The sequence below is a fragment of the Metopolophium dirhodum genome, chromosome 5 (assembly GCF_019925205.1).
Source record: "Metopolophium dirhodum isolate CAU chromosome 5, ASM1992520v1, whole genome shotgun sequence".
Lineage (NCBI taxonomy): Eukaryota > Metazoa > Arthropoda > Insecta > Hemiptera > Aphididae > Metopolophium > Metopolophium dirhodum.
Window position 1 is genome coordinate 29,789,602 of NC_083564.1, and position 144,179 is coordinate 29,933,780.

At 32.1% G+C, this 144,179-nt stretch overlaps 2 protein-coding genes across 2 annotated transcripts; one reads left to right on the plus strand and one right to left on the minus strand.

Annotated features, from left to right (window-relative positions):
- Window positions 1–2,980: 2,980 nt before the first annotated feature.
- LOC132944127 (tRNA dimethylallyltransferase) lies at window positions 2,981–109,565 on the minus strand. Its single transcript, XM_061013309.1, has 8 exons — window positions 109,239–109,565; window positions 71,163–71,300; window positions 65,269–66,107; window positions 56,868–57,009; window positions 10,676–10,788; window positions 7,836–8,049; window positions 5,538–5,742; window positions 2,981–4,313 (listed from the first exon to the last, which is right to left on the minus strand). The coding sequence occupies exons 1-8, from the start codon at window positions 109,509–109,511 to the stop codon at window positions 4,174–4,176; spliced, it is 2,064 nt and encodes a 687-aa protein (XP_060869292.1). The 5' UTR covers window positions 109,512–109,565; the 3' UTR covers window positions 2,981–4,173.
- A 30,808-nt stretch (window positions 109,566–140,373) lies between these two features.
- On the plus strand, window positions 140,374–140,835 carry LOC132944762 (uncharacterized). Its single transcript, XM_061014245.1, is given in 1 exon segment — window positions 140,374–140,835. A coding segment is annotated over 1 exon segment (462 nt).
- Window positions 140,836–144,179: the final 3,344 nt, after the last annotated feature.

A 144,179-nucleotide genomic window follows, 5' to 3' on the forward strand; every position in this document is an offset into this window, starting at 1 on the left:
TAAATTTTGTCTGTAAATATAAGTAATAATACTTATTACCTAAGTAATATTTACTTGCAATTTGTAATAATAATTGTTTATCAAAATAAAAACAATCAATTGACTAGGTAACTTCTTTTAAATTTTTGTGTTAAACTTTTACATCAAATAATAGGTATAATTTTATAATATACAATAAATATCATCCTGAAATTCTTTTTTGGCACTGCACAAAGTAACAATTTTCACTGCACAATTACTTTTCTTCCTGCACAAAAGGTGTCTCCCTCCACACTAAAAAAAACGCCGAGTATAAGTGAGTACAACTACGTAAACGGCGGTGATAGGCGGTATCGTCTCACCTAATCGGATACTATAAGCTTGATGACGTGGAAATCTATACCATTGTCCATTAATAAGCATATAATATTGTGGTACCGCCGGTAACTATACATTTTCAATTTTGTGTGGATCGTCCGAACGGTTAGGTGGTAAATACCAGGCGACGGTTATCGTGGTGACTATACCGACTCCGCAAAACTTATCGATATTGGTTCAGTTGCTCGATAGACATTTTTTTCATAAAAAATACAACTACAATTTTTTTAGTACATGCCTAATAGATTATGAATAGATTTTATGACAATATGAACATTTTAATTTATATTTTAAAATTATTATGGATTTTAAGACGAACGATCTATTTATTGAATAGATATAAATACATACTATTATATACATTTCCCAAGGGTGGGGCTAATGCTCCTAAGCCCCTTCCCCTGGATCCACGACTATTGCCAAATTCGTACAACAGACATAGTCGCGACAGACGATCAAAACCACGAATACCAACAATCGTTTTACCGACGTTTTCGGAACTTTTTTTTACAAAAATAAAAAACATTTTTAGTCTTCGTTATCGGAAAATACTATAGCCAACAGTATTGTTATTCCGTTGTCGGCCGATTATCAATGTGCAGACGTCGTAGTATGACGTCAATGAGACCATAACGGAAAATGTAAGTATTACGCAATGATAAGAAATTTAACTCGCTGAGCATTTTTTTATTGTGTTTGATCACGCGTGTCTTTCGATATAATCGATATTATAATATATTAATATGCAACGCGATAAAAATTTCATAGAAAACAAAAAACTCACTAACCAATAATTGTGCTGCGATAGCAAAATATCAATTAAACACAATACTAAATATTGTATCATTATTCGACTTTTTACGGTCGGATCGGCGGATCGCTTATTACACCCCCATCGTGGATCGCCGGTTTAGGACGACGAAACGGTGAGCTGCATAAATCACCTAAAAAAAATCGATGATTATTTAGCGAGGAAAAAACTTGTAAATTATAATTTAATTATAATAAGTACCTAATATCTATATATTATAATAGCTACCTAATATTAAATAATTTATACATTTTTTTTTTTTTTTGTACAGGTGCCTCAGTTAAAACTTTGGCCCCTGGGCCTCAAAATATCTTAATCCGGGCTTGGGGCTGGACCTATGGACTCCGACCACCGGTCGATAGAGACGAATTAAAAAAATATATATACTTTTACGACTTGAGATAATATGGTTTAGCAGTGCACGTGAATATCTATATTCTTATACAGTTTATTTTCTAAATTCGTCGTTTTGTCGTTGTGATAGTAAAATTTGAAAACAACATTGAGCGTTAAAAAAATGTATCGTTGTACCTAATTTTTATTTGTAATGATAAGCCTCGGAAGATGTGTGTTTAAAAACCTTTATTTAATTAAGAAACAATTTTTCATAGCCAGCACAGCCTGCATAATGTTGTTTTCTTGAAATGAAATATTTAACATTTAACAATGCTTTTATTTGGAATATTAAGTCAAACTGACGGGGTGCGTACCTAATCAAGTCCAGGAACACCCGGCGTCATTCTTGTACTTGAAATGCAAGCATTATTGTGGCCAACGTAAATCCTACGGTGTTCGCGAAATTGTAAAATTGTATAATCGTTTCGGTGTTTAAATAGTAAGTAAATGAAATACAAGTCAGGGGACATAAAAACCCATAAAAATAAAATATATTAAAACCGGTGAAAAAATATAATTACTGTATTCGCTGGCCATCGAGTGATAAAGTGATCAAGTAGTGGGGTCCATCTGTGCATCGGTCGATGTATAAACTAACAATACTCCACATTTCCGTTTTGACTAACATAAGTTTCGAAATCGCGGACCCCATGACCAAATTTTTTTCGAATACTTTTTTTTTCAAAACATCTCATGTCGTCATAATCAAAATTATAATAATTCTTATTTTATATTACAAATTACATAAGTAGACATAACAAAACATACACATTTATAAATTTTTTTATTACACTTTTACACAATTTTTTATAAAAACGTAGTATAAATGTATAATTGAGTACGATCGATCAACTACACTTAGTGGCAGTAAATAGTAAATTTAAGACTGCCGACTAGAGTGCTGTACGCCTGTACATTTCGTATGGACAAGAAAAACTGATAAATAAATATTAATAGGTAATAAAATTATTTGGTGTAGAATCTACACCTAGTATCTAACACTATACTTAATTGTATCGAATTTCATTATATCTCGCCATCAGCGTGGTATGGATAAAATAGGTCTATCTAAAAATAAAAATAAAATAATAATCCAACAATATTGTAATAATGCACTCATGTCACTTATTGACACATCGTATGTGTTAAAGATTCTGCAGACCATGGGTTAAGATCCACTGTTCTACGGTACTAATGTTAATATATAAAATATGAACCATTCACTATAGAATGTGATTATTATTGATGGTCGCTCAATAGTCACACAAACCAATTCAGTTTTGGAATGTTACAAGAGATCAATGAAATCAATTTCTGTACAGTTGATAGTGTGTCTTATAAAACGTTGTCAACAATATTGACCGAAAAATGAGGTAACTGATAGGTGGTGGGTGTTGCATATTAAGCAACACAACATAATACAATAGTGTTTATAATATATTGTTTATAATCAATGATAAAAGACAAAGGAATAACGTTAAGCTTACGGCAGTATCAATTATAGTAACAAACACCATATTTTTTAAGATCATGTAGCTTGACATGGACCTTATAAATTTTACAAATACAACACAAAATCTATTTTAGTTCGATGGTTCAACAAACATAATATTATTATTGTGGAAAATTGGTAAGTTAAGTAATGGTAAGTAACCATTCAAATACCAATTTGAGTGATGTTTAAAAAAAAAAAATGTTTAGGTTAAAACTTAAATTAATACAATATTATAAAATATAATAGTTGGGTACAATAGTTAACTATGTATATTAATTATAATTCTTTCAACAAAAACACAGTTATCTTTACAGTAAATTAATGTCATGAATTGTGATGTATTTTCTATCTTTACACGTACAATTTTCAACGAATCTGATTATAAAATATTGAAAATAAAATTCTTTTGTAAGTGAATGTATTTTTATAAGCAATATTTTGATTGATTTTGCTATTATTGTATTAGTTTATATAAGTGTAAACTGTTATTAGATACCTAATGAAATGTACAATAATGTTTGTTCAATTAGAAAATGGAATAATGGGACCACAAGCGCGTACTGGAACAATATTTCAGGCCTGGAAATGCTTAAGATAGGCCAAAAAGATTTTTTAAAAAATAACCAGTTGGGCCATGAACATAAATATAAGGCCAGACTAATCATTTCACCTTCGTCATACCTGTCCAGTCCACACCTATGCATGGTTTCTCTCTTACAATGGTATTCCCAGATCCAATATGTTCTTAAATAATATAATTTAGGAACATTATAACAATTAGCAATGTTTACAATATCTAAATTTAATAATTCATCTATTATTAATATAATAATAATAATTATAACAAAATAAAATTATCTGTAAAATATTACAAAACGACTTGTTAATTTAACTAAAATCTATAATCAGTCTTGATCTTATGCTTTAACATTAAAAGACAAATATTTCAACATCAACCCTGTTTTTACATACTCTAGAGATTTCTTAGACCCAAAAGTCAGACTTTATGTCAGTTCTTTTAATAATTTCACAATATTAACCATCTATGAATTAAATAATTGGCATCTAATGTCATCGCAATACAACTAGTGGGTAACAATTTAATTAAGTTAACTTATGTTTTCTTGTGAGAGTACAATTTTTTCTCATTGTCACTATCGCAATGTAAAGTTGTATCCTGAAGTTTTCGTTTACGTTTCATCATCACTTTAACATGTTTCTTTGAACCCATATGGATGTTGTATTGTATGTCATCTGCAACAAAATAAAACAAATTAACCATAGAGAAAACAAAAATGTAAAACAATTTGCTTCATGCACACTACAACAGATTTATTCCAAATCATTACAGCAATAATAATATAATTATTTATCTACACTAACATGAAGAATATTTGGAATCAAATGTACAACAGCAAATCATGTTTTTTTTCTTTAACTGATGATAAAATTGCTTAATAAAATTATTATAAAATTATTTTTTGATGTCTAAAATAGGTCAAATATTATTTGTTAATAACTTCATCATACATTTTTGATCTTTATTAATATCATTATTCATTAATCATTATTCATTACATTTGAAAGAGGTGAAATTTTAAAATGATACTGAGTGTAAGTACTATTTTATAACAATAAAACAAATTTTGAGAAAAAATTGATCATGATAATAATATCCCCTCTCTCCTTGCTTGTTTAGCTCTCAAACTGAATACACAATTTTTCTTCATAATATCACACTACACAATATTACAGTACAAATTTTACTAATTTCAACTAGAGTTTAACAAACTCGTTTAATTTATTCATACACCTATTCATACATATTAAGCTATATAATTTAGTTTATTTATAGTCGAGACCATGTTCTAAGGCTATAAATACCTTACTTAATATTTATACATATATAGTAGTTCTACACCACACAGCCTGTTGTCTTGCCTTTGTATTATCTATCTCGTACAGATATTCCTCTGTCCACCACTTCCTGTTTAAAATCTTAAACTTACCAAGCTCTATAATATTCAAATTGGTACTCTCAGCGGAAATTAATAATTCAACATTCAAAAAGGTACTCATATTGAAAAAAAATAACCAAAAACTAAATATATACTTATTTTGAGTTTAAGTTACCTTGTAAACACTATAATTACGAGCCACCATGACTGCGTAATAAGTTATTACTAATAGGTAACTATCCAAACTACTTAAAAAAATAATAACTGGAAAAAGTTATCGATGGGGGACCAACGCTTGCAGGTAAGACGCCGCCTCGGTACAAACGCGGGGAATAGTCGTTTCGCGGTATAATATAATAGCTAATCAATACAACTATTAATCACACAGTTATCGACAAAACATAAAATATTTTCAGATTACATCTACCTCTCTCTCTCTCTCTCTCTCTTTCTCTCACACACACTCGGTTATCGCAGGCGTACACACACGACTGACGATCGCGTGGCGTCTGAAACTCACTGGAAAACGGTCTGGAACAGTCGTCGCAATAAAAGTCGCCGTAAACGGGCAAAACGGTTTTCTGGTCACTGACGTCGATCGGCTCCAGCGTGTGTTGACCGCGAGGTTTTCGGCCCAGCACGACCTGCGCCAAGTCCACCGCCCGGTCGCTCAGCCGCTTCCACTCCTCGAGGTCGGTGCAGTCCAGTCGGTACACCGAGACGGCCTACAGTGTGTGGAGAAAAAAAAAGGTTATAGTGACGACTAAATACTATACCGGACATGCTATAACAGGGGTCACCAACTAATTTCTACAATGGTTCGTTTTGAAACTGACCAAACTTTCCACGGTCCAGAACACATTTAAATACCCAATGACTTTTTTCATACATTAACAATTAATAACTACTAAATTGCAATAAAACGTACCTACTTGGAAGCGAGCGTCTAAGGTTACTAACCTAACCTATCAGTCAACTTCTCTGAATTATTTTTTGCACCTATATGGGCTTTCAACGTAACGCTCGGTGAAGGAGACACGTAAATGATATATATTATATATGCATACCATGCTCACAATATCGGATAATATTTTTATTCGTCATTTCATTATAAAAACGTAATGTAAAAACTATATTATATATTTTATCATTACGCAGCCATTAGGGTCCATAAAAAACGTGTCTGCGGTCCGGAGGCGGACCACGGGCCGCCAGTTGGTGACCCCTGTGCAATTATGTAGTTTTCATTTTCGCTATCATTGAGCATAATTATGTTAGGTACTGAAATGTTCAGCGTTTATTCCAAGTCTAAGGAAAATTCCACGTCCGGTGTTATCTATAGCTGACATGCCAAAATTGATTTGCTCGTAGATAATATATAACACGTAAACCGTATACCTTATACGAAACACACACTATACCGTATAAGCTTTTAGCTCAGGCATACGGGGCATTATACCTTATATATGTAACTATCTATTATGGGGTGTGCCCTCGTGGCTCAAAGGTACCTTTAACCAGGTATAACTAGTGCTTTTAAGTCCTCTATGCGGCGGAAATTCTCGAGTTCGAATCAAATTTTTTTTAAATAAAAATACTGTTTCATTCTTACCAACGTCACCCTGCAATCTCACCCATCTCTTCGTTCGAAACCCAAGACGAGCAAAAGCAAAAACAATTGTTTTTACTAATTATACTATTAAGGCAGAAAATAATATGCAAAAACCAATTTTATAATGTATAATATTATTATGCTGCAAAAAAAATTACCAAATTTAATCGATAAAGCAGTATGCCTTGAAAAATATAATTTTAATGTGGTAATGCGATATTTTAAAACCGAAGTTTAAAATCAAACGATACACAACTTAATATAGGTAATAAATTATGATTACAGTTAAGTCGTGAAACTCGAACCTCGATAACTCGAAATACTTGAAAATTCGAATTTTTTGTAACACTCGAACGTATTATTATAGTCTCGTTAACTCAAAAATAAAATTGTGATTTATAGCTTAGTCGTAGAAAAAATATATAGGTACTAATATAAGTTATATTCCTAGGTACAAATAATTATGCATCAGTAATTCCGAATATTATGAAAACCGAAAAAAAAAAATCAAATATTATTTCGGCGAACTAAGCAATGTCAGCATTACAAGCTGTTAGTCAATTTGTCGAATCTGTCGAAGGCGTGAATATACTTATATATACAAAAGAGCGGGGAAATACGAAATTTTAATAAACTTCCAATTCATAAAATATGAATAACAAAATATTTTTATAATGATACCACTGAGTGTTTTTTAATTTTTACTATCATAAGATATTTCATTATAAATTGCTTATATTGCAATTTTAGGTGGGTAATATGTAGGTATAGTTCACTTTTTTAAGTTCAATTTTACACACGTAGTTTATATAATGTGTTCAAAATTGCATTTTATTGTGCTACTCAAAATTTCGACTTAATTTTAATAAATTAGATAGGACTGTTACGGAAAAAATTTTTTTTTATCCTCTTTCAACTAATGGACTTTTTGGGAATTATGACTTATTTACACTTTATTTTTTAAACAATACGTTTTCCTTATAAAATATATTTATTTATTTATAGACGCTCATCAAGCGTTACAGAAGAAAAAATGGGCCTAGGATGCAGTGGGAAATGGGCAAGTAACATAATATACTACAAAATATACAAGTCCGCGACGCTGATCACCCCTACGTCCTATACGGCTATACCTACTCCTATCTACGAGTGGCAATTATTATGATGAGCACGTGTGTCATTGTCACATAAGTTTCGTCATGTCACCTGTTTGTCGTTGGGCTTGAGGAAACGGTTGTTGATCCACCGGATCTGACGTCTGGCGTATTTTTTTGTCATGTACTTCATGGCGACGAGCGCGTCCTCCAGACACTTGCGGCCAGCCTCGGTATCGCGGCCGTCGACCGGCAACTCCAGGTACTGCTGGAACTGTTTCAGGCCGATGCACTGCAACACGCCCTTCGTAAAGTCCAAATTGAAGCTGAAACGCATCGCACAATAAAACCGATTAATAACCGGCGGGCTCTCGTATACAAAATATATTATATTATATTAGGCACCTCTATATTATATCGTATATTATTATGACGCAAAAAAAAAACTACGATAGTAAAATAATTTGAAAAGCAACAAAAAAAAAAAAAACAACTCGGCGGATCGTGTTAACACTCATTACACGTTGATAATGCGTCGAGAACATTTACAGTACTTAAAATGAAAAAATTCGCTCGAACCGGTTATGCGCCACGAGCGGAATACGAATGTATAAAACAGTATATTATATAGGTACCTATACGTATAATATATAATATATAGGTACATACAATTATTATAGGAGATATGTTATATGCTATGTGTGCACTGCAAAGTTCTCTCTATGTATATACAAATATAATAACGTCGTGCGTCGTACTACAGCGTGCGGTATTATGTGTGTGCACTGTACAGTGTATATATACCCCATAAATCGCATTTATTTAATGTTTATAAACGCTTTGCGTAAAATGTATATGCCCTCAAACGATTATTATTCGCATACTTGGACAAATACTGCAGCTAGGGGGTTTTATACGGCACAGTTTAAGTGTATAATATATACGTACGTATTATAATCGTAGGTTTTTTTCGTCTGCGATTATACATTTTTGGACTTGGGCAGATATGCGAGCCGACCTATCCTTACTCCACAGATGTACATACAATACGCGTACACTGTACATCTTTAAATTATAGTTAGGAATATACTCAGCCCAGTGCTCGCATTCATACGCCACGACAGTAGTCGCGTTGTAGAGCATAATATATTATAATATAATATAATAATGACCATAAACTGAACGTATATAATAATATTATAACTTATATACAATCGAACCAATGGAAATATGTTTGTTTGTGTGAGTGTGTGTGTGTGTGTGTGTGTCCGGAAGTAATAAATCGTTCGTCGAACGCGTTCACAGTTTGTTTTGAATATTATAATATGGTCCAAACGGTTCGTTTCGTTAAATACGAGTAAATATATGGTTGCACAAAGGATAATAACAACAAGACGATAATACCATAAAATATTATCCGTAGGTCGTACTTAAATAGTTCATAAAAATCATAACGTATAAATCGGTTCCCGTCAAAAAATTTAGTGATTTGGAAATTCCCTCCCACCACGTGAAAGAAGAATCGAAGAATCGATGTCAAAGGGTGATTCATTAGCTGAGAACATGCTCACATCTACAGTTTGGAAAATAAATACATAATAAAACTGAACGATATACTGTAGAGTAATAACTTTATCCCGCGATATACGATTTTGACCTTGTACAATAAAATTCATAAGATTGTATCGGATGTAACGATGTATATACACATTTTAAACACTGCACCTATATACGTATATAAAATTATAATATTTCGTTGCCGACAATTTGACGATAAATCTCAGTTACCGAAACGATCAGTAAGTGGCCCTGCAAAGGAAACCACGGCATACGATGATGTTGTATTCTATACGTAACATTTTAATATACTATATATATTAGTATATATATTATTTCAAACAGTATAAAATTAAGGGGATTCGATACCGTGATTTTCTGTTTTTGTCTAACACACACGTGACATAGGATTTTAGATATGTTTTTTGCCAAACATACCAATTGATCTAAAGAAGCGATAAGAATTCTAAAAATAGATTTAAATTTGTCGTCGAGTCTATTTGAAATCGACTTTGCCACATTTTTGATTTTTTGATTTTAACTTCTCCAAAAATTGAAATACGAACATTTTTAAATACTTTTTTTTATTTGACATTTTTAGGAATTTGGAGGATAATAACAAATATGAGGGAAAGTCGATTTCAAGTAGACTTGACGACAAATTCAAATCTGTTTTTAGAATTCTTATCGCTTCAATAGATCAATTGGAATGTTTGGCAAAAAACACGTCTAAAATACTATGTCGCGCGTTTGTTGGACAAAAACAGAAAATCACGGTATCGAATCCCCTGAATGTCGGTAAGCTTACCATGGTATGTATGCCACAGTATTTATAAATTGTGGTCCGTGTGCAAACAAACGTAGGTACCTACGTATACAATATAGACACGCTCCCTTGAAAACAAACTTTCGGGGATGTATTAAGTGGACTGCACACGGTCGTGATATTATGTAACACTTGTAAAAGTAAACACAAGGGTACCTAATATTGTAAGACGTCATTGGGTATACTTTGATTCAGAGAGACCGTGTTCATTTATAAAGTCATCGTAAAGGCACGCACAGACTAATAATTCTAACAGCAATAAGAGTGGCATAAAAAACAAAGCTATCAAAATTCGTCATATCAGCCACCCATGTTTATAATATCAACGGAATTAATATTTTTGACTAATATTATCGATATATATATATTTAATATTATATAAAATATAATCTACCACCCCTAATATACAAGCTATATAATATTATCTAATGTTTAAATTTGATTTGTTTGCAGATTTTAGAGTTTCGTATATTATTTGCGTTAACCGACTGCTGGTTCGGAATGTTCGTCTTAACCGTGTACGATAAAGTCATATAGGTATAATATAAACCAACGACGAGATGACTTACTTGTCTGTACCGGTCATTTTGGAAAGTTCTTTTTTGAACTGGCAAAGCTCGTCGACCAATCCGCGTTCGACCATCTCGTCCGTGCGTTCTTCGAGCCGTCTGTTCAAAACGTCCTGGAAAAAAATAAAAATAAAAATCCAATAAATACAAACGGCAAATAAAATGAGACACACATAAAACACGTTTCCGAACAAAATATCATAGAAAGAAAAAATACGACATTTCGATCATAATATAGCATATAGGCACACACGAGATTTGTCCACTTTTTCGCACAATTATTATTTTCATCGACGACCGGCGGAGAGTCATTGAACCAGTTATTATATTTTCTTTACACACATACACACACACACACACACACACACACACCACCGCCGTAAATGATTAACTGCCCCGGCAACTATAAAGCCCGGCGTGTTTGAATTATTCATTTAGAGCACATACTTTCACGGTTAATCCGCTAGCCGTCTGTTTATTATAAATATGTATCGTCGCGTTTACGTCCGTATATAATATTATGTATGTATACTCCAGAAAAGCGGACGGAGTGCTTTCACCACTATTATACTCTATATAATATTATATACGCGAGCATAAATAGTAGAGCCTCGGTAATCCGACATATATGGGACCGGAGTGGAGCTGTATCATAGCTATATAGTATATTATATTATTGTCGGGTCGTCGAATTTGTCGGATATAATCGGAATTAATAATAAAAAAAAATATATATATGTTTTTTATCATATTATACCTTATCATATTTTGTAATCTATAAACGTCAGACCGTTGTGCAAAATGTGCGTTGCACACTGCGGAATTCTATTACAATATATATACAGACATATTATACAGTAATTATATAGTGTATACTGTATACACATAGGAAAACGTCCGCCCGTTGTGCAGTTGATAAACGAAACAGCAGTCGGCAGTAGATAAACAGTAATTTTTTAACTTCTATCCATCTCTCCAGTTCTATAATCTATATGTTATATACTTGGTAGTTGGTTATGGCTTTAACATTTCCTGCACGTGAATTGTATTTCTTTTCTACGCGAAACCTGCGTAAATCACCGCTTTTTAAAACGTTTGCAGACGAATAACCATGTCTTTGCGTAAACATGTCTACCGAGCTGTATATTATATAAGTATACCAAAATCAACCTAATTGTTTTAGATGTTATTCCCATTTTTTTAAATTTTTTATCATATTTTACTGATTGATTTTATTTACAGCCTTATAGAATAGTCGAACACGCGCTTTATACCGTGTTATTACATGTTATTAGCTGGTAAAAACTAGCATGTAAATGTTTTTTTTTTTTTTCAATTCAACCGATTTATAATTCCATCAAAACGATCGTTGTCGCCGAACTATTACACAAACATTTATCAATTTTAATTACGATTGTAGACCCTCGACCGTTCGATGTATACAATATGCACAACGATGACCATATAGGTACAACCGGCCGAAACAGACATCAAAGAGGCACGCTCTTTCCGGTACTATATACTATTATACGCATTAAGTTACGCACATTTAAACTTTCAAATCATCTATAGTCACGTTCGGGAGAGGTGTATTTTCAAGCCCTCGGCTACAGACAGACCAGACTGAGCCCGTCGAATTATTACCACGCCGACAATGTAGGGGTGACCAAACACGATATATTAAAAACTAGGATTAGTATATACCGCGTATATCAAACGTCCTCCGCCAAAACAAATACTAAAAACTAGGGGGATGCAACACCAATACAGTATAATCCCCCCAAAAATTGCTTTTCGATAATACATATTAAGTAGGAAGATATGTTGACCCTCTTTCGAGCCCGACTTTGCTCCTCATAATATAATGAGATTGTGGTTCCAGCTGGAAACCAACTCAGTATTTTCGAAGTAAATCACCGACAATATTATAATATATATTATGTAGGTAACGATCAATCGTCGTCGGTAAACAGCTGTCTCGTTTTGCAGCTATCCTCACGTCTTGCAGGACGAAGATGCGAATATAGGTGCATAATATTAACATTACTTTAAAAGCTATACAGTTAAGGCAAATACCCATTGGCTACAGGGATATATATATATATCAGGAAAATCCTAGCAATGATATTCGCCGCAGGCAGAACTCGCGAGTAAGGAAAACATTCAAAGATGAATCGTATACGATGCCACTGCGGGAAGAAGCAGGGCGCTACGGGAAATTTTCCGCGAAAAATCGTCAATACAACAATAATAGTACAATATAAGACCGCGATAACGCACGAACGTCATCGGAAAACGAACGAAATCTCCTAGAATCTCCGAGTTGGAAAAACAATATCGGAAAACCGACGGAGGAGTGGGCACGTTATTATTGCCGTAAGACCGCAGGATATAAATGGCGTCCCGTTTACATTTCGTGCCGAGCAAAAAGAACCGACAAGACCGCAGAACAAATGAAAATACCTATACCGCCGTCGCCGTCCTACGCGTTATATTATACAGTTTCAAGACGTATATTATATACGTGTACCTCTACTATATACGGGCTTTTTGGCTCGAAACGTCAGTCCGCGTCGGCGCCGCAGCTTTGAAAAAAATACGGGAAAATAAAAAACCACCTCGTCGCGGTCCGGTCACGAAACGACCGCAGCAGAAAACGTGACGGAACGCGCCAGGTCTCCACTCTCTGTACCACTACCGCGGTCGCGGTGCCGAGGGCTAAGGTGAAGCGTCGCGTGATTTTATTAAAACTCTGCCGCCGCCGCTGAACCGCCGTACGGCGACGCGACGTCTTCACGACGCACAACTTAATATTTCGATAAAAATACAATTCTTTGGCCGCCGACTCAGCAGAAGGTTTTTTTCGTTTTTGGCTGCAAGACCCGTGAGCGTCACTACACCACGTAGTGATTTGTAATATTATTACTATTATTATTATAAATTATAATTTCTATACGCACAGCGGACATAGGTACTATTATTATAATATTGTAATATAATTACTTAATTATACAATAAATGCTACGAAAACCGATATGACATCATCGTACAGTTGAAGCGTTACAACATTTAGCCAAACTAGTGTTACCTTATTGATTTCTTAAAGTTAATAACAATTTAGATGTCGCACAGATATTCAAATTAATTACCATTTAAATGTTAATGATTCAAATTTTAAAACGATTATAATTTTACATAAAATAGAATCCAACATAATATTGAAAAATAACCGTTAGCAGAGTCTGCAGAGATAATATCGTATAATATTATAGGCAGTGGCGTATTTAGGGGGGAGGGGGGAGAATTGTCCCTGAGCACCAAATTTTAAGTCTCTCAAAGGGGCGCCGTCGGTACAGGTCAAATTTTTTTTTTAAAATGACGTTATAACAAAAAAAATATTTATTTTTTCATTTAATCGGTTTTCTTGAGAAATTATATTAGTGATAACCTGTATCTTTTCATATTATATCTTTTACATTTTTATACATATTTATATAATGTATTGTATATTATATTGTCATAGGTACGTACAATTTAGGAAAAAAGGCTAAAATCTAAAATTATGATTTGTTGTATTTAATTATAGTGGTTGACTTTTTTATTGGGAATAAATGGAGTGGTAATGGTAAAATAAAAGAGTTCTCTATAAACTAGTGGAAGCATAAGTGCAACAAGGGGGATAATACACATTGGGCAAACCCAACGAAGGGAAACAATTGTAAATTACGCCTGGTATTTTTCAGGTATAAATTATTTGTGTAGTAAATTGCGCCCAATAGAAATATTATTTTTATGATAGTCATTTAGCGAATCAATACGAGTTTTTATACTACATAGACACTTTGTTTCACCCGAAGACAACTTACGTCTTAGTTTTTAAAATTTATTAGTATGGTAGATTATAACATCATTTTCTTTCTGGCTAAATCCAGCATATGTATAATATCCATATTCCAGTGTTGCACGCAAACGGCTTACTAAAATATAACCTATACGTAAAGTCGTTGTATACACGTAAAGGCATTACGATTATAGCGATAAACGTACGGCTTATCCACCAATAAATGAACAGTATTTTTTAAAATACACATAATAGGTGACGATGAATTTAAGGTCACTTAGCTACTATGGGCGCAATTAACTATACCCATTTTGGAAACCAGTATTTACTATAGTATTTTTACTACCTGCTTAATGTGGACGCAATTTAAAAGTGGCCATACATTTTGGGGTACCTACAACATTAAACGGAGAGAAAAAGTAAATTTTCTAATTAGAGGGAAAATAATTAATCTAATTAATCAGAAACTAAGAAAAAAAAGGGCGCCAAAATCGTAAATACGCCTTTGGTTATAGGTACACCGTACACAGGTAGTATTATTATGTATTCATTATTATGATTTATTTTAAGTATAATTCCTTTTATATTATTTTGCATTATTTTGTACCTAATTATTTAAACCAAAATAATTGCATTATTGGTTAGGTTTTTCAGGTCGACTTTTAAAAAGATTGAAATTCCTATATACATTACATAGGTAGTAACGTCATACAAATGATCCGCGGAAATATAACAAATTGTACTCGTCTTATTAAATCTCTAATATTCGCAAATTCGACAATACGCATTATATCAGGCATTTTATTAATCAGCACAAATGTATTGCGTGGTTTGGGTCAAAAGTCGCCGTCTATATTGCAGATCAACGAGTTTTATTTCAGGCGTTTTACGATTCATCCCGAATTGTACCAGTTGATAACGTTCAGGCAGAATAATATTTACAAAAATTAAACCAATTAAATTACCAATTAAAATATAACATTTCCCAGTATAAATTGATCGGTTAATCGATTTCTTTAGTTGGACAAATTACAATATTATTATAGTAGGCATGTAAGTTATATTGAGTGTCGTGTTATCCACATTGGGAGGATCTTAGCACGACCAGAAAAATTCAGAAATAAAATTAGGTATAGGTTTCTATATGTTGTAAGAATTAATGACAAGTAAATTTTATCTAGGGTTTAACATATTATTATTATTATACGTTTAGTAAAATATTCAATTTAAAAAAATTTAAAACTACTTTACCTTTATTTAAAAATAAAAATATGATACGTATATGTTGTAGGTAGTGTTCCAGAAATTAAAACTAAAAATATATATGCCATGAAAATATTGTTATATTTTGCAATTTTTGCAATAATTTTTTTCACTCTAAAATCGTTCTGGAACAATATTTGAGTGAGCATAATATATACTTTATAGATAATTTATTTTATACAATTTCTTAATTGCGGAACAACCAATAAGTGGGTTATAGATACTGTACTAGTATATTGAAACGGGAGACGACCTCATAAATTACTATGAAATACTACAAAATACAAAATTTACATTTTTTAATTTAAAATTTTGTTTAAGTAACATGTCAAACTCATTAGAAATGCTTGCGCTGACATCCTCTTGATATGGCGAAAACCCGTTAACGTAGAATATTTTTCTTATAAGTACACCCACCTACTTATAAGCTATCTGGCGCTATCCGGTTCACTGCGTACGACCAGAGAACGGGTAAACTATTTGCGTTTTTGAAAATGTGAACCAACTCACATTAAATTTCGGTTTAGGACAATATTTTTGCGGACTTTGTCCCGAATCGTTTACACACACCGACTCCAGCATCGAGTGTTATAATAACTTTTGCTTTGCTTGGATTTCAATCGACCAGATTAATGGTCGTAGATTGTTCTGTATATATATATACAATTAAGAATTTGTTTTTTCACACAACAAACACTTTAACAAGGCGCTCGCCGTCGACTCTTTGACCTAAAACGATGCACGTAAACACGTCAACAACTAATCGCGTTCAATCTGTATAATAATATGTAATACACGATTTCCGATCGACTTACATTGTATGGCAGGGCACCGAAGTGCGGTCGGATATCTGATTATATTAATCAGTGATTATACGATAAGAACATTTCAACAAAAGTTAATCGGTAAATCGCTATATCATTATGTTTGGAACTTGCGCATTCGCGTAAAACGGAAATCATTATCAGCTAAAATTGTTTACATTTTTTTTTCGTTTCGAGTTCTTGAAACGACACCCCAAAACATATTGTTCGTTGATTTCGATAGTCCTTCGCGATACAGTCTATCGTACCCGACTACAATATATAACACATAATAATAAAATACGTGAGATAAAATCGTTTTCTGTTTCTAAATTTTTTTATATACGTAATATATATACCTATATAACATACAATACATAAACATATACATATACATAGTAAAATATACGATTTTGAGATATATGATATTATATATACACGGAAACGAGTTATTTTCAACTTTTAAAAATACCATTATAAGTTCCCAGACGTCGAAATGTGTGCTGCTGCCGAGGAAATAATAATATAATTAATCTTAATTCTTAAAATATGATTATAAACGGAATCGTGCGAAAATCTTCTCGCATAATAAAATATACATATATATATATATATATTATATTATATTATATTATATGGTATGCGCGTACAGAATATTTTAATGACTCGTGCGCGCATGCTGCAATTTCATCACTCCGACAATTCCATAGAATTTTATTGCTTTTCCGCACGCTCAATATTATTATTATAATGTATTAAATAATAATGTTCATTCGAACGTTTTGGTGTTCGCCGTTCGAGATTAATTTGTATGCGCCTCGCCGCCGAATTATACGTTTTTCAATTAAAAATTACATTTACTCCGGCGCCGCATGCATACGGAACGTCGATTATTAAACACGAGATACATTTACGGCCAAAAATACTTTGGAGATGACAAAAATATATTATTACCAAGAATCTCGACCGTGCATACTGTGGTTGCATACTGTGGTAAACGTAAATTACATTAACTCCAAATTACAATTTAATTATAATAAAAAATTGTAAAAGGTAATTCGATTAGCTAACGTCTTAAACGCATCTGGTGCAACCTCCTACTTAGCACGTAAGACTAAAACTGAAATAAATTAACCAATTAAATGTGACAGGTAAAAATCCGTAAAAAAATAAAGAAAAATAATCAAAATCATTAACTATACAGATTGTAAACAAAAGGCAATAAAGGTTTTTTCAAGAACAAAATAAAATGATCATAAAATAAATAAAAAATCGTTCCAATAATACAGTACGAATAATAAAACGGCAATAATATACTCGTTTAGAACGTGGCTCGGCGATCTTCTCCCAAAACTCCACTACACATCATCCGACAGTCCGGATTTTTATTGAATCAAAATTTTTTTTTATAAATTAAATTATTTTTTAGTAACTACAGTATTTTCAAGGGTTTTTATAGATTTTTGAATCAACTAGGCTTTATTTTAGATTATACACACTATTGTAATTAAATATTTTACTAAACTTAACATTATAATCTTGATTGAATAAAAAAACCTAGTTGAATAAAAAATCTATAAAAAAAAAAAACCTTAGTAAAACACCTGTAATTAATAGAGAATAATCTATTTTTAGTTAACAATCTATATTAAATAAAAATCTATATTTTATAAAAAAAAAACCAAAATTAAATAAAAACTTAATAGACAACTGTATTTAAAAAAAAAATAATCTAAGTACAATGGAAAAAATCTTGATTGAATAAATAATCTATCTTGATAAAAGACCTTTATAAAAAATCTATTTTGAATAAAAATTAATTTTTCGTTTTTGGAGGGGAAAGAAGGTCGTGCGAATTTTCAAACTAGGCGTGCGAATTACGTGCTATATGTCTGCAGAAGAAAACTTCCGAAAATGTTAATTTGGACCACCGGGAGGAGGGGATGGCGAGACGTGTCACTGCCCCCCCCCATGAATTTTTTGTTTTTCAAGGGGAAGGATAGTCGTGCGAATTTTTAAACTAGGCGTGCGAATTTGTGCGAATTACGTGCTAAATATCTGTATAGTTTGTTTATAGATTTTCCTTTGGTTTGGGGGGGGGGGGGGGGGGGGGGGCTGGTCAAACGTACGTCATTATTGAAGAAAAAAGGGGTGAGCATGCTTGGTGAATCACCCAATATTTGTAAGTTTAAGGCGATGCTGCGATAACCATTCAACGTATTGCTGCACACACTACGACAACGTCACGTCGACAGGGCTGAAACATAAGTGTATGTGTGTGCGGCACACACCCCTCGAGTACTTCTTTTACTCCTAGAGACGTTGGGGATGAGAAGCTGTAGCGCAAAGAAATATATACGTTATGTTGTTATTTTTTGTTTTCAAATTTCCGCGAAAAAAACGTTTGCCTGTTCTCGGGCGTATAATAATAACCGTATAGAAATATACCGCGGTAAGTGCGGGATTCTGGCTTCTGGTCGTAAAACGTATATATACGCTTCACGGGCTCGTATCCTCGGCGAGAGGGATTTCGAATTTCGCGGAACGGAGGCCGACGACAAACACAAAAAAGCCCATCATCATCATCGTCCACGAGAGAGGTTGGTGGAGCCGAGTACGACACGGTCGTCCGATTATAATAATAAAGCGTACCTCGGCGACAACGTTCTGTCGCGGCGGTGGTGAAAGTATATGTGGCGGCGGCGGCGTACTCCGCTCGATATGGACAGACGGGGCCCCGCCGATGAGTCACTCGCACGCACGCACGCACAAACGGTCGGTCGGCCGACGCCCACGACGCCGACGACTATAATAATAATCATAATATACAATACCGGGAAAAAGGCACAGACACGATATCAGCGAGCGTCGACCGTTAACTCGGTTTAGGGTATAAACCGAGAAAGAATTTATTGCCGTTCTCTCAGCGGCGGGCGGTGGTGGCGGTCGTCGTCGTACGCAGTTTACGAGGAACAACTACACAACGCGAGAAATAATATTTTATGCGTATTGTGTTGCAGCGACTCGTCGTCGTTGTCGTCGTCACCTCTTCGGTCGTCCCCGATGATAGTCGCGCGAAAGTCGTCAAACGTATATAATATAAACAACGAGGGAGGCGTAAGAGGTTTTGCGCGATATTTATCATTAATTTCCTACAGACGTCGTTACCGTGTATTTATTATAGTTCATAATATTGTGTACGTCGCAATCGAATTTATATTGTATTTATGCGTAAAAACTATCCAGCAGCATTACGACCAATTGTTTCAGTCAATATATAGTCGTAACTTATAATAAGACAATTCAACGGTAAAAAATGTATTTTGTAAACTTTATAGATTGTTTACAGTTATGTTCTGTATACGTCCGACCCCCGATAACGCGATTCGTCGATATAATTGTGTAATTTATAAAATAATATGTCTAAATTGTTAAATTAAAAATACTGATAACCTAACCGTCATAATCAATAATTATTCAACCGACTGTTGTTCAAATAAATATTGAAACGTTGCAACAAGAAGGGAAACGGAAACCCTCAAATGGTTCGTTGAAATCGGAAATATTCAGTTCCCGAGAAAATTTCGAAGACGATGATGATGATGAAACTGAGTACGCAATTTCACTGTTCTGTGGTGGTTGTATTTTAAATGCAGTTACTAGGAATTTGAAAACCAAACAAAATATTTACCAGATCCTTCTCAATTTGTATGTCATCCAAGTAATATGAGATACAGCCAAACAATTGAATTATTCCAGTTAATAACCCTTTACCTAATTACAAATGCCCCTTTATCCTACACGCTATCCGTTTCAAACACATATTCAAACGGTAGAAGAAACAGCCATCCGTCTATATAGTCTATATACCATCATTACCATTCCTCACTTCTAAACTATCGCTTTTCATCTGCTAAAACTATGACTATAGGTACCTATAAGAATCATGTTCCCTGATGTCTCAAATTAAAATGGTGCTACGACTAATTATAGTTAAATTTAACAGATGAAAACGTCACTAACGAGTCATCTAACCTTTTCTCAAGACTTTATGTAAGAAATAACAACTAAATAAAAAATTATGAATATTGTACAAAAAAAATCATCTACCTAGCTATCGTATATTACAATAAAAAATGATAAATAGTAAAGTAGTGGAAGTACTGCAAACTCAAAAGTCAGAACATAATCCATACAGTGGTTAGGTTAGGTTATAACATGGTATAAAAAAAGGTTCAAGCAAAGGTCACAAAGGTTATGTATTTTTTGGACTATTTTGTTTTGTTTTCTTAAACAATATTAATAATAAAAGTAATTTGTTTTACCACATCCGTTTGTTTAAGTAAATATTTATGAAATGCTAGTCTAATATACTTAATCTGATCAAAGCGTTAAGCAGCATAATAAGTAATAACGTTAAAAACTTTATAAATATGTATATGTATATGTAAACAATAATAATAAGTTGAAACGTATATATTAATAATTAATAGTTAATTTTGAAAAATACACATTAAATGTACTAAAAATATTAATTTCAATGATCGTTCGAAAAAAAATTATCTGTATAGTCACCTCTCCATCCAGACATAGCATTTCTTGATTATAAGGTCAAGCACACCATGAACTACCACTGCGAATAACGCATAAAATTATATTTCGTCGGTCCAGAAACCGTCAGTTTTTCGTTTGCGCTGCATATCTCGTCGTGCAGTTGTTATGTGGTACGTGAAATTCCGTCACTAACAAATGCAATTATAAATATACCTTGTTCAAAGTCCGAGAGAGGAAACGGTAAAACTTTTAAACAAACAACAGCGTTAAAAAGAAAACTACAAAAAATACCAAATTAAATATTTATCAGTGTCGGTCGGCAGGCATGCTATACACTATATGTATACACATAAACGTAGTCTACAGAGATATAACTTCGTCCCCTAAAACAACTACAAAACTTAAACTAATAAAGATAGACATGACAGAGAAAAGTTTTGGAAACGATGTTATTAATTGAGCACTATTAATTATATATATACAGAATTTTAAATAATATAAATGCAGAATAAATTTGGGTGTTTTTTTTTTTACTAATTTTCCATCAATGTTTTATATTTGTTTGTACGTGCGGTTATACATATATTTTTTATTTAAAAAAAATCTCATGTAGGTACCTATAAGAACATGAACGAGTCCGTGAGTGCACCACAGATTACTACGCATAGGTACCGTCAAATACCATTCGAGACTCGAGATTACGATTATATAATATGTTCATGACTTAAGAAATATTACATCACTAAGGAATTATTTTGAACTTAATTAATTTTAAAAATTAATTAAGTTCGATAAATTGTATTATCACTCTACAATTATAATCTATGCTATTACTTTACTTCACTTCTTTTGAACACCACTGTACGTGGTACGTCAATTGTTCCTCGATATGGCACATGCAACAATAAGCAAGGTACCTTTAACTTGTTCATAATTCGTCTTCTATATGACGTCTAAAAACTCAAATCAAATAATATTATTTTGATTGTTATTCCTCATTTTGTTTTTTCTAATTTTTTTTAGATTCTGAGGAAGGTATTGGTTATAAAGAATATTTATTGTAAAATAAATATCAATAAAATTCGTCATGGCGTTTCAGAGAAAAACATATTCTTTGACATTGAGGGTGATTTTTGGTAACAAATTTGATCAAGTTAGTACTGTGAGGTGTCTAAATTAAGAAATCCCCAGTACTTTTTTTAGTAATCGGAATAAAATACAAAAAAAAATATATTCCGTTATTTCGTTTTGATTCAAAAATATTAATCGTAGAAACTTACTACTCCGCGGTAATACCCTTATAATCGTTTCTTATATACAATTAAATATTCAAAATATTTATACTTTAATGTAACCTACCATCGCACAACACCTATTCACACCATTATTCTAAAGTACGTCAGTATTGACTTATAACATGCAACATTTTTAGCAAAAATTAATTAAATGTAATACAAATATTAATATAGATATAATACACCATAAAATATTCTTGCAGAAATAAATACAGTCCACCTGTCTCCTTCACTCATAATCGCTTAAACGCGTTTATCATGAAGTGCACTAAATTCAAATTTAACAAATACATTATACGCAGTGACCTATTGACAAAGTACACTAAAAACCTACATAATGCAGCGGAAGCAAATTCTCTAGTTTCCCGATATACGCATATTATTACATTGAAGAAAAAACGAGTTTATAACTATTTTACTAGTTATAATAATAGCGTTTTAACATACCTACCGTACAAACTAATTTCTCTATTATGCAAAAAAAAACCGATTATGATGATATTGGAGATTTATTCATAGCACTCCTTTAAGCGTAAGTATATAAAAGTTACGTTCGCATTAACTCCGTATATTATATTTTGTAGATAAAATAATTGGGTTATTAATTAATTTTTTTCTTTCGATAATTTATAGATAAATGATTTTTATCTATATAGCGCACTTGTGGGTAAAAAAAAAAATAATATTTATAATAATATATTAAATATTAATTGGTTATACTATGTACCGGTGCTCCGGATGCCCATAGGTCAAAAATAACACTACACTGCTGTATGTACCTATGACGAGTTACGTACGATATGTACCTGCAGATAAAAAAAAATACGTAAATTATTTTATTAGGGAATCAATTAGGTATTTAATTCAGTAATTTTTATAATTTCAACACCAGCGTCAATGTATATTGTACTTACATATAAATAGAACAAAACTAAATTTCTGAAACTACTTGATCGCACGCACCGGAAAAAGGCCTAAACATTACATTGATCGATATACTAATATAATACACCATAATATGATATAGTGCGTACACTAGGTAACTATCGAAGCTCGCGGGGAAAAAAAATTCAACTTACTAAAAATGTCGAGTTTTTAAATTCTTAATGTGTTATTGTTATTCGAAGGGGAAATTTATTTGTTTGAGATGTCAAGAATTTCGAGTTATCAAGGTTCGAGTTTTACCGAGAGTATATTGTATTATCACGCGTATAGTTAAGAATTATAATTTTTTGTGTAATTTTAAACGGCTAGGATTACGATTTTTAACGTCATCCTGTCGAAATGCCGACAAGTCGAATAAAAATATACGTTTTAATATCAATTTATTTTTTTCCAGCAATTATGATATATCACTTCAACATTTCAAAAGTTTTTAACACGATCTGCACGGTGCACCCGCAGATTGTTCTTGATGAATTAATTTAACCACCGGCCAGAAGACGAATCGATAAAATGTATAATATTGAATTGAAATTATACTCATATAATATTATTATCGTCGACAGTTAAGGCGTTTATCCGGTCCTCGAGTGCACACGTAAATAGGTATAGCCTACACGCCGCAATATAATAATAATTATTATCATGAAAATCATAATCGTCGTGCGTATTATAATAATATGGCAAACAAAACCACTTTCGTTTTTTCTACAGATCTGAAAACGATAAAAACGATTTGAATAACTAGACCCATCCAAACATAATTAAAAACAATTAAATTTAATTAGTCTTATACTCTTATATTGGCCACAAATCATATTAGTGTTTTTATTATTCGACTACTTTAAATTATCGGTAATATAATAATATAATATAGAACGTCCGATTTAGTAGAACAATACGGCGTACGTAGTGAAATGAAATGAATATTATATATTATAAGTTTCATATAAAATTGCTCGGTAAAATTCGCTACCGGTTTAATGTTCTTTCGAATCATAAAACGATTGAATAATAAATTATAGGTACGTAGTAAACTCGTAGTCGTAGGTAACCATTCAAAATCGCCATTCATTCCAATAATTAGACGGGTGTTTTTGATTTCCAAGGTAAATAATATTATACTTGCACGTCGCGCCAGCTATTACCGATAGCTAATAGTAATAGCACTATTAACCACTATATAATAATGTTATTAACACCGTAAAAAAATCGAACCGCGGGCGCGTGCGAGAGAACTATTTAACGAGTTTTGATGGGAAACGACGAGTGGTTTTTTTTTCTCGAAAAAACGATCGGAATAGGTAAGTATATGTATATGAGCTGTGACGGATTTGGTAGCGTATACAACGCGTTATTCATTCATTTAACAAATGGAAATGAAAAAAGTACGACTGACGAGGATATTAGTATGTTTTATTAGGGAGGTCCGGGCTCTGCCCCCAGCTCGTCATGCTCGCTAACACCTCGGGGGACTTCGCTACATCTTGAAATAAAGAAGAAAAAATTATAGCAAAAAATGTTATAAGTACATTATGAGATGGATAGTAAAATGAAGGTTATTTTTGCCATTGTAGTCATGACAACTTCATTTTTTTTTTATATGTGTAATATGAAAATATACGAACCTTTTATATGTAATTTCGAGAGCTATCATAATGCCGTTATTATAATGGAGGGAGGAAGAGATTGAGTAATAAATTACTAATAATATATTCTAAATACGCTTCAAATGAATCAAAATAATGTATACATAGGTATAGTTCGACTCTGTCTGAATAAATTTACTTTGGAAAGATCAACAAGGAAAAATTGTAGGGATTTGGGCTTATTATTATTGCCAGTGAAATCCTATAAAACAAAATAGCTCTTATATTTATTTTCATACTTTTATCAAAGGTAATAGTAAGATATTTCTTGAAAACAAAAGAGCGAATAGAGTTTATTTATATTCTTGTGAAGTTGATTTTCAATCGTTTTTTCAAATGTTTAGGATATACGTATTTTAATTATTTACCATATCAGACTAAAAAAATAATGATGTACTGTAATCAAAGTAATGTCAAAAATATTGTTTATAATTTTTTATTCTTAGATTTAGAATTGTTTCTATGCTTTATAGTACTGTAAAAATGCTATTATTTACAAACTTTAAAATAGATAATAGATTGGTTAATCGCTTTAATGTCCTTCTTTTTCTAAGTAAATTTGATTTTTATTGTAATTTAATTACTCTAACGTAATAGCTTCCACGTATAACAGATATATATATACACATTTATCTGGATTTAAAATAAACCAGGATCACGTACTTTAATTATAATGAATATAAAAAATTAATATCATATTAGTGTGGCAGCAATCCGTTGGATATCTTTATAATATCTTTCGGTACACACAATTTGGACGCTCGATCACACGCGCGGGTAGATCAAGTCAACTATACGTAGTCGTTATTATTATTGTTATTGTTGTTGTTGTTGTTGTTGATGATGTTGTTACGAATGGGAATAAACACGCAATAATATAATAGTAAATACAGACGACGATTTTCGAACGGGTTAATAACCGTCGTCGAAGCCACCGCGGAGGAGGATGCAAGCAGCAAGCTACACAAACGCTGGTACATGATGAGACGATAATAATATTATAATAGGAATAATATACATATTATATCGAAAGTGCAATGGCAACGGCGCCGCCGCCACCGCTTACGGGTTTCCGGTCGCGTGGGGGCCGCCACCGTCGCTCTCCTATATTTATTTATTTTTATTATCATATATAAGTAGGTATGTATAATATAATAATATCAAACGCTCGCGATCCCTCTCCTCTCCTCACCATCACCTCCCCCCTCCTCCTCCTCTTGGTTCGGCGCACAGGAAGTCGCCCCCGCGAATATCACCTGTCACCAGAGACAATTTTAAACGCTTTCCGTTCTTATATAAACTGCGGGGGAGGCACCGCTAGCTCCACCATCCCTACACTGGACTGACAAAATAAAAACGCTTCGCCGCGGTATACCCTGTACACATATACATTGGTATAGGTACCCGTAGATAAAGTGCAGATTGCATGTGCCATTATAAATTTTATTTTTATTTATATTTATAGATAAAAATGTCAAACAATTAGATAAGTCTAGGGCTCGAAAGTTGTTGCAAGTGGATGTCACTCTGCTGTACAATGGGTTACAGGTGAGTACTAAATATTGGATGGTACCTATTAAATTTGAATTCGATGATATAATATCATTGTGGGTATATAAGAAAAACTATTCTGAGCGGAGACCGTTTGTGAGTGTAGATATTCTTATAGAAATTTTTTTATGATAAAGGTCTTGTATTACATTTTAAAATCTAAGATTTTAAAGAAAATTGTTTAGAAATTTCCAACTCAAAATAATTATCTCATACTCGTGATTTTTACGACTTTTGTCAAAATTTGAACTATAAATGCTTTTAAAGATAATCGTGTATGTATTTTTAATATTTTTCAACTGTTATTGTAACAATTAGGAGCCTCGTATTACATTTTCAAGCTGTTCGACCCAACGATTAAAATTTAATTGATATTTATAGAAAAAAAAACTATTTCCATCTTCAATTTGTTACACATTATACATGTATACATATAATATAATAATAAAAGGTTTTTTTTCGATAAAAAGTTTAAAGCTTTTTTATTTATTATTAAAGTTATTTTAGAAAAAAATTATATTTTCACAATTATTTCAAATATAGGTATTCGTTCATTATTTGTGTAATTTTAAGAATAGGCATAACTATACTAGGTATATAAAGATTAATTAAAGGCACATAGGGTTTTATTTTCCTATAAATGTTAACTCAGCTGGGCTTAACTATAATTTATTGTTATATAAAATATTTGTATTTAAGATCGCCAAGTTTTCTGACCAAGGGATTATTCGTTTGAAAATATTAGAACGGAAAAAGTCGGGAGACGGAAGGTCTAGCTGCGAATCTCGTAATGCTATTGGAACTCGTAAGCTTATATTGTATACACCCGAGAAGCCTATAGGCGAAGCAATCACTATTTCCAATAGAAGTAATTATGAACTTCATAAAAACATATTATACAACGTACACGCCGTATGTTATACAACGGTTATTCCGATCGGAAGAAGCACAGACGACGCTCTGGCAACGCGTCTGAACTGTGAATTAATAATGAAAAAAATTATCCCGCCGGTCGCGGTCATAAACTCGCACGCGCGTCCGCCTGCAGGCTCGCCTAAATGACGTGTAATGTACATAACTAAGCGACACCGGCGGGAAGGGCTAAAAGCGCGTATCCGGTCAGCGATGATGTCGACCGACAGACACTGCACTCGGCGGTGCTCCCGCCACATTATATATTAGCCCCTTCCTATTTACGTCGAAAAACCACAACGTCATAATACAATACAATTTAATATCTCGGGCATTTGCCACAACATTACCCGTAGATTTGATGACGCATATAGTATGATATACGCGCCTAAAATATTATAATGTAATAAATATACAATGATAGCGTGTGTGTGTGTGTGTGTGTGTTTTTTTTGTGTGCGAGTACGATATTATACGATACCAGCAGAGGTTAAAGGATTAGCCGCGGTGGAGCGAAAACGCGGACAAAAAGTGTAAAGAGTTTGAAGCACTCGTACATCGAATATCGAGCGCCACCGCCAGAAAATGTGTGGGGGGAATAGTTAAATGTGGGGGTACGGCGTGCCGGAGGGGAGGACACGGATCTGGAGGGGCGGGGAATAACAGTCATGAATGAGCAGTTGTAAACGTAAATCGAGACGCGGCGATTGCCGTTGCTGCGTAGGCCGCGTTGCAGCCGCATATACTTAATGGGGACCTAACCATGTAAGGAACGTTCGTGTGTGTGTGTTGAGATAGCTCAAATGTATACACGACATGCGTCCTATATCGCGGCGGTACGCGCATATATTGTTATTACGAAAACGGGGTTAATGCCATACGAGAAAATACCGCGACCGCGGTATGTGCCATATGGACGTCGGCGTAGAGTATAATGTAGCTAGGCTAGGCGAAGGGAGGGAGCAGCGTGGGATTACCCGCGACGGTGACCGAGAGGTAACGAAAAACCGCCGATGACAGACTTAAACGGCGAGTGCACGCATGCATGTATCGCTTGTGACGTGAATTGTATCGTTCGCGGGGTCGGCCAAGATGTTTTCCTGCGCGACAACGAGTCCATCAGGAACCTGCCTATATTATAAACGACCGACAGAAGACTGAAAAATCCACGACTATTTAATATATTTAATAGATATTATAAGGTGCTAGTGACTTTTCGATTTCAGAAGCCACTCTACAATGATTTGGGTCACCACGCGAAATTATTTAATGCCTGCGTTTGTGAATAATGTATAATAAAAATTACACTGCTGCGCGTATAGATACACAACACAATAGCATTATAAAAATTAGTATCGAAAGTCAATAACTAAGTAACAAATAAATATATAAAATTATGGCATATATGGTGGGTACAGACATAGAACTACAAAACGAGTGTTTTAAGTTTTTAACAACGCAATTTGAATTTTGTCTCAAGCTAGTGAATAACAGAAAATCATACTTATTATTAGGTATACTATCGCCTACACGTGCGAATGCCCACTTTTCCACTGGCGCCAACGATCCAATTTCTGTTCACGGACTATACGATCATCTGGTGTAAATCATAATAATATAACACCATAAAAGCTATTGTATGAAAAAAAAAATTATACATTTATTATAATAATAATATATTATAACTTAATTATTCGTAAAAAGGCATGAACACGAGTGGTAGGTACCTATAATATTACTATAATAGTATAATATTATCTATACGTAGTGTATTATATACGTACTGTATAATGTAAATATTATATTATGTATAACACGTGAGAATGTTTTGAAACCAGTGAAAAGAAGCGGGAAGAAGTCGCAACCCGTGGTGGGGCCCCCGCATGCAAGTCCACCTCGTCTGCTTTTACGGATTATAATATAATGTGTGTAATATACTATGTACACCGCGTCGTCGGTGCGATTCATCACCCTCAAGTCGTACGCGACCCGTGGTTGGTGACTCGCAAACGATGTAAGGACCGAATTCCGCAAACGTCCGTGATTTTCATCGACCGAACGATACATATAGTATATTACGAGTAACCGACAAACATAATATTTTTGTCACCGGACACGACCAAAAACTTGTTATAAACAAGATTTTGGACAGGTATCATGTTTTATTGCATACAATCATTGTATATATAGGTACGCGCCCGACGTAAGTACATATCATACAAGGCAATCTATTTAAATATCTACACTGTCATTATTTCGAAAAAAATTATATTTTTACAATTTGCATCGTTATAATTTTTTGTTTTTTACTTTTTTGAATATAAATATATTTTGAATTTCATATATTATTTCGAAGCAGAATATTTTATGGAGTACTTACTTCGATACTGTACAAATTGAAATTCAACCTAGTGGTTCTAACTTTAAATACTTATAAGTTATACTTATAACCAATTAAATTTGATTATATGACGTTTCAAAATACTTCAAAATATATTCTGCTTCAGAATATGAAATTAAAAATGTATGTCATTCCAAAAAGTAAAAAAATCATAAGTTATGACATCTATAAATTGTAAAACACGTAACTACCTATTATTATAATTACTTTTAAACCAACGAATGTAGACACTTAAACGGATCACCTTGTATAATATATTATAATATTATGTGTTCGCCGATCGTCATCCCCTATTCGGATTATCGTCGAGCGCGGCGAAAGCCATTAGAGTAATGACGGTTTTCCCGAGACGCTGCACAATAATATATATACACGTGAAATCGGACGACGCGTTTGGAAGCATAAAATATCACAATAATATTGCATACGTTATAATGTATTATATACACGTCAATACACTATACGCGGGGGGAAACCGTCAAGAGAGTCTCTGGGACGAGGACAAATGCATTTCGTGTTGGGTTTCAGAATCGGAGGCGAAACGAATATACACGACGCGGCGTTTCTAATAATATTGTGTGGGGAAAAAATTTCGCGGACGAGAAATACTTCACCACCGTTCATAACGATATATACAAATACACACACACACACACACACACATACAAAATATTATACTACACTAACTCGTTACGTTGTTGAGAAAGACGCAACGATATGAATAAACAACTTCGTTTCCGGTTTGCCGCGCTCATCTACATTTTAAATTATTTATTGAAGGTCAAAGAGCCATATTGATTTTACATCTATACACATGCAAACGTCATAATATATAACAATAACCTATAATATTAATTTCGTGTGTGCGTGTGAGTGTACTGTAGTGTAGATAGGACTCGTTTATATAGAGATGATTCAGAAGCTATAATATACAGTGTACACTGTACATATTATGTGTTAAACATGATCATTATAATATATTATAATATTAATATTACTTTGCGTTTAGTTGTGTTGTTATTAAATATCATGCATGTATATAATATTATAAAACGTTATACATAAAACGTATCGCGTAAATAATTGGCTGAACAGATTTAAAAGGGCATTACTATAATATTGAGTAATATACTAATACTATACCTACTTTTAGTTATGTAGCGTATTAAAATAATATGTCGCGTATATTATGTACTCTCGACATCATACTATTTGGTATACGTGAGTGCATCGCAGAAAAAAAAATACTAAGAAATACAATGATGTCAATGTTTTGAGAGATGGCGCCCTTGATGACGATAAATATAAATAGTTTCAAACAATTAACGCCGTCGTCGTATTAGTATATTGTATTGTATAATAATATGTATGCGGTCATAGTAATAATATTTTAATACCGCGAGAGTGGGTAGAAGGGGTGGTGTGTGTGTGTTACGAGTGTTTATTTTGAAGACGACATTGTTGTTGCGAAATATATTCTCATCATCGTCGATAATTATTATTATGCAGAAAAAATATTCCGCGTCGCGATTCTCCTCTACCGAGACGATTCGCGCACACTAAGTGCTTCATAATAATATATACTAATACAAATTATATCATGTATGTTTCAATATATTATTATTTAGTATTATAGGGAACTTACGTATAAAAAACGTTAACGGGCAAACGGCGCAATTGGAATGGTCAACCGCGAGGAGTGAAACCGAACGCGGAAATATTATGTATACGTCGGGTCATCTCCGACATATGACGACGAACCATCGTGGCGTTTGGCGCCAGCCCTTAAAAAACTCGAGGAGGCATGTCTGAGTGGCAAAACACGCACTGCACCATCGTGGTTCATTCACGCTCAACCCTTTATCCGGGGGAGACAGAAAATGGAACTAGGAAAGTTTCTACACTGTCAACTTCATTGCTGAAGAGTATCGAAACACCGCAGACGATGTCCGTCCGCCGTGAAGTAAACTCGGCAATGGATAGGCGGAACCTCGCCAGCGGATTTATTTATTAATCGTATAATGTATATTTTATACGATGTATAACACCAGAGCCTACGCATAATTAACTACCGAGCACTTTATTTATCGTCCATACGTCCGTTTGTCAACCGCGAATCCCGTCGGCAGACGAGAGTTATTTTTATCTATATAGTGCAGTATGCTTATATATTATTATAGCCCCACCACCGTCCTGGACCGAGGAGAATATAGGTATTTCGAAACGTATAATATATCAGGAACGAAGAGGACATACGTTGATATATGTATACGTGGTATAACATACTATTATAACAATCTATATAAAGCATCTAAAACTATAAATTCTAAACAAAGATCTATGACCGCTCAACTAGGCTATCAACAAATTAAAATGTCTATTCAAAAGTGAATAGCTCACTGTCACTAGCCGTGAGACGCGTGTTTTTCTCAATTAACTGTAAGAAAAATCTGCCCCTGGATTATCCTGTCAAGCCTCCCCCCGGAAAACAGTAGTCTCCGTATACGCGTGGGACTCGACCTCCATATATCCATACAAACTCACAGTGTTTATACCACACATACAGCCTACGTATTATTCCCCTTTGTGCATCGCACTGTGCATTTCAGTTTGTCACACGTCGTCATCACATTCATCTCGACTCCTCTTTTCTCAAACCATAACGTCAATCACTTAGTACAACCCCCTTATTCACTTTAAAAATCAATTTTTTTCTTACCCCTAAACGCTTTTCTATAACTTTATATTTGCACACCTCAAATTTGCTGAAGTTCGACATCTACAATATATAAACTTCCATTACTTGGTAATTTCATTAAACCCAAATGCGCAACCTCTTGCAGCTTTCAACAACATTCCCACATGACTAATAATCGTCGGAAATATATCGGTCCCACTGCAGCAGTAATTTATACCAACGTATCAAACGGAGCTACCAAAAATACCGAACAAAACAGTTGAAAATCCGCCGAGTACTACATGACGAGTCGTATACACATCACGCGGTGATAAATAATTCATTTTAAAAGCGAAAATAAATTGAGCACACAATACACTACACACTGCAAGTACGGCGAAGTTAACATGATCGGTTTAATTTCATGCGTGATATACGAAACACATTTTGGTTTCAAAGCAAATTAATAAACATACTACGCGTTCGGACAATGAGAAAAAATTATAAATGCAAAAAATCCATCGGTACCTTACACAGACGCACAATTTACATTTCCGCGGTGAATACGTTTCGATGTAAATAATATTTTCCCCCACGAATAAGGTACATAATATATAATAAACACTACCTATATATTATACATGCGTGAATATGGGTTACTAAGCTATATTATAATTATTATACTATGCGGTTTATAATTATTACCGAATAGGGCCCGAAACACCGCCGATACCCGACAATTATTATTCACAAATATATACGTTATAACTGCAGCGACACGTTAGTGTTCAGCTTCCAAACGACGACGAATTATAGTCGACGATAAAATGCAGAGTTTAGAAGGAGGCTTGCACGCATACGCTAATCGTATACTTCACCACAATCCTATTTATTATAAAAAGTCAGTAGACCTTTCACGAAAATATTATTAACCGTATATCACCAATTTATATCTAGGTATCTATATAATCTATGTATATATTATAATTTATAATGTATGCGTCAATAATTGTTGTTATTATTACGTAAATGGATAGGAATACACACCAAAAAAGATGCCCACCGCAATAGGTTTTAAAGAAAAATGTGTTTTCCCATGTTAGTACCCACCCATAAGATAAGTACGCAAACAATGTTATCAACGTCACAACATAAAGCTATCATATTTAATAGGTGGAATTTTATGCTCATAATAATACAGATGCATAAACCCCATAAAACCTAACTCAACCAAAATATATTAAAGACCTCCTAAATAGTTAAGTTATCAATGTTGCAATTGAATCAGTAGGTATATTTTTTAGACTCTATAATATACACAATAACGTCAAAAACAAGAAAAAATAATGCTCGAGGGGATATGCCCCCTAAGCATTGCCACGAGCCGACTAGCGCGTGTTGTACATATATATGATAACATATAAACCGACTCTTTTACCGTTGTGTATTCCAATACTAGGCTTAAAATCGTTAAAAGATTTTCAAATAATGAGTCTTTTCCTAAGAAAAAAATCACCCTGTATAGAACGGAAAGCAAACGCTAAAAAGAAGGCGTCTTCGAAATCACTGGCAACAGTATAAAACAGTATAGTTTTATAAGACTTATAAATAGACAATTTTCAAAAAAAAAACAATTAGGTATAATATATTATACATATATATGTATATAAATATATTTTTCCAAATTTTCTCGAGACGTCATTAATTTCCCGCGCACAAAGCTCTGATATTATAGTTAACACGCGACAGTGTTATTTTTACTCTTTCACCGAAGTCCTCTCCCCGGTGCCGTATTTAATATTTGAGCCTACGCGACCGTTTACAAAATACGCGTCCGGTGCCAAAATTTGGTCTCAAACTCGGAAGCCGCCCGTACTACCACCGCGAAGTACATATATTACGATGTCCCATCATTGTAACGTGCTTATCACCATAATATATGCGAGTGCGTTTACCTCGTCCGATATTTATGTGGTTTAGCTCGGTTAGCGGACGAAATTAATTTTGAATAAATGCGGGAACTGGTTTTTTTTACATATACATGACGATGGCAATTCGTTCAACATGCTCAACCACTTTATCATTTAATAATGCAGTAATTCAAAATCTAACTTTCGGAATTATTAACTATACTTAAAGACAACATTTTAAAATTCTTGAGATTTGTTGTATACTGATTACTGGTATATCTCCCTGTACTCTTGCGAAGATACAAACTTCTGTTTTTCAAATGAGAACTGCAGGATAATAGGTCCATGCAAATGGGTTTGGAAGATATTGGAGTGAATTGAAAATTTTAAGTATAAGAAACACAAAATACATACCTATGCAATATATTACTATTTCTTAAGGACTATTATCCTTAATAAAAATATTTTAATAACAGAATAACTATTTGTTCGAATTTAGAACTATGGGTACTCACAATCAACATTATCAAATAAATTATATACTAAATAATTTTAAGTAAAAAATCCCCCTCCCACGTTTATATTTTTAAAAAAGAAGTCTTTATCGCCACAGGACACTCCTTGAGTAGTACAAAAAAATTTCAAAGCCTTGAAAATATGATCTTCAAGAGTCGTATAATCGAAAATCCCAAAACTCAAAATTTGAATAAATTCATTATTAAATGAAAAAATTAGGAAGAGCGCGATACCCTATATATTACGGGGCGCACACCCTTGCACTGTTACCAGTGTGTGTTAGTGAGGCACTTACTCCTTAAATTTTGAAATTGAACCCCAAAAGTTAGGAGCTTGTTCGTGTGTCTAGTCTTATTAAACAATATACCTACGTATTAAGTTGTATAATATACTATAATATAGTAATGTGTAATAGATATGTATATTAAATACGATATTTCACACGTTATCTGGTAAGAAAAACAGTCGGAAATAAAAATTTAACTTAAATAAGTGTTCGAATGGCTTCAAGAATATTACTATTAAGTAGATATGGTATTACAAAACTACTTAATCAATTAAATCATTAAATACGAACATTTCATTTAAACAAATAATTATTGTTGTGGTGCATGTCTGCATGACCGAGTGTTATTTAAACACGTCAGTTTTATAATTTATAATGGCATGCGTATGGTGCGGTTAAATGTTGTATAAAACTCAATGTACACTTTTGCGGAAAATATAACTACTCTGCCGTCGAGACTCGTCAAAGCCTCGTGCAGAGAGGGGCCCAAAAATACTGTAGACACCAATCTGATAGATTCGTACCGTGTATAGGCGGTACCTTACTATTATGATGGTAGCAATATAATATCGTAGAACGGGCAACTGTCAAACGTATATCATGTACATATTTTGATAATGCACATGCTACACATTTACAGATTATCATATTATAATATTATCCTGGGCCCATATTGTTGTGTGATGTGATAAACTATTATATTATACAACAGTAGTCTGTTGTAGTACATATTATTATTATAATGTACGCGCAATGCACCGGCCGACAATGATCATTATCACACACGCACACACTCGCACAAACCATCGACGCGACCTATGACCTTCGGTCGGATTAGATAGCACGCCAACCGTATAATCGAGCAACCTAATAAAACTGCCGAAACCGTCCCACCCATTAAAAAACATAAAAAAATAATATCATATTATACTCTAATAAAATCATAAACAATCCGACTGATGGACTAGGAGGCGACTGAGGTGGCGATGGCGGCGGTAGCAGCTGACAGAACTCATAATCTCCCCACTCACAGTTTGAGCGTTCGTTAGACTGTCTGCAGGCGCTGCAGTCGTTGAAATCTGTATAAATTCCGAAACTGAGCCAGTGTATAATAGTAATGTGCACTTATACCGGGAACGGTATACTGAGCGGTTCTACATACTGCGATGTCGGCCGACAAAATATTTAATACATTTTAGTTTTATCTATGATAACACATAACAAATTGCTACATAATATTACTATAGGTACAGTGCAGCTGTGGTAGGAGGTTAGTTAATCTTTTAAGAGGTAACCACCATGAGTATATGGTTTCAAAATAAAAGAGTCAAGGTAGATAGTGAAGCTACAAGAACAAAGTTGCGTCTTTAGTCATATTTTCAGAAGATTTTATATACATGTACCTAATACATGTATAATTATTATCGTTTGTAATTTATATTTTCTAAACTGGTCTAGAATTGTTAATAATATTTAAAACGTTTTCCAAGAATCGTCAAGTTTGTAGGTACACCTCGCATTTTAATAACTCAACATTATGTGTTTTCATTTTCGAAATATTAGCTGCTATAAATATATATATATAACTCCATAAAAATTGTTTTAAAATCAAAACAGCTGGGAAAGCCCGAAAGCTAGTACCACTTTCCGGTACACTATAATATTATGTATATTACAATTTATATCATACTTCACAATTGCAACAAGATATGTTTAACCTGTCCCACCCCCACCATCAACTTTTCGCCAATTTTTTTTTTTATTTTATTTTAAATATTTAGCAGACGTGTAGAAAGGTTATTTATTATATACATCGTGATGACGACTTGTCGACTCATGATATACATGATATGCGATAACCCTCCCCGACGCGTCTAACATATCTAATGTATATACATATATGTTTGGTTACCTAGAACACATACGTGTAAAGGTACACACTTAGAAAGCACTCGTCGCTCCGATGTCAAAAAGGATATCAAATAAAGGTCGGCGAATCCTATATATATATATTATACTTAACAACTTAAAACCTTGAAATAAACCCTTTCGAAGACAATATAATATATATATAAACACATATAAAAATGACGTCGTATACACTACACTCATCCTCTTGGAACACTATACGACTACTTTGTCGCAGTTAGAAGCCTTATTGAGTAATATCTTAGATTATTACATCGTTATTACAGTATCTACAACATTATACGGAATAGTTGAAGATGATGTACTTCGACGTATAATCAAAAACGTTATCGTTGTCGAAAACGAATTAACACCGAAAACATTACGCCACGATATAATAATCTCAATAATATATATTATATATTTATAGGCATACATTATAACGGAAGCAATAATATCTATATCCTTTTACATTTCGAATATACACTTCATTCTGACCTCTACACTTTATTCACGAATATGCTTACTTAGCTTCTGAAAAATTGCACCTCAGTTATTCCCATCAGGATCTAGATAGTTGTTAAAAATCAACACTCAAACATTATCCCTGCTGCAGGAAACATTCAACACCACCTTAAACGCTACTATAGTGCAGACACCTTGAATTTCATTAAACATTAAACAAAAAAATGATTACATTTAAAAATTAAACTATAAAATAATTAAAGTATTAACATATAGGTACATCGTACATTTAAAGTTCTAAAACTTTCGTACTTAAAACCAATTATTTTTTATCCAATTTTGCAAAAAGCAACAAAACAGACATTATATTTTTTATAAAAGTTCAAAATCTACGAATTTAGAACCACTACGTACCATCGATAATTGTTTTCCACTAATTTCTAAATTTCTTATTACAAAAAGTAATTTATATAAATATTAATACAATTTAATTAATAAACGTAGATATTAAGCAATTGATTTCCTCAGATCCCGACGAAATATACAGCCATGAAAATTAATACTCAAAAGTGACATTGACCTTAAACCACTGCAGGAATGAAGTTTATGCAGTACGTCACGAGACATAGTTCATTGAAAAAACTCCAACGACGTACCCACCTAGTTTTAAGAATGTCTAGATGTTCGTTTTTTCCTCCATCGCAATTATTAGGTAATAATTTAATTAACGTTTGTTTGTAGACAAGCCAATATAATAGGCAAATAACTGTTGGGTCCCCAATTTGGAACAAAATTAAAAATTCGAAATCACGTGAAAAACGGTGGTATAATAATCAACCGGAATATTCCTCTATAATGAACGAAATACAAAATTATCGAAAACGGCAATCGTGCGGCAGCAGCGATAACCGACGCTGTGACATTTTATGCGTTTAGAACGCGCGAACGAAAAGAATGTTTGGACGTTTGTCGAATGTTTATAACTCGGTTTATAACACTCTAAAAAAAAAACTCGTTCTTGGGCAATGTGTCTAATTAAAAACCATTTAGATGTTCGGGAATCTTGTAGTTTGGCACACGGCGTACCTAATACATATAGCGTTATATATTATATGGACATTTCTTTTCCATCGCGCGGGTCAACGCCGCGATTTGGCAACCACGAATTACCGACCTAGACGACTCTTCTTCTTATTCCGTCCTGAAGGTCAACATTTTTAATCGAATTCGAAAATGTCGGCACGGCGCACACTACCTATAAATGTATATTATGCTTACGTACGTACAATACACAGTTATATCATTACGTATGGCCACACAATAAATAGTTACCGATAACGACGAGGACGATGATAACACTGACCGTGGCGGTGGCGGAAAGGCGTAACCGCGACCGCAATACCGTAGGTACAGAATATTTTAACGATTAAATTATAATATAGTTCTCGAGGGCAAATCGCCGTGTTCTCGATACAAGCAGATGTACCCCTACACCTCTACTACCCGTATGACTGATTTACATCTCGCTCGCGGTGAAACAAAAACAATTATATATTTTAATAGATTTAAAGCTCTGGACGAATTTAGGGCTTGGGACACTCGGTTGAGCGTCAATGACCGTCAACTTTTGTGTTTTCAAAGAAGAAAAAATTATTTCTCCATTTCATTTATGCCGCTATACACATAAAAGTAGTGTTGGCATAAAGAAGCAATAATTTTATAACTTTCGAAAAGTTAAACATTTTAACGTGAACCGTTTACTATTTATAACCGTTTAAAAAAGTATAGACGCCCCGCGGGATTTAGATGCACCAAATATAGGTATAATGTTGATTAAATGTTGTTTCTATATACACTGTACAATTTTGTAGTCGGTAATATTTTTTTTAAGAAAAACATTTTGATTTGAATATGAAATTATTTACATGGGTGGCAAAAAAAAAAATTAAGTTTTCCAACCCGTAGTGAATTATATAATATTTTGACGGAGAGACGCAATTCCTCCCCCCTTCGGTGCACAGGAATACAATTTTACGACCCTAGTGTATTAATTTTCCCGTTTTTTGAGATGACAATTTTATTACAACTATTATTAATTATTATAACCACTCGTCCAAGATTATAATCAGGCTCAAGGACGGGTTGTTCACATATAATGTTATATAGGTACTATAATATATTATGTATATTGGATGATCGTTTTATCGCGAGCCGGATTTGATCTGAAACTTGTTTTCGGGTTTTCTTATTGTATGCATATTAGAAGATTTCTTCTTTTCGTTTAGAGTATTTTCAATTTTTGGTCATTACCTATCATGGTGATTTTTCAACAAGTTTTTTTCAAAAGACAAACTGCTATATTTGTCTATAAACGACGGTGCGTAAATTCCGAACGTTGAACAAAAAGCTTAGGTTCAAATTTTCGGGAGCATTCAAATTCGAGTCGAGTCGAGTCGAGTGTCTATATTATATATATTAATATCGCCTGTATACCTACATAAATACTCGTAGACTCGAAACGATCATTTGTCCTCATGAATATAATATTGTAATATATAATTATAGATCGGATCACAAAAATCGGTCCATACAAATAGGTATAGATACGCGGCGTATATATTTTAGGAAAACTTTGCGACCGAAGCTTGAAACCCAGAAATCGAAAAACGTACACCGATAACCTTCGCGAACAACGAGACCACGGTGTATACGTCATGTACATGACGTGTACATAAGTGTGTGAGTGTGTGTACTTACTCGGCGGCGTCAGTGCGATGTGACCGAACACGCTAGACGGGGTTTGCGCAGGAAACCGGTTGACAAAACGGCGCCAGGAACAGGTTTGAAAGTTGTGTAGGGGAAGGATATATGATGATACACACACACGCACAAACACACACACAAATGTACATAAAAATACCGTATACACACACACAGGTACGCGGTATACTTACGGTATTTCCGAATAACTTTACACCGTGCGCGGATTTCGCTCTAGGTATATATAATATATATATCGCATATATGTGTATATTATACATGGGTTTTCATTGATCCGGAATGTCGATCCGATAATTGAGCCGTAACGGAATCGCGTCGTCGACTCGTCGCCGGCCGCTCACAAAGTTTTATATACTTTGCGCGCGCGCGTTTCGAGTTTACGCATTATTATATCAAGGCACAATACTGTATAGGTTCAACATTAATATGTGATATACGCACTATATAATATTTGCGAGTTTAGAGACCGCCCAACGGGGTTAACGGGTCTATTATATTATAATATGTTGTAACATTACATATTATCATATATGCATAGTATATATAGGTACTATATTATACTTATTGTGTTTCCCGCGCAGATCCGAAATATCTAATTGTGTAAATGATTCAATGCGTTTCTATATATTATTATTTTATGTGCATGTCACATGTATATAGGATGGTGACTTAAGCGCTTTCCCTGTCGTTGCCGCGATCTTGCGAATGGATGTAGGTACTGCAGTGATTTTCATCGGGAGCCGGTCATCGTCGTTTATTTTTATGGCCACCGGTATAATTAATGATCCCGAACAAAGTTTTGGGCGCCAAGAGTGGTGTAACTTCGTGACATATGTTTTGGCACCAAAAATCATAGTGCCTATGCCTATATAGACCGAGGTGTAAGTGTATAATATATAATACGTTTAGGCAACTAAATTTAAATATATATGTGTACACGCCTCCTATATATCAAAAGGGAATTTTCAAAATTTTTTTACGATTCCCTGGCTAGGCCATGTATTAGTTATTTTCAAAAACTTAAAATATATAAAAATTAAAAATAAAAACATATTATATGCCTATAGAAAACAACAAGAGTATCACGTTAATAAACTACTCTGTATATACAAAGTCATTGCGGTAAAACGCGATATTCAGATTGTACCTACAACGCTGCAGCTCTCGTTCGTACCTTACAAATAAAAACCCTATAATTTACAGTAATCCGAGCCGTTTAGAATCTACAACGGCGGCGAATCGTATAATATACAACAGTAGGTAAATTATGCGGCATGTCCATAATTCGCGATTAGAATACTACGTAAGTTTATATCTTTTTTACGTTGGTGCTGTTATTATTAGCGTTTAAAACATATTATATTCAAGTGATAATTAATTTTTTTTTTAATCGAAACCCCATTAACTTCAACGCACATGCGTAATCACGTCAACCGATATAAACAATTCAGTAGGTCTTTATTTTTAAGTACCTATACAGTGTATGCATATGATCGGTCGATAGTTTATTATATATAATATATATAGATACAATCGTTTATTAAAAGATATATTACTCTTTAATATCGACGCGAGCCATAAAATATAAAACGATTGACAACAAATATTGTAGTGGAATTAAATAATAGAATGTACACGAAAAGTCAATACTTCGAATGAATACTGCAGCGTAATCCGATTTCGGTACTTAAATTCTGGACTAAAACAAATCAAAAAGGAAAGAAAATATACAAACATTGTTGTTATATATATATATATATGCGTTATATTTTTCTCGTTTAAATCTTCAGAGTTAACAATTCTTTATATTTTTTTATAATGGAAATAATTTATATATTTTGTAAACGTAAATCGCATTCCAATCGGTTAAGAATTTATTCACTCGATACATTTTTACAATCTACAAGGCTGCATATATATATAGCTTGAGCTGGAAATCAATAAAAAAAAAATAGCTACAAAGCATGGTGTTTAATAATAAATTAGAAAATAACGGTGACAGGTGTTGTTGGCTGCTAAAGAGATTTTGTGAAATCCGTCAAAAACTAAAAGAAAAATGAAATGTGGACGTTTAATACCGAATTAATTAATCGTGCAAACCTTAATAAGCGCGTTAATAATCTGCACGTAGGTATACGACGGACAAATATTAAATATATTAAAATCTAATATAAGTAATGACCAAAACGGAAACAGAGATTTTGGACTCTACCACTGTCTTAAACTTTAATTAGGTTATTATTTTATCGTTGATGCTCGTTATACATACGTATACATTCGCGATGTTTAGCTCGTCCTATTAAGTGTGTAGAGTGCACACTGAATGAATCTTCAACATCGGCAATATAATATATATTCTCTCTGTTTAATTATATTATAGAGAAAACAAAAAAGTCAATCAATTGTTTTCGCGCACAAAATTGTTATAGGTATACGAACCGCCACTAATCGCGTATATCGCACTACATACTAAATATATACGATAATAATTATTCTAATTTATGTCTCTATAACTGCATAGTGCATACTGCACACGGCAAGTACATACAATGCAGTTATTATGTAGTATATCATAATTATTATTTGTAAGACATCGTCGCATATACATAAACGGCTACGTAGGTGCCTTATTATATGCGTACACATATAAAAATCCTAATGGCACACGACGGCATTATCAGTAAAACAGCAATATATTTTCCCAGGACCGACGAGGTAAACGTTTAACAAGCGTGCAATAATATTATATGCATCCGTAATAATAATTTTCACTGCTGCAGGTACACGTGTATATTGTAATATATTTCGATGAAGATATCCGAGGACGGTTCATTTCAATAACCGCTGCAGTCGCGTGAAATTGCCACCGAATGTGTATTTATTCGCATCCTGCAGCCATACACATTATTATACAGCCTGGTGATAAAGATGGTTTTGTTGAAAACTATTTTTGAATAGTAAAGACAACTAAATAATAGTAAAAAGATAAATATATATTATATAATATTATATTTACCTTCTACAAAATTCTACTTGAATGGATTATTTTCATAGTTATTATTATTTGCGCGTATTTTAATGAAATTTAAATGCTGACTAATTTAAAAAATACTATTACCTATACAGGTATTATTTTACATAATATCATATACTAAAATAGTTGTTTGCTCGATAACGCCGCAGCAGCAGATTAGAATCGATATGTAAAATTAAATACTATAAAAATAATATACACACCAAGTAAAACGTTGCGTAAGAATAATACCATAAGAACATTACGTCGGGGCATTATATAGTAAATGTTAGAGGATGTAAGTTGACTAGTTTTTAATATAATAAACACATCTAAAAAGAAATAGGCACGAAACGCATTAGTACGAATGAGGTCGTAAACAAACGTGTATTTACATTAATTATAATAAAATACCCATCCCTCTTTTATTTTATTTTTATTTTTTATGTCTTTCCTGTGCAGATAAGGTTTAATGTGTCTCGAAGTATGGAGGTTTTCAGCAACATTTTACATAAGTTAGACATTGTATTGTGTATTGAATCATTAATACTTTTGCTCAAAATTGTTTTATCACGTAATATTCTAAAACGCATACAATATGTATACATTATATTAATTTTAATTCATAATTATTATACACTTCAAAAAGTGTTATGTCATAATAATATATTAATATCGTTAAGTTTAATTGTATAAAAGTAATTTATTTGTAAATTAAAATGTAAATAGGTACTATTGAAATACAGATGATAAAAATTCAAACCTTCAAAGTAGATACAGTTAATTATTTTTCAAAGTGAATAAATTGATGCAAAAGAAAGTATAAGTATGTAAATAGATAGATTTAAATGGAAAAAAATAATGTATAATATAAGGCTTATGAAATCTATTAAAACATAACGGTCGATATTCAGAGGCCATAGGGTAATAAATAGTGATCAACTAAACATATTTTTTTTTAATTGGAATATATTCTTTAATATGAATAATCTTTTTCTTTCTTGATAAGGTATAGAAGGAAAATAAATTCTATTTAACGTTTAATAATGACTGAAGAAGACAAGTGTAAGAAATTAAACTTTTTATTCGTGTATGGTACATAATTTATTAATACTCCAATGATAACAAAAAAAAACCTATACACATCTAAACGAAATTCCTTAATAACATTTACATGTAAAACCGATTTCTATTTGAAGGACCCTGCGCCGATAACACGAATCGAGTATTTTTTAAATATACCAACACCATGGGAGAAAATAATTTAAGTATTATTTTTTCGTTCAAAGATTAGTATAGCAGTGAAGAATGAAATGGAAGTATATAAACTATATAGTGTATTATACAAAATATATGTACAGTGGGCACAAACTTATATTTGAGTGCAACTATTTCCGGGTGCGCGCGGGACGACGTGTAGCCGTGTAGGTACCTATAATACACAAGTCTGGTCTGTGTGAGTGGACGAATACTGACGAGGGGGGAGGGGAGGGACACAACTTACTAAGACGTAACTCCCTCTCCCGCTACCCCCTCGACAACCGTCAATCTTTGTCGCGGGACAACCGCCAAACGCGTGGGCGCCCCGGGTCAGCACGTGGACTTCACTATTTCTACTACCTCGAACCCCCCACCCCTCACCGCACGCACTATCCAATTGTCGTCGTCGTCGTCGTCGTCGTCGTCTGCTGCTGCTGTCCGGTTGCTCACCCGACGACGTGTCGTACGTTTTATTATTAAACGAAAAAAACTATTTTTTAAATATAATTCCGTCTAGTCCGTGCCCGCCATTATAATATGTACATATTATTACACTCGTGTCGACAGCTTCCTTTTCGGCGCGGGACACCACCCTTTTCCACCGAACCGCTCCCGGGGGACCTTGACGGACGGTAGCGCACGGCGCCCACTGAAATCCCCGAAGGCGGCGCGCGCGTATACATATGCACGAGTATAATATATTAGTAGTCGTCGGATGTTTATTATCATTAGTATCATTATTATTTTAACGGCTGAGGACCTTTTTAATAATAAAATAAAAAAATGTAGTTTTTTATTATTATTATTAACGACCGCTCTCAGACGACGACGTACTTAAACTCGGTGATATATAGGGTGACCGTAAACCCAGCGCGGTGTGCACAGCATGCATTGACGACGGGATGACGACCATTTATACACAACTTATACAACAACGGGATTTTTCGTGGTTGACCGCTGGTGACGAGTCTTAACCTATAACCTCCCGCCTATATTTACCGTGATTGTGCGAATGATTTTAGGACTTCGTCGGAAATTGTGGCGTTCTTGCTTTCAGAAAGTTTCTAAACTCGGTACCATCGCGGTATCAAAATTGAATTACGCACGGATAGGTTTGACGATTACGACGGGATAAATGGGTCTTCGGAAATATATTAATATGACAACTAGATACATCGTCGACGGTCGACCACCTCTAAGAAAATATTATGTGGTACTACGCGGGAACGGTGCCTCTCGCATTTCAGAAATTAAACCACACATATAGCATCATCGGACTGCTTCATATAAATAAGTCGCGAGAGATGGTACGGGCCCAGTCATTCATCATATATGTATACTTGTGAGCATAATACATAGGTAGGTACTAAAGACCTGCAAGGGCCGGGCCGTAGTGACATTGGACCGGGCCTTTGAAATAAAATAAAGGGTTGGACCGGGCTTTTTAAGTCTTGGAATTTTATTCCGGACCGGGCCTGGGCTTTGTTTTGTACAATTTTTCGGGCCGGGGCGGACTGGACTTTTAACAATAAATCAGGGGTTGGACCGGGCTTTTTTCAGTCTTGGAATTTTATTCCGGGCCGGGCCGGGCTGGATTTCGAATAATAAATCAAGGATTGGACCGGGCTTTTTAAGGATTTTTCTTCGACAGTAAATAATCACAATTTAAAATAATAAATAATAATGATAAAACCGACGTTGGTATATAATAATATATTGATTGGTGGGTATAATAAAGCTATTTATATACCATAATAATATTATATTTTTTTTCACAATATTTTTTGGACCAGGCCGGACCGGGCTTGAGGATACAATTTATGGACCGGACCAGGCTTTTTACGAGCTTAGCATTATTTTCGGACCGAGCCAGGGCTTTTTTTCACAATGTTTTTTGGACTGGGCCGATCCGGGCCTGAGGATAAAATTGATGGACCGGACCGGGTCGAAAATGTACGGCCCTTGCAGGTCTATAGTAGGTACCTATATATACGAACGCGACAATAATAAACTGTATTCGTAATAATAAAAACGCAATAAAGAGACACTGTTTTGTATATGATATGATATAAAAAAAAGTAAAGAATACAATATTATCGGGCGTTCGCTGAATCCGCATACCATCCCACCTCTTCCTTCACTAACCATGACTGCAGCAAGCCGCGATTACAGTACGCCAACCAGTGGTTGCCAACCGGATGGGTTTTTATTTTCTTATATTCGTTTTAAGACTTCCGAATTAAACTGTTATGCTTTTCCGTCTGTTCGCATATAAAATAATAATGTATATATTATTATGTTCCATCACCGTCCGCGACGCGTTAATAAAACTATTGACATAATATATAATATACACATAGATGCCTATATGGTGTCGGAAATTTATGGTCTGGCCCGCGTCCCAACTTTCCTATATAATATTATAATATGTGTTATTATAGCTGCTTTTCATCCACGAAAATACCGCGACTCTGTTGAAAAAAAAATTTGACCACCACTGCCACACAAGCTGTACATACACGCCGTAGTCATGCACAATATAATAATATTATTTATTACACCGTGTCCCAAGTATCGGATTGCAATAATAACGACGGCATGTGTATATATGTAAGTACGCTGGTATACGTGGTGTTATACACATCATATTATGCGCAATATCGCTCGGCGATAGGACTTTACACGCACGCTGCAGTCGTTCGAAATTTCGTAATATGTTATGTATTTATTTGTATTGTACACTGTTAAATTATATAATATAATGCAGCGGTTCGCGTTTCCTCGCCACGTATTTATCGAATGCGTTCCAAATTTACATTTTTGCAAGCCCATACCCCGATGCACGCGCTGTTAGTTATTCTTTTGAAATTGAAATTGTCGTTATATTCACGTTTGGCTCACTGATTGCGCGAGTGATTTGCTTTGCGACCGAATAAGACGCGTTCGACGAAGTCTCTTAAAAAAAAAATAAAAACCTGAACGAACGCGAAATGAAAAAATAAACGAAACTAGTCTGTATATAATATATATATATGTACACACATAATATGTGAGTGTGTGTGTGTGTGTGTGTTTAAACCGCGAATATAATATATTTAAGTGTACACACTACACATATATAACATGTATAATAGTATATAAGGAGGATGTTATGTGTGCGGACGAGGCGCCTATAAATTTATTTCCCTCGCTCTTTTTCGCTCCCCTGTCGTTTGTTCGACTCTCTAATGCGCATTTACCAGATAAGATACGACAAAGAAAAAAACAGAGTTTTCGCACACGGTACCTATAACGTATACAAACGTTCCTTGTTTTCCTAACCAAAAGCGACGATCGCAGGATAACAAAAAAAACTCGAATAACGGGCATCCGTAGTCTGCTGCGATAATGGCGAACACAAGTAAAATTACGTAGGTACAAAGAACATCGACGAGCCGGAGGAAATCTTCGACAACTTACACAATAATAAAATGTCAGACACTATAATATAAGATAATACTTACAGACGTAAATCTATTTTAACGAAAATATGCATCCGAAGGATTAAAATATTAAAACTCGCGTTATTCCTTTATAGCGCACAGTCGACGAAAACAGACGAGCAAATTAGGTAATGAATATATTATACAACAATATATTGTAATAATAATATGTAGAAACATATACGGAGTATGGTCAATGACGAGTTCTCATACAAAGTATTACATATATTCAACCCCCTCCTCACCCCACAACAAGAGAAAAAATGTTTCGCATATTTTACTATTGTAATAATATAATTATAAATAAATAGGTATGTTAAATTTAGAAAACACAGACTGAAAAAATTTGAATAGTAAAAATATTAAAGATTATCTAAGTATGTTTAAATCACTATTATTCTAAATATATATAAATCTAGATTATTCCCGAGTGACTTAGGCTATATTTTACTGTGATTAATAAATAATATTTTTTAATGTAAAATAACAAAATATATAACTAAACGTACGAACCTCGCAGGGTCTGCAATCCACCGCATGTGAATTGCCTACCTGAAAATTACTGCTCGCATAATTACAAGCGTGGCTATAATATAATATAATCGAACGTGTATGCTGACTGACTCATTGACTGATCAACGATGGGTCCACATAATAATAGCTTTAGGCTTGCAATTTTCACGGTACCTTTGTACCACCATATAAGTGTGTACTAAGAAAGCATCTTCCAAAATTTGCATTTTAAAGAGGTGCTTACACAAGTATTTTGAGATTGAAGATGATTGATGAACATTTTTATGTTTTGAACACCATACAACGAATATTAAATAACGAATTGAACAAAGTTTGAATCATGTCGAGTTGGCCCTTTTAACGGACAACGAAGTGCACGGATCAGATAATTAATAATACAATGAATAGTAACATACTAATATGGTAATATGTATACAACAGAAAGAACAAATTATACGAAATCCCAAACGATACCTAAAGGTACGTTACAGAAACACGCTGCAATAGCCCGAAACATTTGAATTATTTTAAAGTCTCGTCCATATAATATACATCCTGTTGCAGTGGAATCTTTAAGGCATGTAATAAAGTTAAACCACTAAACTCGAAAGTTTGAACATTTATTTTTGTGTTTAATTAAACTTTTGAAGTCTAATATAACCCCTAGTATACATGCATGCACATACGCGGTTAATTGCAGTTGCCAAAAAGTATAGGGAGAACGCGGGCGGTAAAATACAGACAGACCTCTCATGTATGGCTCTATAATAATCGTTTCGTTTTTAAATTAAATAATATAATATTATATTATATATGAAATTCTTATTGCTCAAGCTCATGAACAATAATTAGCATAAAATTAATATTATTTTTTTTTTGTCTTTTATATTGTACATAAATACAATATTTCTAATTAACTTCATTATATTTTACATTGGTTTGAATGTAGAACGGATTAAAATACTGCATTTATTTGTTGGTTCAAATCGTTTAACTTTATATGAATTCGAAACAGTGTTTTTCTTCTTTCCCGTATTGTGTATGGGATATATGCAGGCCCGGCTCAAGGGGTAGGCGACATAGGCCCACGGCTAGGGCGGCACTTAGGCTGCACTTTAGTAAGAGGGCGGCATTTTCAAAATACTGATAATATTTTATTGTTAAGGGCGGCAAAATGTTTTGCCTAGTTCACTATTTTTGCTTGAGCCGGTCCTGGATATATGTCATAAACATGACTGAGCGAATTTAAATAATATTGACACAGTTGAAGGATATAAGATTGATCAAAATATTATGTTTTACAATAGATACTACCAGTACGACAGTACACAACAATAATGAATAAACGAAATTCTATTTGGCACATGGTTGTATATATTATATTTTAATAGTTTATACCAGCAAGGTATGGGTTAGGCAACAAGGTTGATAAATATTAAATCACCTTCAAATAATATTTAAAAAAATAATAATTTTGTATTTTAAATCGTACGTTTTATCGTGTATATTTCGACAATAATTTCTCAGTGCATAATATACATCATGATCATTTAACAGTTATATTTTAGTGCATCCAATCCACAGCTCTGCAATTCATAGGCATCGACTACCTTGCGGCTCACGGCTTTGTCACGTTTCGTTTTGTTGTTCTCGCAAGCTTTATACACAATGCGTCTGCTTCCCGCGAATAAGACAGACCACCCGCCGAATCGCCCACAATATAGTATAATATAGGTACCTAAGTAATATTAGGTATACGTGTGTATTAATATATAAGATATTGTAAGCTACAATACACAACGTGCACTCTGGTGCGATATAGGATGATACACGTTCACTGGCAGACCCAAGGAAAACTCGTTTTTTTCACATCAATATACCTACAATATTATACAATAATTGTCGCCCATAGCTATTATAATATGACGGAGTTCGCCTAGGTAGAATTCATAGGTAAGTAAGGTATTCGTCAATAGTCTATAACCGGTCTGTTGAATTATGTCAGTGTGTTTTAGTATATGCGAACACTACCGCGGTCGTAGGTTTATAATAATTTAAGTATAATATTTTTAATGACATGTTCATTATAATATAGGATACACGCACGAGCGAGAGTTGTTAATTTTTGTAGACAAGAGACGGCCAAGATAAAAAAAATAAACAACTAAAAACGATCACAACACTTCGCAGTGTATTTCAAAACGATTTACATAATATATAATCATTTAAAAAAAAAAAAAAAAAAAATGTTTTTTCTTCCCTATAAACCAACGTCACACAATATACCGTACACCGAATACCATTTGAACGCACACGACGACGACGTTTATACCTACATATTATACGAATATAGCAATGTAAATTTCATTGTTAGTCACAATTCATTTTTTTTAAGACATTTTTAAATAAAACCACGTGTGCGCACGTATATTATTATTATTATATTATATGTATAAGTGAACAAACCACCTGTTTGGAATAAAAACAATACAGAGCTGGAGGAAGATATTCCTAAATCAAACGTTGCACGCCAAATTAATTTATGACGAATAATTAATAATTAGCGCAGATTTGTTGGGAGAAACAAATTGTATGCAGTATGCACAATATATTTTATTATAATATTGTTATTATATTATTATATTATGAGGTGTGGTGTATAACACATAATATATATAGGTTAGGTTAGGTTAGCCTATACTACTGAAAAATATGGTCTCGAGTTACAGACACGCAGATCAATAGAGTACTGCGGCGAACTGCGATCACAGATAATAATATATACACAGGTCGCGTGACGAGTGAAAAAAATTCCGATCCACAGGTATTTAATCGAATCGTCGTAAAACCTGTTTTGTGTAAAACAAAAAAATCGCCAAATATTCCGCCCGAGACGCGAATCGTCGGTTTAATATAATTATAAAATTATTATAATATTGTACAGCCGAATATAATAATAGTACGTCAGGTATAAGGTCCGCGGTGTTCGACATTTATATTATACCTACTTAATATTATATTATATTATTATCGTTGCGTAATACGTATATTATAATATACATAATATAATAATATTATAGCCCGCGACGAAGCCCGGGATGATAAACTCGTTTGATTAACGAATTCTCGAATATAATAATTAAATAATATTGTACCATAATATAATAATTCGTTTTAAAAGGTACACATTATAAACATTCGAAAACAATTATTCATCCCATATTAACATACGTATTATAATCTACTACACTATTAATATAACATGATAAATTTTAAAGGCCCAACGCACTAGGGCTACACCATACGTATAGATAAAAAATAAAATAATAATTATTGCGCTTACGTAAAACGGTAATAATTAAATAATAACAGACAGTTAAATTTGAACTCTTTCTTTTATTTCTATTTTAATTGCTGCACAGGAACAACGTTACACTTGTAATAATTTTGTTGTTATTTCCGGCTACTATATCATAATAATATGTATAGACGTTATTGCAACACACCATTATGCCAATTAAAACCGTCTACATCCCACTGAGCCCATTGTTATAGTTTAGCTCGAGTCTTTTAAACGCGAGTGTACATCGTAAACTGTTTTATGAATGAAGTATACGGAATCGTTAGTATACGCGGTGGCCGACTGACATATTATTATAGTGAAAAGGTGTCAGGCGGCGACGGAGAAAAAACATTAATATAAATTTTAGCACTTCACGCGTTGGGAGGAAAAAAATATAATGAGAAATTAAATAAAATATCAACTATTGTTGTAAACTATCGATGTGTGGAAATAACTTTAATACACAATATTACATACATACTGAAACCAATATAATACCTACTGAAAACCGAACTACGTAGGTATATATGAAAAATGTGCTGTAGACACGATTGGAATTCATTCATGTGTCAAGAAAGAAATCGGCCATTGTTAATTATTACGAGGAAATGTTAATATAGATAACCTTTATGAACGGATTTAATTAAAATATTGATATGACTATCAAGAAAAATAAAAATAAATTATACCACGATTCAAACATAAATCAATTCCGTTTTCAGTATATTATAATATAGAGTTGTTCTTACGCATAATTATGTACACATATTATTATATATTATATTTATCCGGCGCAGAATAAACAAATGTGGTCCGGAAAAGTAAGAAGATCAGGACATCTTGGAAAAACTATGTAGGTATGTAAGAATAATTATTTGCAGACAATGATAATGATGACGATCATAATAGTAAGATGAACCAATGATCGGACGTCGTAACACGGCATCGCAATAAATCGACACTTATTATGCGTACAACAATTTGGTCGGAATTAAAAAAAACCAATTCTTGTAGTCATTGCGCGTACGTAAAAGTGTGTTGTGTTACACTAATATCGATGATAATAATACGAACGACTCAAAGGAAAATAATGATAATAATAATATTATTATTATTATTATTATTACTATTATGTAAATCGTCAACTGAACGGTACACACAGGCGGAGGCGATTAAGATTATGACGTTGTAGAGAGAGAGGTATAGACGCGCGCCTGTATGGTCGACGGAGTGTACAAATCTAAAACGAAAGTGATGAATGAAAGGGAAACCGAACGTTGTATGTTGTTCCGGCGACGGCGGCGGCGACCGAGTGGGTAGTATAATAGAAGTAAATGAATAAAAAAAAAAAACCGACGAATTTCGTTTTTCGGCCGGGGAGGAAAAAATTTTATAATAACAAAGCCCATCACCCCCCCCCCCTCCCCCCTCGGCCGAATAGTTGCTGCAGTCTTGTGTGTACGCGTGATAACGCGGATAAGCGAAAAAAAATCGGTCACGGAGAGGGAGGGGGGAAGTGTTTTATAGGACCTAGCCAAAAACCAATGTCGTGTCCTTGATCCGTTCTCTTATAGTCGTTTCGCGCTCGCACTCGCAAACACGCACAAACTCGCATATTACACACACACACACACACTCGCTTACACGCACTTACGAGCACACACTCGCACACACACAAGGGCGTCGGTTCGGCGATTTTATAAATTTCGGCCAGCGTCAAGGCCGGTCATCATAATATCTACCAAGTCGCCCGCCCCACCGCGACCGACCGTTATGGCACACACCGCCACCGCAGCGTTTCCGTTCCTTTGTTGCCGAAAATTCGTTGCGCAGATATGGAAACAAAGAAGGAAAGAGAACATAATAATAATATTATAAGGAAAAATAATAGTAATAATAATAACAACAACAATAATAAAACTTAAATGAAAATACAACGTCACACAATCGGCGGAGAACGGGCGCGAGGTTAAGCGCGCGGACGGAGAAAACGCGCGTTTTTCACAGTCGTACAGCCCAAATAACATTTTCTCCCAGATATTTATTTTTGCTTTCGTAAGAAAATATTTGGAGTCGAACGCTACGCTTGTTTGTACTGCAATTTCCCTGTCGGTTTTCCCGCGATTCGTAAACGAAGGATCTGCGACGTACAAAACTGCACTGCGTCACCACATACCTACTATGGCTACACCGCGGGCATACACGAACACGATCAACGTTGGGGTGACAACTTTTATTCTTCGCCCCCGAAAATAATGAAGGAATTTCGTTTTCTGTTTTAATTCACAAGTATGACGTATTACCCGTCCTACAATATAATAGACCTCGAACTTTGGGCATCACGTAATAATATACGCGCCAGACGACAAAATATAATAATGCAATTTAAATAACATTATGATTTTTATTATCTTCTATGCATCTCGACTAGAATTCTGGGCAGACGTCTCGCACGCGTCACACACATTCCACAAGGACAAACGGAAACTAGGATGACCCAACCCGAAAAACGCGTACACTGGGTATAATAATATAATATTATGATATTTTATAATGATACGGTCGTACCCATATCGTATGCCGATACAATATAAATACCACACAGTCAACTAGAGATACGGGTTGTACCTACTCCGGATACCGTAAAATATACACGTAAATATTAATATTATACAATATCATGTGTTCTGCTGGGTTCACGTGGCGCCCTACGCTTCCTAATAATATTATCATGATGTTAATATTATACAGCGTGCGCGCCGTTTAAAGTTCAAGACGGTCGCCGTCGCCGATGAGTACATTATCATGATATTACATATTATTTATTTTACAAACAATAGGTACAAAAACCTGCACCCCGTCAGTTTATATTATAATGATGCGTCGAAAGCTATAATATTATTTCCCGTCCAGGTTGCCGCTATTATAAAATATGTACATAGCGCAGAACGACAATATCGTTACTTCTATTGAATCTTCGAGATATTTTTCGATTATTTAGGTACCTACTGAATACGAATATGTACCACACATGTTTCCAGGGTGATGTCTCCGATTTAAATTTTACGGCCTACGGTGAGCTTTCCAAACCACGAAAATTACTAATACGAATTCTCTAGGCCATTAATACACCGGCCATGTTATACATCATAATATTATATTTGCACCCTCCAAACTGAATAAATAGAATTTTTTGCACTGTTCCAAAATGTATATCATGTTCCCGCTGAAAACACAATACCAATTGGAATCCAAACGCGGCGTATACAATATAGAAATCGATTATATAATAATTACACTAGTGAGTTATAGGGACATATCCCGGGTTGAATGACTTACAATCGAAGGTCTCTACAAAACGCCAAGGCTGTATTAAGTATAATGTATATGTGCTATTTATTGTGATTTATGACCTATTTTTGCCGGAATATCATTATAAACGATTTATACTCTAACTATGAAATATGTATACATAGACAATGTACAATATTCCTTGTAAACTTCATATCTACATCTACAAAATTAGGCAAAGACTGCAATGTTGTGTAACTACTCCGTATTCGTAATAGAAAATAATCGTTATTAAAAAAGTACAAAAAAACTGATAAATTATTAACTAAATACCTAATAAACTAATTTATTCAACAAAAATATTTGATTTATTTTTTATTCTATTCCAACTGTGCCAAGTTATCCCATTAAAACACTGTTTAAAAAAAATTTAAATTACGATAAATCAATTTGTATTAATTGCGTGGTAACCCTAAGGTATTATTGGAATGTGCATATTTTGAACAATTGTATCAATCACATATTTAAATTACGCAATAACTGCGTACACTTAAAAATTAATTGTATATTTAAATTTTATGAAACTCCTAAAATCCTTACGAGAACTTGCATGTCAATCAATAAGATCAGTGTTTAAAATCAACAAAATATAAAATATAATACAGATTAGATCAAAATTTTAGTATCTGCTATACAACCAAATTACAGATCTAATACCTACGTTATTGACTACCAAAGCACATGAATAATTATATATACCACTTATGATGAACATTCATTACAGTAAGATGCGTCTTAATGCGCATTACCTATAGGATAATATTACCATTCATCTATAAGATAAGAATACATATAAGTTATTTTAATAATACTATAAAGCAGTGGACTTCAACCATTAGGTCACGACCCAATTTTCAGTCGCGTAAGCTATGAAATTATGAATTATGAATTCGATGAACAACCATTTACAGTACCAAGATATATGATGACAGTTAAAATGTCTACTGATATGAGATCCCAAACTTAGAGACAAATATTTATTGAAACTTCTTTGAAAATGTTTTGGGCACAATTATAACCTAACCTATGCACGGGAAATTACGCAAAGCTATAATAGCAGCTAAAGCTTTTATTTTTATTTTCCATGGTCGACAAGGCTGCATGTCAGTGAAAAAAAAAAATCCCATGTGGTCACGAACATTATTTTACGAAAAAGTTAGTCACGAGCAAAATATGGTTGAAGACTACTAGCTGCTATAAAGCATACCATGTAGTCAGAATGCTCGAGATCGACTAAAAATGTGCAAATTAAATATATTATATAATTGTGATTGCCTACTTGTGATTGTAGTAAATTAGTTCCTAGTTAGGGAGCCACGCGATAATGCTCATTTCTTACTTTAAAAGCCTAATTAATTCACCAGATATCTTTGTTCAAAAAACAAAATCATTCTCACAACTCTAGTATTTACAACCATATTACAGGTATTTCGTGAAAGTATTATATTTGATTAAAACAATGATATTTTGACTTACCGCGTCGCATGTCAGCCACATCATGTGCACTTCTTTGAACCGCAGAGCAACCACTGGCACATCGGACCCGCTCACCCGAGTTCTCTGCTCCTCAAACAGCTTGCTTTTTTGCTTGCCCCTCACCAGGTAAATCTGTATAGTCCTGCGTGGTATACAATACGATTATATTGCGTGCATACGGTATATACAAATCAAATAAAAATAATATAATATAATATGGGCGTGACAATCATCATCACAAACATGGTCAGTTATGTAACCCAACAACGAAATTTTTGAGACTGTTTTTCCATCACCAAAACGGGGTTTTTTTAAAATGTAAAAAATATTCCCTGTAAAGTTAGCATGCAATGTTAATCATTCTTTCGTATGATTTTTCCCCAATTTACGCCATTTCCACCTATCTACAGGCACATATATTATATCTTGGTAAAATAAAAAACTAATTATAACCAAATTAAAATAATCACCATAATGATATGGTTAGTACTATTGCTAGTTATCGACCAGTATATCGATACGGAATCGACCGGTGTATAGACAGCAGGATAAATCATCAAACAATATTGTTGAGAATAAATATTTGGAAAACATAAATACCAATAATATTTTGTTTTTGCAGGACCTTACTATAGTCAACTATACTATTACGACTACAACAAGTGTCCTATATAGTGTCACTATATGTTATATATAACATGTTGGTTGCATTATTCGTCGTAGAAACTAACTGTTTATAAATATATTGTAACTATCTACAGTGCGTTATATTCTATAATACATTCGTCGTCATTCGAAGTGATGCGGTTACTTAGAATTGCTTGTTATTACTAAGCAGAGTAGAAGTTTAGTACTAAGTTTAGTACTCTAAGGTGGAAACCCGGCCAACAGCTGTCGTTATTAAATATTAGAGGTCATATTATACAGTTAGTCGGAGATAATTATATATGATAATATGATAAATTATTACGAGTATTATGAGTATATCACTCGTTCGCAGTGAATGACGCGGCTTGGCGCGCGACTTCACGAAACTTAGATAACGGCCGGTTATTGTTAATACACATATTTAGAGAATAACTCAACCCAATTAGATATAATATTTGAATATTTCCACTCGATAGATAAACAGTATATAGAGGTATTAAGATATCGTATCGACGTATCGTATAGAGCGCTGTATAAAGATGAAGTAGAAAATGAATTCTATACACACGATGGGCGAAATTCAAATCCAAAAATCCAGTCAAACGGTTGATAAAATATATTATATAGTAACTAAGTACCTACGCGTTTTAAGACTCGCGTACAAGACACTGAAACGAGAGTATGAGACACATTATAATATTATTATGGTAGAGGTGAACCAAACGTCGTTATCTGCAATGTTTGCTTCGCGGTATTGTTTGCTGTCAAACACCGAAAGAATGCATTATAATATTTTGATCCCACCCAAAAACTCTATCTGCATTTTAACTCTATCGCAACACACGAATAAGTATTGTTCGTTGCAGTAGACTTGAAAAAAAAACTAAAAATTATAACAAACTCTCCAACACGTTATTATAATATAGGCAGACAGCGCGTGTTTTATGTAACGTTATAGGTACTATTATTTTTATATATTATTATACGGAATGTCCGATTGTTTAACCGAATAAATTCGACGATTTCTTTTTACGGATTTTTCACTTATTTGTTTCCAACCAATCGTAATCAATTAAGTAGTGATAAATTAAATATTAAATATGTCCCACAGAGTATAAAATGATCTCCAGTGGAATATAATAATAATAATACGAGTAAAAACAGGTTTCGGTTGTTGGCTGACAAAATATAAAACAAATAGTGAGTGCATAAAAAAATATATATGCATTATATATATATAATATATATATATATATTATATACACATAATAAAGATAAATATTCTGATGGGAAAATAGTCTAGTGTGTAAACAGGTGATTTTTATGAAAGGTTATACGTGTAAACATAAAACATTTTTTTTTTTGTAGGTATATTACATTATGCGCTCATTGTTCCTTTATTTTGTAATTCATGGCTACAATTATATTTCGTAATTTTATAATTACAAATGGGTTATTAATTATACTCTTTCTGAAAGCCATAAATCATAATTGCAGCAGGTAGCTAGCTCTCTAATTTGAATGAATTTTTGAAAGGCACATTATAGGGAGATTTAAACTATATATGAACGATGAATATAATATTGTGAGGAAGAACGGCGGCACGCGGCGCTAAAATAAAACACGGTAAACAAAACTACAAATTTGTCGTAATTAATAAGATAGGTAATAATAAAAATTAAGAGAGAGATGTGCAACAATATTTCCCAAATCTCGAACACTAAGCCGGGAAGGGCTATATTTTGTTGCAAAATAATTGGTTGGAACGTAAGACTTTGGAAAATATTTTTTCTGAATTGTATTAATCTGGAAACGTATTTCGTTGGAAAAGTATTTACTTGGAAACTTATGTTTCGTTAGATGGAAACGTATGCGTTTGGAAAATATTATTTTGGAACCGTATTTAATAATTGAAACGTGTTTTGTCGGAATAGTATAATGTCCGAAAACTCAATATAACATTTTTCAGTACTTATATATTATTATGTTATAGTTCCATCGACATAATTTTATGTTTCCAACACAATATTTTTAATAAAATATGTGTTTCCGATGGGGTATTTTTCCACGAAAATACGGTTCCAAACCAATAATTTTCCAACTTTTTATGCGCCCGCTATGGCACCATGCAGGAACCGTATAAACGCGCGGAAAACAGAGAACAAAGGCGGCAGCAGCGACCAAAATAATTTATTTAATTTTAATTTTCACAACCGTTCTATTATATATTATTATATACGCATCGTGATTTAGATTTTAGAAGATAATATATTATTATAATGTAATTGCTCACTATATTATATAGTGAACATTTTCCCTCGAATACTCGAATAGTGTTATCATAATTCGTTAACACAGTATTTTTTACAATAATATATTATTATTTACACCTCTTTTGAGGATGTCATCGCATGCATTGTCATACCTACATCAAAACTAAATGTTAGAGAATTGTTTTAATTGAAAGTAAGAAAGGTTTGGCATACAATTGTCTATTGTGAAAAATTAAAGACAATAACTTGATTTTGACGAATTATCCTAGATATTTGAAAAATAAAAAGTTATAAGTACCTATCTGTTTTCATTAAATACAAAAAAAAATTAAATAGGTTAAATATCTGTTTTTAGTGTTCCCCTGAATTTAATACTTAAAATGTATTAGTCAAGCCTCAGATAATATTGTTTATCTACAATTTTGTAATTACTACTCAAAACTCACTTGCTATTCAGCTGAGTGAGCATGTTTTTACTGATTGTTTCATATAATTTTGTATAGTTGAGCAACAGACGAACGCCACAAATAATAAAAGTACCGACACGGGACTTCTTAGAAATGACTATAATATGAAATAGTATTTTCAGACATATTTAATATTATCAAAGTAAGGCTTTTCTAAAGAAAACTTTGATAATATTAAATAAGCTTAAAACAAAACGTAGGAAATGTTTGGGGGGGGCTATGGACTTTTTTGAGGGGCTTCACCCCTAAACCCCCCTTCTATTTGCACTTATGGTTACAGCATAAAATATTAAATTCTACAATAAATGTACAAACATTTTATACATATGGTGATTAACATGCAAGAAGAATGAAGCGAAGAATGCATTGATTTTATGATGATGTGTGGTTTAAAAAAAGAATGGATAAGTAGGTAACCTCTCTGCTGTACAGTAGGTGTCGGGTGTAACCATGGTTACCAAACAAATATTTTATTAATAATATTACAATTTAACAAATGTTCAAATTATTTTTTGAAGGATTTTTACTTTTTAAAGACAAGTCTTCCGACACAAAAAGTAAAAAACATTCTGCAAAAAATAATTCAAACATTTGTTAAATCGTAATATTATTAATAAAATATTTGTTTGATAACTTTGGTTACACCCGACATCTACTGTACAGCAGAGTGGTTACCCACTTATCCATTCTTTTTTTAAATATAAACAATATTGTTAGAAAAATTATGTTTATGAATATTATGTATTGTTGTATAAATTATCATGCTGTATCATCCGACTTCGCACGGGAAAAAATGAACAGTTATAGGTGCAATTAATGGCACGGTGTATTTTGGTTTTAGTATTGGCATGTTGGCGTCGTAGTGTGCCCTCGCTACGTAGAAAAATCTGACATAGGTGGTTAATCTGCGCCGAATACTACACTTATTTCAGTGTAAATATAATAACTTCATGAGCTAATCGGTTTTATATCTAGGTACCTCCAACACGTGAAAATGAACAATTTTAAAATTCAGAATTTTTTTATGTTCTTAGTATTTATAGAATTATACTAACTATTATACTATAATAGCTATTTATAGTATTTTATAATGGCATGTAATCGACATAAAATTTTTTTATAAAAATACAGATTGTTCAGCTCTACCTATCGGACGTAATATCGTCATATTATTATATCCAAAATTATACATATAGTACTTCTAGTTACTACTACAATACATACATGTTTTTCGCGGTAGTCGCGAGTTACGATATTTTTCGATTTTAGAAAAGTTAAAATAATTATCGTCGTTTTGCGTGGATTCTATTTTTTTTCTTTTTCTTCCTTTAGAGACAAACTGTTTCGGAAATCTATTGCTTTTGTGGATGTTTTATAGACGGTTTGAGGTTACGGTTTATACTGCGCTGTTCCGGATCAAACGTTTCACGCGAAAACCGTTTTAGAATTTTCGTGTAGGTATACGTAGAAAGTTTAAAATCGGCATCTCTCCAATCAACCCTTTTTGCGTACTTCCTAGTGTGCTGTAAGAAGCATCCCTCCCTATATAGATACGTCTCATGGGTCAGGCTTTTCTTTCTTTTACTTTTTTTTAACAAAATAAAACAAATAAATAAAACACAAGCGGCATACTCCAACAGCAATTCACACAAACATGCATGTAGATAAAAACTCGACAACATTTCCCCGGGGTATGATGTGCTTGGTGCTGTTAGAAATCTTATATTGTTAATTTAAAAAGTGTTGTTCACTAGCAGATCGGGCGAGAGGGGAGATAAATATTAAATAACATCGGATATACATACACACACACACACACACACAAGTATATATTATTATATTACAGAAAATGAACGCAGTTCAGACTAAATGATTAACAACCCGATGCATTTAATGCAAACGTATATACGCTTGGGATGTATAAACAACGACGCGGGACACGGGTAGTTAATTTTTTCGCATAAAAAGTTCACTTAATTGTACAAACGTATATAGTAAAACTCGTTATTATTTCAACGCATGTAAATAATACACCTATATAATGTATACATGTATATAAAATATAAATAGTATAATACGCACTCAAACGTCATTCTTTAAAAAGAATTACAACGAGTTCAGAACCAAAATATAATTGTTAAATGTAAAATGCACGTAGTGTTTAAAATTAAAACTACAATATTACATACAATATAAGTATAACCATACGGTCTCCTCCTCCCGACAAAAACAAAAGACGCCAAACATGGTCCTCCGCCGAGAGCAGATTTCTATTAGAAATAACACGATATTATATGCTTATGCGGTGCAGAATGATTCAATTTATAATGTTATACCTCTTACTAAACACACATAATAATCGGTTTATGGCGATTGGAAAGCGATTTCGCACAAAATTCGTGTTGACTGTCGTCTACCGCAATTTATTTGTTTTAATAAAATAATAAAATACAGCTCCGTCGATGTATATTATTATAAATAGGTATATATGTCAAACAGGTTTAGTTTTTAAACGATCATCTCAATAATATTATAGATATTATAAGCACTCTAATATCAGGTAAGTTATATTGTCTAATAACTATGCCGAAATAGGGACCACGTTAACTGTTTATCTTTAAATACAGCGCGAGCTGGATTAAGCGACAGCAGAAAAAAAATGTTTTAACGAAATCATCGTCAACTGAAAACCCGATTTACATAGGATTAAAGTCAAGAGATTATAAGTTATAACTACAAGATGATTATATTCAACGTATAGTAACTTGTTCGGTGTTCGATACAATACACACGGCATAAAAAAAAACAGTGACTATTTCAAATCTATAGGTAGCATATAAGAAACCGAAACATAAAACGTTTACAAGTATTCGCGATGGCGTAAATGTACCGGACAGTATTTAATTACGTTCTACAGTTTGGACAGATTTTAAAAAAACTATCGGAAAATTGACGGTTAGCTCGCATATATCGAAAAATGCAAGAAACCGTTCGTGCAGCTATAGCCCATAATCATAAAATATGACCTAAACACACAAACAAAAAACAGCCATAAATGCAAAAAATTTGAACGCCTTTTTAACAATCCATAAGCACAAATTCCATTTCACTAAATATATGTTAGAAATATATAATATAGAAACAAAGAAACTATTACTAACATCAAAATTATCATTAACTAACCTTTTTTTAATATACCTGTTCAAATTTCAAATTCTTCTTTGTCAATTATCTTAATCAATCGAAAAGTCAAAGACAACACAGAGATCGACTCAATAATATAAACGTATTAGGTGTCGTGTAAAAAAACTAAAATACACAAACAAAAAGTGTCAACATGCTTACAAGCAATATGTCAATGAATAATAAAATCTAGGGGGACGGAGTGGCCGAGCGGATTAATGCGTCGGTTGCGACACACACCGGCGCCGGTTCGAACCCAGCCGCGGGTGGCATTTTTCTTCGGGCAAGTCACGGTGTCCAGAGAGAAGTGCCTCCATCCCCACCCGGACATGGCAGATACCAACGGGTGCCCAATAAAAAATCTGCCAAACCAAAAACACACGTGTTTACAAACCTACAATTTCTCCCCTACAAAAACCAAAAAAACAAACAGCTAATGGCACCCGGGCTTCACAATCAATTAAAAAAAAAAAAAAGCAAACATAAACACCACCTCGGTCCTCACCCAAAGAAGCATTCAGCTACGGACAAGAAAAAAGGATAATAAACTTCATAAAGATAGCCGATCTCACAGCGAACATCTAGAACAATGGATCAACAATACTTCGCACACTATAACGTAATTAAGTAAATCTTCAAAAAAAAATGTTAAATTCGAATTGTAACCTAATTTTGTAAGCAATTGTGAGCTGTTAACTATGTATTTGAAGCCTTAAATTAAATAAAAATTAAAAAAAAAACTATTTAAAAATCCTGACAACTGATTTGTTATAATTCTTGAATTTTTAGTTGATTTTATTATTGACGACAGCTATATCGTTGATATGTTAGTCTAGTTAATTTAATTCAATCCATTGACTATATATAATATGTAACCAATTCCGGTATTACACAATATATATCGGTTATGCTATTCACGACGAGCATCAATCATACACACAATCATATTATATTAAATAATACGTTTTGTCTTATGCATAGGCGCAAATACGGTTAGTTTCCATCCGTTTATCTCTATAAATACGACAAAATAATAAAATGTGTTACGGTCATTGATATTAAACACATGGATATGGCATTTCTGTTATTACTAAACATATATTTTCAGGCTAACGTAATGAAAACAAAAACGGTGTAATATGGTTCTCACACGCACAGAAGCTTCTGAGCGATAAAGCCTGTAGCGATAAATTCACAGCTAATTCTTGTATCGTGTCGTGCGAGGCCGTGGTAGCTATGGTTACAACTGGTAACCATATTGGTTAAAAAGATGAGCTGTAGTCAATTCCTGGTATAATCGGTTAGAACTATTTAGTTTACTATTACACGATACCAAAAAAGTAACGTAAAATCAGAATGCCATTTGACAGACACGACGTAAAGAAACTAACATTTAAACAACTGGACAGAAAAGAGAGATGTATATCTTCGGTTAACAACCGTATTATATCAGTTGAATTGGCTTCAGCTAGGTTCACAGCTATCGTGTCCAATAACTAAGCTCAACCCAACTGTCACGACGTGAAACCACGACTTTACAGATATTGTACATATAAAGGCGTATTAAGCTACATATGCATATCGTGTGTTGTGTCTAGCGAGGGTTTGGTTATTATAATATGGTTACGACTGGTAACCAATAAGGTTTAAAAGTTGAACTGTAGTAAATTACTGATATACCTACTCGTTTGCAACTTGGTTATTACATGATACCAAAAAAGTAATATCCAATCACAATACAATTTGATCGACACGACACGACATACGACACAGCTGTGAATCCTACTTACGCCGCATCCACAAGCTTAATACCAAGGTTACGGTACGTACCTAAACACCTTGCGCGTGTTGTGCGGATGAAGCGCGCTGGCCGCCACCGGATCGAAATAAGCGGCGTGCGCCTTGAGCGCGGCCGGCGTTATCAGGTCCACGGCCGTCCGTTCGTGGTCGACCAACAAAGCCAGCGCCAGCCGCTGCGTCCGCATCTGCAACTCCGCATGCGCCCGGCACAGGGCCGCCCGGACGTTTGCGTCCACGTCGACGTCCGCCGCCATCTTCCTCACCTTTTTCACACGTGTCAGCAGATCGTCCAGCCTAGAATGGATATCGGCGAACCCATACCGCTCGAGGTGGCCAACCACCACGTCATCGGCCGTCACTTCGTATCGGACGTCCGGTCCACCGTCAGTCCGGCCGACTGCCTCGGCAACGGCATCAAGCACACGGACGCCGTGAGCGTACAACGCGGCCGCCTCGCATTCGCCCACCGTCGGCGGCCACGGTCCGGCCACGTTATCCACACCAACGAACGTGTTCCTGTACCGCCGGAACGGCAGCCGCCCGACGGCCGTCATGGTCAGCGCGAACCTCACCGCTTCGGACAACACATACACGTACATGCGTCCCGTGCCAATCGCCGTGACGGCCGTCGGGACGTCATTGACGTTACGGAACAAGGCGTACTCGCGGAAAGCGTTCACGGACAAGTCGGCGCCGTCGTCGTCCTGCTCATCATCGTCCTGCTCGTCGTCGTCGTCCGCCGCCGCATCCAGTTCCGGTTCCCCGGCGGCGGACCCCTGCACCAGGTTGTCGTAGATTATCGACTCGATGTAGTACGACGTGCCGCCCACCACCACCGGAACTTTGCCCCTAGAGTATATGTCTTGTATCTGGTAATATTGGCAAGTCAAGGACCACAATGTGTAATATGTACGATGATCATTAATAATAGTATAATAAGAAAAATAAAATGTACTTATTTAAGTATACTTGCATGGTTTCTTATTTTTTAAAAACAATTTGTTACCTATAAATGAAAATTATCGACACTAATATATAGATAATCAATCTCTATTCTCTATAGATTAATTGATTTCATGATTCCTGTAAATATAGAAGGGGCAAGAGCTATATTCTTAAAATATTTATTTGATCATCTAATATTATATTTTTGACATTTGAGTATTAGACTGCAATCCACTTTGCACCTTACAATATTTTTTCAAAAATTTCTGCATAATATCATAAAAGTAAGTTTTCATTTTATGAAATTATTATTACAATAATTGTAATAATTATTATTTAGTTTATAGTATAGCCGTATTAAATAATATGTAGGTACCTACTGCGTGCGTATCTATAGTTTATCAGGATTAGTAAGTTTTAATGTATTTTATTGTCTACCGCCGCTGTGTATCTAGATATTAAACAATTTATTATTTCATTCACACATATGATGAATTTATTTATTTTTTATTGATGGTGTTATAAGTTGTAATTATTAAAATAAAATAAAATTTAATAAAATAATAAGCCCCCACGAATTTATTAACTTATAATTTTCAACACATACGTATTATTTTATTATTTGTAAATAATTTTGTTATAACATTATAGCATTATAATAAAAAAAAGAATAAGAATAACCTAATATTATTATTTTAGATTCTGAGGATTTCATAGGAAGCTAGTGGTTTTACAACGGTGTTTATTTTTTTTTTATATATCCTGTATACAAAATTTCTACTAGAAGGAGTACTTCGATTTCAATATATAGTACCTTATATTTAAGCAAATTGGATCAAGATGGTACTTTAAGAGGTCATTTGTCGATGTTCTCAATAGTTATTTAATGCCACGGGAAAAACTACTAACAAATTACGAAAAACCGCTTAAAATAGGATTTTAATTTCTAACGCTTTGTTTATCACCGTAGCAACGAATAAAAAATTATAATATTTTAATATTAATTTAACTTAAAGGCTATAATAAATAATAAAAATTTTAAAAATCCAGAATGATAAACCGTCTCCACTCAAAATCGTTTTTCTTATACAATGATATTCTATCATTGAATTCAAGATTAATAAAATCCATTATACATTTACTCACTTGTAACCTACTGTACAGCAGAGCGACATCCACTTACCCGCTTTTTAATGTTTAAAATTCAAATAAAAACTTTTTTAAAAAAATAAAAAAATAATTTTAAAAAAAGCTAGAATTTCGGCCTCCTCTAGGTATTTGTTACCTATGTCCAGGCCCCCGAAATCCCTAGCGCCGGCACTGGCGTCGAACTACACTCGGGTAAAAAAGAGGTAGTGGTCGAACTGCACTCGTTCAAAAAAGGAGTTAAAATTTCAGGTCACTATGACGTTCACTTTTATAATTTATTATAATAATGTTTGACGATTTAAAAAAAGAATAAAATATAATATAGGTATAAAAAAGTTATAATAATATTTGATGATTTAATATCATGATAAAATATTATATTAACATAATGGACAATGGTATGTATAAAGCGATCATTTTTAACTACACCAATAATTAAAATCATTGTCAGTCCTAAGCCCGTAAGTGGGAAGAGAAATGAGTGTATTATAAACGTTTGACCCCTTCAAATGCATGATATTTTTGTTGGAATACCTTTTTGGAGCCCAAGTGCAGTTCGACCATTACCATTTTTAAACCCAAGTGCAGTTTGACTAAATTAAGTGCAATTCGACCATACTCATATTTTTTTACCATCCCGAGACTTCAACGGTATTTTAACTATATAAACCTCATAGGTATTATTTTTTTAATTGAAACCTGCAGGAACCACGTTGCAAATATTTTATATGCTATCAATCCATGTTATTATGTTTAAAATACGTATATTGTTATAAAATATGCATAAATTGTTGTAGATTTATATTACTCGATTAATTTAGCAGTACCTATCGTTATAAATATGCGCAGAGAATATAAAATAAATAATATATACATTATTATTACTTCATGCAAATAAATGATTACTAATTATAATTTAAAAAATAAAAAGGATTTACGATGAAAGTTCAACAGTATAATATTAATACGAAATCGGTGGACGGTAAAAACATAATCGAAATTCATCAAGGGTCCCACCGTATTGTACACCTACGACCTACGTAATCATAAGTGCAAACAAATTAATTATTTATTTAAAAAATACGAGGGTTGATTGAACGCACGTAACGCAATATACGTTGGGGTATGTCAAGCAGTTGCGATTGCTCACTTTATTATTAATATACGAGACAAAATGCGTACTGAAAAATACAATCATTGTAACACCCGAAAATATAAGGAGTGTACGCGGTATATATATTATATAATATTGTAGTGGAATGGACATGATTCGACGAAGAAATAAGTGAAAACCATAATATATGCGTGGGGATCGATAATTCAGTGAAAATTCTGAACGTAATTACGCCCCTAGAAGTTTTCGGACGCTGTACGGAGAATATAATCATGATTAACAAGAAGCTCTGCTTCTTCATACCTAATAATATTTTATAGGTAATAAGAATATAATATGAAAGCAAAGCGTATTGAAGAAACGTTTAGTGCGTTTTATGAAACTCAGGAGTAAAACATTTTGGAAACCCCTCCTCTCGCATCGTGCAACCAAGTTCCTATCCGCGGTATAACCCCAACATGGCTCGTTTAATGACGTATACGTAAAGGGGAGAGACTGCAGATCGCGGGCTAAAATATAAGCGGCATGATGATGGTGACCGGAAACGAAACGACCGCACCGGAAAAAACGCTTGCAGCATGGGTCATTCACTGAATATATATATATATATATATATATAAATAAATATATATAACACCTTATGAAGCGAGGTTTATGTGGTATACGTGTAATGTATAAATATATATATTGTATAAAATACGTATATACGAATACTCGAGAAGGAATTCGTCGAGAAAATTAAACATGATTTGTACGAAATCGCTCGGTTTCAAGAGCACTTAATCTCGAAAGAGCCACTCGTTTTTTTTGTTTTTATTTAATTCGCTTTCATTTTAATATCGTCATCGCTTCTTATCGCAGTAAATGTTTGTTTTATTAATTAGTTTTTTCAGTTCCCTCTCACAGTTTTGAGGATTACGTATTATATATCGTTTCATATTGTTATAATCATTTTCGTATATAGCCGACATGAAGACGCCAAGAGAAAAACTTTAACTATACTATCACCGTTTATTTTTTTTCTTTCTTTATTGCCACCATAAATATTATTATTTTAACGTTGTACTTTTCATCGATTTACTCAGTTTTAAACTTCAACTGTAGTATTTTAATTTTCAAACAACATATGTTACACAACATACGATATACAATACACGAAATTGAAAAATATTATTTTGTAAATGTACAATTGAATACGATTTATAAGCTGACATGAACATTATTGGTCAGATTACATCGTCAATACCCCTCCCCATCACCCAATCATTCGTTGGACATTTTCTATCGACTGTGATTAAAACAATGCATTCAAATTGTCAACCCAAATCGAACATATAACCTCAGCCTGTATTTACTCTTCACCAAATATTAATGAAATCCACATTTAAGCCTTTAAGTCATGTTATCTAAACAAACAAAATATTCAACACAAATATGAACCACAATAATTTCAACTACTACTTGTATTTCGTAATAATATTATGTTATGACTTATGACGATGATGAATTGAAATAATTTCTAAATCTATTATATTCATATATTAATCATATGAACGATAACAACAATTATAAATTATACGGCCTCTTAGATATAAATATAGGTATAATTTAAAAATTTAAAAATTTAAAAAATACCAAATATAGGTTGTACACTTGTACATCACCTAAGTATAATAAACATCGAATAAACTATACAATAAACAATATTTAACACTATACCTATAGAGTATAGATATATTGTATAATGTTATGTACCGATATTTTGTAATTATTTTACTAACGCACATTATGCATAATATTTTATGTATATAAGAGTTTTAGATGGATCGTTTCTATATTATGGTGTTCCAAAAATAAAATACATTTTAATTACATCCATACAAAATAAGACTTGAACGTCAAAAAAAATCAATATACGTGACATAACTTAAATTTAATCTAAAATTGGTGTTTGTATATATTACAATCATTTGACGAACTGTAACATACTGAAGGTGGCAAGTAGGAACCTACATGAAACATGTACGCTAACAGCACTCGTGCCGGTGTATAATAAATAATAATAATAATCAGACGATTCTTTAAAAGTTTAAACGTCAATTTATTCACTACGCAAGTTCAGTTTAATACTAGCGCCAGCTTTTTCCATCTTTTATTTGCTTACTCTCTCCCCATGGCTCGTGCAGTCGCCTCAGGAAATACTACTATATACCATCACCGCACTGCACCAGTACGGCACTTCCTGCTATTATTTTACTGTCCGAGCTATATTCTACTGTTACACATTTCACTTCACAGTCCCCTCCTTTTATTTTCTCTGTACTTGAAAACCGACGCATTATTACTCCCCTATTGGAAAAAGCACTTTCTTCGATAAGTATAATATATACGGTATTATAATAATAATAACGCTGTTGGCGCATATATCACACATACGCATGTGATATAGGAAAAGTGTTTAAAAAAATACACACACATACCCTGACAAACAGCACGAAGCGTGACATTCGAGTATGCACGACAAAAGGACTTCATTAGAAACCTGCTGTTTAAACACGAACAAGAGGTCGTTAATCAGCTATAATATACTAAGGCTATACGGAGGGCCGAGCGTAAAGAACCTTTTTTCGTCGTTATTTTAACTGCAGGTTACGCGATAATTACAACATCATAATATAATATTAATATAATAATAATAATAACGAGAAAAGGATACAATTTTTAGAGCTTCATTCCTGTACTGGTGTACGTTACACTCGTCACGCCAATCCACGGTGCCCATCATATGGTGCGGGACTCCGTCCATCTCTTCATCGGTAGCCTTATTGGTGGCTACGTCAAGACCTTTGTAGACCTGCGGAAAAACCAAGCAATGTATACCTATATATATATACGATACGATGGCTAAAATAAGCATACCTAATTCAGGATTATCCACCCGTGTTTAAGTAGTGTTAAAATTAATATTTTTAAACTTGATAATAATAATATAACATAATATGAGTGCAGAGTTATACATAATAATATATCCAATAACTAATATGTATACACACGTCTGTCTTAGAGACATTTTAAATATGCAACCCCTAAATAAACTATGGAGGAATATGTATAGAAAAAAATGCGTAGGTACCTATGAGTAAATATAAAGTAAATTGAACGTAACTCTCGATGTCAGGATTTATTACTTAGCAGTCATAATAAATATAATACAAATTCAATCATTTTTATTTTCATTATCATAATACATTATTTTAAATCATTTATTAGTACTTATATCAATTGATATAAAAAACAAACTATGTATTGAGAGGACGTGACACCCGCAAGTGTTATCTCCGTCTTACAAGTGCGTAATATAGAAAATTTTCCCCTCAGCAGATCACGTTTAGCTTCGTTAGTTTAAAAATTAGAGTGAATTGACTTCTCATAAAATTACAGGTGAGATATCTAGGCAATCTCGTGGGCTTTTTATTATATTTTAATTTTAAAGCGAGTTATGAGTATTTTAAAATTGTAAATTGTTTGTACATTTTAAATGTCGACTAAACCCGATTCGGGAATTCCCCGTGGGTAGCATAAATACATATATATGGTACATACATACATACATACATACACATAGGTCTATACATAACGTATATGCGAGGTGAAGGAGGAAGAGGAGGAGGTTTTCTAATATATTCGGGTTGTAGCAATGCAGCAATATAACACGACGCAGCGGCGGGAAAAATCGTCGGCGAGACCTGAGGGGTGGTGGTCTACCGGCGCATAACGCCATATATTGATCCGTCTGCGTCGGATGAGTGTGCGTGTGTAAGTGTGTTTGTCTACCTTTTGCGGCGCAGTGGTGTGTCTGGCCGCCGGCGGCAGACTTGTTGCACGCTACCTATATATACGGTAGGTTGTCGGTTACATTATATGTACATAATATAATAGCTATATAGTATATAGCTGCAGGACACAAAATACATAAACCTCGTCTCTCTGCAGCCTATCTCTGTCGGCCCGTCTGTGGGGTAGGTTAGGTGACGGAAATTTTAAACAGCCCACGCGCCGCCATCGTCAAGGAATGGTATTCTTACCCGTTATTATTTGTTTATAAATACTTTCGGTCGGTTCCTAGGCATCATGTATTTTTTTCGACCCCGCGGCCGCCTATGTCTCTACCATTCTTGTATACAATATTATAATAGATATATACAACAATTTTACAAAATTTAACAACAGCGAGTAAGTACTTCAATAAATATTTTTAAACTTAAACATTTTAAAACAAGTATAATAACTGAGTGTACATTTAGGTTGTAGTGTATTTTTATCATCACCCTACGAGGCGCCAGGGTACAATGGATGGAGGTGTACCAGCATATATATATATTCGGTCACTGCAGAATGTCAGACACCGACGACTGACAATTCACGCCATGAATTTGTTGAGGAAAAAATTGTTAGCAACAACAGAGATGAGCACAGGACGTACCAAAATTACATTCGGTCGACAAAAAAATCATCCCCGCAAGCAAGCACTGTGGAAGACATGCAAAAAAATCAACCGTAAAACTTAGGATTGATCACTAAAGGGGGGAAAGATGTATGTATATATAGCACGTATATATTATATAGTTAGGTATATTGTCTAACGTTCAATATCGCATGCCGCACCCTCCCACTCGACACTATAGCGCGCAGAGCTTTTTCTTCTACACTCTATATTTATAATATATATATATACGTGGCCGTGCAGGTTTTCGGTCGAATAATTTTGTCGGACTTTATCGCGTGCGATGCACGCACAAGACTATACGACGTTACACCATAGTTTACTAAAAATGTGTAAGCCCGACCTGCACGGGCGTATTTATCAATGATCGTATCAACTCTATCATTCATATACATACATACATACATACATACATACATACATACATACATACATACATACATACATACATACATACATACATACATACATACGTACATACATACATACATACATACATACATACATACATACGAGTACATATATACATACATATACAACATACGCGTTACCCGGGGCGTGGTAGTAGACCGAACAGAGAGAAGATTATCCGCAGAGATTTTTCGATTTATATAATATATTATACTCTTCGAAGCATTTCCGTTTATATTATATTATGTTATAATATAGTCTTATTTAACGCCAATATTTCAAGACTGAAGTAAACCGGCAAATTTTAATTGCATATCGAACTGTACGACGATATTATATACGTCATAATAATAGCATATGCGGATACATGATTTGATAATAATATGTATTTGAATATAATATAATATCCGAATGGCATACGCATATATTACAATTATACATGTATATGTTTATATTATAATGTTTTCACGGAATAATAAAGTCGAATTTCATCGCATAAAGTATATAAATGATATCTGTTCTGTATAGGAGCACAATTTTATTTTCCTGCTAACGCCCACTCGAAAACGCGCTAAATATTTTACTTATTTCGAAATAGTTTCCCACGTTTATGTACAAACCGTTTGAATTGGTATTCAGTATATAATATTCATAACAGATAATATCATTATAATATTATTAATACAAGCGTAGTTATGGCGATATGGTTTGACGTAGAAGAAATAAAGTCATGAAACGCTTATAAGTACTATACAAATAGCGATATTAAAAACTATTAAAGTCGATTCGACGATCACAAAAGCGTTTTTTAATTTTTATTTTCATCCTCATTGTTATTATTATTGAATAGTATACGGTAATAATAATAATTTATATAGGTATAGTATAGGTATAGGTATATTTGGTCCCTTGTAATTAATGTTTTTTAATATATTTCGGACAACGGTTTTCACTATACCTATTATAAGTATTGATTATCAGCGATTGTGAAACATAAAACGGCTGTATCAAACAAAACACATATATTATATATTTATATACAGTTATTTGTATGCGTATTAAACAAAATATCAGTAAAGAAAATAAAAAATTCAACAAATGATTTTTTTTTTATCTTATAAATATGTATCAATAACAGTTTTCTAATTATTCAACAGTGTTAGAAAATGTTATAGGGTTATAGAACATTTAATAAGACATCAGTGTAACACAATATTAATACATTTAACCAGAGTAATGTATTTATTTTTCTACGTTCTTTTTTCCCCAGACGCAGAAAAAATTATAGTCCACTACAATGCAGGCACGCGCGAATGCACGTTATAGAAAATATTAATCAGAACATAATAATATAACATATTATAATAAGGTTTATAAACGTTATGGGTTTGCTGCCATGCGGAATAATATTGTTTATATCAGTCTCGGAGCATTCTAGTTTAAAATTCTCCGAGTGAATCATATCTGTGATCTAAACGACTTAAACCGGCCAATTAGATTGCCTGCCGTCGAGAGAGGAATTTATGTGGATGATGGCTTTACGTCCATATATATATATATATACACACACCTATGAATATAATATATCGTCGTTTCAAAGTCGAATTTAATATTAATAGTCACGCATATACCTCAACGTATAACACAGCTATATATACAATATACATATTGTATATTATTATATATTATTACAATCGGTGCATGTGTAAAAAAATTATTATTATCGCACACGCATAATAATTTATTATGTTAGATACGAGACACTGGACGGTCGTCTCCCCGCAAAAACGTCAATAACAATAAAAGCCCTACACATATTTTGCGGTTTACGACGGCGGCCTAAACACGTCGTGATGCACAACTGTTATATTACTATTATTATGATATTAAATAGGTACCAAAATATGCAGTAGGTAATAAACCACTAAAAATGTTGCGACCATACACATTTCATGCGTTCGTATTTAGACGGCGGTCATACGGAATGCATTTTTTAAACTTTCGTGTTGTTGTTCGCGAGTTTTCCATTCCGATGTTGCATAACAATAAAATATATTATAAAACGTACCTAAGTAATACTAACCTATCTGTATCGAGAATAAGACCAAAATTCTATGAATTCTTTGCAGAATGTTTTTTTTAAATTTAAATTACACGTCCGTCGTCTCGGTTGAGATTAATAAGATATTGCGTATTTTTGCAGTATACACACTCGGACGCGTACGACGTTATAATATTATTACTACAACGACTACTTATTTATTAATGATACAAAAGTAGCGTTACGAGTTGGCGCCGTATTGTATGTACACTATGTGCACCACATTATTATTATTATAATATAACAATATATAGTATTACGGTGTGTAACAAAACGCGGGAAATTTCGAAATATTATGTTATAATTTATTCAACTTGCGCGTCAAATATGTACTTTAATTATCTAATTTGTTTACAACAACTCGCGGGCTCGTGGAATATACGAAAAATTAACATACTATAGTGTAAATTACTGATAAAATGTTTTATCCTCAATTAGTCATGATAACGAGGAAACCTCGCGCATAAGCGCCGCCAACAATAATAATAATATGTCGTTATAAGCTTGCGGGCAGCGTATATATTATATGTTATTCTCGCGTCTGACCGCCACGCCGTTTTGCAGAAAGATAGCGCACAGTAATTATATCAAACTTTGGTCGTTGGCGGAATGTTTGATAAAAACGTGCACGGTGTCATACGAATATCGAGCGGCGCAAATGGAGATATATTTATGTTTTTATCAGCGGCGAAATCCGCACAGGAAATAAGATCTCGCCTGCAGTCGCCGTCAACTATCGGAGCATAGTGAATCCAGGCGAAATAGTCTATTACATTATGCGTCGCTATTGTATGTATAAGGCCCGCGGTACTTTGGCTACTTGGGCGACTTCAAACTACACCGCAGTGATAACGTGAACCGTAATTTCCGGAAATAAATCACGGAAAAGTATAGTAATTTATTTATTGCGTAATGAAGTGATACAAGTGTTTGTATTGTTGGACTAGGTGGTAATAATAATGGTAACTGATTTAAAATTTAATTTGAGTAAGGTATGATATACTCTCTGATAGTCTGGTAGGTACATGAAATATACTATAATGGTAACATTTTTCAGATTTACCTCTTACTAACCGCAAGATTCAGCCAATCACAGCGCCAAATCGTTTTTTTTTTTTTGGAAATCACAGCGGATTGTAAAGTCACCTATATGATGGTATAAATAGGTCCTATATATAATATGTATATGACACCGGAAACGGTATAAGCGTTGATGTTATATTAACCATTTAACACGCGCAACATGTATAAATAAAATATCACAAATTTTGTTTTTATATAATAAATAATTAATTAAGCTTTATTAAACCCAAATACTCATATACTCCAAACATATTTGATTCGACGACACTCCTCTATACGGTCCATAAAGAAATTTACTGTAGGTATACATACATAATATTATTAATTATAGTGTTCGATATTACAACGAGTAAACAAGGGGGGGGGGGTTAACTTTTGAAGACTATACGCGAAAACGATATTCCTCCTTTAACCCGGTTTCGTAGTTAAATCAAACATGGTAATACCGATTTTTAATACTGTTGTAACACTATTTAAATGTCATCGACTTGCTGAAAGTCGAGTACATGTACTCGCAAAACAATAGCCGTGTAACAAGACCGTATAGGTAACAACATGTATACCATTATCATAATATACAAACAAAACGTGCGGTAAAATAATAATAATAGTAATAATATTTAAACAGTATACATTACAGCGTGTCAAACGTGTCTCTGGTCATAATGATGGTAACGACAATAATGATAAAAAAAAACAATAATAATAATAACAATGTATATTTACCCCCATCGCAGTACTTACTTATAATATTACACGGACGACTACGGTACATAGAAGGTTAGAGGAAGTGTTAGAAATGACCGGGTGAGGAGAGGGATAAGAGCGATAGATAATATGATGGTGAGTATAGGTGGGGGTTTTCGACAATACGTTTTGTCTTGGTCTAGGTCGGTATCTCGACGGATAAGGGCCGACGTGTGGGTGAGGTTACATATAGTTGGGGTACGTGATGCAGGTACGTGATCAACTGAGTTTTTAATCGTTATAATTTACAGTCGCAGTAAAAAAAATCGAAAAACACAAAAATGGCAGAAGAAAACGCAAACAAAAAAAAATTAAGCAGCTATCGGCCGTGGCACGGGCCTTGGACGATAGGCGGCGTCGTGCGATTTCTTCTTATGGCGACGACGACGACGACTGGATCCGTCGCCAGACACGGCGACGAGGGTTAAGGTCGCCGCCGCCAAGCGTAATGATGAGTGCCGGTGGTGGCCCGTCGACGGCGAACGACAATCCATTTCGCCAGCCGGTAAACTTTTTTTTTTTAGTTTTAAGATTTTTTTTGCTGCAGTTCCACGAAAGAACACGATCGCTCCCGCACTGCCGTCTCAAAATATCTCGAAAAATCTCGTTAGCCAGCACATTATATGCGTACGTCGGCGGCGGCGACGAGGCTAACGACCCACAACATTCTTACATGTAAATAAATATATATATATACACATACAAGGTACTAGTAAATTACGAAAATAATAATATACAATATATTACGAATGATAATGACTATACGGTTTACGAGCAAAAACCACTACTTTTTCACTTATACATCTCCGCCTCAGAGGAGTTCCTGCACCAGTCTGCATATACCCGCGTAAACTTAATCCGTACGAATTGTCTGTGGTGGTGGTGGTGGTGGTGACTGTTGGTCGATACAATGATGTTAAGGTCATGTCCAAACAAAACATATACAAGACTGCGTATGGTATTTGTTAAATAGCAAGTTAACCGCGGAAACCATCATAGACGATATTGTCATAAAAAGATCCGATAGAAACTATGTAATATATAAATATTAAATATTTTCATTGGTACATATAATTTGAAAACTATTTCTTTTTGAAAATAATATACACAAATATCAAATTGATCAATCGATAGCGTCAACCGAGTATATCGAAAGAAAAAAGTAAAAAAGTGCAGAGTTGGTTGCTATACCCTAGAAAATGAAAATAATCTTATTAGCACTTAACATAACAATAGTAATAATGTTAACTTTTGTTTGCATTTAATAATTCAAAAGGTAATCGGTATATAAATATATTCACAACAGTATCCAACAACATACAATCCGTTAGGCCTAATTTAAAACAGTCATCTACAATTATTTACAAAACGCGTTAACCATCATTAGAAGCCCCAAACCTTCTGGATCGATTTATTTATTAGTTTATTACTATTTCAGTGCCCTGCAAAAAATATAAATTACTTTACAGGTTATCGGACGATTGAAACTACCAATACTCTACCGAACATAATAATATTATAAACTATTAGACGTCTGATCAAGAAAAAGTCTTCATTAAAAACGTGGATATAATATTATGCGAGCGCATAGCGGATGTGGATTAAAAAATATTATATAATGTATGCGGGCGTATTTGAGAATGGAAAGTCATAACATAATATGTATCTTCATTAATATATATAATACGAGAGTGTGTGTGTTAATTTAATTGTCCAGGATACGTCTGCAGTTTAATAGGATGTCAGCATACCATTTGTTTTCTCTCTCTTGCCCACGCGCAACATGTACAAAACGAATCATTTTTTCTATATTTTTAAGTTATCTTAGAGTATAATCACCCATTACAAAAAAGATAGAGAATAATATTTTTGAGGGAATGACTTATCGATTTTATATTTTATTGTTATTTGACTTTGTATTCGACTTTCAAAATAAACAAAAAATGTTGTTAATTTAAATTGTTTTGGTACAATATTTCGACAAATCGATATGTCATTCCCTTAAAAATATTATTCTCTATCTTTTTTGTAATAGGTGATTTTACTCTAAGATTACTTAAAAACATAGAAATAATGATTCTTCGTATAAATACGTTTTGTCTACGTTGCGCGTGGGCCAGAGAGAGAAAACAAATAGTGTGCTGACATCCTCTTAAGTTGAAGTACAATATAGTAATAACTAATAATTATTAATTATGTTCATAGTTTTTTTTTTTTAATAAAATCTTCAAAGACTTAAACGAATTGCTCGATTTCTAACCACCAGACAACCATACGTCATCTATAATAATTAAAATAACTGCTATTTACGAAACAATAAATAATTTTTCCGATGATAATCCAATTAAAACCTGATTGCCCGGTATAAAATTATTCAACTTAACTCAATTACGAACACAGACGACAATGCGCAAACGATCATTAAATCGCACTATCATAATATTATTATGTATACTGAAACACAATATAATTACCGCGAAAATAATGATAGGTTTATAAATAATAACTTGCTCCTGTTTTAGTTTTTATTTTCCGCTCGCGTAAATATCAAAACTCTGTATACAAATGGGTCATACAAATTATACAGATTTTTTTATTATGATTTTTAATGCGATTACCCACTCCGCAAACAATATTTGTGTACGATCAAATTCGGATGACCCTGTATATACACGTATATATTATTATACCATACCTCGGGGGCGGTGTTACACGGTCCTATTATATATATATTACATATAATATATACATAATACGTTAGCCACGATGCGTGCGTGCCAAGTTAAATAATACTTCTCATATGCGTATTATTTCTAGTCTAGTGCTCGGCAGACTGCATGCGACCGGCGTAACACGTTCACATGCACGCGCACTGCACGTACGTACAGGGTACCTATGTATAATACGTACTTAGGCGTGTTGTATACATATATACTATAATAATAAATTTGTACATATTTATATACCTACTATACACACTGTACACAGTGTTTACGTGTAGACGACCATACTCGTGTAACGCCGCCGAAGCCACACGACGCAAATATAATATGTGTGTCGATAATTTGTTTTGTGTTTTGAATTTTTTGCTTTTGAGCGGAAAATTGTATCATTACACTAGGGTACATACCTATATAAATTATTGTATAATACGTAATGAAAATGACAGGTCGTACGTACTGTCGTAGCCTATACGAATCGTATATAGATATACGTTCCGAGGCAGCTGACGAGACTGCGCCGAACAGCTCCGCGTTCAATAATATTATTATTTATTGTCGTGTTCGATTAACCGAAAAAAATCATTTTAATCGAACAAATTCTCAATGGGCGACAGGCGGTAAGGGAGATGCACATGATATTATATCTTATACACATGATATTCGGACTGTATATAATGTTGTTGTATGGTATAATTTTATATGAAACAATACTTTATACTGATCTGCAGACTGCTGTGCGAAATTATAGATAACTAGGTGTCCTGCCCGGCGTAGCCCGAGCAAAAGATTAATTTTTTTGAATTTCCATATAGAAACGCGCCTCATTATGATGTACCTTCGGACGATTTCAAGGAGCTTACAAACAACAAATAACTATAATATTATTACACGTATTGCACGTATTGCACATATTGCACATATACATGCACATTGTACTTATTCAAGCAGCCCGACTTCCTTTGGCTGATAAAATGTAAATAGTTAAGAACACAGTCAGCTGCACTGCTGAGTTTTGCACATGCACTTTATGTTGAAAAGAGACAACGTTATCAGTCAAATTGTTGTGGGAAAGAAAGGTCCAACCAGTACTATTTTGTGCAGCAGACTCTTATAGTATTGAAGATAATGGAGACAATATTGAACATTATACTATATATCAACGGTATCATCCGCCCAATTGAAAATATCGTTTTTTTTTCATGCAAAAATAATCCCGCAGTTCTGTAACGCCGAAAAGTACGTGAAGCTGTTTAGTGTTTATAGAGTTTGGAGCAGCGGTATACGAAAGTAATTCAGCTTCATAAAAATGCGTAAATGCCTAAGTAAGATTTAAAGTTTAAACGGTTTATGCGATTTTATACGGTTTACAGTGTTATATATATATATATATTGTAAAACCAAAAACATAAGATACGAGTAACTAAAATGAGTATTACCTTCGTATAAAAATTAAAAAAAAATAACACGTCTAGATATAAAATATTAATTTCTTTTCGAATTGAAATGAATTAAGTAATATATTTTAGTAATATTAATTCGTACCTTCATATCATTGCGGTATACCTATTGATAATATCGCATTACATTCATCTTACTATTAGATGATAAATTATAGATCAATATTAATAATATTGGTAAATTGGTCTATTTACATTATACATACATAATTACAACACTCTATATATGCCTATATAATTGAATAATAGCTTACTGTGGAGAGAAGAAACCAAATACAGAAAGTATTGATACAATAACGATAGATTTTTATCAGTTTTTCAATTGTTCTTTTTCACTAGAGTCTTAAAACAATAGAACTATACAAGATATAATGACCCATCGTTAAAATAGCGATACCCCTCAAGATACAATGTCCACAGGGTAGAAATGTAACGAAGACATTTTCGTTGGATTAATAAGTAGTATCACGTAAAACTATGTAGTGGTGTAACAAAATCTATTACGGAAACTTGCACTAGGTACCAACGGCAAACATGATTAAGTATAAGGGTATAAGTACTGTAATCCTATATATAATATTATAATTAATATCTATTATGGTTTATATAAAACAATAATTACGATTTAATACTAATTACTGCGCAAAGATACTTTTTAGTTTTTTATATAAAATATTTTTTTAATAAAACTAAAAACATTAGTTTTGTTTTCATAAATATAATTAAATTGAAATAGAACAGTTCGAAGTTATAGCAATAAGTTAATTTTAAATATGCACGCCAACCAACCATATAGTAAATATAATAACTATATCCAATATACAACGTGCAATGCAATGCGCCAACCACCGCACACACGATGCAAAAGACGCAAAAGACGTATAAATATAGCTTGAACAAAAAAACCTCAACGAAGTCAGAAAAAAATAAATATCAACTACACCGAGTCAGCCAAGTCGGGTTAAAAAGCTACACAAGACGAAATAAAATTTATTTTTTTGTCTTGCTTATAGGCAACGTATTATATAATATGAAACTATAATATAATATTATGTCCTACACACACAACGACTGATCGAATAATATTACGCGATTATATCGTATTATTAAAGTGCAGTCTATCTATTTTTATGAACGACATATTATTCAGCTTAAATGTCCTCAACACGTTTCGCAGCGCACGGTCACGAGCCGTAGACAGTCGGCGATGGAACAATAATAATTCACAAGAGTGCGATTACAAATAGATAACGTTTGAAAAATCAACATTAAGAATTTTTTCAATGTCCATTTATCCGCGGTTTTTCTGATCCTTCAAAGTTCAAACAGAATTAATACTATATACCCTAATGGCTAATTGTGCGAAATTCGATACATTTTTCATAATGTTAACTCTGAAAGTAACTATATTATAATGAATAAAACCATAAGTTTGGTCGCGTGTCAGTTATTAAGTATAAGCAAATACTCTAAACTAATTAATAGTTATATTATATAGTATGGTAACGTTATTAGTAAGTACCCACCAATCAGTTACAATTTATCAGCAGAGATTAAAATAGTTATACTATTCTAAAGAGTAAACAGTAAATTTATTATAGACATCACTCTTTTCACACGGGTGTGTTAATTAGAGAACTTAAAAGGATATCCAAAAATTAAAAAGTACGTAGAAAAGATACGCGCGGATTACGCGTTGAGCGTCGCTCACTTAAAGCTCACCTTGGCACAGACAGTGTTTTATTATTGTTTGAAATAATAATATATTTTATAACATGAGGAATTTGTCTAGAAAATAAAACATATCACTGTAGGAGCAAACTCACTCAGCTTAAAATCTAAGCTCGATATTTAAACCTTGAACATTATAATAAATTAAATAAAAAAGAATTAATAATGTAATGTCACCGTTATGTTATTATTTTTAGTGACATTTTTTTTTACTTAAAAATCATAAAAATGCATACAGAATATCTTTGAAAAAAAATGTAAGTGTCATTGTGGTATCAAAAATTATGGTGTTATTGAACTCAATATTATCAGCAGATATTATATTATGCCAGTAATAATACTCGAGGACTGTGGTTGAGAGGTTCTCAGAAAACTCAAAATTTTGATTACATCGTTATAATGTATTCAAAGAAAAAAAATTGTATTTTTGAACTTGCGTTCAATTATGTTATTCATATTTCATTTTAGATTCAGTAATTTCTATCTTTTCAAAGGTACAAATATAATTCGGCAATATCAAAGTTATATATACATAATATTATAATACGGGATTCAAAATTTCGCCACGATACGTCCAATTTACATATTACTTTATTATAAATAGTATATAATAATATGCTAATCATTATCATCATTTTCGTAATGAAAATTATATAGAAATTGAATAAGCTATACAAAACGAGTGGAACGTTTGTAAATTGTGTAAAATCAGGTTGCAAGACACCACTGCAGCTATAATAAATGTGAACATACTATTATTTGGCCGTAGATAATATATTTCTGCCATATTATATTATCTAGTCTCGACTATTGTGCACATGATAATATATGCAAATAAAGGTATATTAAACGAATCGATCAAATCGTTTTAAAAACAACGGTATGCGGTTGTTGTTACGTCATAACTATTATAGCTGACGGGGCGTCATAAAATAAAACATTGATACCTGCCTATTATGGGACTCGAGAAAGAAAGAGCGCGACGCCCCAGCTGTGGGTTGGTGGGTGGGTGGATGGTATTTGGGTGGGTGGGAATTTGGCGAAAATCAAATCTGCAGCTCGGGACAATGGTCGACCCCCGAAATCTGCAATACAATAGTCCTTCGATTCGGGTGGAATCCTGAATAAGCAGCAGCAAAGTCGAACATCTGCACGCAATATATTATAAGTTAGGCCCCCGGCCGGTAAAAATATATAATAATATATAGATTTTTAATATATTATTACTATATAATATTATAATAATATACGAAAATACGCAACAATAATCGTATGAACACGCGAGCCGATGGTAAATTATTATCGTCGTCCGTATGCAATAGCAATAGTAATATAATATATTATTATGACAATATAAGTATATGACTTTCTCGTGACTTCCATTGTCCGGCTCGTCGTACGCGGTCCAGGCGCGCGCGCACACACGCAAAGACATAGAGGGCGGCGGCATATTTTATAAACGAATTCCCCCCCCCCACACACACACACTTCGGTCCGACCGATATCGAACTCGGTCCGATGGTGGAGGATATGATGGAGGTGGTGGTGGCGGTGGAGGAGACGGTGGCTGCCGCTGCTGCGATAACTGGATCGGCGCTCAGGAATGCGGTGAGTCTCTCGACGACCGACCGACCGCCCGCCGTACAATCAAGCGGCGGCGGCGGCGTCGGCTTTTTGGCAATGTCGCCGGGCGACAGGTCACGCCGCGCGGCTGGCCGGCACACAACCGGTCCGCCGGCGACTAGCGCACACGCACGACAACGCCTGTCGTTGGACCGCTGGTGGGGACGGGTGTGTGTGTTTTTGTGTGAGTGTTGGTGTGTGTGCGTCTGTGTAAATGGGGAGGGGGTCTCGCGGGACCGGAGGAGATTCCCATTCAATTTTTGCATAAGGCGAACGATTCGCCCCCGCGCAGCCGCGGAACTCCGCCACCCCCCCGCCATGCGACGACCGGTCGCGGCCCAGTTTATTTTTATCGTTATATTATTTATTTTATTATTATTCCGTTTTTATTTTTTTTTTTTTAATTGGAATCACCACCACCCGCTCGCAGGGGTTACCAAACGTCGGGTCCTTGAAACACATCTATCGCAGACAATTGACCAAGGTCATTAACCGGACTCGTTTATCACACGAGTGTGCAAGTGCAGTGCCGAACGCCACCGCTTCTCATAAGCACAAGAGCCCCCCCCCACCGATTCATACCACACACATCGATGTTTAACTGCAACTGTTTTATAGAGATTTGTCCGCCAAAGTTCAGACGTGGCTTGATACACATCGCTTCCATCGCACCGCCAGGTAATAGAAAAAAGAAACATATGATACTGCAGTAAGAGAGCGCGCACTTTACGATTTTCAGGGTTATATTCAGGATATGAAAAACCCTCATCTGATAAACTTAGGTGCACCGAACAATACTATATTTTTGTTACGACTTATATTATACGGTACTTAGAAGACAAATGTGTACTTTTCTAATTTTGGGAAATTGTTAGTAAGAAAATATAATATTTTGGTTTCTGATTTTTACAAAGAATGATGTTTTTTTTACAATTGAACAAAAATAACAGACGATGTAATAAGTGCGAGATGTTTTTTCCACAGTAAAATAAACAGTACATTGAATGAAAAATCTAATTGAAATCAAATGGAAATGTTTTTTTTAACGTTTAACATTTTAAAACAAAACAAAACAATTTAATAATATTTTACGTTTGTATAATATACTTTTGTTCGATCTGCTATGAATATATCGTATCAGACGTAATATTAAACTTAATATCAACTATCATACTTGGTCAACACGGGGCAAATGATATAATTCCTTTTTAAAAACTGGAATTTGTACTTGACCTTTTTATAAAAGTATATGATGGTTGAATTCACTTCGTTAAGGGGCGGTGATATAAATCAAAATGCAATTAAGAAAAAAGACGACGGAGTAATATACATATTATATAAATAATGTGCGCACGCTACGAAACTATTTACGTAGGTATCGGAGAGACGGACCACCAAGAGAACTTCAGACGTTGCATACATTTTATTCCATTGTGGGAATTCCCCCCGCCAAAATTTTAGTTTCAATCACGCTAAAATATGTAACTCGTTAAAAGTTGAATACATACATATCTCATTTGATTATTAAGCACGAAAGTAAGCTAAACATTTTTAATATATTGATAGACTCGGTTCAATGAGTTTCTTTGTTCTGGTACATAATATTATAAATATATTGGCCATAATTTGATTTGTTATACCTATAGTCTAGTTCAAAAGTACACGCGACGAGCAGGCATATACATTTTAAACTTTGATAATAGAACGTTCCATATAATTATATCGTATTATTATATCAACTTCGTTAAAAGTGATTGCAACTCGACCGTTATCAAAGTACACAATATAATATGATATTATATATTATAAATGCCGATGAGATTTTAAGTTTTAGTAGACGATAAAAACATATACTTATATACTATTATATGTATATAATATCAATAAAATGATACATCAAACTTAACTAATAATTATATGCGTGTGGTGAGTCCGAAACCCAAATAATTCAGACGCAAATAATGTGTGCGATGATTAAAATGTAAACGGTGGAAGAGGTAATAATATTCACAATAGGTATTCGTCGTGGCGGTAATGGATGAGATAATCTCGTGCAAGATGAAGCAAGACGTAATAAATATTATGAACTTTGAGCTAATGGTCTGTGTTTCGTGCCCGACGTATAAATACCTCAGGGTTTATTTGTATTTTGTTTGTGTTCATTATATTAAGACTATAACAACAAAATGTTTGTGTAGGTACTTAAACAAAAACACACACACACACACACACACACACACACACACACACGACGAAACGTTATCCGGGAACGATAGACGGTGACCAAAAAACGACAGGAATGTCGGAATCGAAAATCGTCACGCCGAGAGCAGATGCGTTTTTACGCGCAAAGCCCCACGGCCCGGGTGCGCTCGGTATCGCACAAATGACGCGCCGTGGGAATGGTGAGGATCGTCAGAGCTCGTCGGTCTAGCGCGGGCGCGGCTCGCCCATAGGATCATTCGGAGGCGATCTTTTAGGCACGAATCAAATGTACCGCGGCGCGCCGCACGCCGTCGCATGCGTTCCCACGGCGCGCGACCGAAAAGCCTGCATCGAAATGCGTCGAAACGTCTAACTTTTTTAAAATTAAATTGTATAATAATATATTCTAATATTATGCTCAGTTGCTTTGTATTTTATCAAATTTCGCCCTAAAAATGTAATAATAAAATATCTAATAACAATTATTAAAATAACTAATTTTTACACCGTATAATACACTCTTCTGTACATGGTATAATTATTATAATATACAATTTGTTTAATCCAAAATTTTATAACGCCTATGTATTATGTATACGTATCACACGTTTCCGATAAAATCGGTTCAGTCAAAAGTAACTAATAATAGTCATGAGCTAAGCGTACACGTGTAGAACTTGATATTTTAATAGTGTATAATAATAATATAGCAAACTATTTTTGCGACAACCAACAGTAAGAATGCAGAGAAAATACTATACATGTCTACATATCTAATCGACTATTATTCGTCGAGGAATCTGGGCTAAATAATATGCATGTAATCAAGATCCATTCATAACTGGTTCTATGATATAAAAAAAAATTAAATTACTTCGCTTTTAAGAACACGTAAATAACAATACGGTGATAAACTTGGATTTCAGTAGATATATTACAATAGGTTAACCTAACCTATACAATTTAACAATTGCGGCACTTGGTCTATTTAGTATTTAATAACAGTTATTAGTCAAATTGAACCTTATTTCAATACCGGGAAGAGATTAAGTATATTAAATGTCCAAATTTATGACCTCAAAGTGTTTAATTGAGCGAAATATGATTTTTTTTTTCTATAGACATAATTACAACGAGTTCACTATAAATTCTATCAAAAAGACCTTAGGTTATTCCTTTCACATAATTGCTCACGGATGAAGGCGGCATTGCCCAGGTGTTCGTATATTGTCAATGAGACACCGGTCTTCAATATTGCCTCCAAAGAATTATGAATGGAGTTTCTCATAAACGAAAACCCAAATCCAATCCCCCGTAGTGGTTTCAACTCGCCACAAACACAAGGGACGTCTTAAATATGTACAATTCCATATATTTGTTCCATGTCACTGGGTTTACTACTGGTTTGCAGGTCTTCAGTAATAATTGAAACCTACACACCCAAATATATACATTTTTTTCCTTTATATTTGTGATTCTCGTGTTACCAAATTCGCAGTGGTTTAAATTCTGTCCACCCTATTATGTTATACACCCATATTTATAAAGTTTAAATTAACAGTTATTTGTTATTATAAGCACAATACCTATATTATATTATGAAGCTATATATTGATATTTCATACAAAATAAATTATGTTTTTTTCGTTTAATTAAATAAATAACAATTTTTTTATCTCATTTTATTGAAGATTTAAATATTATGCAGATCTACGAATTAATATAACTATAACTTAAACCTTAAAAGTGATCAATATTTTTTTATTAGTAAATACTTAATGACAAAATAAAAATAAAAAATGTAGTGATGTATTTTTTTTTTTATTATTAATTATTTATAAATAATTGTTTGTTAATTTTGATTTAATTATACGTTTGATAGTTGTATATAGTTAATAATGGTTTTATCAATGAATAGTCTAAACATTTAGTCTGTAGCTCATATTCATTGATAAAAGTTTCATCAAAATATGTATAAACTAAATTATCAGATAAAAAGAATGCATCAATTTACATTTTCTAATTTTATATTGTCATTAAATATTTACAAATAAAAATGAATGATCACCCCGAAGTTTAAATTAAAATATAGTTTTATTCATTCGTAGATTTGCATAATGTTTAATTTATTCTAGAAGTACGTTTGAAATCGTTAGGTTAGAAATTAGAATACATTATTTTAAATGATTAATCTATCAAATTTCTGATAACTCATCACTTAAGACTGCGTAATAATCGTAATAATATATAGCTGCGTATTTGAATTTAACATCTGAAACGCGTTTAACAATTTGTCTGTTATCTCGATCCAAAATTAACTCTCGAGTCCCAGTGGAAAATGCCTAAATTAATTCTTGGTCACACATATCATATTGGATTTATGCCATTTTCTCATATTATACATATTATATACATACACTCCGTGGCACTGAATTCCCGCCAATAAATCTATCATGAATGGGACACATAAAAGTGTGTGACTCTGCAAGACTCAACTATTTTAATGGCCAACAGCAGTCCGCCGCCGCGACTGCCTCATCAATAGCTTATTTTATGTTAACTGCTGAAGATAGCAGTCCCAACGTTTTGTTTGCAAACCAACAACACTTAATTACGACGTTAATAATAATAAAACGTTATTTGTACTGTATAATTGGATGGGTACGACGGGGTTGTGTCGACGGGATGAAACCGGTTACAGGGTAAAGTCATCAATCCATGCACGTTTGAGAAAACATATGTGACGAAAACTGCTATCAGCAAATACGATCGTCTCCTCTCTCCGAAAAATAAGAATAATAAGAATGAAAAAAGGTTGCTTGATTTATTGTAATTCATCTTTCCTTAATACATTCAGACCCACCGGACAGTTAAAACAATTTATTTTGATAGTGGTTACGATAAGATAAAATAAATAAAAATAATTGTTTATTAGAGAAATTAATTAGAGATACCAAACAGTTCTCATACATATTCACGAATTTATGAGTGAGTTTGACACATTACACAACCGATTAGACCGGAAGAGGTCCATTGATTCACATAGTAAACCGGCGCCGCTCTCGATAGGGGCCGTATCCGTGCCAAAAAGTCGTGAATTCGTTAACTCAAAAACTTTTTTATGACTTGAACGCATTTCTCTAAAGAATCTATGGATTAGATTAAGCCATTTAAAGAAAAAAAAAATTCTCAACGCTCAAAATACGTATATCAAACAATTTGTAAAATTAATATCAATTTATTTTAAATTATACATTTTTATGAAATATTTTATATTGGTTCATATTTTGTATATCAATTAATATTTTTATAGAAAGATAAAAAATAAAAACATAGACATTTTATCTAACAGTGAATGACCTAAGACGAGTAAGGCTTATAGAGGTACTTGGGCTGTTTTTTTTCAGTTTTTTTAATTAAAAACATTAAAATTGCGATAAGTACATACCTAATATTATTATTAAAAAAAACTAAAAAGCTATTTTAATTTTGAAAAAAATATTTTTTTGTACCAAGAGCCTAAAATAAAATAAACGATACGATTTCCTTGAAAATCTTCAATACATTTTTTTTTTAATTATATTAAAATTAGCATCAAATTAATTATAGGTAGATAGAAGGAGTAGGTACTATTATTATATTAAAAAAATTAATTAACTTAGCTTAAATTAAATTAACCTTCATACAATAATTATATTAATTTACAATCATAACGGTGTATTATAGCATTGTAGTATTTTGAATACGCGCTAACAATTGTATTCATATTGCCTACATTTACTCCGTCTGAAGAAAATGTAATATTCATTCAAAAATAATTGTTTAATTGTAGACAAACATAGTACCTACTGTAAAATAAAGATAATATTATTTGTTAAAATATAAATTGAATAAACACATTAGCAACCATCATGAGTGTAGGTATGTAATACTTATATTTTACGTTTAAATAAATTGTATATTTTGTAACGGTTAAAAAAATCCTTTAACTAAGGTAATAATGTAAAGATGAGACTCCATTGAAATTCTGTATTTCGTCTCTATATTATACATATTTAACACACTGCATAGTGAATATTAACACGATTATATTTTTTATAAATCTTTAATTCTTATCTATATATATAAACCAACCATCCAGTTCTTTACAATAACTATAGTTTGGATTTCGATTTTTAAACCTGTTTTGAATTTATCATTTATACCATACTTAATATTTAATTTATTCGAGAATAGTTTAACATTTTTATTTTAATATAAAATAGGGGTATTCTAATCTAATAAATTATAATACCTAAGTATAATTTGTCGAAAATGGTTACCAACAAATATTACTAAAACAAAGCGTAAGTAATTGTTTTTACCTTTAATATTGATTGATAGATAAATTGAAATTTTGAATATTAAAATATTGTAAGTACGACATACCATCACAAAGAAGGAGGAAAAATAATTAGATGCGTTTGAAAAACAATCAATCATTATAAATACTGTTTATAAACATATGTTTAAGTCTTAATGGAACACTTGTAAGTATAAACAATAAACATTGTTTATTGAGACTTTAATACGTGTAACATAAAAAAAGAAATCGAATTTCAATGAAAACCACACGGCGTGTGAATGAAAACGTTTACACCATCGTAAGCAATTAGGATAAAAAGGCGGCAGAGACAAAACTCGATTGTTTCCGAACGTTTTATATATGCAAGAAAGTCGTAAAATTGGTTTTTTACGACCGCACACAGTGTCGCGAACTTGTTAAGACCCACAAGGATTTTTTTACCAAGTATTTTTTTTATTATTAATTTTATGGCGTAAAATAAATATTTTTACAATATATATAATACCTATAAGTGGAGGAGGCTTAAACCATAACAATCCGCACCGACGTGACCCAGGTCGGCATTTCGACCTAAAATCTTTTTATCATAAATTAAAATATTTATACCCGTAGAACAATATATTGAACTACACTGATTTGTAACTTATAACACCGCATTTCATTAAACACTTCCTATCATATTATTAATTTATAAAAAAATATTTTATTTTAAATTCTGAGCGGAGCAATGTATTGATGTATTGATTTTACAATATGTGTGTTTTTTTTTTGTCTGTCATCACCTTTTAGGACAGTAAAAATGCTTAGATTTTCTTTAACAGCACCTTTTCTGATAGAAAAGTGAATCTAGGGGGGACAAAAGTAAAAATTACCAGGTAGTTTTCTAAAGCGTCGAGAAAAACAAAAGAAAAAATAAGGAAAAATCGAAATTTTTATAATTTAATAATATACGCAAAATACGTAAGAAACACGAAAATGTATAAATTATTTTGAGATGGAATTTCATAAAATTTTTTTCTTTTAATGTAAGATTTTAAAATTGAATACAAGATTCCTCATAAGTTTTTCTACCTTCATAAAAAAAAAAATGTCTACAAGCAAATCAAGTTAAATTTTTAAGAGCGTTTAAAGTTCATATTTTTACAAAATTGGATATTTACTCGATTTCTCATGTAACGATTTTCTTATTTTATTGTAATTAAAAAACGAATGACTGTAGATTCTTGAAAAAAAATTTCACTGAATGTTTATATTTTTTTTTCTATACACCATACAATTTTGACACTTTTTGAGCTGTTTACGTACATTTACAGTTTCCAATTTTTTTAGTTTTTTTTTTCTATAAATATCAATACAATTTTATTGGTTGGGTCCAAAAGCGTGAAAATGTAATATAAGGCTCCTGATATAGTTACAATAGCAGTTGAAAAATATTAAAATACAAAGGCACAATTATTTTTTTATAAGCATGTTTCAGTTATTCACTTGTAACTTGGCTACTGTACAGCAGAGCGACACCCATTTGCCCAACTTCTTATTTTTGTTCTAACAAAGTATATTTATTTTTTTTGGTTTTTAAAGAATTTTTATTCTCCTTTAAAAATTTACGAAATACCGAAAAAAATACGTCTTTAAATGCAGAAGATAGCAGCATTCACAAAACTAGTATACAAGGTCGAGAACAAAGAAGAAAATATACAAGTATATGAAACGTAATTTATAGGCTGAGCAAGTTTTTGCTTTAATTTATCGGTGACTTATTCAACAATAAATATAAACCATACATGATTTTTGTAATACTCAGTACTCCTATGGTATTGACTAGTAAGTAATAAATTATTTCTAAATTTTGAATACTCGATAAGGCACCCGAACAGAATACTGAAGTGGAGCTAGTTTAAATTCAATTGTTTTCACCCTAATCAATTTATAATTGTTAAACAAGTAAGGAAAATCCGAAGGAAAAGCACGCTACGATCTGACTTCCTGTTCCCTGACATTATTTATGAGCCCAAAACGAAAACGTACCTATTATACAATATACTAACCAATAATAATTTATGATATAATACCTTTAATCCAATTGAATATGTTAAGATTCGTATAACTATAATACAATAGAAACATGTTTAAACAATAAAAGTGATAACGTAATGAATAGAGACTAGGTAATCTATGATAATATGACTAAAAAATACTAACTTAATTAGTAATATAATGTTTTTAAATAAAATATAGGTAATATAGGTACCATATTACAACCAACAAATTATAAATTATTTAGGGTCTTATATTATTTTGAGATACCTACACAAATGTACAGCTCAGTAGGTAGTTATAATTTTACAAACAACAATACTAACCTACCTAAATTGAATCAAATAAACAATTTCAATCAAAGCCGTTGATTAAATACAATAAATTTGCCACGACTGCATTGAAATTAAAACGTTATCGAAAACTTTCGCCGGACGAAAATTCACTATAAACCCGTTTTTACACAACGCCATGTATTCAGACGTACGCGCGGGATTCGCAGTCTTTGAACCAGCGGGTCACGGAGTTTTGCACGAAATATTATCATAACGAGTCTATTTTTATATACAACTCGAACCAATTGCGTGTATATAAATAAAAGGAAGAAAACTGAGATTTTAAAACGCGGCTCGGCGTTTAATTCGTAAAAATACACCGGACCAGACCTATGCTGGTGGCATTATTTTATCCAACACGGTATTCAAGGCCAAATGTACGTGTATGTGCGTGCGTACGTGTAATACACGAATCCGCAATAAATTTAACACCCCCGTAAAGTGTACGCGTGGCGCAGAGGAATACCACATAATATTGTAACTATGTCAAGCTACGTCATCGCCGCCTGAAAACGTCTCAAGGCCCGTCTGGATAGTATTTAAATTCTACAGAAGACGAGGAGAGGAAAAAGAAAAAAACCGCTGGCGTATTTTACATGCGGTTTGCCGGATAAATGAAATGTTTTTTAAAATCATATTTCAGCTACGGCTATAGAAATAATATATCGTTTCGTGTCGTTTTATAAACGAGAAAAAAGTTAGAATTTTTATTTATTACGATTATCATTTTTTTTCTCCAACAAAAAACTTATCCCCCACACCGCGTACGTATATGCAAATTACTAATATACGGTGACGCGCGCTCGTTCCAAAGATCATGGCCAACGGTTGGCCTGTGAATTACGAACAACCGTTGTCGCCGCCGCCAGTTTCGTAATATGCTGGTCGGCGGTGGTGGGAGGGAATAGGACTCTAGTTCAATTTTCTGCGACGATCGTGTGACAACGGTTCGGCCGAATATACATTGAGGAACATTGTTCTTCCTGGAACACTAACACTTTTCTTCACTTTTGAAACTAATGAAACTAATGAAAAATATTTATCGCAACAATTATCGATAGTAATAATAATAATATAGTTGCTTCACAAATTGGTTTTGAGTTTTGACTAACATCATGCGAGCGTACCCTATATACTGCACATATATTATAATATTTGTACACGGTTAAGTAGTATATTATATATATATATATATATTGGCCCCACGAGGTTATTCACCTGCACCGCCGCACTATGGAAATTATTTCCAAGTCGATGTTCCCCTCTCTACGAGACGGTACATATATTTTAATGACATTTTTTTTGTACATTATTAACGGAGGAGTCTTACTCAAACGAAACAACCATTGGCAAACGATCTCGGTTTCATATAATTAGTACCACATTGATCCTTACTCCGGTATTACATATAACAGAGTATACTACCAACACACCACTGCTGCACAGCTGCAGGTCTCAACTCTCCTTTTATGATCATACATAATATATATTCAATATCATTTGAATTAATTACTATTTTTGGATTTTTCCATATATTACGTAGTTGTTAATAAAATAAAAAAAAATTAAGAATTAGGTGTTTTCTTTATTTTACATTAGTACGAGACGAAAAATCAAACTAGTTAAAAACCGTAAAATTAGTTAGCTTATAAAAACTGACATGGTCACAATTATTTCTACTCGAACATTAAACATTTTTATTTTTATTCTGGTTTATTTACTGGTAAACTTTGAAACATTTTACTTCCTACTGACATACACCCCATGCTGCAACTAATAAATAAATGAACACATATAGACCCTGGGGTGAACAAAAAATAAAGTAACTTTTCTTCATACTCGTTTTAAAAGAATTTAGTATTTGAAGACGAAAACATTAAAAACTCCAAACAAAACAGAAATAATATTTAAACCCAAATAAACAATTTATATTATTCAATTTATGTTGGCAATGTAAAAATAAAGGTTCAAAAAAAATAAAAAACCATTCGATATACGTTCAATACTTAGGTATAAATGTATAATATGTGGTTGGCAAACATTGAACAGTATTATGTAGATAAATACTAAATACTATGCCAGTCAAATGTTTTAGACAACATCACTTTCACACATGCACACACTCACTTCGATGGTATTTTTTTTTTTAAATCTTTCGGTGATAAAAGAAAATAATGCGTTATGATGATTCGAGGTATTTTTACTGGCTGATCCGCGGCTGTAACTGCAGTTTAGATTAAGCGCCACGCCGTCACCGTTTGTAGCGGTAGTAATGAATTGTCGGTAGTTTGTACTTGCGGGTGAAAAGTAGTCCACAGGGTTCCTAAATAACATTTGACTAAATTTGGTTTGGAATGTACCACGTGCATGTTCGGTGTTGTCAAGTGTGTGAAAACACATAGAATTTATTGTTAAAACGAAAACAAGTGCCCATGAAGTACACAACGTATTTGGGTACAAACTACATTCGCGTTTGAACGTGATTCGAGAGAAAATTTAACGGTTCACGCGAAGTTAAACGTACGACGCCGTGTTGACGAATGGGAGAAAAATTCCGATTTACATACAGCAGCCCCGCGTGCACAGGTATAATCGAGTGTAACCTTTAAAGTTAAACTGTACAAGGCTAATATCGGTCACTGACTGTATACACGATTCGTACAATATTAACTGGTTTTAAACAGAAAACAATAACATAATATAAATCAGCATTACAGTTGTTTAAATGTGTAACCCCTCAGAAGTAAAATTGGACCAACTTCCGGCTAACAAAAGAAGTTTAATAATGTCTTGTTGAACAATAATCACCTATAACTGGTGATTCTTGAATAATAAAATGGTTCTCAATGACATATTCTTAAACGTTTTGAGAACCATTTAATAAATGCACATATATGTTATTACTGAACTTGAACAAAAGTGGAACAGTTTATTAGCAGTTTACATTAATACACGCACGCACGCACTATATAGTTCAGCGTACACACCATATTACTCTATGGTACACACGCACTTAAAAGACATAGATACCTATATTATATTTATAAATACAATATTGGTCCCACAATATGAATTATTACAAAATATATACAAATTGTTAATATTGTGTATGTATCAAGATTTCCGGTATTCAATAAATAAACGTAGGCAAAATTGTGAACATTTTCAGTGAATTAGATGAAAAAAATACATTTGTTATGAACGATTGAAACATATATGAGAAATCACCCATAACTTAAAATTCAAAGAACGTAACATCAAGATTTCTTATCTTTATACCGTATTCAATTTTTTACAAAATATGATATAAATAATAATATGTATATATTAAAATCACGGAACGATCACAAACTTGAAATGGTTAAAACGTAGGTCTATAATAAACGTTAAAAAATTTTTTTTTAACATTATTTACAATTAACATTTATGTAAATGCAAAAATTAAATTTTAAAATTGAATAATATCTACTTTAATTAAGATTGAGGTACCTATACTAAACTTCAATAATACCTAACCCTTTTAAGTAAATGCCTACTTCTACATATAAGAAGGACATACTTATATGTTTTTAGATATGAAATATTCACAAACACCTTTTAAAGCTGCAGTAAACTAAAATAAACTGAATACCTACATATTATGAAAATTATCTGCCATATTAACATCTTAGTAAGCTCTACGATATAATTTTTACATGCTGAATATTGTAGATTCACTGTTATTACTTCTGACATAAGCATAAAATAATTTTAAACTCTACATCATCAAATACCAAAAACAGATCACCAGAACAACATATTTTAAGGATATATTAAGACTCTAACTCAGTTAAATAAATAAAACATGAGTTGATCTTATATTATATCATGATTTACACAGTTTCGAAAACGAATATTTAAGTTTATTATAATAAAATAATGTACGATGTCATATGAATAAAATATTTAAATATTTACATTTTGTTAAAAAAAATATATCTATACATAATCATCCACATTTTTCTCGGATTGGGTGTGGTGGTTAATTAGGCACTATATCAGTAGACAGTATATTATAGTAACTTGTTCAATCATTTATTATACTATATACCTTTTCAATATTTCTATAAATATAGAATTAAAAGTTCATAATACAATTATAATATGATATCATTACAGTTCAAGTTCAAAATCTTTTGTTTGATGATTATTGATGGCAAATTGGCGAACATTTTTCATGCGAACTAACAAGTGTGTAAACTAATCGTTGTGCAATATTAAAGCTTCGAAGATATTAGTTTTTGCGCATTATATTATGTCAATATGACAATATTATCTATTATTTATAGATATATTATTTTACTATGTCATTAAATTTGTCGTAATATACGACAATACTATATATACTATGATCATTCTCAAATAAAATATTTTACTAATGGCATATTCATACATTGTTTGAAAAGATACATTTCAAGAAATAATTGTAAATGTTTATAAAATGTATTATTGGTCAAGAATCTTAAAATTAATGAGACACGGACACTTCAATATTATTACGTCTTGTACCTATTACAACAAACAACTTTGCATGCAGCACATACATTAAACGTATTCACGAAAATGGCTAATCTTTATCTAGTTATGTTATCTATATAAATAACAAATTAATAAAACAATTCAACATTTTAATTTTCACACAAATCAAATCATCGCATTGTTTTTATTTCAAATTGTAGTAACGAAATAAAGAAGTATCACAAATAAATTGTTCTGTAATTACGTATCAACAACAGCCAAGCATACTGTGATAAAAGCAAACCAGTGTAGGATAAGAGTATAGGTATTATCATTTATCACAGTTAGCGATATCATCTCAAGGTCGAAGTGCACAATACACAAATATCTAAAACTTAACTTAATAATTTATAAATATAATTATTATTCAATATTGATAGTATAGCTCATTAGTCATTACCTCCTTAAAATTAAACTTTTCGTAGGAAAATTCGTACATAGTTACAAAAATAACTTACATTAATTGTTAACTAACTTCATTTTGAAAAAATTAATTATGTGTGCATATACTTATTATGTATACGTGGTTATTAATTATTAATGAGTAATGACTATCTTTAAATTTACTCTGTAGGTATCTATAGATATATTTTTTAAATAAATGACAAAATTGTGATCATAAAAAAATAACCAACTTTTTACTCAATGGTTAAATAGAAATATCTAATACGCATTTATAATTTTTATAACGTTAACTTAAGAATTGAAACAAATAACTTTAATGTTTAACTCCTAATTTAATAGGGTTCAAAACTTCGAAACAATAGAAACATAACAGAACGTTAAACGAGTTTCTTAAAAAAGCAATCAATTTTAAATACATAAAAACAAATACCTAATTAATTTTGTTATTATTGAAGATAATATTTTAAAAAGGTAAGCCAATAATAAATAGTGTATTGTTGAAGACAAATGAAATAAACAAAACGTATACCTAACTTAATTCATATTTGTGCAAAGTAATCTTTTACAGTTATACAGTAAAATACTAAAATATAGGTACCTATTATTTTAGAAACAGGGAACTGAACAAAAGCTTATTGGTGCCAACAAACACTATTAAATGAATAGAAAAATTCAAATCTTTATTAGGTATACAATCCTTTACTAAAATAGTCCGAAATCTGAACGTATATGTTAGGATAGTCATAAATACGAAACAGCGTGTCGGTGAAAGAGGGGAGAGTTAGGTCGGCAGCTTAATAGCGGCGATTCTTTTCTTTTCTTTTTTATGAACGGTCGTAAATGCGCGTCGCTGTTGGCCTTGGTGTTTACTAGACCTATACACGAATATAAAATATGTATAGTGTATACACAATAAAAGGGCGAAAAATCGAACAGAAAAAAAGGCAAGCACTAACTAAATGGTGGGAGAGAAACGTCTGTATACGCTAGGGACAAGGTCCATATTATGATGTGCACGAGAGACACCCGCAGAACGATACATATTTTGATTGCAATATGCAATATACAGATAAATATTTTCACTTCCAGACAGTTTTCAACGTGGCTCTAATTCAAACTTCCGCGATTTACATGTCAGAAAAAATGCACACATAATAGATAATAAGTAATAACTAATAAGTGATTACATATTATGGCCTATATTATATAGATAAGTAATGTATACCTAAATAGTTTTATTCACTTATTCTCAATTTACCGTTATTGCTGTACTGCAAATTATGCTCAAATACATTTTGTGCGTACATCAATTTTTGAAGGACGTGGTTCTATTTTTTTACTGGCGCCATATTCTAATCACCCAGACTTAGATAATATAAAAAAACACTTGGATTGGCAACGAAAAAACGCGTGTTACAGGTCAAGTACACTGTGCTATTCGGAAGTAGCAGTTTACTAGAACTGACGAGTACCCAAGAGCATAACATTAATTTTGGTCAAAACAATAAGATTAGTACTAGGTACTAGATAAATATTATGGAAATTTCTTTTTACTGATTTATTTATAAGTTAAATCATACAATTTTTACATTCATGTTGCAATACTTAAAAATAATATAAAAAAAATAATTGAGCTAAACACAGTAAAACCTACTGATACTTGGAATCGCTAATGCTAAAACTTATGTTTTATTTTATAAAAAAACAACAATTTTATGTTTCAAACGACCGCGCCATAAAGTTGCCTCACAGTTGAAGAGCTGGTATGATTGATACTGATAAAGTTAAATACATTAGAATCCACAATCTGCAATCTGAGATTTATATTAGGAAGACCCTTGACTCTCAAGAAGAACATAATGTGATGGTTAATTGTTAGGAAATACTTAGAATCATAAAATTTCTATTTTAACCTAAACATCTTAATGTACAATTGAGACACCCTGCAAGCTCTCCACTATGTAAGATATTTTTTTTATTTAATGCTTGCGTAAATTCCTAAGCAGAAATGCCAATATTACGAATACTGATGTTAAATTTAAATAATAAAACAAAATTAAAATATTTAAGGGGGCTGGAGCTCACTTCAATAACTACGCCCAATATAATGTTCTGATATTAATTTCGAAAGCAGATTTGAATTCGTCACTAAATTATCTATGCTTTGACAATTTCATTTTTCTGATTTTTATTTTTTTTACCTAGAAATTTACAAACAAAAAGAGTAAAAATAGATCATATTCATAATTCAAATTTAAATACATTGATATAGAATATAAAAAATGTACGACAGTCAAAGCATAGTAAATTTAGAGAAGAATTCAAATCTACTTACAAAATTTAAATTGAAACATCCTTCTGAGCGTAGTAATTGAAGTCACTGAATTTTCCTAATTTTATAAAGTAATATTTGGTGACATGTGCATGCGCGTAGGTAAAATGACAAGCGTATTATGATGCCCCTATACAACGTGATAAGTACTACGAATTACACACACTAATGTTCATTTACTTTCAACACATTTACAAGACCAATATATGAACTAGGTATTTATGATCCACGAGATTTGGCAAGATAATTAAACAGAAAATATTATAAAGAATATTTTACACGTACACATTTTCGATTCTGTGTCTATAGTATTAATTGTTTGAAAACTATTTATTTAAAATAAAAATAAAAATTATGCATTCAAAATTCTTACATATATGTAATATATTATAATATTATAATACGAGTCCCTCATAATATGCTTGTAACAATATACTAATATGATACCGGAATAATACTTTTGAAAAAATGTTGGAAATGAGTTGTGTAAACACAGTATTAAGTAGAAACGTTTTCAAAGTTTTATATATGTAAAGACAAATTGATTTTTGTTTTCAATATTGAGTACATACATTTTTATAACCAATTACAATTTAACATTTATGAAGCAACTATACTTCTTTATATCTTTTTGTAAGCTCAAAGCAAATGTAAAATATATTTAACAAAATAAATAATAGTAAAAATAAAACATATAAGAGACGAAGAAAAAACTAGACATAAAGAAATATATATGAAATAAAAGTCGCTAAAATTGTAAAGCTTTGAATCTCCAAAATTCGAGCACATGAAATTGTGAAACAATCACTGAAGTCCAAAAAGAAGGGTTGAAACAGTGTTAAGGTGTATACGTGTCTATCCGTCAAAAAAAATTCGTTAAAATTAAAATTAGATTTTTATTTTGACAGTAATTTCAAACATAAATTATACAAAGAGTAAAGATAGAAGACCCATTAATATTATTGATTATAAATTTACCTAACCTTGTGATACATTTTAGGTTAGCAATTAAAAATTCTATAGATAAATTAATATCTCATAAAAACTGTACATTTCAAGTATTTTTAATGTTAATTACTTCATAAAATCATAACCAAATGAAAAAAAACCATTTTTGAAATGTATTTACATTTATTTATTTATTGATCCGTTTTTCTCGTAGTTTAAAAAATAAATTGTTCATGATAAATCAACTGAACTCACTATTTGAGTTAAATTTTTTTAATAATGTAAATTAATCGGTTAAAATATAATATAGGATGGTATTTATTTTATAGGTAGATATAAATAATAAATCATACAATTCGAATCAAATTACTGAAAGTTATAAAGACTCGTGAGTTTAAACCCATAATCAACTATATTAATATAAATATATAATTTTAATTTCTAAGTTTTTTTTATAATTATAGTCTAATTCGTCATCTATAGCAGCTGATAGAATTCCACCGAGAGAGCTGCAGCTTCCTAGTCCGGTTGTACCCGACTCCAAACAATTCAAACCCATGCCATATTACTATTTGTCAATGCAACAATAATATTTTTCGTTTTAGAGGTGATAAAAGCAAGAAGTATTTTGAACTGAAGAATACGATAATATATTATAATAATATTAGGTTATAGGTACTATGAGAATGTTTATATTATAATATAGATCTAATATAGTTAATACTTAATGCACATTTTTTGTTAACTCAGTTTTATCATTAATTCAAATTTATTTTTAACATAGGTAAAATAATCAAATTATTTAGCTCTACATTACATTTTATGAACACCTATAGATATGTAATTTCAACTATTTAACATACATTTTTTATAAAGTACAACTATTTCATTCAATTTTATATTCTGAGCAAAACAATAAATGAATTATTTTTTTAACTTTTTTTATCCATCATCACGTTTCACGTTTCGGAGATGAAAATTTGATCCAACCTTCTACATAGTGCGGGTTCTTTTTACTTTTTAGTAATATCTAGTTTGAGCTTTTGCAAGTCAAAAAATAGTTCATTTCCAGTACTTTTCTTCATAATTAGGATAATAAAATACTGCAAGCCAGTTGAACACTTGAAGTCATTCAAAACGCTTGTTGTTATGATTCAAAAAGAGAAATCGATCATTATTGTAGACATGACATTTTCACCAAATACTTAAATCAGCATTTTATAGACATAATTTAATTTTTTAAACATTTGGCTGTTACATTTATTTTTTTAATATTAACACTTGACATTTTTTGATTTTTGAAATTATTAAGTATACCTTGTCATGCTTAATATGGTGAATAACAATATTATATTTTATGTCGATTAACAGAAATAGTTAGTAATAATAATATTATATATAAAATATAAATTATATAATCAGATGAACCAATTATAACTCTATTTTATTTAGATTCTACTGATTATTATGACTACAACGACTAAATTCCAACGTATCACCTCCAAAGGATTTAATCGATTTTAATGTTTTACTCAGCATTACACTCGTGTAAATAGGTACATCCAAACCAACCAATTAAATTAAAATTAATATAATTTATATGTAATATTTTTAACTACCAAAACTAACTTCAATCAACGTTAATTTGTAAAAGGATATTAAAATATTTTGGAAGCAAGATTAATAGATAAATTTCAACTAATAGTGTTGCGTGCACCCGTCTTACAGGAGATATGGTAACAGGACAGGATAAAAATATTTAATATTATCAAACAAAATACGATATTAAGAATTATATCATATAGTATGCTTTTAATTCATAGTCTACAATCATATTTATGAATTGCTTTAAATTGTAAATTATACTACAATATTGCATAGGTATTCATATTTACTGTTAATATATGTTTACTATACTAAAAATAAAAATATGAAAGTGCAATTAAGCATGGAGATCGAACAATTATCATGAAAGATGTATTTGTGTTCAATGTATTTTGTTTGTGCAAGACATGAGGTTAAAAAAAATAATGTAAAATGAAAGAGAAAAAGTTCTGAAAATACCATTAATACGTATAGCAGCATCCAACAATGGTGTGTGCTCGGGGCTTATCTTGAAAAAATATTGTGTATAATAAAGAAATGGAGCCCTCGTTATAACAACAGGCGAAAAAACCGGTTTCCCAGTATTCAGCCACGGCACTCAATAGAAACGCCGAAAACCGGCAGGCGATATTTCTTGGGTTTGTAGGTATTTTTTTTCCGTCGCATAAGGACTATAGGCTATTATTTCTTCAACAAATAAATCACGAAGGATCATATGGAGCGTGGTAAATTTCTTGGAAGAATAGGAACGCAGATTTTTCGAGGGGAACGCGATTCTATATCACCAATAAATAACAATAATTGGGTTTTGCAAATAAAATATTTAAAACGTATGTAAATAATAAAACTATATTAAATTTAATAACTTAAAATCCACTAAATCATTATGGAATGTTTTGATTTATTTATCAACGTATGTGTAAACTCTCGTAAGTACTAATTACTACATTGTACAATTTTGCAAGTCAACATATCCTATAAATAAGTAATTTTTTATTAAGAAGAAATAAGTATCTATAATAATATTAGGTCAATATAATTAATAACATAATGACAACATAATTAATAATACCATAGGTAAGTAGTGCTTTAGTAGAAACATCGCTTGTCACCGGTCTTTCAAAACTAAATTAACAATTATTTTTAATTTAAATTCTCATATTACAATGTTATTAATTGTTTTTTATAAAAATACCTAAACATACATTTGACTACATTTTAATTTGTAAGTTTTATTCATATTTATAAGTTTTATAGTATAAGTATGTATAAAATAATAGTAGCATACATAACATTGTAATATACCTAGTATAATACATTTTATGTGTCTTAATAAAATACAACATAAACTAGGTATGCAAAATATGGAATTTGTTAATAGTTATTGTGAATAAGTAATACCTACCTTATCTACTTATATAATTTTTAAAGTTAAATACCTATTAGTTTTTGGAAATATAAAATGTACATCAAATAATTCAAACAAAGAATATACTTAAATTGTTAGTTGTGAATCACTCCGTATATTTGGTCATAGAAAATAATAATGGGATTTTAGTAATAAAAAACTAATTTTCATATTTAGGTCACACACACACTACTGTCTACTTAGTACTTAGGCATACTAAACACAATAGTATAATTGCATTTATTTTTTACGTTAATAAGATTATTGAAATAATTTTAAAAAAAAGCTTCCTATAATGAAAATCGAAAAACGACCAAAGTGCAAAATAAAATACAATTTAATTAAAATTTAATAGGTACATAAAAATAAAATGTCTTAACAGATCAATTATTGAGATATGAATATAAGAATGAATGGAACTCATACAAATATGACGTCATAGAATTTGTACGGTTTAAATCACTTAGGCATTATATATTACAAGAATTAAATAAATTGGAACCCTTCCTCAATCTTTAAAATAAGGGACGGGATAGGTTATAAAACTTAATTTAAATAACATAATATATGTTGTAAAATCACTTCAACGGTAATCGTTGACCAATAAGGATGAAACAAACCAAATAAAACAAACAAATATACCTACACAAGTAATATTGTTAACAATATGAAGAGGGAATAATTTCAATAAAACATAAAACTCATGCGATATATGCTAGGTATATAAACTAGATGATTGTGATTAAAAAAAATTGGTATACTCAAAAGACAGTTATATAAAATTATATGCATTCATGTTCAATATATATATATATATTATGATGTATACGTATTGAATCGTATACCAGCGTATTATTCCCCAGGGTACTTGCTATATAGGAGAAAAGAAACAAGAATTTCTTGTTTTACGTCATTAATATTATGCAATTTCATTCAAAACGCGGCAAAAAGATCGTACCTATATATACTTTGACACCTATAGTAAAACTGAATTATAAAACAGAAAACATATATTTAGCACCAATAGTTTTAACTTTATTATTTACTAACAATATCGGTGGGAGATCTATAAATTTTTTTAAAAATGTATTATTAAGTTAAGTTTATTAACGTATTTTGAAAATATTTTTACTCAATTTATGTAAGTCGTTACAAAACGACATTTAAGAAAAAAAGTTATATTTTTATGGTTTAAATTTTTAGAAGCTTGTTACTTTTTTGAATAACGACATGCATTTTTAATTTTATACTCTGTAGAAGAATATTTTCTGAATATTTCAATCAATAAAAATCGAATTTTAAGTACCTAGTTAATTAGATATACCTAACATAAAAGTATTTAAAGTTTAAATAAGCTGAATGGAGTGCCACAGAGGAACCTAAAATTATTCTGCTTTAGAATATGAAATCAAAACATGTACCTACAATGTTATTCAAAAATTATAAAAATTGATTACGATACAAAATAGTAAATATATATTTTTTTTTCAAAAACGTTCTTAAAATAAAGAGTGTTTAAAGTTTAAATAATCACATTGTGTACCTAGATAGTAGATTGTCTTAATTGTTTATCAAGTCCAATAAACCAACCGAACCAAAATCGTCATAATATTATATTAATTTTCAAAATATACTAAAATGATGATAGTGTCTCATTTTTTTTCTAGTTGGAAGTCAAAAGTTTTCTACTTCTAAGTTTTTATGACAGGTTTAGTGTTCTATTTTTGCTCTCCACAGACGTATCCAATGTGTGGGCTTTTCATGCTCAAATACATAATACACACATAGTGATTTACAAACCACTAATTATGAATAAATAATGTACACGTTTAACTTCCAAACATGTGATGTGTCATTGTATGAGTGCGGTAGTATACTTTGTCATATGGTCACCACAATCATGAAGAACAAATATTGCACACATGGATATGAGAAATTAACAACCGATTCCCCTCTTGGCGTTTGGTAGCGGGGGGCTGCCCAATAAGTAACAAAAAAAAACATGTTGCTTTAGCATATTATTATATATTTTACAGCCATAGAAATATTATTGTCATAAAATAAAACCAATAATATTTTACCTAGTACCTAGGTTTTATTATTTTATACCCGGGTATATAAGTTCCCCCAAATTGAAAAATTGAATTTAAAAGTATTTTTTATAATTTTTGTAGTCATTTTTCATCAATAAATAATTATTATAATTCGATAAATTCTATGGGTATTTATAAACACAATTATATAAAAAAAAACAATATAGATACCATTTAAAAAACCTGTTACGAACTGTTCTTATATCTAATATTATTATATATGTATATATTGTATTACAGTAGATGAATCGTGAGTGTATTGATACAATATTATCGAGATGAGAAAAGTCGAATTTATAATTCAAGGACAAACATAAATGTTGATAAATATCTAATTGTAATTACTAATTAGTAAATTAGTAGTATACCTAATTAAGTAATATAATATATTATTTATGTAAAGCAGTAACGATCGGTGAAACGTAGTATATATACCTAATATTTAAAATATTACAATAATTCAAGTTAATACTAAATATTAACTCGAAAAAATTAATATCATAATACGAATTTTACGAATATATTATTATTCAATCAAAATTCGATAAAATTGTATTTATTATTTCGTGATAATACTATTATAATAGACACACTACACACAATTTGTTGAGGTATTTAATAATTACATTTCAAACCTTTTCAAACCGTTATTCAGTTATTGTAGAAAAAAATTGTTAGTCGTAAAACGATAATCAAAATAGGTAGATATGTAAATTAAATAATATAATATTATAAGCCAGTGATTGCCTCTAGTTTGACGAAGGCTTAAGCTCAATCCACACCGTTACGACACAAATTGTACGCGTTTGACCTAGGTATTAAGTTTATGTCGGTTGATGTTAGATAAATTGTTATTTATTACTTATTTTTATTACCCAAAAACTAAGTATTAAGAAGTTGATCAAATTATTTTATTTTATTATATCAAATTAATTGCCAAACTCCATACTTGTCTACAAGACTGCAACGTTTCATTATTATTATTTTTTGTAGGAGGAATAACGGCAAGTCATATTCTACTTGAGACAGTTGTAATGTTGTAATGCAGAGATGTTACTACCTAGCGTCTAAAAATACACTATTATTTATTCAAACTGCAAATCATTCGACAAATGTATTTACGTCATTAAATATACAAAAAAAAAATGTGTAATAGAAATCAAGTTTTGAGCACTTGCCTTATCCCCCTCAGGCTCAGCATAGGATCATTTGACAAAAAGTGATTTAATATCCTTAAAAATCAAAAGATAAAAATATTTTAAATCCGTTTCTTATTTCCTTGATATTAATAATGTACGAACATTATGAATGTCTATCTTAACATAATAGTGTGTACATACATTGTGTTCACTATTAAATTGTCAACTTCCAAACGGTAGGTATGTAAATAGAAAGTGATTCTGTCGAACCTTACTAGATGATTTTATTTTTAGATCACGATACATTTCGATTTGTTATTACTTATAAATAAATAATACATTTTTTAGGTATTTGGTCATAATGCAAAAATAACAAAATTCAAGTCCATAAAAAAAACTTATTATGTTTTATTTTTTCGACACCCCCCCCTAATCAACACTACGACCGCTCGGTGGATGATTTTTTATTGAACTACGAAAAACAAACGAATTACGTTATCTGTGACCAGCACATGACGGTTTCCGTTCAACACATCACATCCAACGTTATCGCAGTTATCACGATTATCAATAACAATAACAATAACGGCAATAATAATCATAATAATAATAAAAACGATAGTAATATTAATAATCCATACAATATTATCTCAACGACTCAATCACTTCCGAAAACATTCAAAACGATGAGATTAATAGTCGATAGATTTGCACAGTTGCACAGTGGCTACCCAACGTTACAATGTGTACACCCACACACACACTCACACACACGACTCTGCGCAATCTAATTTGACTGACTTTCTTTTTACAAACTATTCGCCAAACACGGGGCAAAAGAAAAATAATGCTTTGGAGTCAACTCGTGAGCTAGTGCTCAACAGAACGTCACAATCACCCACCCACCCACCACCTCACCAACACTTCAGAGGCTTTTGTAGGACTAATGAAACTAAACCTTATCAGTAGACAATGAACGGAAATAACACAACTAGGTACTCACTTGGATGGAATCGGCCGACACGACTTCGCCTCCCAGCTCCTGGGCTAGTCTCACACCGAGTTTCGTTTTTCCCGTGCCCGTGCACCCGACGACGGCGAACAGCGGTCGGTCCTTCAGGCTCTTCGAATCCATCTCTCGGCGGTCGAGGCGAAACGGACAACGAGTACGACACGGCGACGATGTCGACGCGAATCCCGGATTTTGGGCCGCGGCGGCGGTAAGCGCGACGTAATTATTGCGTTTCGGATTCACGAAAACCTTTTTCCAAAACATAACATAACCTCAAACACGTGCAATGTCGTTATCGTTATCACGGACGTCTGGCTCGGCGGTGGTACGGTCCGATGCGATGCGCTCCGTTCGGCTTCGCCGGACGTTAAGTTGGCAGCCTGCTCCGTCGCCGCCGCCGCCGTCGAACGGCCGGTCACGTACTAGCGCGCTCCCCCCACAATTCGCCGCCCGAATTTACAGTGACACTACCGCCGCCGGTCGTTTCCCGCGCAATCCGCTAGCCACAGTCTACACTCTATGTCTATATGCGCCCTGCCGCCTTATGTTTTATTCAAATCACTTGCGGTCCGAGATTTTTCAAATTAAGGGTATAATATTATGTTCGTACGGCTCTTCGTGCTGTCGTAGAAACCACTTTCTCACTCATTCACCCTCTCTCACACTCGCTCTATCTCTCTCACCCTCTCTCGTCGGTCCAAGGGTCGACATGATATTATCGTTGTTATTATTTAAGTCTCAGATATTATGCCTATAAATATTTACCGTAGGTATACAAACGCCGCCAGAACCCGCAGCCGTCCGCACAACAATAATAATAATGTACGGTTCTCCGAACGGTCATGACGTGCCCACAGAAATTATTTACACACAAATACTTTTGTGGAATTTAAATTAACAATTGTTAGTGGCCGTCAAGGTATATTCTCCTCCAATATAATTCACACGCGCGGCTCCCCTGCATTGTGAAGTTGTAACTATATACCTAGACAGTAGTATATAATATTATATTATAAAAACGCATAATAATAATAAATTCGTACGAACTCAAAACAAATTACAAGGTGATCGTTGTATTCAACATTTATAAGTTATAACCGACTAAATGCCTATATAATTTTGATTGATTTATTATTTGTTCACTTATTCCGTCAATTGACATGTTCGAAAGACATTTTTTTGTTTTTTTTTTTGTCTAACGCAATAGTAAAGACTAAATAATATGAAGAAGGTACCCGCAGGCCGCAATTAAATATATTTAAGTTTGTTTTATTATTTTAACAAAATAAATACATAAAAAAAAATGTTTCAAGTGAATTGCATTATACAAAATTCAAATTCAATCAATATTTTTATTATTTTTTTTTTTTTTGATTAATAAACAGATTTATGCATGAAAAATGTAATGTACTAATGTATAATATCCTATAAAATCAATATCAATATAAAAGTTAAATTAAAAACCATTTTAAGTGAATTTTATACTATAATTTTTGGCATTTTATATTGCATTTTTAAGGTTTTTTAGTGCATTAAATTCACAGCTCTGGTAATTATATATCAGAACCGAAAAAACAAAACAACGATCTACCTACATTTTAATATTATAATATGTGGCTTAATTTTATAATTGATATTAGTCTAATGGATGCGCCATTGTATAAAATCTGTTAGCCGACACAACTGAAACCATTGTTAACCGCGACATCATTGCTTCTCTTTTCAGTCTTGTTTAAATGTTCGTTTCTTTATCGCCCCCCAGCTTTTCAGTGTGAGCAAGAATCATCGTTTCTCTCTCCGATCACCGTTATATTGTCCAAAAAGCGTTTGTCTATAATATTATAGCGAAGATAAGAAATAAGAATACTGTATCCATATGCTTAATATCAATGTTTATTAGTGTCTAAACTATGAATCATACGAAATGACAACAGTCAATACTCATATAATATTATATACATGTTTTACTGTTTTAGTTAAAATCGTCATGCTTTACACGATTATTAGAAATTATAATATATAAACGCAACTACCAAGATTTACTTGGATTTTACAAGCCTATTAAATGTAAATACAATAAAATCTGATAATCTGAATAATGTTCGTAGAAGCGGCAACAGTCTAAACTCAATGGCGCTAAGCCCCTATAATCGCGTCTGATCTTCCACTTTTTTTAAACAATATACTGACACAAATTGACAAAACAAACATTTTATTAAATGTTGTTAACATTTAGGTAGGTACCAGATATAACGTACATAGATGAAAAGTACACCTACAATTTTGTTTAAAATTTAGAGCACATGACATTATTGACATATTGACTTCAGAAAACAGGTAAGTAATACGACATTTAATTTAAATCAAAAATTAAAATTTTTTTATATTATTGTTTGGTTCAAGCCTTATACACTCTATACTCTTACAAGGGACCTAAAAATACTATAAATAAGTACGACGTAATCCTCGGGGAACTAACGACTCGATTCGTCGGACCGGAAGTAATGAAGCTCGGTGCAGATTACACGTACAACAGCAGTACAACTGTACTAGACGTGTAGAACGTCTGTACAACTGTACAATGCTCGTTTTTTTCGGAATTTCATCGCACTGCACATAACTATAAAATACCAATACGCACACAGACAGACGCCAAAACACGGTTTGAGAATCAGATGACGACAACGACCACACGAAAACAGATTTATCGAGATAGGACGACAGACAGAGATAACGTTCACCAAGGTTTAACCAACGATCAACGAAAAATATCACGGTTACCCGCTCGATTGTACCTGGAGTATACCTACAGGCTACAATGTGGACCATCATGGTCGAGTATGCCGATTATATAATATCCGTGATCGTGTTGGCAGAGCTTCCTGCGAGCCCCCACCAATAGAACTTCTTTGGAATTCACGCGAGCCTGCGTCCGGAAAATATTGTCACCCAACCGATCCCGGTATACCAGAGCTGAGGTTAACGAATTCGAAATGGCTTAACAAATTCGTAAAATTGAAGTACTTTTAATTATAAATTATGAAAACCTTGAAGTCTAAATTTTCCGCCTTATAATATATAACAATATATAAGAGGTACCTTTATAGTAATATTCTGTTTCATATACAAAATAATATTCCTAGACTGGTGCATTGATACGGTTTACGTCCCAACCACTTAGTTGATTATTTTGAAATTAAATTTTTATTTAAACGCGTCGTATCACCCTGTAGTAGCAACTAGCATTGATTATTACATCTTATTTTGTACTCATCTCGAGATAAATGTCAACAATTCTAATTTACCATGTCAGGCATGTTGTGTACTTGTGTGTAGTGTGTGTGATAAACTGATAAACAAAACAAAAATCACCTCCCTTTCAATCCACTTAAAATACCACTATTGTTTGTAAAATTATTTAATAATACAACATTTAAGCAGTGTATTTTATGCAATAATTGTTGTACTGTTAGTAGTACCTAAGTACTTACACATGAACAAATATTAATAAAAATAAAATAATTCTGTAGATGTAATATAATATTAAATACAACGATATCCTTGTAAATTGTAATCCTGGATACAAGACATGTTTTATGTGTTGGGTAAGCATTATATGCGATGTGACGTATGGTAACCCTAGTTAAAGCAATAAGATTAAATCTATTTTTATAATGAGAAATACTAAGTGGTATACGCATACCGTATACACAATGTGTAGCTTTTAAAAATAGTTAAACATAATATTTAAAACATAATATTTATAGGTAACCATAAATCATTATAATTCAGGAAAATACAGTGAAATATTAATTTTAGAAGTAATGTCAATAATCGTAATTGAAAATAGAAAATAAGTTCTTATCCTGGGCTCCATGTAATGTTCTTGATTGAAAATGTTATTATTCACCTCGTTAATAATATGTATTATAATGATTGTATTATGATTATATTATTATGGTTAACGTTTTACCAATAATTTATTAAAACAATTATTTTTGTTTTAATGCGTTATAATATGATATTTATACCACTATATCAGTATAATATTATAGAATAACATTGACGTATTTTCCAATGTGAATTTGATAATACTATCGATGTCTTGTGTAGAAGTGTGTGCATGAATTGTTTACACCTACATACTTAATTAAGCTTAATATTATACTAATGATTTAAATAAAAATTAAATATTTAAAAAAGATGATAATAATATACCTATATTTATACATGTTTAAAAATTGTATATAAATGGAAAAACAAAAGAAAAATCCTTGTAATATATATTCAATTGTATGGTAATTGGTAAGTAGTACAGTATTTCGAAAATATAAATATCTCCTACAATAATAGCGAAACTATTCAATATTATCATGTATCGTGATAATATATAAAACTATGAAAGTGTGAATATAGTATAACTCATATAGATAATACGGTTTCGGATTGCGGTTTAAAATTAGCGTATTTTTAGAACCTGTGCGGCCATGCCATATGGAAAATTGTTTTAGATTCGGAAATATTAGAGCTAGAATATTTTTCTAATCTAAACCGCCGTCTCAAAATCAAACGGATTATCGTTTGAAATAAATAGTTTTTATGTACAGTATTATTAAAGTTGCAAGGTATAATATTGTATGAAAACGTGAAACTTTTGACGCAGGCCATTGTTCGGATCTTGTGTTTTTACACGTGCATACTCATTATTACACATCTAAACGTTGGGTACATACATGTGACAATGTTACACTATATATATACATAACATCGTATAGTTTTGGCAACCATAGTATAAAATATGACCTTGACGAAATATAGTAGGTATACGCGTATATTATTATGTCACGCAATGGGCGGACGGACGAAAAGCTCGCCGAAGGGACAAACACGTGATTTCTCGTTTTTTGTCGGCATTGAAACGCGAATCACATGTTTGGTATAAACCGAATATATTGTGCACAGAATGCGATTCAGGAGAATATTATTGAACGCATAGATCCGCAGCTGTGTGTGATCATAATAATATAGGCCCTCCTGGTCGTTCGTGGGAAAGTTGGGTGGGCGGGGACGTGGGTTTCAAAGCCAACGGGACAGAGCATTTTTAAATTTTTTTGCCCGTTTAAAACGACGCGCAATAAAATTGTTATCTTGCAGAAAAAAAAATACGAAGGTTATTACTTATTGTGAATATTATGAACACTATTTTAATTATTTTTAGAGATAATAATAATTTCTAATCGAAGCAAGTACCTACTATTTAACATAACGCAAATACGCTTACCAAGGCCCAAAGCTATTCGTATAAGCTGTTTCCTATAATATAAGTACATTATTAGACAATGGTAATTATTATTAATTATTGAGTGGATCTAAAAGTACGTAAGTACACATTTCGCCGGTAAAGTTGTATAGATCATGTAATATTGTTGTGATAAAGTCATATTATGCATCACAACGTCGCCTATGGGCTACCACCGGCAGTCAACGGATTTGCAAATAGGCTTTAGGACAATATAACGTACTCATCACAGTGAATTAATTATTAACACTCAACATAACAATATACGTATATAAATATCCACAGAAGTTTTTGTATTGACTGTGTACTAACGACTTAAATAATATAAACACGTCCATATAATCAAACCATGTTTTGTTGTAGTAAAAGTATCAACAACTCTCTATATTATGTATGGCTCATTTATCAAATTTGTTTAATGTACGTATGCAGCTTTAGAAAACCGTAGAACGGCTGTGAAATAATAATAATAGTAAGTTATATAAAATATAAATAATAAACATGGAAGTAAAATAAGTATGTCCAGGCCAATTGAAATGTATAATAGTATGTAAATATTCGATAAAATTAAATTTCTATTATAAGCAATTTTTCGTTATTCTTTTGCATAAGAAATATGTCTTTCTTTTTTTATTCATTATTATAAATTGTTTATAGACTGCAGTGCTTAAAAAATAAATTTTTTTTCTCACTTTTATTTAGGGTTTTAGTCGTTAACAAGATTTCTAGAAAACCTCCGCATGCCTTAATATTTTCCTAAAGAACTTTACCTATTATATTATTACGTAAACCATTTTTTATGTAGGTAACATAATTATTATCATACGAAAATAAATAACTAAAAGCGAAAATGCTTGAAATGCGGAAATGATTGTAAGAGAAGACAGACATAATATTACATTTAAAATAACAGCGCAAGTTTATTGTTTTCTCTAAAAAAATATTTTATTTTATCGCTCTAAAGCTACACCATTGCATTAGTGTGAGTAAAATCGTAAATAATTACAATATAATAAGCATTTTAATTTAAAGAAACTTTTCCGTGTTCAATGTTCAGTCTATTATATTACAATGTTACTATAATAGTACCTATAGTAATTACAAGCATTGATATTAAAAAGTATGAAATACAGTTTGTACAGATAATGCAACTATAAAAAAATACCTATAATATGATATAGGTGTATGTATTACGTATATTATGTATAGATATAATTTTTTTTTACGTGCTTATGTTTAACATCATTTTTTAATGTTTAAATAATTATTGGTGACCGCAGTTATCTACATTTTGAATTGAAACGTAAGTAATGAATAATAACTGTGTAAAATGGAAAATTGTGTTTTTATTAAAATAGGAGTTATAAATTATAATAGGTAAATGTTTAACTGTAAACTGTTAAAAATAAATAATTGGGACTTTACATTTTTACAATATTACAAGCTTTTTGTGTGGATGTCAGTCGTCGCATTTTTCAAGAGTAAAAATTCTTCTATCTTCAACTTTGATGGTGGTTTCTGGTTGTTGGATTTAGTTCATGGTTAATAAGTACTTTGTAAAAATATAACGCAAAAACAGAAATATTTAAGTAAAATAAGTTTTTGATAAAAGTTTTAGGATAGTCTCGAAAATTAATAACTATATAACATACAGATTTTAATTTTTCAGTGAATATATTATTTATACTTGCATTTTCTAGATATGATAAAATTTAAAACATACATAAAAATTAATAAACATTTTCTAAATATTTATTTTTTTTTTTGTGTAAATTAATGACAATTTAAATTTTAGAATTCTACTAGATTTTTTTGATTTATATAATTATGATAAATTTTATCCTTGTAAGTCATACAACTTGAAAATTTAACAGAACGCTGTATATAAGTTATAAGTTATTCTTGTAGCAACTATCAAAAATACTGTAACAATTTTTTTATACGCATTTGAATTTATAATTTTGACAAAATTGTATATTTAAACGAATAATAACGATTGTATTGGTCATTACGTTGTAAATTGTCGTAAAAAAATATTAAACGCATGGACTAGAAATTTTTCATCGTTACGTAATACGTAGTTATACGTATATTATTATTATCTATACTATTATCACAACTAATTTTCAAAATATTTTTACTAGTAAAATTATACCACGATCATATTTGCAACGATCTTTCGCACCTTTACGTGGTACCTACCTACTGACTTTGATTGATTTATAATAAGTTAATAACAATAATATGATTTAATATTTTAATAATTAGTATGGAAAATTTTTGCGAATTTTTTTATAAAAATTTGCTTAACATACCGTACAACTGAATTAATGGATAATAGAAATTTCAAAAAAAAACAATAAAATATCCTTAGAAATAGAAGCCGAAAAGCCGTCTCCGTTCAAAATCGTTTTTTTTTCATGTACGATGATTTATCATTGAATTCAAATTTAACACACCCAACCTACTCAATTACGAGGTACAAAGTACACTTAAACCATACTACACAACAGACCGACATCCCCGGTTTTTTTTTAGTATAATATAATCGATTATCGATATATTCCGTAGCTTAACACATATAATTTATGACCTAGTAAATCATTAATACAGATTGCAGGTGTAAGGTGTATCCATAACAAGTGTATCATTATTTTATTACACCAACACCAAATATGTAATATAATGTTTATATAAAACTGATAACAGTATAATACTGTAGTGTATATATATTATGTAGTTTACTCCTACTTTGTACACATTATAATATTATAATAAATATTGAAATTTAATACTTATATTATAGAAGTATAGGTATAGCGTGAAAGTAACCGTTATTTTAACTAGCTAATATAGTAATATACCTAAACAATAAACCTTACGTGGCTATAAATATACACTAGTATGATCTCAACTATTTGATGGAGGTTTCTGATGGTAAATGGCAGGATGTATTTTGTACTTGGGCTCAAATGTAGGAAATTCCCAGTAGGTATACCTACTGTTTTTAATAAATAGGAAATACTAACAAATGATTTCTAGTTTTCTTGGTTTATTCGATCGAGATACTCAAAATCTTATTATAAAACTGTGTCTATAATATATATAGCTTTAAAGAAAACATGCGATCTAAAGCTGACATGTGAAAATTAATTTTTATATCAAAATGATAAATATTATTATAAACTAAAAACAAGTTAATTAGTTGCTATCAGAAACCATATATTTTTTGGTAACAGGAAAAAAAGCCAAGGATTAAAAATTCTACGCAAAAACAAAAATTAAAATAATTATTACATTAGTTAAACAAGGTTTTTGTAAATGTTGAATCATTACCAACAACTGCTGGTAATCAAACCAAACGAAAGGATGGAACCATTGATTTTCAACTCATTAGGGCCAACGGCTAAACCATTCATAGATATAAAACTGTTAGCAATTTCTCTTAAATAGGTCTTTCTAGTTATATTGAACCTCATAAGAAGATGAGTTTAGCAGTTGCTGCAGTAGACAAGACGAAAATAAATCAATATAATAATTGAAGAACTGCCCAACTTTTTCAAAAAAAAATATATCCAGTTAAACTAATTAATAATAAAACAATACAATCGCGTATGGGTTATTGGATTAAAAAATATAAAAAGATCATTAGAAACATTTGTAGAAGCAATTGGGAACAACACATAACTTATTAATAAATAATACTTTTCTTGATATCAACAATAATATGATATATTTTTTTTTTTTTATCAAAGAATAAAATATAATATTATAATAAATAATAATTGTGTGATTTGTTATAACCTAAATAATTGATAATGATTGTACATTAATTGAAAGATGTATATATAGTATTGTGATATATTATTATTATATAGTATTTGTACTTTGAAGATTTATAATATTGTGAATTTAACAATAAACCCTTGTCTAAGAATCTAATTTATTTAATCACTAATTAAATTGTATTTTTTTTTTATATTACTATATTTTCGATAATTAATCAGTCAAACTTGTAAATAATTGTTTGAATTTGGACTTTTTTCAGTAGGGTTTATACTTTATTTACGCGATCCGTAATTTTTATAAACTTTAATCATTGGTTAATCGTATAGGTAGTTCAACATTGATCACGAGCAACGAAGTACGAAGTACGACTGCGAGTACTGAGCTATATACTATGTATTTTGTACCCTTACCGTAGCATATTAGGTTTTTTCACCCCGCCCAGAAAAATTAACCGACGATGAAACTGAATGGAGCTGAAAGTAAATTGTTGTTGCCTTGTTGGTGACGATGGTTCAAAATATGTCCTCATTATAGACAATAAAAGTAGAAAAATCTAACTCCGATAAAAATAACGAGTTAATTATTGATAAAACGATATTATCTCTAGACAACCCGCAATTCCCAATCACCGAATAGTATCACTCGGCTATAATAGTACAACATTAATACCATTGTTTATCTGTTTTCTGTACTTTCAATGGTATTATTGTTTATTTTATGTAGCTAACTACGGTTTTATTTTGCACCGGGATAACATTGATCACCATTCACCACGCGCAAACTATGTGTACATAATATTATAGTAATATTGTATACATAAACTGTATTGGAATGACAACAAGTCGAAATGTGTCTAAAAACGGTGATTAAAGTCACATTGAGAATAATTCAATACCGTTTATATTCTTAAATACTTATCAATTATTGTCATATTGACAAGCATAGGTTTGTATTTGTTTATTTATCATCAGCCATTATAGCTTTTTAATTACAAATTATTTTTAATATAAAAAGTATTACAATAATTTATCTGATTTTGAGATGTTTAGGAAGATAATCAGCCGCTGTTGTGTATTGTTCGGATTGACTGGATTGAGTGCTTCTGATAAAATACTGGAAATTTCCGATTTTTTTCTTTCATTCTCATATATTATATGTACAACATTCGGTTATTTTGTCTTTCGCCGTAAGGGGGATACTGAAACTGGTACAGTTTCCAGTCTTCCCTTTACATGAGGTGTATTTGTTTAACTTAATTTTATTTTATTTTATACTAGCTGATTCTAAACAGTGTCACCCATGACAAAATAAATGTCCGTGAATTTACCCCTAATCCAGCTCGCTATATAGGGCCAAAAATGACCGTCCCCTTTTCGCCCGGGTACCCATTTCGCCCAAATTTTGTTTCTATATGATTCCCGTTTCACCTAAAGCAGTTTAGACCAATTTAAAATTAAGTTGGCAATAGTTCAGTCACGTATTATATTTTAACGAACGCCAAGAAGAAACGGTGCTAATTACGCGATCTACAGACAACTACACAAGTACACTAAAGTATGTGTAATAATTTTAAAAATAAAGAGTAAGTATTAATAAATATATTTTGAACGATTAAAATCGATTTTATTATATGTGTAGATTTTTATTATGGGGTAAATTTGATTTTTTAATAATACGTTTTTATAAATATTATTGACTATTTTGTTAAATTTATTTCTTCTGTGAAAAACAAAAATTTTTGGATAACAAAGAGCACGCCTCCTTATGGTGTTTTCTGGATAACGCTAAATGATACTCAAATTTAAAAAAAATATAATTTATAATCATTGCCAACTTAAATTTAAATTGGTCTAAATACTATTCTGGGCGAAACGGGAATCATATAGAATCAAAATTTGGGTGAAACGGGTACCCTGGCGAAACATGGAGGGTTTATTTTTGGCGAAACGGATTCCACCCGCTATATAGACAAATATGTTTAGAGTTGCGAATAAAAAAAAAATTAATATCGAAATCTAATACCTGGATTACCAGGTAAACCATCTAGATATTATAATTTTTAAATTATATTTTATCATAATATTATTTAAATTCTGTTTAATTTGAAATATAAATACGAACATATTATATAGATGTATAGTATTGATAAAGTTGTCTATAAAACACGTCGCTGGAAGTTAAGGATTCAGCGATCGTGTTTATAGTGGGCAAATGTTGACGCCTCCACACCTATATTTTGTTCGGGGGGGGGGGGGGGAAGCACCTAAATTAGAGTGAAAAGGTTTTGTAAAAGATATTTATGTCACAAGTTCACGACCCGTGGATAAGTTTTGTGAGGCCCCTTTTATGTTTTTGCCTCCCATAATTTCAATAGCCACTGGTGTGTGAAATACTTATATATTATTTAATACCTACCTAGGTACTTAACATATTATTATTAATTACGATTTATTACCTGGTCAGTTGTCGTCGTCAAATTATCCCTAACGATATTTAAACTAACCTCTAATTTATGGTTTTATCCTCGACCTGCGACTACTTATCATATTATTATACATTTAGATTTTAGATTGTATTCGTAGTTATTAGTGTACGACTTTTTACATGTCGGACCGCAGAGAATACCTAATGACGAGATTCGCTTTATTTTTCCTTGCCACATAACATTTTTGTATATTATACTAGTTCCTTGCACAATAATAATATATTCGTTCTCGATGTCGTTCTAGGCTTTAACGGAAAGTAAAATTAAATTTCGATGAAAGTGTGCAGTGTGGTAGCAGTTATGTATACGTGCAGCATATATCTCACTATAATATATTATTATAATACGTATGGTTTTGACCCTGTTCGCAATTTAGTGTAAGCTGCAGGTCTTTTCTTCGAAATGTATCTAACATTTAATAGTTTTAATAAAACTCGTCGATTAAAAAATTACGTATTCATTATAACCGGTTATAATAAACACTACCGTGTTTTCGTACAGATCCGAAGCGATCTGAAAAATGTGTCTGACAATAGGCCTCCCAACAACAATAACGTCTTCGTCGCCGAAAGTTGTTGCTGTCAGTGGCGCAACTAAGGGCTGCAAAAAAGGTCTTTAGCACCCCCTGTTTTTTAATATCTAACTATTTTTATTTTAGTGAAATATTATGAATTTTATGTTTTTAAATGATGGAAAATTTCCTGAAAAAATGTATAACTATTTGGTCGTATAATATAATTCGTTAAAATTCATTCCATATTCCGATATTCCTATAATTGTTTGACGATTGACGATAAAGTATATATTACAGAGAAATATATTGCTTACGAGCTATTTTTAGCCAATAGATCGTATCATCATATCAAAAGCTCTATATAGTATATATTATATTATATTATATTATATTACGTACACTGCAATGTACTGCTATATTACTGGTAAACCCTCATGGGTTTTATAATAACGTTTCATTGGGTAAATCTTTAATACATAATCTTTAATCTTTATACATTAATGATTAATATCAAATTTTGTTGACCGTCAATTGTCAAGACGTCAAGTACTCATTCAAGTGTCGGTCTATTGCGTTATTTCGTGAACACGTTTACTTTTCAATATTTATTATTACTTTAAAATGTTCCGTTTATTTAAAAAAAAATACAAACGTGAATTTAGACTTGGATGACCCAGGTGTGCCTTGTTTGTTGGGTACGTTAAAAAATGTCATAGGCGTTAATGATTTGGGAACTATCTAAAATCTAAGTACTGGTCCTCGTCGTCCAGTTCTAGCAGTAAGTATCGATTACATTTTAACCTAACTCCTAAATCGAAACACTCTAAATTCTAAACATATATTTATGTGCTTTTTAGTCATACAAAAAAAAGCAATTTGGAAAACAATCCAGATCATTTCGTAGCCAATGGTATAATGAATTCGAGTGGTTAGAATATAGCATTGATCGAAATGCTGCAATTTGTTATGTATGTCGTATTTTTAGTACAGGAAATTGCACCCAGGATGTATGGACTCATTCCGGATTTGATAATTGGCAAAAAGTAATATTATAAATAATTTACCAATGCAATTATTATTATTAATATTAGGTTGGTCTACTTTTAATATTTAATTTAATTTTTTTCAGTTTGGTACAAAACTAAATGGCCATTTAACTTCTAATAACCATTTGACAAATGTTGAAAAAATGAATTTATATAAAAAAACAAAAGAAACATGATCTGTAATTACCCAATTATCGTCTTTCATCATTCATTGTTTTAGTAGGCAACTCCTACTTTAAGCTAGGGTTTAAATGCCCTAAAATGTATTCAAAAATGATCTAAAAATAGCAAAAATGCATTTTAATGGCAGTGCAGATGTCCTTAAAAATGACCAAAAAATTGTTTTAACAATTCTTGGGCAAAGAAAAATACGAACTTAAACGTGATTATGATGTAACACCAACTGAACAATGACTTGTTACTAGACGCATGTGACGCCGTTAAACTTTAGATAGATAAAGACGTCACCGACGCAGTGGCGTGGCGAACTTCACTAACTTATGAGGCACAATAATTAATTATATTAGTAATTATAAATACTTATATATAAATAATTACTTATCTACGTAAATGGTAACTGCGAATCATTGGCTCAGTCTTACTGTCTTAGTGTGTACTTAATAAATTATTTACTATATTTGAAATGCTCCTATACTCTCCAGAGTCCAGGATACCCATCACCCTTAAAGCTGAGACACGCGCCTCAAATAAAGTCCTTCGTCACGCCACTGCCCTCGACTATATTATATGAATCGTCGGTGTCGAATGATATGTGTGATAATATTATTAATATAATACGTAAACTCTGGAACGTTATAGCAGGTAGGTACGCCTCACCTGTAATACGTTATAATTATAAAATATATAGTTGGTACACCGTTGGTGATTATATATTCTTAAATTATTGTGTACCTAAGTAAAAATGATCCATCTATCTATCACATTTATACTCTAATTTTTCTTTATGATTTATGATTTAAAATACCTACAATAAAAATAAAGACAAATTAATATTTTGTTACATTACCTCCAATAAATTTTAATTCTAAAAACATTTATCACCTATTGATTGGCGAGTTGCCAAAAGTCAAAAATTAGGTTCTTAAAGGTTTTATTTTGTTTAGGTTATCCATTAATAGTGGGTCCCTGAGGGTAAGGGGGTCAGGGAATTCTTTAAAATGTTTGCATCCCTAAAAATATTGGTCTAGTTGCGCCTATGGTCGCTGTATAGTTTTAATGATTGGTCGGAAACCGGTTTGCTTTTTAGGAATAACTTAGGAGCTCATTCGATTTTCTACTATATATATATTATAATACTGTGGTAGTAAATATTGTGAGTGGTTATAGAGCGCAACAGTAACGATTTTTAAGTAAGTAAATCTATTTGTCTGAACTTTGGTAAGAAATAAATGACAGACAAAAATAGCAATAAAAATGGTTCGAAAAAAAAAGTTTAAAATAATTATTTTAACTTACAAGTAAAGGTACTAACCACTTTTGATGAGATGTATATTCAAAACACGTTTTCGTATTTCATCGGTGTAAGATTTTTCAAAACGATCGTCGATCAATGATAATTTGTGTTGTGTTTGATTGAATACTGAATACCTAGACTTGGTTTTTTTTTTAAATTTTACATCCCGTATGACCATAAATATATTTTATGTTTAAAAAAAACAAAAATTATCACTTTTTTTTTTGTCAATATTATTACAAACAACAACAAAACACTCCCTCGGGGCTTCATTGATTCCTGTATATCGACTTCGATCACCTCGTCGAAGGTTTATTATATTATATTATATACGTAATTAAAACGTGACTGTTACCGTTTTTGAAAAATGACGCACCGAGAGATGGAGTTATATACTCGGTTTAGCAAAAAAAATTTCAGAGATTTAGTTAAATACTAGTCTGCTAATATTATGAGAAAAACTTTTATTGACATTATTCTAGTATACTGAAGCCGACCGACGGCTCGATGATTATAATATAGAGACCAAACATATTTTATACTCTCGATTAAACCTAAACAATCCGGGTTGTGGGACTATTGTTGATGTAATTAATCGGAATTCAATAATTTAAACCATATACAGAGGAAATCCAACAATTGTATTATTATAATAATATATATAATTTTTACGTATTCGTGGTCCATAACATGATATGATTAAAACAATCATGTACGACTATAACATGAGTGAACGATTTTGTGAACACTTATTATATCACTTTTATTCTGTAATAGCTGATAATTGGCTGAATTTGTCATAACGATCTTTTATTAAAATTTATAATTATCGAAATCTACTACCTACATTATATGGCGATCACAATAAATTGAGTATGGTAAGCAAAACAACAAAAATACTATAATTACCTACGTACAAGTAATTTTACAAAAATTTTAAATTTCACCGCTGATAACGAAACAATATAATAATTGCAACGAAACGACGAAATTATTGATGTGGTGAACTGCAATTTATTTTAATGATATTTTACATCGATCATTAAATAATTTAAATTTGTCTGTATGACACAGTGCGTTAAGTTAACACAGATCACAATATATTATGCGTGCTTCAAAAGAAAACTCAAAATGTCATCGATTACCTATTATGGTCTAGAAATTAAAATTTATTTTTACGACTTTGCTGGGGACTTAACCTCGCGACCAAACGGTGACGTATGTGCTGAAGTCGAAATATTATTAATAATCACTAATTTATAATCTACTTTCGAATTTTGTGACAAGCATAACCTAATATTTATGGAAGAAAATACGAAATTTACCAATGTGTTTTTTGTTCAAAGTCACATTATTATATATAGCTATAACTTAAATATGGGAATGTTTGGACATTTATATTGTGTATAGTATAAATAACAAACTAAAATGAGTGAGAACATGATAATTATAATAATACGTTAAAATATGTAAGATTATAATTTATCTGGACTACTGAGTAACAAGAGGTGGGAAAAAGAAATTTAGAATAACCGATGAACTGCCCTGCCGCGGCACAGCTTGGCGGCAGAGGCGTCCCTGAAGATGTCAGTGCGATATTTATAAAAACGTTAAGACTTATATTATTATCAAACAAATCGGAAAAATAATGCATTGTCAAAAGTAGGTACTCAAAACGGGAAAAAATACACTCATAAAACTGTACTAAGCTTTTGAGCAATATAATATATCATAATACGCGGTTGAATAATTTTTATAAACATTATACCTTTAATACCTGGGTACGTTTTAAAAATTAAGTGTTCACGGAGATAATGTGACAAAAATATATCAGAGTAACAATTATTGCTTCACATTATTCGTACACTACGTATTTGTAAGTTGGCTTGAGGTCTCTATATGTATGATCCCTAATAATATATTAAATTGCACTAACTAGGTATGTTCATTTTAAACTTAAGCTAAAAAACTGGTTTTATAATAATTTTTATTATATAATTTTGTTAAACTATAATTTTATATTTTTTATCCTTAAAGCTATTATATTGTTTTGAAACCGTATTTAAAAATTATCCTCTTCTTTTTTTAGAATTTGTTTTTCTTGTTTACTTTATTTATCTTTAGTATTAGTAAGTTACTGTAGAATTTGATTAATAATCATTATATGTTTTATTATTTTGTCTCTCACTAACTTTAGTTATAACTTATAAGTACTCTTGCCCTTCGATAAGAGGTTCCACCTCAGTGAAGGGCAATGCTAGTTTCATTTTCTCTTTTTGTATATTTTTCACCTGTATAATAATTTAACTGGCAATAAATTACTATTATTATTATTATTATTAAGTAAAATATAATATTCTGAAAACAAGAGTTACTCTAGAATGACTACTATTACTTAGGTATTAACATAAATATAAATAATTAGCTTTGCATAAAATGTTATGCCTATAGTTAGCTTGATTTTATTAACCATACTAGAGATATCAAATGTAGTGGAGTATGGTATATGGTAAATGAGGAGTGTGAGGGGCAAAGCCTCGTGCATCCTCGTGTATCTGCAGTTTCATCTAAAATGTATTTGATGCTATTTAAGTCTTCTTAATATTTTTGGTTGATATGCTTTAAAGTTTAAGGTCACGATAAAAGCATGTCTCCGATCATGAAATCCACCTGCATATTTTTATATCATTTTATGGATTCGTTGAGTTAAGTTTGCGTAACAAACATAATATTTCGATGATTCGAGATCGAAGCTTGTTACAACATAAATATTTCGATTGACGCTCTATATAGTGGTTCATTATATTATATCTCTTGTCGTATTTTAGTAAGTACCACCGCGTATTGGTGGGGGGGGGGGGGGGGGGTGGTATTTTAATTTATCATCAATAAAGTTATATCGATAATAAAAAAAAAATATTATTGTATATTTAATTTTTGTTTTCGAATACTATTATACTTGGGCACACGGTTAATTTTATGTTGTACACTATAATCTCGTGTACTTATATACAAACCGTACGCCAATTATTACTCATCACTCATCAGTAATCGCCCAGTAGAGGCGTGCAGTGGGTATACGGTTGTATACATAGTAGTAATTTTACACTGCTGACTGAATGTTGAAATATTTTCGGTTAGGTACGTCAGTCGTCGAGTCATTAGTGGCGGATCTAGGATTTTGTTTTGTGAGACGGGAGGGGCAACATTTTCAAAACAATATTTAATACGTAGGTAAGTGTTTATAAAAAAAAAAACACTCTTATTAGTGATTAGTATAAAGGAACTTAATATTATTAATGATGTCTTGACATGTTGCAGGTCTAATTGGCTATATGATATAAGATTTTACACGCTTTCAGTTGACTTACAAACAAATAAAAGTATAAAGTAGTCATTTATTACGAATATGATTCAGACACCTAAAAAATAAACCTATAAATTCGTTTATAAAATACACGGATTTTTTTTTAAAATGTTTTTTTTTAAAAGTCTTAGTCTGCTTTTCGTCAAAAAAATATATTATCACGCTAACACAGTTAAATGGACCATGGGGGGGGGGGGGCTCACCCCCTTTACATCCACCACTGCTAGTCATCACAAAAAGGAGGAATACACTGCAAACCGTTTTAGCCCAATTATAGTCCAAAACTAAAATATAAAACTACCTATTTCGACTTGCTCAGTAAAGACTAATGTGCCTAAATCTGTACTATCGTGCCGCGGCAGTGAGATCACACCGTGCTCGTAAAGTCTATTCTAAATAGGTTTAATGTACGCGGCCGTAAACTATCTGAACAATGTTATCACTGTTGTAGGTAAGTACCTGCAGCCTACCTATCTTAAGTAATATTTTATGCACCATTTATCGACAGTTTTGGTAATAAGTAATAGCGAATATTATGAATGGTTTCTACATTTTTTGATTGCCACGACACCATGTCGGATGTCATGTTTTAATCGTTATTGGAAAACGTGGATTCCACGTATTATATTATAATAATATACTCATTATCATTATATTTCATTCTTAGTCGTGTTTTAAGTACGCGGTAAACAATAAAACCTATCGCTGCCGGTTGCAATCGTTCAAATCCGTTTCGAGTGTATACGTAAAACAGTTCTCCGAGATAGTATGATATTATTATAGTTACAACATTTATACGGTAGTAACAATTATTATAATAATAATAATAATAATAATATTAGTATAAACACGAACCAAATACGCTGAAGCGTGATGATATCATTTCTTGAAATATAATATTATAATCATCTATTTTTTAACACTTACCAATAGGCAATACTGATCCACAAGTCAATACGTATTTTAGATAACGCCCATTATTTGAGACGTTGGCTCGAATTTTTGTTTATTTCTCGTCGACTTAAAACGTCGGATTGGAATTTATTTCGAAAAATCCAGCTCGATTCTTACGCCACTCGGTTATTATCATTACGGCCGGGTGGAACTACGTACGACATATTATTTTAATAAATTATCGACTATGTAAATACAATATTTTAGGATCAAAACGAATCAAACGAATACAGTATGTCAATATTTGACAATATTCGTAGTATAATAATCATAGTCATCACGATTTGATTATCAATTATTATATGTAGGTACCACGGAAGTAAGTTTTATTTCTTTTATTAACTTTTTATATGGATCTTATTTTTGTATCGAATAAAAAAAATACCTTTTGTGATTTTTTATAAATATTTCAAACGTTTGACTTTTTTTAGAATTTTTTAGATTTAAGTACGATAAAGTGTTTATTTTTGGCTAAAGAAATTTAAAAATTTAATACGAAGTTATTATTTGTAGGACTTGAAACTTTTACATATACCTATATTATTAAATTATATGTGTCCAATATATATTTTTTTAAATATTAAAATTAATTTTAAGCTATTATTGTTTATTTATATTAGTAATAGTAAAACGAATTACTATAATGGCAATATAAAATGTATATGACAAAATTAAATTAGTATAATAGGCCACCAGACTGTTTCCGCTACGAAACCGTCGTGATTTATCATTGAATTCAAATTTAATACATCCAATACAGCGACTTACTCAATGATGATATACACTTCTAACTGTACAGCGAAGCTGTTACCTACTTGCCCACTTTTTTCTCTATTGCTGTGTTGTTGTTCGTTAATCGTTAATAATTAAATTTGTTTACCTTAAGAATGTCGACTATAATATCATTATCATAGTCATTAGTAGTATAATTAATATATTGTCTATTTTTTATCTATAAAATACAATAAACATTTTACAATAAAGACTGCATAGTACATAATATCATAATATACTATTAATACTTTTATCGTCAAACGTTTAAAAACTCTAAATAACAAAAAAATACAGTCATTAAATAAGTATCATAATATTCGTGATTGTGGTAGGAGAATGGTGCGGGAAAGGGTGCATAGACTGGAGATTTTTTAAGCAATTCGGGTACTCGTCCAATGGGCAATAACTGACTGCAATATTCAACGTATGTGCAGACAATCGAGTACTTGTTCCAAATGTGAAGTTTTTCGTTAGGTCAAAGTAACGAATTTTTGAAAAATATATGTCTAAAACATTTATTAATAACTATTATGAAATGTATAATATTATCGTTTAAACGTTTTCCCAGAAATTTAAATAAATTAATATATACATCAATCATTATACCAGCGAGTGTAATTTTTTTCAAACGGTTTTTTTTATCATAAAATAAAATCAGAGAGGTATTATCAGTAATAATATGATTATTATGTAGGAAACACTATATTAAGATGGGCCGCGTCATTGCGAAAATGCCACTCGAATGGCTATGATCAACAAAACCGATATGATTTTTCCTATCATAATCTAAATGTAATGTCAGCGCTTTTTTTTTTCTAACCGCACATGCACTGGCATTCTGAAACATCTACGAATTTATATGAAACACAAATATTATAATATCGAAAGTGCACGCCGATAACGAATAACGCCCATCGGAGATAACTGCTGTCTGCCGTCTGCAGATTTTAATTAAGTAATTATAATTATTTTCACGTCAGACGATGGCTTATTGACTATTAGAGACACAGTCCACGTTGAATCTTATCGTTGACGAAACAAACTATATCATAGACTCGCTTTTATAGAGCATATACAGAATGTCTGTCGACCGTACATATCCACACGCTGCAAAGTGATGAAACTTTTGCCCTCGCATACCATAATATTAGAAATATCTGCGTAAAATCTCTTCCACCAAAACTTTACGACCTGTTTAAACAAGACTACATGAATCATGAACGAACGTATATTCCTCCTAATTTAAATTAATAATTCTGTTTTTAACATTTTTAGGTGCGTAGGTATAGTTAGGTAGTCCTATAAATTTTCTAACCATATATTTTATGTATTTCAAGTAGGTAAAAAAAATATTTGATTTTTCCGTTATCTCAAATTTCTAAGTATCCGAAACTTTGATAATCGTGGTTCTTCATTGCTTAAATAGTGATCGTTATCAAAAAAAAATATTACTGACAGCGCCGCGGTGAGACTGCACGTCACTCTGTATTCAAAGCAACGACACACTGATAATATTGTAATATGCACTAAATTAGATTTGCTTTTGTATACGAGTCAAGTTTGGACCCGATCAGAAAACGAAAACATCAGTGCATCGTCGTATCATACGTTTTTAATGCTTTAATTTAGTTAGACATTTTCGAGTAACTCAATTTGCATACACGCGTATATTATAATATATTTTATACTTATACAGAATATGCAAATGGCCAAAACTTTGAGTTTTTGATATTTCACCGCCACGGGAATATTGTGCTAACGTCCACCCGCCTCATAGCCACTATTGCTATCGCGAGGCACGATAACGGACTGAATGCAAAGCGCCTGATACTTAAAATGGCACTATATTATATTTACTTATTTTCATAAAAGATTGTGTTACATATTTAATTTTAAAATATTAAAAGCCAGGACGGAAATATAATGTACAGAGGTTGTGAATGGCCAAGTAGAACAATATTATAAAAGTAATTAAAAAATAGATAATATTAAAGGTTACGATAAAATTCAAGTATGGATGCACTGACAATGGAGAGAGAAAATTGGGTAAATTACAGCATACAATGTATTTGAGTTATTGGTGACACTATAATAAGCATCCGGCGTAGTGGATGGATGGTTGTGTCTATAAAAACTATGGTATGAATGGGTACTTAGATGAAGAGGATTTTCGGGTAGTGTAAGAAAAATGTATATTAGAAAGAAGTTTAGAAGCATCTATTGAGTTGGATAGAAGCAACTTAAGAAAATTGTGTTATTACAATAAAATTATAATATATCTTCTAAAATATAAAAATGAATGTTTGTTTGTTTGTCCTCTATAGACTTAAAAACTCCTGGACTGTTTTAAATAAAAGTTATATCAATAGATTCCTACAGACTCGCGGAGTGTTTATATCAAATTTTTTTACCTCTTGATGTTGTATATGTCACCCTTACAGGGTGGATCACATATAATACAGTCTTGGCTCACAAAAATCGAATATTTTTTATTGATTAAAATGGTTGCCGTAATTGGTTACATTAATTTTATTACTATTATAATATTATTTGTAGAAATATAGTATATAACAATGTAAACCAATATATTATAAAAAAAAAAAACAAATCTTATAATCAAATACTTATAAACATAATTAGAATGATAAAAGATTACTCTTATGATTTGCTTTGTTAATTCTGGACATAGCGATATTGGATTTACGTTGGATTTTAAGCATTCGGGGTATCTGCCTCCAGATTTTTGTGTTTACAATGTTTACATCACAAAATATAAATTCAGAATTAAGTAGTAGAAAATGATAAAATTATTGTAATTGTGTTTGTATTGAGCTGAAACAAAATGGGATACATAGATATATAGATTACCTTTATTCGACCAAAATAGGGTAATACCTACAGCTTGTATAATAATATATAAATTATTCTGCGATTTGTACTTAACAAAACTATACGGTATGCGAAACACTCGTTTTTTTTTTAATAAGCTGTCGTTTGCAGCTGTCTGAAAGTTAATTTCATTTTGGTCTCTGGGTGTGGAATGTCTCTAATGTGTATAGTGTGTACCGTATCCAATGTGTGCCCGGACGGAAATGTTCGTCAAAATAATAATATGCAAAGATTGACGCCTGTACGTACCATGCGGTAGGCTGTAACCACGGGAGACGTGCTCCGATTTTCCTGGCAAAATAATGTAAAAACGTATGACATTATCCGTCGAGTGTTATTTGATATATACTCGAAATACTATTTTAAACGCCTGAAGTCTATATATATGATAATTTATAATTATTGATGACCAATGACGTCACGAACTCTTTATTCACAAATATGACAAATATTGAAACTACCTACTCACATAACCACACATAATCAAATAAAAACAATATAATTTTTTAAACAATGATTTATCTTTTATTACAATATCATTATTATACGCATAAGTTGGACTGAAAGAAGAACACATTTTGACGCGTCTTAAAGACAATTAAAGAAAAACGATCATTGATAAACACCCTAAAGAGAAGGAGATGGTTAATTATAAGACATTCACTGAGACATATGGAGGATGGAGATGAATTGCATAGTATAACAACCGGAGGAATCATAGATGGAACACAACCAAGAGGAAGACCAAGAACAAAATACAATAGCCAAAGATGCAGGCGGGTCACCTCCTACAGGGACCTAAAGTATATGGCGAATGACAGGGAAAAATGGAGAAGGCAATTGTTGTGGTTAACTAATCTTCTGCTAAAAAAAAAAAAAACAAAAAATAATTTATAATATACAATATAATATTATTTTCCAGCTACCCAATAATTACATATACAACAATATGACGCATCCGTTCATTGACAAACACATGCCGATTCTCAGAGTAAATCAGTAAAATATATCAATAATTGTTTAAGAGTTGACTATACGTTGTCTCCGTCTTACAGCATAGCAAAAAACTGTTTTGCGCGGGATAGAACCACTCCCTCGGTATTTACAGTAGAATTACCAAAATTCCACAACGAATTGATAGCATTTACCAATTGTTTTTAATAATTAAACGAAAAAAATAAAAAAATCCTAATGTTCTCAAACTGATAACTTTAATTTTATTTATGTTATTCAAATAATAAAAACGCTACGACACAGATAACGTTGTTCCCATATGCGTTGTGGAATTTTGATAATTCTACTATAAATACCGAGGGAGTGGTTCTATCCCGCGCAAAACAGTTTTTTGCCATGTCGTACATTTGTAAGACTGAGGGTATAGCGTCCTCTTAATGCTAATTTATCACACTAGATTAAAATCAACATACCTATTACATAATCAATAATGATTATATATAGTTAAGTTTATAAATACGTTTACACCCTAATAAAATAAACCACCCTCCCAACATTTTTTTATGAAATTTTCCCCAAAAAAATATGTTACGCGTGAAGCCAATGTTGATGACCGACGACCGTCTTATCGAAAAACATTATAATAAGTATACCTATAGGCACCGCAGTTAATATTATAATATATTTTCGAGAAGGACCTTTTCATCGATGTCATCATCGACTCAAATTTAATTATAAGTGAATGTTACGAAATCGGTCGTGTATTATATGATATTAAAAGAATATCTGAAGAAGCCTGAACTCGAATTTGTGACTCTGGTGACTTTATACTTATTTGAGATGATTTACAACAATTAACGATATTATTATTAAAATATATTGTAATCGGGCAATACAATATATAATAGGAACTCTCGTTTCCCTTAAACAAATACACTCGACGGCAAACAGGCGTACACACTACTCACACACTTGACACCAAGGTTCGTCGCGGTGTATACCGCCCGACTGCAGCGCATAGTAGAAAATTTACGAATGAATTTCATCGGAACACCTAAGTATACATAATATACGGCGTGCATATCACTCGTATATAATATGTATAAACATTTTGAACAAATATTGCCTGATTATATTATTATATACACATATTATTTTTGTGCCCTCGACGACGGACCGACCGAAACGGAAAAACAAAATAACGATAGGCACCGAAGATAAATCAGCCGCAGTGGCACACTTGATTAATCCAGCACAACACCATTTATTACAATATAATTTTGTCTTTGATTGTTATTATTCTAATCCAATATCTTAACGTTGATGCGGTATACCTATATATTCATGGAGGTAAATAGGCAGGGGGGCTTTGGAGGGCTTAACCCACTCTGAGTCATCCCTAAGATATCTTATATAATTTTAATATATAGCCATATATAGATAATCCTTATTATAATCAATTATAATATAATTTATGACCTAGAAAATTCGCTATATACATATTATACCTACTCCAAGACTCAGCTAGAAACCTATTGATATAACTTTTACTTCAGTCGGTCAAGTCGTTCGAAAGTTAAACGATTAATAATAGAATACCACTCAAGAATTTTATTATATTATATGTACAGAAGAAAATATAACTTTTTTTATTAAATATATACAATAATACAATACATTAATTTACATTTAATTTGTGATTGTTTTGAATTGTAAGTATCATAGATAAAATTGTGTGTATGCAGTGAGTTGAAAACGAATCTCCCATTCTTTTAGTTCTTGAAACCTTTTGAGCTCAAGCCCTGTGTATTTGAGGACCCTATTTATGTCTTTATAATATATATATATTATACTTTCGACGGCACTTCCTACGTGCTGCAGTAATCCTATCGTTCTCGCGTCGCGGCGACAATAATCGCGATTATACGAATTTTCACCATTCTAAGATCTCAAATATATTTTATCATGCACGACTTTGATTAAATTTAATTATTAAAAAACAAACGGTATTTTTGAACGTGGATTTTTACCAGAATATAAAAGCTTAAACACAAGGTCACGGGCGTGACCCAAAACTGCAGCAGATTCAGTAATCTGGCTAGGTATACGATGGATATAGAAAGATAATAATTATCATTTATCTAATAAGATTATCGACACTGATATTTTATAAACATTTGCATCCAAGTATAGATATATAATATATTATATACATTTATAAAATCTATAATATAGTAAGGATACTTATTTTATTGTTTACATTTTAAATTTTAGAATGTTTGAGTTTTCTTTTTAATGACGATGGTAGGGGCGCTTTTACTCTAAGCGTTGTTTTCAACTTTGATATCATACACGACTCCCTGCATGTGACTTCTATGATACCCATGATGGGGGGGGGGGGGGGGTGCTTTGCCCCTGGCTTATTTTAAACTTTGGTTTTCTAGGGTTCTAACTACTGTAACTACAGGTAATGAACATATTATGAAAAAGGATCTAGAGTCTAAAATATCTCGTAGATTGGTTTTGGTACCCCTTCGAGTCAATTATGTGTCATAACGAATCTTGGAGTTATTGACCACAACGCGTATTTTCTTATATGGACAATACCTAAGCTATCATACTATTATATTTTTTAAATGTATTATTATTAGGTACATTATTTATTACGTCATTATCTGAACGATTATTTTGGTGCACCTACCATATAATGGAAAATTTTAAGAAAATATGTTTTCCCGATTCGAGCGTGAATTCTTCGGTTATTTTTGACTGCCGCGAGTAGAGACTGCGTATTATTGTAGGACATAGGTACTCCATGAACCCGTAAATAATGTATAATATTATTATGGGGAACACTCACACACTCGCGCATCACTTTGACTGCTTGTACCGCGGTATACGGTATGGAAATTTGAAAGTTTAGTTTAGTTTGGTTTGTTTTTGTGGAAAATATTTAAACTTTAATTATTCATAATAGCAACTACATAATATGTGTCGAAACTCGTGGACCTACGTGAGTACGTTACACTTATGTTTGTTGTATTCGTCTATTAAACGTACAATTTGGCAAATTTTACGTCCACAGCTAATCCATATTCCTGTTATTTTTCGAATCAGTCTGAATTTATCTATTTTAAAATGGAATGGTAAGACTATCATCGAAGGTGTCTCGGAGGAATGTTTTATTTTTAAAGCTATAATTATGATCATTTTAAAATTTCACAAAAAAAATTACATTTTTAAAATTCTTATAACTTGATTCAAAATTAAAATATTAATAAAGCTTTTGAGATGCCTCAGGTAATAATGGATGCTATAATTCTGTTTCTCGATCAAAAAGCTTGTAAATTGACTACAGCGTACCTCATGACGTCTTATACCAATTTAAAAATATTAAAATACACTATTACTTATAAGCGTTCGAGCTTAAATCGAAGCAGGATATATAATATATAAACAAAAATAGTGAATTTTTCACTAAAGTTTTTAGTTATTTTGTTGTAATTTTATAATTCAACAAGACATTTTAACCGTGGAGATTTGAAACCTTTTGCCATATTACGCAGGTTATTATTATGTATTCACTATACAATGTTCAAAGATTTAGACTAATTTTGAGGCACTCGTAAGTACCAGATCCCTATTCACTTGACTTACTCGTGGTACGTTGGTATAAACTATGCGCATTATTGGAAAAACTATTGTCTATTGGTCCAATCTACCGAATTAAGAAAATACATATACATGCTCTAAAACAATCTGATTTCTTTTTAAAAGTAGATATCTTCTTTAATGACCCTGAGAACGAATCGTTGAACGAGACTACACTCCATTTTTCCTATTATATTGGGAACGATAGTTGTATAATTTTTTTGTGAAAGCTCATCAGTCATGTCATCGTACTCATCACATTGACTTTACCCACGGACAAGCGATATAGCGAACCTGATTGTTATGACGTATACTATCTACCTACAGATCGAGCTTATAGGTCAATGCATTACTTGCGTGCCTTCGTTTTGACGGATGTACCTACGTATTTTTTTAAATGTTATACTTAAAGGATAAAAAACAAAAAAAAAATACAAAATGTGTTATGGAAACAACAAATCCTTCTAACAGTGGTTATTTTTTTTTTTATTATTCGTGGGAAGTATTTAAATATATTACCTATATTACAATTGCAAATTATGCAGTATCTTTTTATTCGTTTACTTTAAAACTACCTATGATTGTATGAATAAAAAATTGACAATTTTATGTGTCCGGCTACAGTGAAGGTCTTATTAGTTTTGCATACATTTATACAATATCTAAGCATACGAAAAAGAGACAATACTATCTTTTTTATAACAAGAAAAATTTTGACTTCATTTTCGACCATATTTTTCAACTATTTATTATGTATTTAAACTTTAAAGAAATTATATTTTTATCGATTTTAGTCCATATAAAAAAATATTTTAACTGTAACAATACAAAACCGATAGCTAAATATATATATTGTATCAAGAGTAATTTAAAATAAGTAACCCCCTATGCTACCTAGTTGAAAATATATTTATAATTTTCTATGGATATTAAGGTATATAGAGATAACAGTTTTCTAGTTGAGATAAGAAAAATTTTCAAACGTTGCATTTCGATAAGAAACACATATTAACGAACCGTGTCAAAAATCAGATTATATTATATAGTTACACACCAGTTGTACACTGCACTTACATAAAACAAAAAATATATTTTTATGGCTTATATTATACGAAATATTCAACGAATTTAGATATTTTTATTGCTGTCTGCGTGATGGAATACCTGTTGTTATTGTATAATTATTATACGAGAATATAAATATATTTTAGCCCAATCATTTATTATATAGTGTTTCACTTTTTAATTTTTATTACATACCTACCTCCTATAATATATAGCTACATATAATACGAAAATATGAAGTAGGTGTATTCAAACTATTTCGGTCTAAATTTTACTTGCATAGGATTTTTTTTAAATTTCGTAAGTTCTGCCAGCCGAGTTTCTGCAGGTAGGTACCTACCTACATACGATATCCGTATACAGCCGTAATATTGGTACTTATATATTATTAATATTTAGAATACACGAGACTGGTTTAATAGCTTAAATTTTATGTTTATATAATTTAAAACTCAGGAAAATTTATTATCGGCAATTACTATGGAATGCGTAATGCGTATATATATATATATATATATGTATGTATAGCCATTGAAATCGGTGCTAAAATAGTAAAAACAACGTTGCGAATGTACAGGTATTGCAGATACCTACTGCAGTGTTTAGCAATATTTTGGCAAACGCTTTAAGGCACGGTTTACCTTGTGTGATTACGAACGACCAGAAATACTTAAAATCGTATGCAGGTATATGAGTATAATAATAATAATATGTATATTGTATACCTAGGTGCAGTATTTGTTTTATTTTATATTATCATTAGCCACAAACCTTATTCTGTACTCATATCCTTTCTGCTTCGATACTTAGATAATATTACAGTCATAGATATAATAAGATGTGCTCGAGTAGAAATTAATATTTTTACTTTCGTCACTCGTCAATATATCTTATTATAGTTATAGACGCGGTACTCCTTCGTGAGTAAGCCACTAAAAAAAATAAATGTATTGTAGAATAATATTAATAAGCATTAAGCACATATTATAATATCGTATACAATAATATATAAATGTGCCTACATAAAATACATTTTTACCATCGATGTATATACTTACTGATGTATATATTTTACAATATTATAAAATTAGGCAGTTTGGTTTCGAATTGGACCTGTTTCATACTTAAGTTCATAACAATTTCGGTATACTACATATATGAAAATCCAATTTTCTATACAAATTTGATAAAAAGTTTTATTTTTGAAAAATAGCTCTTGCCCGAAAACTATTTTGATATTATAATATATCTTATAACCGCGTAACGCACCTTCTCCGGAAGAAAATTCATAAATAAGTTTTGACGTTATCTTAATATTTTATTATAATCTATTTATATATTTTTTTCTTTTCTAATACAATCAAAACGTTTACGCTCTTGTCACTCAAGACGATTTTCTCAGTAGACACGTTGATTTATTACATTATGTTCGGTTAAACTAAGCGGATGTGAACTTCCTGATTTCCACTGTATAGACTGTAGCAGACGGAATTGTCAAGTGAAATGGTAATTAAAAATTAACTATTCCAAACGACATAAACTACAATTGCGTGTTACACAATATTATTTGGGCAATAAATTTCCAAAAAAACAACTGTTGCGGCTTATATTTAAAAAAAAAAAACTAATGAAACATGAATTATTTTCTGTGCTTGTTATTTAGTTTGGAATAAACGGTCTATTTGCATAAGCTACAATTGACGTTTGTTATTCCTTTATTGTTCTGAAGCCGTTCTGTGTGTATAAATTATACGGATCAACAATAACACATAATCTATAATTTCAAGTGCTGTCACTCAATCCGGAAAAAAACCGACAAAACATATTTACGAGTAACACAGAAATTTCGAATATTTCTATTGCGTTTGTATTATATTATTATATAATATATAGGTAAAACGTTACTCTGTATAATATATACCTATGTGCGGTATGGGTAATGTTGTATAGGAATAATATTATTCATGTAGGTTGATATTAGGTATATATATTATTATATCGTATTAGTTCACTGTCTGCAGTCTGCACTGTATTTACAATCTAACATATCGTTTGAAAGCAACCAATTAGTCGATCCATCTACGCTTGCAACGTTAATGCATATTTTCAAAAATGTACTGACAACAGTTATTTTATATTATTATTATTATTATTATTATTATTATAAGCTTAAGAGGACGCGACAAAGCCACCAGTATAATAATATTGTGTGTTGTCTCCGCAACAGAAGCGAATCTAGAATATTGATTATTTTTTTGTGGTGGGGGGTCAACATTTTTTAAAACAATATTTTATACATATTTATAAAAAAAACACTCTCATTAGTTATTAGTTATTACTTACTTATTATTATGAAGGAATTATATATTATTAGGTAATTATAATTTACAATAAGTGTATACAAAGTTATAAGTATACAAATGTATGGCCATGTATACATTATACATTTACTTAGCATGTCTCTTATATTTTCATGCACCCCGCCATTACTATATTAAGTTACTCACAAGTCGTATGCCACAACTATATTTAGCATTTTAAATACCACAGCTAATGGGCCATGAGGGAAAGCAATCCTGTCTGGCCCCCATAAAATCCACCACTGTTCCGCGGTCTTACAACATGGCGAATTTGGGTTCAGCGAACCAATTTTCAGTTGTTACCTTTAATATTAGATTTATGACCTATATAAAACATTACGATTTAAGAATGCTCATAAAACCGGCTCAAAACTTAAAAACGTCTGTGAGGAAACGATTGTATACGAAATTACGGACACATGCAGATAATACGCTTTCTTGTAAGTATTAGGTCGTAATCGACTCTTATAAGTTATAAGAGCTGTACGAGATAGTACGAGATGTTATGCAACATTTTGATTCTAACGATGCTGTATCTATAAAAGCCCTTCTAAATGCAATTTCAATGGAACCAAATTTGACTTTTATATATTCAAATTATGGGTTTTTACCATCAATTATAACTAAATTAGAATCACAAGGTGTATCATTAACTGATTTAGTAACAACAGTAATGTTCACAAAAAATAAATTGGACGAAGTAGCGGGTGACGTTGGAATAAAAGTAAATACAAAATTTAACCAAGTTTTAGAAAAAAATTAAGGGTTTGCAATAATATTAAAAGTTTAAAAAATTTTGAATGGAGAAAGTTCATCGATGGATGGTTTACCAGAAGACCTAACGGGAAATGATTTAACATTTTATAAATATGCACCAGTAACATCAACAGACGTCGAAAGTAGTTTTTCTTGGTATAAAACCATACTGGCCGACAATCGGCGATCATTCGACGTAGAAAATATTTAAAACAAAATTAATTGTGCAATACAATGATTTTTATATTTCTTTTATATCTAATTTTTTTATTTTACTAAAATATATTTTAATTTTTTTATGCATATTATCTTGCATATTTAATGAATTTGAATGCATATTTTCAATTTTTTATGTGCATATTTGCATGCATATTTTTTCAATTTTACCTCCTATAACTTCTCTGCCCTACTTATAACACAACAATAGTTCAGCAGAACGCAAATTGTCTATAATATTTTTTATATTTAATTTACTGACTAGAACTGACGGTATTTTCGGTATACCGATAATAATTACAGGTGGTATCCGGTATTTTTGGTATTTAATAAGAATACCAATAAAATAAGATTTCATAATTATCGAAAATAAAGTATGAATAATGTCAGTCCTCAATATAAAAGGTACCAGTCCGTATTATATTCAAAAAATCTATTTATGGTGTAGTGTTTAAGCTATAGTCATAAATAATCTCTAGTCCTATTTTACCTTGCAAACTATATGTGATGGGCCACGACTGCAAAAATTTTAGGAAACTCTGTTGTAGAACAATTTGTTGCTTATATAACTAGAACCATTTTTTATTATATTCATTTTTTTTTTTATAAAAACTCCACACTTCCCTGCTCGGTATTAAAAATATTTTGAGTTATTTATTTTTGAACAATAGTTACAAACATAATTTTAAAAATATTACATTTTCCTTGGGTTGGAAAGATTATTCTAGATTTACCGAAAATAACACCCGCGATTATCGTCGATACCGGCAGTAAACGAATACCGGATACCGGTATCAATACATTTGAAATACCGCCAGCCTGCCCTAACGGGTCCTCAGCTATTAATACGACTTCAGTCGCTTTATTGCGGTAGCGTCGCAAAAATCGAAAAAAATCTCCAGCGCGGGCTTAAAATATTATACTATATAAAATTGACCACTCGCGCACATTACTGCATCCGCTTACCCCCCCCCCCCCCCCCCACACACACACACACACACTAGGCCATGGAGGTGCCGGAAAGACCACGTCCGCGCGTTTCGCATATTATTATTATATTTATACATAAGTACCGTACTATAATATATTGTATTATCGGTAGGTATTATATTATGTGTGTTTTATACATGGGTACCTATTATAAGTAGCAACATATGGCCAATTTCTCGAGCTGGGGCATATCGAATTTCTCAACATCGATCAGAGATTTGCATAGGTAATAGGTAATATAGGTTTAACGTATTGAAATATTGTGTTATATTGTATAACAATCGACTTCCGGCCGACGAGGTGCGTGCGACGAGGTGCAGAAAAATACTTACCACACGTTCTTATAACACGCGGTTAACGTATCATGGTGAGCTGTTTAGACCGATTTGTTGGGAGGGTGCGAGTCGAATTTTTTTATGGTTAGCCTCGTCCGTGACTAATATTTGGCGTATAATGGATGCGTAATTTAATATACACAAATTTATGTACGTTTTCCGTTTTACGGATATTTTACTGCTGCAGATAGTCTGGTAAACATCTATTATTCGCCGACGAGTGACACGATAGCCTATATGCGAGTAAGGTATTAAACACATTAATATGCACAATACTGCTCGGTAGAGCAGGGTGAGACTTACGGCGGTGACCCTATACATGAGGTGCACGAGGCATTCTCGTAAACATAGAAATTAAATTATTAAACAGCGATGCTGTGGAAAGAGTGGTCTAGCTGTGCTTTTACGATATGTTTTAAACAATATACCTATAATTTATGTATACCTACTCAAGAATGAACTTTTCGAACTTCATTTAAGCAAACTTAAGATATTATCTATGACTCCCTATAAATGTAATTGCCACACCGCTTGTTTTCGATGCAAATAATTTATAAACCACTCAGACTACCTACTACGTTCTATATTCTGCCATTATAATATCATATTTTGTAAATAATTTGTTATTATTTTCAGTTTCATTAACGATCGTGTTCTTCTGATGGGTAATGTCAAGTATAAAACAAAAGAAATGCACACGTCGGGGTAGGTATGTATTGTTGTAAGAGGACAATGTTCAACTAGTAACATTACTGCAATTATTTTCGTTGTTTTCGACTTGGTCTATATATCATATCCTTGAAACACTATCGGAACGATAGTATCTACGGAGAAATATGTTGGTCATACTTTGTTCGTAGTACCTACTTCTGTTGACTTGTATAGTTTTGGAAAAATACTACAAAAATATTTTTTCCATGATAAAAGTACTGTAGCGCCCCAACTTGGGGCTACAGCCTAAATACGTCACTGATAATACATTAATACTGCAGGATGGGAAAAAACAATATTTTTGCATATCCACTATCGAAAAACGACCAACATTTATAGGAGTTGAGGAACTAAACTTTAAAAAAGTGGCCTGATCATAATAACTTATAACTCACTTCAAAATTAAAATATCGAAAAACCACTATTACACCAAACACAATGGTAGGTTGTTATACCTTTAAGTTTAGTAATGGTTAAATTCACTTTAATATTGAAACTGCCTATGCAAAATGAGAACTGCTGTAGAAAGTAAATTTAATAAGTTACACTCAATATTTTAAAACGGAAACTACACGGAGATCTCTTTTTGAAAAAAAAAAAAAATTACAAAATGGTGTCGAGCCAATCCAATATCTAGCACGCGTGTGAGATACCTACGATTGGATAAAATCTGACCTGAAACAAATAATTTGGAAATCGAGTGATACTTGTTATTAGGTCGGTTTTTGATTTTTTTATGAAGTTTTCATAATATGTCCGTCTCGGTACACATAGCTGTCGGTAAATGCTGTGGGTCAAAGTGACGGTGATCGGCCTCCCCCTGCTGCATAATATAAGGTCGTAAGAAACGCTGGTCGACGGTCTGCACAGCAGACGGAGTGCCGGACGACGAAAACCAGAGAATTGCCTCGGATAACAGCAACCCCACGAGAACGTTGGTCGGCGGGCGGGGATGGTGGTCTCTGGCAGATTTTAATCATTTCTACTCGGTATTTATGTCTTATTTTCTACCCCTACCGTAGAGAAAAAAAATTTGCTATCGCCGCGAGCGTCGTCGTCGACGGATGCGGGGCGTATAGTATGTGTTTTGGTCGCGAATGGGAATGCGCGTGACTCGTGCGACGATGGTAAAAATATAATAATATAATGTGTATAGAGTGGACTGGAAAACAGTCGTAGCCGCCACCACACCGCTGCAGCGCAGTGCATAATATTTACTATAATATAAAATAATGCGCAATATATGCATATCATTATACGAGCGTATAATATGTACTGTTGCAGCCGTGTAGTAAAATTGAAA

Bases quoted from the DNA above. Each gene is read 5' to 3' on its own strand.
- LOC132944127 (XM_061013309.1), bottom strand. From the start codon at position 109,511: ATGTTTTGGAAAAAGGTTTTCGTGAATCCGAAACGCAATAATTACGTC. The intron at 66,108-71,162 runs GTATCCTTTTCT...CAATATTACCAG, and splicing joins GGAATGAAGCTCTAAAAATT to ATACAAGACATATACTCTAG. The intron at 57,010-65,268 runs GTACGTACCGTA...TATACCACGCAG, and splicing joins AACACGCGCAAGGTGTTTAG to GACTATACAGATTTACCTGG.